The sequence below is a fragment of the Galleria mellonella genome, unplaced genomic scaffold (assembly GCF_026898425.1).
Source record: "Galleria mellonella isolate WM207_F2 unplaced genomic scaffold, CSIRO_AGI_GalMel_v1 utg117, whole genome shotgun sequence".
Lineage (NCBI taxonomy): Eukaryota > Metazoa > Arthropoda > Insecta > Lepidoptera > Pyralidae > Galleria > Galleria mellonella.
In genome coordinates, this window is record NW_026441980.1 from 4502398 (window position 1) to 4618076 (window position 115679).

The 115679-nt window shown below is 31.8% G+C and overlaps 4 protein-coding genes across 4 annotated transcripts; 1 reads left to right on the forward strand and 3 right to left on the reverse strand.

Moving 5' to 3' along the window:
- Positions 1-9423: 9423 nt before the first annotated feature.
- Positions 9424-11749, reverse strand: LOC113511805 (cytochrome P450 6B6-like). Its single transcript, XM_052895906.1, has 2 exons — positions 10323-11749; positions 9424-9634 (listed from the first exon to the last, which is right to left on the reverse strand). Exons 1-2 carry the CDS (start codon positions 11680-11682, stop codon positions 9468-9470), a joined length of 1527 nt encoding a protein of 508 aa, XP_052751866.1. The 5' UTR covers positions 11683-11749; the 3' UTR covers positions 9424-9467.
- Positions 11750-15900: 4151 nt separating this feature from the next.
- On the forward strand, positions 15901-18724 carry LOC113511621 (cytochrome P450 6B6-like). The gene is made up of 2 exons (XM_026895290.3): positions 15901-17338; positions 18198-18724. The coding sequence occupies exons 1-2, from the start codon at positions 15979-15981 to the stop codon at positions 18362-18364; spliced, it is 1527 nt and encodes a 508-aa protein (XP_026751091.2). The 5' UTR covers positions 15901-15978; the 3' UTR covers positions 18365-18724.
- Positions 18725-32388: 13664 nt separating this feature from the next.
- On the reverse strand, positions 32389-36994 carry LOC113511756 (uncharacterized). The gene is made up of 2 exons (XM_026895471.3): positions 36701-36994; positions 32389-34133 (listed from the first exon to the last, which is right to left on the reverse strand). The coding sequence occupies exons 1-2, from the start codon at positions 36882-36884 to the stop codon at positions 33571-33573; spliced, it is 747 nt and encodes a 248-aa protein (XP_026751272.1). The 5' UTR covers positions 36885-36994; the 3' UTR covers positions 32389-33570.
- A 971-nt stretch (positions 36995-37965) lies between these two features.
- Positions 37966-114624, reverse strand: LOC113511804 (cardioacceleratory peptide receptor-like). The gene is made up of 11 exons (XM_052896707.1): positions 114362-114624; positions 82111-82255; positions 68158-68293; positions 67041-67144; positions 65305-65398; positions 64356-64448; positions 63298-63480; positions 55877-55972; positions 48788-48968; positions 43877-44009; positions 37966-42194 (listed from the first exon to the last, which is right to left on the reverse strand). The coding sequence occupies exons 2-11, from the start codon at positions 82219-82221 to the stop codon at positions 42039-42041; spliced, it is 1287 nt and encodes a 428-aa protein (XP_052752667.1). The 5' UTR covers positions 82222-82255; positions 114362-114624; the 3' UTR covers positions 37966-42038.
- Positions 114625-115679: the final 1055 nt, after the last annotated feature.

Genomic DNA, 115679 nt, shown 5'->3' on the forward strand with positions numbered 1-115679 from the left:
AACAAAATTAGATATGGTGTACGAAACTGAAGAGATTCATACCTCCTTAACATAGATTAAGAATAGCATCTTCTTTCTACGCTTGAAAATTCTAATTCCTATTGCATACCGATATAATAAAAACAATAAAACCTAAGAAGGTTCTCTATGGAGGTAATATGCTTTATCTATGTTCAACACATCTATGTAATAGTTTAGTATGATAGTTTTGTTCTAAAAATTTTACTTGACTATAGAATTGTAGGATTTATGCATGTTTACATTGTAATGCTTGTAGAAACTATCTAGTGTCTACATTCAATCTGAGACAAGGGATCATTGGGTGGCCACACATCTGTTTGAATCTAATATATTATTTAATTTGTACATTATTTCACTAGTACTGGATATCATATTAATATCGTACGAATGATTATAAATATGAAAAATTATAAACATATTTGAATTTTAACAACGTTACGTGCTTTAAAAGAAATTTAATACGAGTGATGCCACTTCTTTCTTTCTCGTGAGTGTCGTAAGAGGCGACTAAGAGAACTAAAGGAATAAAAAATATCACCAAAGCCTAACTGCGGTTGCCAATTCACCTGTCGAGCCTGGCAACAACTGGCAGAACCCCCAAATAGGGGGATACCTATGTTCAGTAATGGACGGTTAACGGCTGATATGGTATGATATATTAGATAAGCATAATACTGTACTGTAATATTTATTTATTATAATATTTTTTGTTATCAGTTTCATATAGTAAAAAATACGAGTATTTAACACATTGATTCTCAACGTGAGTGATAACGACCCCTTGTAAGTGTTTGAGACTGATGGTAAGTAAAATTAAGATGAGAGTTTAAAAAATATTAGCAAATTGGATGGTGGGTAAAATAAAGTTGAGAAACTATAATTTAATACAAGAACAATATAAATTGAATGTGCTTATGCATATCTATCTCCATATATACTTAACTAATGTGCTATATAAATAACAGATAACTAAATGGAACAAAACAGATAAATGTATCGTAATATGTTTTAGACACAGCTTTGTCTGATGCTGGTGTTTCCTTTGTATCTGAGTAGTCTTTCGTTGAATTATACATATATGTATGTATGTATAATATATTTGTATAATGTAAGTATTATGAGCATTACATTTATATTATTTTTGAATTACAATTAAAAAAATATAGTGTCAAGTCCACCATTTACACTTTCTAAGTTTGTTAAAGTTTCATAAATAAATAAATAACTATAAAATAACAGATTCATGGCGTATATTACCTAGGTATTTGTTATGAAGGTCAGTGTTTTATTTTGAACTAAATTCGAAAAATACAAAATTCTAAATTTGATTGTATTTTTATTTTTCTTACGTCATACCTCTGTCAGTTATATACCGATTTACAAAAGTATTATTTTATATGAAAGGATATATTTATATATAGATTAGTCCTATAAAAATTATATCAAAATCGTTTAATTACTTTAGTTTTAAAATAAATATAACTGGTTTTATCACAATTGAAGTCTATTCTTTTGTAAAAGATAATCTTTACTAATGTGATTGGATCTTATCAAACAATTTTACCTGAACAATTGATCGATAATCCCATCGCCTGCTTTCGCGAGCTTAGTTTAGATAAGGAATCTTATTTATTATAACCACCTGTTATAAAGTTATATTGTTATATACTTATATTTTATATTACACTTATTTACAGTGATAATAATGTACATATTAATATATTATTTCATGTAAAGTGTATGACAATAATATATATGTTTATTATATTAAACTAGTGGCCCACCCCGGCTTTGTACGAAGTACTTCTCAGTGTTTAACCAGCATAAGTTATGAAAATTGATTTTTTTATTGACTTCATTATTCAATGAGCTTCCTGCCGAGTATTTTTTTTGTTTATACAACTTAGAATGGTAAACAAGCTGACCGCCCACCTGATGTAAAGTGGTAACCGTCGCCTATAGACATGAGCAGTACCATGGACATAACAGAGTATACTGTTTAAAGCTTTCAAGCTTTCCCTGGAGATTACAGTATAGGGTTCTTAATACAGTGTACATTGAGGTTTTTAAGGTCGACAACGCGTACGTGACACCCCTAATGTTGCAGGCGTCCATATGCTACAGTGACGGTTTACCATTAGACGGTCTGTATTCTTGTTTGTTAGCTTGTATGCCGCCTTTGTGGTATAAAAAATATTGATTATTTACATAAAATACATATTATTGGGATGTATACGCAAACATTCCATAAAACAATATATTAGTTTAAATAGAGTACATTTAATTTTCAGACATATCGTCTCCTTTTGGGTAAAAGTTATTCTGTTTGCAAAATTTTGAAGAAATGTAATTCTTAGAGAAACATTTGGCATTTTTTTATACAACTTAGAATGGCAAACAAGCTGACGGCCCACCTGATGGAAAGTGTGTACTGTATCGCCCATGATACCCCCATGCGTTGCCATTCCTGAGGACTCAGGTGTTATTCCTCTGTACCCAGTAAATTCACGCCATATCCCACCCTTTAAACCAAAACACAGCCATGCAAACAACTGCTTCACGGTTGAAACACGAATGGGACAGAGGTACCCAAGCAATCGACTTTTGTACAAAGTTTCCCTCTGGTAGTAGGCGTAAGGTGAAAAGGGTTTGGAGAAATTTGAGTATTTTTTGTACTTGTAGGTAACGGTTTTACTATTTGCAAAACGGACCGTTTTTTCCGTCGTTTACTACAAATTTGTGATTGTGTAAAAGTTGTTGAAATCGAATCGATTTGGAAGAAAGATATTTGATGATTAGGGAAAAATAAAAACTCGCATCTCTTATAGTCAACCCATTTTTAGTATTTAGAATTCCAAATATTAGAAATAAAATATTTTCAACATTAATCGTAGGATACGATGTTTGGATATGTCATTATAAAATTATTTTTTATCCTGATATTTTTTCTAAACCATAACCACCTTAGTTCAGTGACGCCGAGACAAATTTGAATAGAAACTGCAAGCAATAAGGAGACACGTCGTGTTGATGTTAGCGGAGTTTGTTGTAGATCGAATCGACCGTGAAAATATATACGTGGCTTGTGAAAAGAGATACGTGAATAGTAATAGGATTGCTGTTCACTTTATTTAGCGCGCATTTTATGTTTCCTGTACGCTTGCTTGTGCTAAGTTTTGCGTGTACTAGGTATTTTGATGAAAATACTGAAGCCATAAAATTTGCCATATGATCCTGTAAGAGGTGATTAAGGGAACTTAATGGTCGAGAAATGGGTAGCAGCGCCCATTTAATACAAACTAAAAGCCTAACTGCGGTTGCCAACATGCTTGCCATGCGTGGTAATAATTGGCAAAATCCTCCTTTATGGAGGAAGCCTATGTTCAGCAGTAAACTGTAAACGGCTGATATGATGATAATGATAATGATGATGATGATGATGATGATGATGATGATGATAGTCAATAACACAAACGGGTACAAGTCAGTCGTTGAATAATAACTACCGCGAGTTCTGAAATCTTTACTAATGTAATAAAAAGGAAGAATTTTGGCGTGAATTTACAGGCTATAGAGGAATAACATCTGAGTCATCAGGAATGGCAACGCATGGAGGGTACTATGGGCGAAACAGTATACTCTGTTATGTCCATGGTACTGCTCATGTCTATAGGCGACGGTTACCACTTTCCATCAGGTGGGCCGTCAGCTTGTTTGCCATTCTAAGTTGTATAAAAAAAAGAAGAATGTGTTTGTTTAAATGCGTTAATATCTGGAACTACTAGTCGGATTTAAAAAATTCTTGTCGCATTTAATTGATTTTTTTTTCGAGGAAGGTATAGGTAGGTTGACTGTTCAACATTACATAGAATTACTTATTCATATAGGCTTTAGTTATGTATTAAACTACAGAATGCCCTTAGTTTTGGATTTATAAGAAGTTCTTTTCAGTAGTGCGGTTTACGTGTCACGAGCGGCATTGATGAAAATGATAACCGAAGATGTTCATGAAGACGTCAACTGTCCACTGCTAAATATAGGCGTTCCTCTATTGGGGGGTTTTCCCAGTAATTGCCACACTTGGCTTGGTTGGCAACTGCAGTTACGTTTTGTTAATGTTTTAAGAGGGAAGCTGCTGACTAATTTCCGACCATTAAGCTCCTTTAGTCGCATTAGTCGACACCCACGGAAAAGAAAGTCGATCTCTCAGATCAACTTTATTTAGGCGGTATGTACCAGGTGGGCCATCAGTCTGTTTTTTTATTCTAAGTAATAAAAAAAAAACTGTAACTTTGACTTTAATGGACCTTGATGGAGAGAAAAACCTATCATCCTTATCTCTATAAATATATATGTACAGTTACACTAAGCATACACATCAACTATTCATGAAGCCTATAGATTATATGTTAGGGACATTTTTGTTTTTATCTTGGGCGAACATCAAAATAACTCCATAAAAACAGTGTTAGTATTTACATTATCTATATTATGTGTTCAGATATAAGTCTAGGCTTATTATAAATTAGAATGGTCATGTACATAAATAAAAGTACTAAGTATCTATTTACAATTGTATTATAGGTATTAGATACTACTGATTATATATTTATAATGTATGGTTCTGATATGTTTTCTTGATAAATATGTTTGCTATTATTATAGATACTCGTATGATAACATGTATGTAGTACTGGATAAGAAAGCAGTTATTATAATTAGGTATAATAAGGTAGTTAATATAGATAGATTCTCTTTATTGTTTCCTACAAAAGATTACGTTAGTAAACCTATTATAAATATAAATAATTACAAGAAATAATCACAATAAGAAAACAATGGGCGACCTTATGGCTAAAAGCGATCTCTTCTAGGCAACCTTTGGATGGAGAGGAGTAATTATAAATATGGAGATGTGATACATGTAATAATGTAAATATATATCCCTACTTATTCTTAAATATACATATATACATACATGCATATAAACACTTGCACAAAGTTATAAAATTTTTAGATATCTGAGAGAAATTGCTCAAATAAAAATCTTTAAGTTTTGTTTTAAAACTAGGCAGAATATACATACATGATCAGCATTATGGTCATTATATTGTATTTTGATGTTCACGATACATAAGGTTATTATCGTATATATGCTCGAACACTAAGAAGTAAGACGTGTCGTTTCTCGCTTAAGTATTTTTTGTGTCCATAAATTTACAAAATGGACAAAAGTTCTTTAAGAATTTATGGAGAATATAAAATTAAATAGATAAAATTGAATCTTTGGGCGAATTATTAAGGACATTGGAAGTAAAAATAGATGGATTGCAGAAATACCAACTTTTAGAAGCTGAGGGTAAGGATAAAATTAATGAATCAGCTGATACGGCGCCAGCCATGACGTCAGCTGAAATCGCAGTTGAAACCCACCACATCCCGCAGAATCCACCGCAAGCACCTACACAGTTACAAACTCGTAGATGACGTGCAGTCAATGTTCACCACTCCAAAATTCTAAAAAATGGTGTGTGTGTAACAATTTTGATGTCATACCTGTCTCGGTGTCAATCGGCTAGAATCGGCGATATAACTGTTGGATGTAGGAACGCGGCATCACCGACGAGCGATAGCGCACAAGCGAAGGGGGAAAGGGATTGTTAGTAATGGGGTCAAATAGCCCCAATATTAGCAATATACCCTGTCAGGTCGACCTCCACGTGGTTCCCCCTGGAAACCATCGTGGTTAATTCTAGTTGAATTCGTCAGGATGGGCTAATTGACCTGTTCTCATCCTCATCTATCATATTCCACTGGTGCCCCGCCAGTGTATACCGATAGCACAGGCGGGGTATTTTTTTATGGGTGAAAATGGTGTGGTAACCCCGCCTGCGCTAACGGAATACGCTGGCGGAGCACCAGTGAATTATTACTTTTTTAGAATAATTAAATATTTAACAGTCTTCAGCTTTCTTAAAACCGAAATACTTACATACTAATTAGTATAATTAAATTATAAGACTTTTAACTGTTTGTTTGTCTGTTTGTTTCCTTTCTTTTTTTATTTCCTTGTTGTCATTTTCTCCTAATTTTACGATGTCCTCTCACGATTATGTCAGCCACAAGCTTCTTACGAGTATAATATCTCTCAAGATTTTTGCGTTTTACTTCAGCTACCTTTTCTGGATATTTTTTTCGTATCTCACGGCAACGCCGCTGCCTTTCTACTACTGTTAATGTCTTCTTTTTCATCATGATAATATCTTGAAAAAGATTTTTTTTATACAACTTAGAATGGCAAGCAAGCTAAATAAGTATGTAAACATTAGATAAACTTTTTTTCGAAATAGTTGCCATAATAAGTACTGGTTCTATTTCAACAGATTCTATATTTTATGAGATAAAATAAACGTTATATTCTTTGCAAATATTTTTTACCTCTCCCTCCCATATATTACACAAAAATTGTGACGGAGGTGTAGCGTGACGGAGGGGTAAATCTTACTTAGAAAATTGATAACATTTACACGTTACCACAAAATTCAAATCTAATAGGTTGGCATGAAAGTGTTTCTTATTACGCAAAAGTTAAATAATAAGAAGTAACTGTAATTGATATATTTTTGTCCAATACTTACGTGACGAAGTTGTCGCCGAATAAACACACACACCTCCATTCACAGATTCTAGGCGATTAACGCGCGATCTCTTGGTCCTAGAGAGCTAATCCCAGCAAGGGGGAGGGAGGACAAAATATCCAATCGATGGCAACAAAAACGAGCCGCGTATACACATCGTTCGAATTAAAAAACACGTGACCGAATATACTTAGTAAAACAGTCTGTAGTGAGAGACAAGATTTTAAGATTTTTTTTTATTTTTTAATAAAAATGTCAAAAAATTTTAGTCACTATTACAAAATGAACTGTCTTTCAGAATTAAAAAATATTTTTATATTTGCTACTGTCTTTATATTTTTCGTACCATTATGAATTATACGCAGGCCCAGGTAGCGGGAGACAACTGTTATTTGTATGAAATACACCTCTGTCACGCGGATTGACGACTGTAACATCTTTTTTATTATAAAAATATAAATTATTATTTATTTTAAACGTGTATAGCCGTTACATTTTTAGTACAGTACATATTGAAACATGAATAAAATAAAATAATACGGATGATTTTTTATTATATCTTTTTTTAACTGACGAAGACACCTTTTTGTAGGTTAAAAAGAAGAACAACCCAGCCATCAAATACGCAATTTAATGAGTGGTTTCAAAGAATAAAAGACAACAACAATCGCTGATGATTTCAAATTATTCTTAAAAACTAATAGCAATTCTGATTGCAAACTTCTTCAACAAGGTATTGATCGGGTGCAACGCTGGAGCGTTAAAAATGGCCTATTGTTTAATACAGATAAATGTTCAGTTTTGTCATTTAGCCGATTAAAGGACCCCATTCATTACCAATATCAACTCGAGTCCAAATGTTTATCGAGAGTTACTTCAGGTTGCAGAACAAACGTGGGCCGCGAATCACCTATTGTCCGCATAATGCGTCTGTATATATGTACATATTGTAATATTGTAAAAACCAAGTATATATTGTAAAAACCAAGCCTGAACTTGATATTCACAACGATTGTCACTCTGTGTTTATGGCTAAATTAAAATATTGATGTACCACGCCATTGCATTATATTTATTTATAATTGAAAATAATTACATTACAATTTCCATTATTTATATTATGTTATTATTCATACTGTTAATATTGTTTGATTATTTCAATCAAAAGAGGGTTGACGTCAGGCAGGCAGCTGGTCGTAAAACTAAAAGCCAAATATTTTTGTAATATGGATAAAAACATATTACGCCGATCCCAAATAATAATTGGGATAAGGGTAGGAAGATGGAGATATTTTTTTATTATTTATATATTATTATTTTATTTTATTGTTATATATATTATTATATTTTTTATAATATGACATTTAATAATTTAATTCTATTTTAATGTTTATCAAACACAAGGCATGCTGTGGTTGCCTATAAATGTAAGAACAGTTAGATTTAATCTACCAGTGTATTGTACTGAAATGTTTACCTGTATCTTATGCTGGTAATCCTATAAATAAATACGATAGAAACAATTAAAATTCTTTATAATGTTTTAGTACGGAATATGCTAAAAAATAATAGTATAAAGGAAAATATCTGGAACTCACATGAAACTAAATATACACAGAAGATAGAAAAATTACAGAAGAAGTTTGTGAGATGGCTGTACCGTAAACAGTATCATGTACGTTATTCTCATATGTATCCGAGTACTTTTCTGTTGGGTATGGTGGGATATAATTTTCTAGAGGTAAGGCGACTTGTTTCTTTGTTAGAATACTTCTACAATATAATTAGAGGAATAAAGTACAATGCGTTTATGTTGAATCTTATAAGCATGTCTGTCCCAGACCTCAGTAAGCGTGACCGTAATCACGGAATATTTGTCCTACCACGCAACAAGACATTTCATGCTGATCAGGCGCCTACGTCTGCTCAATGAGGTAGTAGCAAGATCCGAACTGAACTCTTTACACTGTACTACCATAAAACGATAACAAATTACGCAGAAATGCATTTTAAATATTTATTTTTTTATAGCATAATTAGATTATTTATATAATCTTTATATAAATTTATATAATTATATTATTATTATTATTTTTCCATTATTGTATCATTATACTCATAATATTTGATTGATTTAGTTTTTAGTGAGTGCATTAGTAAATCTGTAAAGCTCAACAAAAATACGTATAAAAAATAAGTAAATAACCTACCCGTTTATAAATTTTTTATTGAAATCCGTTAGTTTTTTGTTTTTTTTTACGTCAATATTAATTTAAGGGATGCTCGACTAGAAGCCCTTATTAATGTGTGCGGTTCACGACTCTGCCCGGGACAGCGCTATGCTACCATTGAGCTTTTTATTAGCTAGTGGCAGTAGTGCTGGTACCGATTGCTTAATATTATGCAATCGTATTGGCGTATCGCTGGGTGTTATGTTCGATTCTCGGGTTGTTTAGTCTAGCAATAATAGAGTACTATCATTATATCAGCTTTTAACTGTCCAATGCTAGACTATAACAATCCTATGCTAGTTTTGCCAGTAATTGCTATGCTTGGCAGATGGATTGGCAACCGCAGTTAGGCTTAAGAGATGTTTTAAGAGGGACGCTGCTACCTATTCCACGTCCTCCGTTAGTCGCCTCTTACGACACCCACTGAAAAGGAAGGGGTGGCCTATTCTATGTCGGACCCATACTGGCAAATGGAGTATCAAAGCATATAAATATAGGTATATAGTTAAAATTTAATTAAAACCCATTATCAGTACGTAATAACACGCATAATTATTACAATAAATACATAGTTGTATCATCGGAGTCTTAGTTTCAGAGGAATTCCTTCCTTAACTCCTTGCACGACATTGGAGCGCGGGTTGACAACAGGTCGTCGAAGAGTGGCATCCGACGGTTCGACGGTGAAGGTGCGCAGGATGGCAGCTAAACCAGCCAGAGACTGCATATGGCCCAATCGAGCGCCTGCAATTATAATAATATCAATATTATGTTTAATTTAACATTTTATTTCAATTTCCAATTCATGGTTTCCCGTGAATTGTTATTTATTTTTGTAGTTGCCGTTTCTTATATTATATTTTTTCTTTTACTCATATTGCTTATTACTCGAATCATTATATCAGTCATTAACTGTGCACTGTTGAACAAAGGCCTTCCTCTAGCAACTACTGTCAAAACACCACAGTTTTGCTAATAGTTGCCATTCTTGGCAAACGAGTTGGTAACCGCAGTTAGGTTTTTCACGATGTTGTATGGAACGTTGTTGCCTATCTTCTGACTACTAAATTTCCTTAGTTGTTTCTTAAGGTCACTCCACGGTAAAAGAAGTGGTGGCCTAATCTATGCCAAGATCATATGGCTATTCGCCATATAATCCCATATGAGCCAATAATTTTCCACTACTGAATATAGACCTCTTCTATAAGGGGGGTTTTTAAAGTAGTTGCCATGTTTGGCAGACGAGTTGGTAACCACAGTTAGGCTTTTAATGATATGTTATGGAAGGCTGCTGCTTATTTCTGGACCTTCCCTTAGTTGCCTCTTACGATGCTCACGGGAAAGGAAGGGGTGATCTATTCTATCCCTGGATCTATACGGCAAATACCCCATGATTATTACTCTAATATTATATTCTAAATGATAAACTTACCAATACACGCCCGTGGTCCTTCTCCAAATGGTAAGTATGTATAGTGATGACGACTTTTTACCGCTTCAGGCGTGAACCTTTCGGGTCTGAACTCTGTGGGGTTGTCAAAATATTTCTCATCATTCTGAATCGCTTGAATTGGAATTATAATCTTGACTCCTGGATCTATGGTGACGTTTAGTTCTGGAATCGTATATCGTTTGGCACATACTCTGTTCAAAATTCCAAGAGAGGGAAAAATCCTCATTGCTTCCTTGAAGGACATATCCAGTAGAGACATTTCTGTTACTGCATCGTAACATAACTTGTTATCGTATTTTAATAATACTTGGTCAATTTCTTCTTGAATTTTAGTTTGAATATCTGGATTGTAAGCTAGTTCATGTAACGTGAAGCTTGTAGCCGAAGAGGAAGTTTCAAATCCTGCTGCGAAAAATACGAATACTTGCGCTATTATATACTTCAGGTTCATCTCCATTTCTACTTCTATTGGAGTACCATCAGGATTTCGTCTCTCGATAGAATCACCCTTAATTTTACCCTTGCTTTCCAATTCTAATAATAAGTCTATGAAATCGTTGCGACCAGAAGGTTTGTAATTTCTTTGAGCCCTTATTTTTGTAACAATATCAGTTATGATATTTTCTATATCAGAACTTGTAACAGGTAAATAATTTCTGGATATTGGGAAACCTTCCCATATCATCAGTCGTATGACGTCAGTTATTGTTCTATTAAAAATTAATTTACCCAAGTCTCGAAATAGTGAGTGTTCGTTATTAATGGTATCCATTTCAATTCCAAACCCGCAAGCCCCTATGAACTCCGTAGTGAACCGTGCCATCAGCTCACGTACATCACACTCTCCTCCACGAGATACAATATCCTTACCAACCACTTGTAACTTCTCTGCACAATTTACTATTAGCGGGAACATTTTTTTTAATTTCGCTGTAGTAAACGCGGGAGTGATTCTTTGTCTTAAGAGTTTCCAAGTATCGTTATCGGCGTGAAATAAGTTAGCATGTAATGGTTCTACATTCGGATTTCTGCCAAGACCTCTGGGATAAAAATGTGCGAAATCCACATTTAGAATGTGCCTCACTATTTTAGGATCTTTTATTATGAGTTCCGGTGTACTCCATCTGTAGTATCCGACGACTCTCTCCTTGGGGTATTTGTTGTACAATTCAACAGTGATATCGGTGATACTTTTCAAAGCGAATTGGTTTTGAAAATGATTTCCGATGAGCGGTAATGGTGGGTCGTGTTTAATATTTCTTTTCGACCAGTAGTCGTGATTTCTGTTGCTATAGAAATATATAACCATTACACAAAGTATCAGTAATAATATAATCATATTGTAACAGCGATTTGGAAACACGTGCGTGTAGAATTTGAAACAGAATAGTACTAGATATGATAAATTATTGTTATATTTATATAAGTGTTTTGTACAATAATTTAATCTCAAATCTCTATTGTTGATATAGGAATATTTGTTTAGAGATTAATGAACATTTTCAACACATGATATTTTTGTTCTACCTCCATTTTACTAGTGGCTATCTGTATATGTAAAAGGTGACTTTGAGAAAAAGTTAAAAACATTCATGCATTACGTGTTAGATTACAGAACGTCAAAAACACGTAGTTATTTCGTGAATGATTTACAAACATCTATTTACCTGTCCTTACAAACTTTTGTATTTATAATATAATTATAATAGGATTCAGATTTGTTTATCATTTATTTTACACTTTATTGCACCAAGTAAAAAGAAAAATAACAAATACAGTAAATGTTAATGAGAGGTGATACAAAAGGCGGCCTTATCTCTAAGCAACCGCTTCCAGACAACCTTTGGGTAGAGGACATTGAGAAAACAAAGAAGACAAAGGGTAGGTAGGCGCACTATTATATAAATATTATCATATACAAACATATACATATACACACATATATACACATACATATATTATATATACACAATAAAATATATACATAAACATACACATACTTAATAGCACACATCCTACAGAAGAAAATGACGAAGGAAAACGAAGAGAGAACACAGAAAAATATTATAGTACTAAAGGGAGAGGTAGTAGAATTTAATAGAGGTTTTGAAGCTAGTAAGAGTTTGAGTGCACCGAATAGAGGTAGGTACTGAGCTCCATAGGCGTACTGCCTGAACAGTAAAGGATTCAGAATAAAATAAAAAAAATGAGCGGGAAATTTGAGACGGAGGTTATGACACTGCGTAAAGTATGATTATTAGCCTCACTGAGAAACAAGAATCGGTTTTTTAGATAATCAGGAGGAATGTACTATGTTATTTAATATATTTTAAATTAAGTTAAAATTAATTTTTTAGTTGTTGTCATTGATGAATTTCTCTTTCCAGTAAGTTCAAGTTGTCCGCCAAATAACTTAAGTTTTAAGAAATATACCTACTTTCAAACATTTACGGTTAAGAATTTACAAGACGCGTAAAGTTTCTCTCACTACGATAATTATGTTTATTTATATAAAGAAACAATATTGGATAATAATAATAATAAACTCTTTCAATAAACGTATACAAGTAGTATTTATACAGAATGTGCATATACAAAATATTATCTTTACCTTATCGCTAAATACACAAAAAATAGTAAATAAAAAAATTACCAAATAAAATGCATATTATTCTAAATATCATTTACAAATATCAAAATAAGACCAAATTACATAAACATTCATATATAACGTACATTATAGTACGTACGTACGCAATAGTACATAAACATAAATATTCCAATAATCGTTTTGCAATTGAAAAAGAAGTTCAATAATTTAAATATTAATTATTTTTTATTGTAATATATTTATTTAATTAATTTAAATCGAATGTATTTCTATTAATAGATTATATATCATTCAATCATACATTCTTTTTTAAAAGACATTACACATATGGTACATGATATTTATGTGTATATTTTAAAAGACTAAGCGATTGTTGCAGGAGAGAAATTGTAAACGTTTATTAATATTTTTTTTGGTACATCTGTAGGAATAATTTACTTATAAGGTGGATTTTAGAGACAGGACGGTAAGAATATGTATCCATGGTATGTATATAATATGTATGTATGTATGTATATGTATGTATGTTTGTATATACCTGACATGCGTTGCTATTCCTAAGAATACTATTCCTAAAAATAATCATTGAGAATAACAAGGTATAATAATAGAATAGCATAAGACTATACCTTACGCCTATGTACTCTATATTTTCATGGCCTAATTCTACCCTTCAGACCGAAACATACTCGTTAGAAACATAGGGTAAGGGTAAATTAAATAATTTATTATATGTATATATATATATATATATATATATATATATATATATATACACGTTATATAACGAAAACTTTATGAACTTATATTATTTGTTCTTGAACTTATATTAATTCTTTTGACTTTATACTCTTTTAAAAACTCATTAGGGTGAAAATAGACGATTTATGTAGTTTTTTTCTCTAGTAAAATATCAGATAGGCTGTTTAAGGGTGGAGGGGGAAAAGAGGTTGTTATTAATGGGAACTAGAGGGCCCACTGCAAGCACTACACCTTATCGGGTCGATCTAGATCTGGTTGCGCCTGGAAACCATCTTCGTTAATTTTTTATGAATTTGTTTTCATCCTTACATTTTTTTTTTATTTGTTTCACTGATTTTCTTATGTTTTTCGCGCACACTTTTATTTCTTTGTTATTACAATCTTGAGCTGTGATTTGATACAGCAGAAGTATGTTGTTAAACAGTGCCGAGGGTATACCCATAGCGCAGGTGAGGTTACCATTCTATTATCATCCACTACAAAGGAGGGGGGAGGGCTGGTCTCTTGAAATAGGCGCATATGAACTTTCATACAGGTCTTTACGAAGTTTTGTTATATCACAGACATGTATCTATTTATGGATTAAAATTTAATGATTGATGACGCAGTACTATATATGGAGAAATGGACGAATCAGCAGTACAAATAAGAGTAAATGATTAATTGTATTAAGACAATATATATATATATATATATATATATATATATATATATATATATATATATATATATATATATATATATATATATATATATATATATATATTTTTGGAATGATAACTGTATTAATTGAAAATTTTTCGACATCAAGGCAAAGCCAGGGGAACGTTGAGAGCGAGACTAAATTAAAAAGGTATATAGTAACAATGTTGGCATATAAAAAATTGTGTTCCGTATGGAACATATTTGCCGTGAGAACTCGGCATAGAATAGGCCTCCCCTTCCTTTCCGTGAGCGTTGTAAGAGGCGACTAAAGAAGGGCGAGGGACGGGCAGCAGCGTCCCTCTTAAAACATCTCTAAAGCCTAACTGCGGTTGCCAACCCGCCTGTTAAGCGTGGCAACAAGTAGCAAAACCCTCCAAAAGAGAGGCTTATGTGCAATAAAATCATTATTATCATCATACCAGCCTTTAACAGTGGACAGTTAAAGGCTGGTATGATGATGATAATGATTTTAGATAGTATGGCTTGTGCCTTTAACAAACTTCAGGTAAAAATTGTGGTTAATCCTTAATAAAAATATTAATAAAAAATGAATTCGATTCAGGGAGTTTTAAAGCATTGAAAATTGTTCAGCTGTGAAAATGAGTTTATTTGAAGAATTGGAGCGGAAAAAAACTTTTAAGACGCCACAAGAAATCGCTGAAGTGCAAATACTGTAAATATAATAGGAATATGCTGGTCAAACTTGAAACTCGCAGAAAATTTTTTTTTTTTACAATATTATAATTATGAAAATGAGTTTTAGTACTACATGATATGCAAATACTGTACATATTGTAAATATTTTTCATTTATTTATTTATTAAAAATAATTATACATTATGACAACAAAAGCCAAATCAATGTTATATACTTAATGTTCAAACATATAAAATATAATAAAGGTAAAATGTTAGTGAACTTAATTTTAGTATTTCTTAAAATTTATTCTCTAATTATGTTAAATAAGTTTGCGTTAAAATAATTTTTACACAGATTTAAGAGTAAAATTAAAAAAGTAGTAATAATAAAAAAATCTGAGTAAAATATTTATTTGATTACTTTTTAAAATAAAACAAACATTTAATAGAAAATCCGAGTGTAAATTAAATTAAAACTTAATATGGGAAATATTTTTTTTAACGCAAATTATACAAAATTACTTAAATCTGTTTAAAGAAAAAATAATAATGTAGGTACATACTATACATATAAATTTTTATCTTCACAACAAAAATAAAATTTGGTAAATGGGCCTTATAGGAAAGCCGCGGAATACAGTAAGTCAAAAATAGAATTACTTGTAAACGTCATTTTATAATAGAATGTCTATAATATCATATAACTAAAGCACATTGTATAGTTTATATCTCAATAGCTTTATCTCAATAGTTTTATCTTTGAATAAATAAAATAAATTAGACCCAATTCTAATAGGTGTCAGTATATTTGAATACATATTATCTACTTTTTACAGACCTGTTATTCTAGTTAGAACTACAGTAATAATACAGTTCGAAGTCTAGACGCACGCGTTCACAATTCGCTGTACTGTGTAACATGATCGTGTTATTAGTGGTCCTTATAATAATTTTTGTTTATTTCTATGGCACCAGAAACCATGACTATTGGTCAAAGAGAAATATTAAACATGATCCACCAGTACTGTTTATTGGTAATCATTTTCGAAATCAGTTCGCATTGAAGAGTATTACTGATATCGCTGTTGAATTATACAACAAATATCCCAAGGAAAAAGTCGTCGGATACTACAGATGGAGTGAACCAGAACTCATAATAAGAGATCCCGAAATTATTAGACATATTATGAATGTAGATTTCGTGTATTTTTATCCTCGAGGCCTTGGAAGAAATCCCAAAGTGGATTCTCTGCTGGCTAACTTATTTCACGCCGATGGTGACACTTGGAAACTTCTGAGGCAACGTATGACGTCCGCATTTACGACAGCGAAATTAAAAAATATGTTCCCGTTAGTAGTGAAATGTGCAGAGAAATTGCAGGTGGTTGGTAAAGATATCGTATCTTGCGGAGGAGAGTGTGATGTACGTGAGCTGATGGCGCGGTTCACCACGGAGTTCATTGGAGCTTGCGGGTTTGGAATTGAAATGGACACCATCAATAACGAACACTCACTATTTCGAGACTTGGGTAAACTAATTTTTAATCGAACAATAACTGATATTATAAAGATAATGATATGGGAGGGTTTCCCTATATCCAGAAATTATTTACCTATTATCAATTCTGATATAGAAAATATCATAACTGATATTGTTACAAAAATAAGGGCTCAAAGAAATTACAAACCTTCTGGTCGCAACGATTTTATAGATTTATTATTAGAACTGGAAAGCAAGGGTAAAATTAAAGGTGATTCTATCGAGAGACGAAATCCTGATGGTACTCCAATAGAAGTAGAAATGGAGATGAATCTAAAGTGTATGGCAGCACAAGTATTCATATTTTTTGCAGCAGGATTTGAAACTTCGTCCTCGGCTACAAGTTACATGTTGCATGAATTAGCTTACAATCCAGATATCCAATCTAAAATTCAAGCAGAAATTGATCAAGTGTTGTTAAAATACGATAACAAGTTATGTTACGATGCAATAGCAGAGATGTCTCTACTGGATATGTCCTTCAAGGAAGCAATGAGGATTTTTCCCTCTCTTGGGAATTTGAACAGAGTGTGCGCCAAACGATATACGATTCCGGATCTAAATATCACCATAGATCCGGGAGTCAAGATTATAATTCCAATTGAAGCGATTCAGAATGATGAGAAGTACTTCGATAACCCCACAGAGTTCAGACCCGAAAGGTTTACGCCTGAAGCGGTAAAAAGTCGTCATCACTACACGTACTTACCATTTGGAGAAGGACCACGGGCATGTATTGGTAAGTTTATATAAGAAATTGCATATATTGGTAATAAACAATAATTAAGTATATGATTATGTTCCATAAAAAAATACTTTGTGACAGAAACAGTTAGTTATATTGAGTTAAAAATTAAACCATTGAATCGATTTTGATAAAATTTCTATAGAACCAAATTGTAAGTATATCCTCTTAGATAATAAAAAAAAAGAATTAAATCAGTTTACAACTAACAAACATAAAAAATACAGTCGAATTGAAAACCTCTTTTATTTTAAAGCCAGTTGAAAGAGTGCGGATGGGCCCAATTACTATGAAATTACTGTATGTTATGAGAAACTAGGCGACAATTATCGAAGACAAGACATTAAGATCCGAGCTATTTGGAATAAGTTCGTTTGTTAAATTGGCCCGATCAAATATCGAATTCAGTAATTCAGTCACGCAAAGTAAGGATTGCATTATGAAGATTGTTAGCTAAATGTGTTGTTATAGCTATATTATGTATATTCAACTGTTGACTTGAACGGTTTTAATCTTATCATGTACATAAAAATGCTATGTCATCATCTTCGTTCACATTAATTTAAACTAATCAACCTGTTTTAATGAAATGTTGTAAGTGTGTTGTTTGCTTTGAGAGAAAGAATGATTTTTGTCCTGATACAAAGAAATAGTTTCTTTAGGGTCAGCAACACGCGCGTAATAAGTCTAGTAATGCAGGCGTACCATAGGCTACGGTAACCGCTTACCACCAGGTGAGATATATACTTGTTTGCTACCTCAGTAGTACATAAAAAAGTTGTCTCGGTAAGTACTGGTAGGATGTAAAAATATTTTTGCCGGTTTAGTTAAAACATTTGTATTACGGTTGCAGGAGCTCGCCTGGGCCACATGCAGTCTCTGGCTGGTTTAGCTGCCGTCCTGCGCACCTTTACCGTCGAACCGTCGGAAGCCACTCTTCGACGACCCGTTGTCAACCCGCGCTCCAATGTCGTGCAAGGAGTTAAAGGAGGACTTCCATTGAAATTAAGACTCCGATGAGATATCAGCTAAATAATCTCTTTCCTGGCTATTGTAAATTTTATAGTTGATTTAGTGTACATATTTTTTTTTTTTTTTGGAATTTTGTATAGTATTGATCAATTAATCAAAATTTTATAGATACGACAAAACTAGTCAAGTCATTATAATATAATGGAATAAAACCTGTGGAAATATTAAAGATCGACAAGATTAATCATGATGGTGATGTAAGTACCTACTTATCTTTACTTATATAAAAGACATATAAAAATTCTGGCAGCACACCTGCAATGCCGTTGGTGTTGTGGGTGATCATGGGCGGCGGTAGTCACTTACCATCAGGTGAGCCGCATGCTCGTTTGCCCACTGTGTTGTAAATATATATATATATATATATATATATATATATATATATGTTGAGTGCAGATTTAGAGTATTGTTTAATACTGTTATAATCTTTGTTCAAAAGACTGCTTGAACTGCTTACTGACTCGACTTTGAGCCGAAGCTACTGAAGTTATAAAAAACAATATTTATCTAGTAAACTCTCATATAAGAGGCAGAGTATTTACGAAAATTAATCTCTTAATAATTGTTAATAGTTTCTGAGAAAGTTTTGAGTATGGCACTTTAAATAATATTTATTCTGATTTGAAAAAATGTACCTACATTTTTGTCTGTAGTATATATTACGATATATACGTACGATATATGCACGATAGTGCCTTTAATGTTTATTGTAAATAAGAACAAACTTAAAAAGGCATGTTCTTTTCTTATAAAATATTAAGTCCCTGCACAATTGCTTCTGATATTTCATAGTTATTTCTTTTTATTAAGAAATCTTCTGAGTCGTGCCTAACGTTTTCCCTAATAAAAACCGGAATGGGCCCTGACTTTCTCGAATATTGAATAATTCAGGGCAACGATGAGATATCTGCTACCTTTGTATCTTTATTCATATTTTACTTTAGTACTTTATGTGTAAAATTTACATCTTATTGACACTTTGTAAGTAAATAAAAGATATAAAATATTCTACATATTGCACGTATGTACCTAGTTATGAGTACACTAAATGTGAGTGTAAAGTGTAAGTCACAGAAGTTCAAGTACATTCGTTCTATTTGGACTTTAAACAGTCAATAATAAAAAAAATTAAATGTGTTTGTATTAAATAAAATAGAGCTCCATATCTGTTCATTTCCACCGTCTATTCATATCGTAAAATAAAAAGCAGCAAGTCATGTTTGTATTAATAGTTATCATACGTAAGAGGCACGAGTATGTGTATTTGTTTCACAAAATTTATAACCTTTGAGATCAGTGAATTTAAATATATTATTTCAAATAATAATTTATTAATATAATTTGTTAATACAAACAAATTATATAAAAAATTTAAAAATAATTTTTATATAATTAATTTTGAACTTTTTTTAATTATTGCAAATTTTATAGAAGTAATTTACTGTTGAAATTAAGTTTTGTATGACATTATTTAAAACATTTAACAAGTATTTTAAACAGTCTTATAATTGGCCTTAAAGAAATATTATTAAAATATAAAAATAATATTTTAGTAATTATTGTGTGCTCGATAAAGTGGATTTTATCTCTGCCTATATTTTTAAATTAAAGATTAATTTCAAAATACGATTTTCATATTTTAATAATATTACTATTTTTATTTATCCTAAAACAACTTGTTGTCGTTTAATTAAATAAATGTTTTTATTAAAGTTTTTTAAACCATATATTCAGAGTCTATTATTAAAATAAATATTTATTTATTTCATTGCAATAAAGAGTTGTCATAAACAGAAGTAAATTTAATGTAGATATATTAATGCTAAAATAAATAACAATTAGGAAGAGGGTCGATATAGTCTGCAAATTATTGCATGCCTCTGACCCGGTTTCCTTAACGGGTCACGACACGACTCACGATACAATGAACTATGAAAATAACTTTCCATTTACCAACAATGGAGGGTTCAGATTCCAGATTTAGGGGTACCCTTATTGGGTCGTCAGCTAAGCTATCTCGCCAATAAATTTTAGTGATGCGCGTTTGGCGTAAAGAAGCCGTATTGAAGCTTGTTTCGTTCTAAAGTATCGTCATTAGAAATTTATGTAAAAAAACATTATCGAATCTAGTGATTAAGTAGGTTTACTGCTTTAAACCATCGTGCTGATTTCCAGCTGTATTTATCACGATAGACTAACTAAAAAGGCAAGGCTTTTTATTCTCACCTATTATCCCTTATTGGTGCCCTGCCAGCGTATATGCGCAGGCGAGGTTACCATTCCATTATTATCTATTAACAAATCAAAGAAATATTTAGTACGTGGGAGCAATGTATATATTTTTTTTAATGGGTGATAATGGAATGGTAACCCCACCCGCGCTATGAAGGATGATAGGTGAGGATGAAGCAAGTCAGTTAGCCCATCGTGACGAATTTAATAAGAATTGTTCACGATGGTTTTCAGGGGGAACCACGTGGAGGTCAACCTAACAGGGTATATTGCTAACAATAGGGCTGTTAATCTCCATTGCTAACAATCCCTTTCCCCCCAGCAATGTATATTATAAAGTTAACCTAAAAATAAAAAAAAAAACAAAATCATATGAATATATTGCAAAAAAAAAAATAGGGAAACAGATTATAATGATTCATAATAATACTTATCTTCACTGATAACTTTGTTTTATATCTAGATATAGGTACTTAGATTATATCTGTACGCCTTTATATTTGAGAGTACTATAGATAAACTATTTTCACGTATAAAAAAAATTACCTACTAACCATTAGATATTAGAATAAATTCTTACTAATAGTGAAGGTGTGATTATTTGTTACATATTAGAGTACTAACGGCTTAAGCAAATACTATGACATTTAGTATACACGTGTTATATGGAATGGAGAGAGTTAGATACTGCCTTTTATCCCGGTCAGTAAACATATCCCGGTTACACGGAAAGAATCGTGGGTGAAAGCTAGTAACTAATCTATTACAACGACGTAACAATGCTGACGGCCTACCTGATGGAAAGTGGTAACCGACATATAACAAATTCAATGTGTCATCTGTGATGCCCCTTATGTGTATGCTTTTATACCATGTAATATATTTACCATATTCCACCTTTCAAACCGAATCACAGGTATGCACAACTGCTTCACGGCAGAAACACGAATGGGACGGAAGTACCCAAGCAGACAACTATTGTACAGTCTTCGTCTGGTACAATATAATTGTATAATATTCGTACAATTTGTTAACATGGCAAAGGTCTTGCTCCCAACCGCTATCTACTACTTATTAAGATAAAAACTATCCTCTCAAATTGAAGCAAATACTGCATAGTTGTCTTTACAAAATTACATTAAAATCGGTTGAGCAGTTCTGGAGATTAGCGTCAACGAAGCTCGTGATACGGGATTTTTATATCTTAAGATAGCTGACTGATATTATGTAGATTCGTAGTTCTATCTATTGTTGCTAGATTAGTTCTTTATTTATTTATTTATACTTCATTGTACAAAAGTCGATTGCTTGGGTACCTCTGTCCCATTCGTGTTTCAACCGTGAAAGCAGCTGTGTTTCGGTTTGAAGGGTGGGATATGGCGTGAATTTACTGGGTACAGAGGAATAACATCTGAGTCCTCAGGAATGGCAACGCATGGGGGGTATCATGGGCGAAACTGTATACTCTGTTATGTCCATGGTACTGCTCATGTCTATAGGCGACGGTTACCACTTTCCATCAAGTGGGCCGTCAGCTTGTTTGCCATTCTAAGTTGTATATAAAAAAATATATTAAATGAAAATGTACAGCAGGTAAGCTTAACTCTGTAAGAGTTCTCTTCCAGCAAACCTTTAGTGGAAAGGAGCATTAATTATCAGCGGGCAATGTGCGTACAATAACAAGTGGAAACAGTATAGTACTACATTTTTCATTCTGTATTATACATTTTTATCTAATTACCAGTTTATTACGTGAATATACTTTTAATAATATGTAATGTTTGAATGTCAGACGAGAGTAGATAAAGAGGTCACCGACAGATTATTAAGTGTTTAAAATTAACCTTTTTACATACATTGACAATTGTAGTTTTTTTATAAAAAAGAAAATAGATAAACAATTGAAATAGAACAAAAACATATATAATACATCAATTTCATTTCAACATATAATTAATAATAATATATATATATATATATATATATATATATATATATATATATATATATATATATATATATATATATATATATATATATATATATATATATAACAAGAACCAGTACATTTTATAAACAGATAAAGATAACAAATAATTAAAAAAAATATTTTCTTATAAACTTTGTATTGCTAATTTTAACTTTAAATAAATTAAATCTTTATTATTGGCTATTTTAATAAAGATAATTAATTTGGTAATATTCCTTATACATTTATTTTGAAAGGAACACACAATACAAAATGTTATAAGAGACAGAAGCAATTTAAAAAACAAGGTGGCGCCGACATACTCGTACAATGAAAAAAAGAACAAAATTACCAAGGATATAAATTTATTGTGAACCCAATAATTACATTAGTGGAATTAAACAAAATAAAACCACTTATGTATGTGAAAAAAGAAATATTCATTAGCTTGGTCACGTTTATTGTTTATTGTACATCTAATAATTACATTAGTGGAATTAAACAAAATAAAACCACTTATGTATGTGAAAAAAGAAATATTCATTAGCTTGGTAACGTTTATTGTTTATTGTACATCTAATAATTAAATTAGTGGAATTAAACAAAAAAAACCTCTTATGTATGTGAGAAAAGAAATAATCATCAGTTTGGTAACATTTATTCTGCTGTGTTTCTGCCGTGAAGCATCTGTACTTATATGGGTACGTTTCGGTTTGAAGGGTGGGCTATAGTAGTGAAATGACAAGGTACAGTGGTATAACACTATTTTCACCATTATATCAACTATTAATTGTCCACTGCTGAACATATGCTTCTTCCATAGTGAATTCCATATGGAATGGTTCCGAGCCACCTCCCTCCACTGACTTTCTGTAATGAGATCGTCATTCCATTTGGTGTGGGGTCGCCACTCAAGAAGCTTTCTTCTCTATCGATTGTCGGCACTTTAAGCTTATAACAACATGTTCAAGATTGGTAACACGTGAAGGTAACCATGGATATTCTCGGAGTATTCTGTGATGGTCATGATGCTGTTCATGTTTATGCTAAATGCTGTTTACTAAAACAATTACATAAATTTTAATTAAACTATAATAATTTTATCTAATATGACCGATTTCGTCTTATTAAAGGCGTAAAGTCATAACATTATTATCATATCTTTTCATTCTTATCACAATTTTAAGAGAGTTCACAACTTTTGCTTAACAAAATGTAGCAACGTCACGATTATTTGTCAAATTTCACAAACAATTTAATAATCTTTATTGTATAACCTTCAAGAAATAAACATATTCCTTTTTAAAAGATCGGCAGCACACCTGCAATGCCTCTAGTGTTGCAGGTGATTATGGACGGCGATCATTTACCATTAAGTGAGCCGCATGCTTGTTTGCCCGCTGTGTTATAAAAAATTAAAACAACAATATTCTTATTAGACTGACACAGAAAATTTGGATTTTGATGACAAAAACTTATTTGAAAAATTCTAAAGCAAAATATGAAGTGGATGTAAAAAATATTAATTTAATAATTATTAATTTTTGAATTTAATTAATAATACTAATTAATGGTAGACTTATATGCAATATATTCTGTAACTACCGTCATATTGGTAAAAATTATCAAGCCATTATAAGTCCTCTATAACAAGAAAATAACGTGATTATAAAAGTCTTTATTCATAAATTCACTTTAATACAACAATTACTGTTTAATAGCTATGTCATATAAAAAGGATCTATAAACCTGTAACAGCAAAAAGTGTTATTCATAAACGCACTACAGCAAGCTAATAAGGCAAAAATGTCAAATAGCAGTCCTATAAAGTTATAATAGACTATAAACAAATTTAACCTCAAAATTAGTAGCATTAAACTAAAATAATATATTATTTTAAATATATAAATAAAAATACTTCATTATTCATGATTACAGATCAATTAAAAATCTGCGATATTATAATGTGATTTGCGCATCCATCCTAAAGACGTTTACAAACAATATTGTATTTGCTTATCTTGGATCATGTCCTAATATTTTGATGTATGTATATATTATTTTATTTTAAATAAAATAACAATTATAATATTGTTTTAGTAGTTATTACATAAATATAATAGTAGGAGTAATAAATATACTATATTTATATAAGATTTTTATTAAAATCACGTAATATTTTTGATAGCTACAATACAGCTGGTTTTTTATGGCCTGTAAAAGTCGACAAGTTTGCAACATAGTAACGTTAAGTTTCCAATAAACCTATTTTACTTATCGAAGGGTTATTGAGTGTTTATGAATAAAGCTCTGTTATAAAGGTTTAATAATGCCATTGAGCATTTTAGCTAAAGTGCTTTTGAAACCTATAAGGTTTTTTTTATGAATAAGACTGTTAACGTTCTAGTTCGTTAGCAGATAACTTTTCAAAGAATTTGGCAAATACTTTAAAAAATGTTATTTAAATTGTTTTTGAAAATTTAATAGATAATGGAATGGTTAGCTAGCCTGCGCTATCGGTATATATTGGCGAGGTATCAGTGAGAGATGATGAGCAAGGATAAAAGGATTTTTTTTTTACAACACAAATAGGCAAACGAGCATGCGTCTCACCTGTTGGTAAGTGACTACCGCCGCCCATGATCACCCACAATACTAAATGCATTGCGGGTGTGCTGCCGCCCTTTTAAAAAGGAATTAGCTCTTTTCTTGAAGGTTATGTTGTCGTATCGGTTCGAAAATACTGCTGCTGGAAGTTGATTCCAAAGAGTGGTTGTGCGTGGAAGAAAGTGCCTTGAAAAACGCACGGTGGAGGACCGCCACTCGTCCAGATGGTTGGGATCAAATTTTAGTTTATGGCGGGTAGTACGATGGTGAAAATCTGATTTTCTTCCCATTGTGATGCTTTCTACAAGAACTTTCTACTGAACATAGAGCAGTAGTTGCCAAGCTTGGCGGGCGGGTTGCTAACTGCAGTTAGGATTTGCTAATGTTTTGAGAGTATATATATATAATAATGAAAGATGACTCTGTTCGTTTTATTCGTTAAGTACCTAAAATGCCTTCGTGACAGCTCGTTAGCACTTAGCAAATAGAATGAGTAACCTAGTCACATATCAAGATATGAGATATTCTTATTTCGTTCCATATTCATGTATTGTGTACATTTTAGTGTATCCGTTACAATTTGTAATAGCTAGTGTTTCAGCTAATGTACGTTAGGTTATGCAGACATTAGGCGATTATAAACATTGTACTTATTGTATTGTATATGAAGTAGCGGGCATATTGCTAGCATAATATTATTTTATGTATACGTATTAATTTGTAGACACTTACCCCTTATTAAAAAAAAAAAAACTTTAAACTTTAAAAAAAAATTTTAGTTATTGAAGTGTGCATATTTAAATTGCACTAAATTCTTAATCTGAAAGAAAGAAACAAGTCACTTTTATAACTAAAATAGGTCTCTAGTAGGTTTCAGTTTTTATGAACTAGGGCTTAATGCATATGTAATGTGATCCTTTTGCCTTAGAGTTTGTGTGTTACCATCCATTTGTGGTTTGGGTTTTAGTCCCCTAAAGTACGAGTTCAAACAAGACATTTCCATTGAAGATTTCGAACATATCACAAATGTGCTTTTGCATGTTTTTTTGTATTTATCTAAGTTTATACAGACTTTTTTTTATATACAAACGTGACAAGCATACGACCCACCTGATCGTAAGCCGTTACCGTAGTCCATGAACGCCTGCAATACCAGGCGCATTACGCGCGCGTTGCTGACCCTAAATAAACCTCTTTTGTTTTCTATTATTGTTAACATTTTATTGTACTATTTTGCGTAAGTTTTGGTTTATCATCATTTGAGCCATTATCCGTCCACTGCTGGACATAAGCCTCCCCCATAGACTGCAATAAAGAACAGTCTTGAGCCACCTGCATCCGCTGACTCCCTGCAACGCATTTGAGGTCGTCACTCCATCTAGTATGGGGGGGGGGGTTGCTTTCGTCCTACACTGCGTTTACTTGTACGCGGTCGCCACTCAAGAACCTGTTTCCCCCATCCGTTGTCGGTTCTTCGAGCTATGTGACCAGCCTATTGCCATTTCAGCTTGCTTATCCTTCGGGCTATGCCGATTATTTTGGTTTTTTTGCGGATATCCTCGTTTCCGATGGTTTGGATTGACTGGTTATTTGATTAGAATTATTTTGTTTAATTCCGCTACTATTGGTATTTGTGTGACTGCCAACACTCAAAGATTGATCACCACTGTTACTACCAGAAAATCCACAACGTTCCATATTAGTCATCAATCTCTGACTGCCATTTTGTTCACGCACGTTTTGCGACGGCAAATTATAAGGTCGCTGATCGAAGTTTATTATTTTAGTCGCATTGCTTGAAAGCAAACATAGTACGTCACTTTTATTTGTGTATTATTTATACACACAAATGTTGATTTATATATATTTTACTATTTAAATTATATATAATTAAATTATATATTATTGAAGGCCTTATTGTAGGGTATTCCTAAAAGTGTTTGCAGATTTTGTCACAATGAGGAAGAAACCCTGCAGCACTTAATTTGTGTCTGTAGCTCACGCATACATAATCGATATATCTTATTTTGGAAAACACATTTTAACTTAAAAAAAAGGCGAAAACAAAAAATCATAAAAGGTCGCAGTGTCACAGGTTTTTCATGACAAAAAAAGCCCGCCTTTTAATAATAATGTATCCCTTAAAAAAATATTGAAAATTTTTATATGGAATAGTACAAAACGTCATTCGAGTAATAAATATCACAATATAGATAATAAGTAAAATAAACGTTATACAATAAACTACTATATTGAATGGCTCTAACAAGTTGCTATCAAGTTACATAATATTATAGCAAAATGTCACATATGTATACATAGATTAATAACTCCTAGATGGAGTATTTCTCTACAAACGTTTCGAATAAAAGAATCCAACTATTTTTCCTTGTGTGAGTGACACGATCTGTCAATGTGTGCTTAAATAAGGATACTACATATGATATTGTAATTATTACTTGCAACATCGAAAAATAGGCTTTTTTTTTAATATATATGATAATAGGCTGACTAGTTAGCTATTTTTTTTTTAATTTTGCCGCTCCATATAAATAAATCACCGTGTGGTCTCAGCATAGAATGGGCCACCCCTTCCTTTCCCATGTGTGTCGTAAAAGGCAACTAAGCGAATTTATTGATCGAAGGATGGGCAGCTGCGATACGAAATGTACAATAATATAGCCCAGGGTATCAAAAATTTGCCTATTAAAGCTATAAATATTTCTTATGTACAGGTAACTTGTATGATAGAATGACATGAATAGATACACACCAATACTTAAATGAATAATAGTAATAAAAAAAAAAATACGTACCTATCGTGATACAATTTCAATGACTGGATAATATTGTAATAGATCCTTAGACTATTTCTAAAGTGAAAAAAGTGTTGTCCTCCTCTCTCCTACTTGCTGTGCCCGACAGGGTCCATAATTGAAATGTTATCTACTAAATATATTATGGAATGCAATAAGAAATAAATAAATAAAACTTAATTTAGTCTTCATAGTATATCGGTTTCTTCATTCAACTAGATTTACAGGTGTGAATGTCATCAGATAGGCCGTATGCTTTAACACATTTGCAATAAGTACTTACTTACAAATAATAAATACTGTCTTTATTAGAAAAATGTATATTCAAAATAACATCAAAATTCTTAGCATCTTTTGAAAGGAGTTTTATCAGTGAAACTGAAATTTTTCATTAATTATTTCATTATTGTAATGAAACTCATAAATATATGAATGACTTTTTTCAATAGAAATTAATAAAAAAATAATAAAAAAAAGAATAATAAGACGGTCTACTGATTTCCAATAGTTGTAAAAATCGAAAATCGATTAATTGATTGAACGTTCCGATTTGTTACCAATTTTATTTTGGGAGTGCTTTTGTGATTTCAACAAAACTTGGTTATTTTCTATTAAGTTCTATTGAAACAGATTTATATGTTCATACAAAATCTATAAGTTATTTATCATTAGCACTTTCCTGCGACATCGTCTGCGTGAAGTGAGCGAAAAAAATTAGATTACATATATTCGTCTCGGTACCATATAGTAAATGTATACTAAATTTCATAGTGATTGGTTAATGAAGTAACAAACAAACAAACTCACTTTCACATTAACAATTTTAGTATGGATAATAAATAACTTATAGATTTTACCAACCATTTTCCAACAAAGGAGGAAGGGATTATTGGTAAAGTGGACTACCAGTCACATTGCTAGTAATATACCCTGACAGGTCGATCTCAATATAATCTTTCCAGGAAATCATCATGCTGAATCCCAGATGTATTCATCACGATAGGCTATAACTGACTTGCTTTTTCATTCTCATCTGTAATCCATCACAGGTGCCCCGCCAGCGTATTACCCTTCCATTATCATTCACTAAAAACAAAAGATTTTCGTGCAACTCGACAGATGATGTAGACGTAGTTCAGCGCCTTTTTATTTCCTTTCAGCAATCTGCGTTATTTGTGATTCGATATTAAAAGTTTTACTGAAGTTAGGTCTTTTTCATAAGAGAAGTTTTGCCAGTAGTTGCCACGTTTAGTAGGTGGATTGGTAACCGCAGTTAGTCTTCAAAGATATCACCAAAGACTAACTACGTGACGACAACTAAAGGAACTTAATAGTCGAGGCATGGGCAGCAGCATCCCTCCTAAAACATCACCAAAGCGCACCTGCGGTTATTAAACCGCTTGCCAAACCTGGCAACTATTGGCAAAACCCCTTAATAGCGAGAGGTTTCTGTTTAGCAGTGAACAGTTAACAGCTGACATGGTATGGTGTTCTTGTAGAAAAATTAGTATAAAGTCTCTTTCTGAAAGAATTCTCGCTTTAAAGATCAAGTTGATACTTTGTTTTTTTTACTTAGTTGGTAACAAGCTGACTGGAAAGTGATAACCGTCACCTATAGACATGAACAGTACCGTGAACATTACAGAATACAGGTACTTACGAGTATTTTGTTGTTCAGTAGGAAATAACAATATATCCCAATGAGCGTACCTAAGTACCTGAAAATCCACTTTTCACTCCAATTTTGAAATACATAACAAAGTCCAGCGAAATAACTTCCCGAACCTTTCCCGGACCCTGGACGAATCCTAAAAATCTCTAGGGGCACCAAAATAACTCGTGGTTTAGAAAATTCTACGAAGATTTAACGACAAAATTGTGACGCGTTAATATTTCATCTTTGGGCGTAAATTAATAGCTGAAACGTAATTTACTCGCGATAAACCACTTTCGAGAGAACAACGGCGGGAAAGCTGCGCGAAATTTTTCGTTTCAACGGAAGTGATTTAGGTGGTGAAGAAAAAAACTTACAAAAGTTATGGATAACGAAATTTAAATTTCGAAGTTTTTTCTCAGGTTCGTTAGATTTTTATTGTGTTGTGTGTGTGGGAGGGGCGAGGCTACAAAAATATTATATAGTAATAAATCCATTGGATTTTTTATGGATGTAAAAAAATGCTCACCTGCGTTATCAGCATACACTGGCGGTGCACTGATGAAAGATGATAGATGGTGATTAAAACAGGTCAGTTGGCCCATTGTAATGAATATTGTAAAGGATTAACCACAGCTGTTTCCAGGGGTAACCCGCGTGTGTCGATCTGACAGGGTAAATTGCTAGCAATGGGGACGCTTGTCCTCATTTCTAACAATCCCTTCCCACCTATTAGTAAATTTATCCTATTAATAGGTACTATATATAGATATTTGTTACTCAATGATAGCTTAAACGGCTGAAAGAATTTGAATAAAATAAATACGAGCAAGTTATATCTCAACTTAATACATAAGACACCTTATGTGGGCAAAACCGCAGGAAACAGCTAGTATATTAAAGTTTTTTTTATACAACTTAGAATGGTAAACAAGCTGACGGCCCACCTGATGGAAAGTGGTATCCGTCGCCTATAAATATGAGCAGTACCGTGGATATAACAGAGTATACTGTTTCGGCCATGATACCCCCCAAGCGTTGCCATTCCTGAGAATTCAGGTGTTATTTCTCTGTACCCTGTAAATTCACACCATATCCCTTCAAACCGAAACACAGCCATGCAAACACAACTGCTTTATGGTTGAAACACGAATGGGAAACACCAAAGCAAACGATTTTTGTACAAAGTCTCCCTCTGGTTAAAAATAATCACGAAAATCGGTTCAATATAAATGCAATATATTGCATTTATGAGTATGAGTATACTCATACGTACATTTAACCTGCAATTATCGAAATAGGAAGGCTTGTTATGTCAAGATTTTACAGTTTTATATTTAGAATTTAATAAGAAAATATAGAGATGAATCCTTATTACATAATTTGCAAGACTTAGACAAAGAATAATAAGAACCAATAAAGGCAAAGGAAAGCATATTTTAGTCCTCAATGGATATTAATATATTCTTTCTTTACTGATAAGCAAAAACAAAATATTTATTGAGTAATTTTTTTTTTAATTTACATCGATTCATTTTCAATTTCCGTTTGTTGACAATGCATAAATTGCGAATAAGGTTTTAATCGATTTTAGCTCGCTTTATTTATTATATATCGATTCAAATATTGAATATTGAGCCAATTCAGACCATGGAAAATGGCGTAAATTAATAATACGCAGAAAATTCAATCCCTAGGGGGTCCAAAGTTTGTATCTAATTTTGTTAATTTAGAATTAGACAAGTGAAATTTTAAATTTCCGTTCTTGGTTCAAAACTAAAATTAATGTTTATTGCTTTTTGAAGAATTCACTCCTAAAAGGGTGAAATAGGGGATGACAGTTTGTATTGGAGCGAGCTATGCCATGGGAAAAAGCGCTTTCACATACCTAATATCCCTCATAGGAGGGGGAGAAGGTAAAAATGGTAATAATAAAATAAGAAGGTAGAAAAGTAATGGGGATAAGTAGCTCCATTGCTAACAATATACTATATTAGGTCGACCTCCTCGGGGTTTCCCCTGGAAACCATCGTGATTGATTTATTGTTAGATTCGTCACGGTGAGCTAACTGACCTGCTTCATCCTCACCTATCATCCCTCACTGGTCCCCCGCCAGTGTATACCGATACCGCAGGCAGGGTTACCATTCCATTATCACGCATTAAAAAAAATATCCCCCATAGGTCTATGACAGTCGTAATATGCGGGCAAAATTTTGTACACTTTGTTAAATAAGATTTAGGGTCGGCAACGCGCACGTGACACTCCTAGTGTTGCAGGTGTCCATAAGCTACAGTAACCGTTTACCATCAGACGGGCTGTATACTTGTTTGTTACCTTCGTGGTATAAGGTACCTTAATTACCCTTTATTACTTTCTTACAATTTTATTTAAATGATGCACTAGTTATTAGGAATAGCGTGTCTCCCACTGTAAACCACATGTGGGAGCATAGTAACAAATGCAGTATAATATGTCGTCAGAATAAAACCATTTTCATTTTTCATTTTATCTCGTCTGCCCACGCTATTAGCTCGTCATAACAAGTATTCAATTATAACAAAATACATAACATTTCATGTTACAATACTTATTATTTGTGCAACATGTTTGTGTGGGGGAAAGGGTTTGTTAGTAATAGTCCCAATATATAGTCCTGCCAGCGTATAACGATACAGCATTATATAAATATCATTGTATAAATGTTTGTACATTTAAATGAATAGATATTGATTGTAAATTGACAATTCACACAATTTGTATGAAATTTATTAAAACTTTTGTACTTATATATTCACAATGAATATATACAATAGACTGCAATCACAAACTTAAAAGATATTATTGGATATTGTTAAAATATGTCATAAGAGACATAATAGGTTAAGATCTCTCTGCTGAATACTGCAAGTTTATACTTAATAAAACTTAGTTTAAATATTGTAAAATAAAACAAAACATGATTATTTACACTTATTTAGATTGTAAAAATTGTTAGATATTTAAGTGAAATAAGCAATGCACTCGGATCGCCTACTTTCAATTAGCCATAACCATAATTATTTTATTATAATTATACATAATACACATATCATTATGCTGTATGGTCCCAGTATAGAATAGGCTACCCCTTCCTTTCCCGTGGGTGTTATAAGAGCCGACTAAAAGAGAGCGAGGAATGGGCAGCAGCGTCCCTCTTAAAACATCTTTAAAGTCTAATTGTGGTTGCCAAGCGTGGCAATTACTAGCAAAACTCTCAAAGGGGGAAGGCTTATATTCAGCAGTAAACAGTTAAAGACTTTTAAGTTTGATATATAAATAATAATAGGGTTAACCATAATTTGAGTAAATTTTTTCTTATTTGCTTTTTAATAAGATTTACACTAAACAGAAGTTTATTATTCTGTATTTACGATAAAATAGGGTTAATTTTTTATGCAATTTAGAATGGCAAATAAGCTAACGGCCCACCTGATTGTAAGTGTTAACTATATAAAAAAGGGGTCATAAGTAAGCCATGTGGCAACTGGCATATATATAATATTTTATTAATATATGTTTAAATATACAACCCAAGTGTATTTTATTTAATTTTAATTCGTATTTCTTTAAAACCCAAAGAGAACCCAACCCAAAAATTCCCAAAGAGGGTTGACGTCAGGCAAACGGCCGGTCGTAAAACTATAAGCTAAATCCTTTTGTAATATGGATAAAACCATATTACGCTGACCCCAAATAATAACAGGGATAAGGGTAGGAAGATGATGATGATTTCTTTTAAACCAAGTTTCAATAATAAGCCTTAGTCCTACAGAAATTGGCACCGGGATCTTAACCTATAACAATATTTACTTACGTCTATTTTATAATTAGACTTAATTACCTATAGATACAATAAATTATCTAGTAAAAGTCTTAGTTCTGCCACTTTCCACTTTCCTTTATCTTTTTCATCACAGACAGAACTTGTATTCTGAACTCTAATCGTTCATCCTCATTGTATTTCACAACTGTCGGTAAGAGAGACGCGAAGAAAGCTTCATCTTCATTCATTACTCTTGGATCCTGAGCTTCTTCGACTTCGACAAAATTCAAGGCACTATTTGTTGCGTATTCTTTTGTGTTAGTAAACATATCCTCTTCTTTGTACTCTGTTTTCTTGGATCGTTTCCTTGTATTGTGAGCATTAGTATATCTACTAGGTGTTTCATCAGGTACATAGTCTTCATCACTATCGTTGTGCTTTCTTATACTTATCCTTTGCAGAACAGTATCACTTGTTGGCTCTTCTTGCTTCATGAAAGAATTCGAAGGTTCAGAAGTATCGTCCATCGACTCGCCAGCTTCTTCAGATTCATTGATGAGAAATTTTAGATGGTGATGTAGGAGATATTTCCTTTTTGGTTTTCCCATTTTTGTTTTGAGTGACTTTACAAACGTATCACGTATATTTGTCCATTTATTCAAAACTAACTCTCCTGAAAAATCAGAAAATGTTGACGTTAATGCAGTGAGGTTAAATAAATATAACTCATATCTAGACATGGTAACGATTGTTACATTTTAATTCATTATCGTTTAATGTAATTGTATGTATGTTAACAATGATTTCATCTGTGATTTAAAATATTATTTGCTACCAAATATGAATTAGATTTTGCCACAGAATGGGCTACCCCTTCCTTTTTCGTGAGTGACGTAAGAGGCATCTAAGGGAATTTAATGATCGAGGAATGAGCAGCAGCGTCCTCTAAAACGTCACCGAAGCCTAACTGCGGATGTTAAATTGCTTGCCAAGCGTAGCAACTACTGGCAAAACTTCACAGCAGTGGACAGTTAACGGCTGATATGATGATGATAATGAAGGTAAATTAAGTATGATTTTTATGACAAGTGTGTTAAAAATTATATTTTCGCTCGCTCTTTACGAGTTTATGAGCTCATTTCATTATACTATTAAATGCGAATCAGTGAGATATAAATAATAATAATATACAAAGACCAAAAAGCACTGGTGTAAACTAAAAATCTGTATTATGTGTATGTATTCTACTTGCCAAGGCCATTGTCATGGTTACCATATTGAGTATTGGTTTCTGTGAGTAATAGAATTTTATAGCATAATAGAAATGGCGTTCAATGAGTATGAACCAATGAGTATGTATCTTTCTATGATTTTATTTAAAATATTAAGTACTTAAGAGCGTTCATACTTCAGCTTATCGAAGTGTGACAACATCGCAATTATCTCTTAATTTTCAAAAATAATTGGGCGATCAGTATTGATTATTTATTTATTTTTTTATTATTCTCTGCAAGCGAATTCCAACGTTATTCATGCAACAATGTTCGTCTAAAACTGTCACTGAAATATTGCATTTTAATAAAAAAAAAAAAAAAAAAAAATTAAAATACCAAAATCAAATATTAAACAGGTGCTAAGTTTTTAGTACTGGATTATATAGGATGATACATGCATAATATATTATGATTAACCTTGAAGTTCGCCAGTAGAGCACTTTTTAAATAAATAAATTAATTATTAACAATAAAAATCAGTCAATTGTTTTCGAAAATGACCGATAATTATGAGGTTGCCATACCATTTGCCATTTAGCATATGCCATTTAGCATAGAATAAATTAAAAAATTTATTCTATGCTAAATCAAGTACTTATAAACGAATACGTAAGTTTTTAGGAGGATAAGAAAGTTATATTAACGTAAGAATTAGTAGGTAAGTACCCATTTACTATAATATAAGCCATTTACCTACCTAATTATTAAAAGAGCAATAAAAATATTTCCCAATTTATTTAATGACTATTCATTATTATTAGTTTTTTTTTTTCCAAATAAATCTTCCAGGAAACATTAAATGAAATCTGAAAATATTGACATATTAGGTATTTATGTATCTATAAAGTATAACATAGATACTTAGTGGAAGGTATTGTATCAATAGAGTATAATAAAAAAAAAAGGTCGTGTGATCTCGATATAGAATAGTCCACCCCTTCCTTTCCCGCGGGTGTCGTAAAAGTCAACTAAGGTAATTTAACTGTCAAGGGATGGGCAGAAGCGTTTCTGTTAAAACATCTCTAAAAGCTTAACTGACATTGTCAACCCGCTTGCCAAACATGGCAAATACTGGCAAATCTCCTCTTATGATGAAGATTTATGTCCAGCAATGGATAGTTAACAGCTGAAATAATAATGATGATAATGAAATGATAACCCATTTGTTCTAGATTTACAGAAATACCTACTATTTAAATGAAATTAATAACAAATCGAAATAGTCTATTAAATAATTGGATTATTTTGTAATACTATTGATCATATAGTAGATAATAGTTTGTTTATATTTTTATTAAGTTCTATTAAAACAAGCTTTACCTACTACAGGGAAATTTGCTGATTAAATAAAAGACTATAGATTACCTACAAGGTGAAGGAAGGTAGGTAAAGTTATACATAAGGATATGTATAAGTATTTTCCTACCTATACCTAATTTAAAACATATATCTACGTACAATGCTGCCTTTAAAATTAGACTTTGACGAGTAAAATTTTTATAAAAATCTAGTACCTACTCATCTAGTAGTGGTATCATCAATATAGAATTTATTGTGCTAAGCTTAATAAACAATTTAAAAATAATATAGTACCTATCTACGTAGATAGTAACTATACCTAATTATTGCTTAGTTTTAGGTTTTTTTTTTACTTTTTAATCTGTTTTCTATAACTGATACAATTTGTAAACAATCGTTTCATTGCCTTTTAATCTTATATACTAATTTAAAAATAAAACAATTAAATATAATAATAAGCAATAATATAATTAATCAGTTAACATAAAGACCTCTTTAATTTAGCTATTTGTTCATTTTATGTAATGTCACTTCGATAAAAAGACATGCAACGATTGTTTACTAAAATTGTGGTCAGCAAAGATAAACAGATCACACGCACAAGCGCTCTCTATTATTCACACCTACATATTAAAAAGTATTTTTATATAGCTACCTAACTACATACCCATTGTACGTTTTTCTTCCGCGGACATTTCGTCGTATCTTTCATCCAACGATCGGAATATCTGCTCCCAAGCGGTTCTTCTTTCGACGCGGTCTTTATAATTTTCTAATGTTTTATTCCACAGACATGGCCGTTCCCTGACTCCACGTATTAATTCTATAACATCATATTTAAATTCCTTCATTGTAATCAAATTATCCAATGAATTAATACACTAAAATTATGAAATAAATATCGCACAAAATAAACTCGCACTGTTCACACTCCTTTGTTTAACACGTCACTGCCGTACCGGATCGTATCGTGTAGCGCTATCTCCCTCATCGCACACGTATTAGAAAGAGAAATTCAAACGACCGAGGTCGCCGACATTTTAGCGTTTCGTGTCCTACGTCGTGCAACGTGCTTGTATAGAGGCCATTTTGTATTGAGCTCTCTTGCACCTCGAGCGACAAACCTAGTGTAGAGTTTATAAGTGTCTTGACTTTTTGGACGAGATACCCTATTCGTGACTACGTAGATTGAATGCATAAAATGTCGACTAAAATTATAACTTCAGTGATACCATAGGTGATATAGACCTATAATAATGCAATATTATTATTATATATAGATTAAACGTTAGTCAATATTTAAACCTGTTTAGGTATTTAGCAGTAGACCAATTTTTTTTATGGATGATAGTAGAATGTTAATCCCGCCTACGTTAGTGGTATACGCTGACAGGACACCAGTGAGGGATGATAGGTGAGAATGAAAAGGCAGGTCAGTTAGCCCATCGTCATGAATACACATGGAATTCGACACGATGGTTTCCAGGGGGACCACGTAGAGGTCAACCTAATAGGGTATATTGCTAGCCATAGGATTACTAACTTCATTATCAACACTCCCTCCCCCCACTTTCCGCAGTAGACCTATTGATCTATTGATCTTAGTTTTTATGATTTTTTACTTTTTCATCTTTATAAATAAAATGTCGACATAATAGGCTTTTGATCAATTAAATAACAATACATCTAAAGGCCCTCAGGTGTTTCTTTATGATACTTAGAATGGCAAACAAGCTGACGCCCCACCTGATGGAAAGTGGTAACCGACTTCTAATATTAATCTATGCTATACAGGCTATTGGCACTTTCTTCTCAGTGTGCAAGTAGGTATCCCGTGACCTGCTATAATTAGTTATACATATTCCTTAATAAATAGGTATAAATAAAATTTATAGAAAAATTAAACAAAACATAATTATTCAATTCGTTTAATCTATAATCCCAGTTTTTAATATAATAATACTTATATTTACTTAATAATACCTATTTCGCTATTTTAATTAAATACAGAAATAATTGAAAAGTATTTTTGTGCTAAGTTGATTTTTATGGCATCTAATTCTTCGTTGCTTAGAGACCGACGTTTAGTTATTATTATTTCAACTTAGCACTAAAATTAGCACTTTTATCTAGACATAAAATACAAAATATGACTAGTCTGACTCCGGACTAACTACTTTGGCACTTATCTAATTAACTTAAAAAGTGCTGTGGATAAATAATAGGCAATAAATAGGTATTTTAGTACCTACTTACTTAAGATACTTAATTAACATAAAAACTGAATAAATTGTTGAAATGATTTTTGAATTGAATACAAGTATATTTTATGTGAATGTTATGTAATAAAAATATTGCAAAAAAAAATACAGTTTTTTTTTGTTTAGTTTGATTTAATTTTAGGATGGTCCCATACTAAATTTGTTAAAATTGAAGACAGTTTTTGTTAAAAAATAAAAAAAATGTAGTAGATCGTGAAGATAAGTTACTACTAAGTTACTATCTTTTTATTCGTTTTTAACATAAGTTTAAAGTGGTGTCTACTTTGGCATATGTATAAAACAAATGATGAAAGGTGTTTTTTTTTAATACTTTTATAATTTATTTTTCTGAAAAATAGCAATCACAGTTATTTATTTTAAAATATTTTCTTTATTTATATTATATAAGTATATATTTTATTATTCATGAACGGTCATTAGATTAAGAAATATATCTAAATCAGCTATTTTTCTGACTGCTTAAAAAATATTTAAATATGTTGTTTCATTTAAAATGATTAAACAAATGTTCATCATGTTTTTTTTTCTTTATTATCATTATAATAACATAAAAGTGTAATAATAACTGTTATTCTTATAATTATTACACACATCTCGAATACATTATTTAATTTGTATTATTTACATTTGGTTCAAATATTAAAATAATGTTATGTTATATAAAATTTTATTCTACATTAATTTCTAAAATGATAAATTTAAACTTCTTTATAACTTCAGATTATTCAAGATTGAAGATATTGATGCGTTCGTCGTATCCCAGTAGTCTACTATTCCAATATATGTCTACAAAAGTCGTGAGTACTAATCTAGCCGACACCAAGTAAATTTAAATTTATAATATATTCTCCGGTTGTTATATTAAATCAAAGAATGAACATATTTAACAAATTAAATTACTTTTATATTTAAAAAAAAGTAAAGTTTAATAAAACACTTCAATATAATTATTTTGTAATTAAATTAAAGAGTGAAGCTTACTATACCCATTATTTAAATTAAATAATAAATATATTTAAGACATTAAATTACTTTAATATTGCTCTTTAATTAATGAGTGAGAGTGACAGGTATTTGAAATAATATGTATCAATATATTTTTTTAATATAATTACAGGTATTAAATAATATTTTTAATCCTTATCAGAAAGTAATGGTAATTGAAATTTATTGATATTTCAAACAGCTAGTAACTTTTCCCTAGCAGCTGACGTTAACAGCATTTCAATTAGCATAATGGCTTTCGAAATTATATATATTCTCTTCTGACTTGAAACGTCCGAGAATTCTTATATAGATACATCAGTTTAAAGAAGTTTAAACTCTTCATTAATTCCATCTATATATTCCCTGTATTATTTTGTTTGAATATATTATATTAATACTTATTAAATATATTTATTTAGCTACTCGAATCATAAATACAATGCCCTATATTTTAAAGCACGTACTTACAATACCAAGTGGCTTATAAATGCTTATGTAATGATAATATTAAGGCTGTTTTCAAAGTATGCATGTCAACAAAACTTAAGTTTTTCTATGGTACTATGTTGACACATCCCCTGTACCTATTACTGTTGGAAAACTGCAGCTTAGTTCAAGGATTGAAAATCAATACGTTATACCCACACGTATTCCTGACACTCTGAAATCGGTCTTAGTATTTTATATCTATCTAGTCTTCATAATTATACCTCTAGTTAAATATACAGTAGGAATAAATGTTGATTAGACTTGCCATATCAAAGGACTAGGCAGATTTATTTATATAGAGTCAATGTAAAGGAAAAAGCGAAATTGCAAAGAACAAATTATATAAAGGCTCTTAATAAGTATCTATAAATATAATTAAAAGAAAAAGTTACGCCATGATGAAATATAAATGTAAATCAAATTTTTAAACTTTTAAAAGTTCAATGAATAAGTGTCAAATTCGTACAAATGCATATATCACACGTTTATTGGCAATCAATTATCGTTTATTTTATTATAGTAGCTGATCAAAGTGACTAAACTCCCTCTATCTGTAAGCAAGAAATGTCCAAACATGAGAATTCACATCACAATAATCTGTACTTTTTTTTAAATAAAAAGCTAAAAGAATTCTAGAATTAACAACTTTTGCTCAATAATATAGATATACCCAATGTAAGTCGTATTAACTGTATTAATAATAAACTTGGAAAACAGTCGTGTGAGACCATCAACTAATATAAACAACAGAAATAATTACATTTCAGTATCACACGGGTGCGTTGCGGGTCGTAATTGGGGCGAAATTAAAGGCAGTGATAATAGAGTTACCTGAATTTAAGATGCAACATTAAGTTACGTTTTGGTTAAAATTTAATGGTAAGAGATTAATTTTATAGTATGTATTTCATCATTTGGAGCATAGTCTTCTGATTCATTACAGTCCTTCGTGACTTTAGCTCAGACATAGCAGTTTTGCTACAAACAAATATAATTAGAATACGGCATTATTCAAAACACTCGCACTTCGTATTACATTTGCCTTTTAGTAAAATTTACTTTTTTGTGTAAACTTCCACATTATTTTATTTTTAAAGAACATTATATAATTGTAAACAGCTGTACGAGGGTAAGGTGGAAAGTTCTCGGCCTGACGCAGTAATGGCGTTATAATCAGCAAAACATTGTTTTTCTTGTGCATGTGTCATTAGTTCGTATGATAAGTTTAAACTTGTTCTCTTAAATCGTTTATTTACACGAATTTTTGCAATAAACGTGCGTGTTTTTTGTTAAAATGGACTTGCACATAAGAGTGCGTTGGCGATGGGAAAATTGCGGGATTTGGGGTACAATTTGCTCGGTCATCCCCCTTATTCTACTGATTTGACACCCTCAGACTTCTATCTATTCCCAAACTTGAAGAAATTTGTTTCTGGGAAGTGGTTCACATTCGATAAAGAAGTTGAGAGGGCCGCAAAAATATGTTTTCACAACCTTCTAGACTCTCACTTCCGAAATACTGATGTTAGAGAAACGCTACATCAAGTGTATTAAAGTCAAGGGAGATTATGTAGAAAAATAAAAATACTTTTTATTTACTGAAAATCATAGTCTTTCATTGTCAGGCCGAAAACTTTTCACTCTACCCTCGTAGTTATTCCGAATAAAATAAATAAATAACAAATAAATAGAATAAATAAAACTTACTCGATATCTTTGCTAACTTTAAAATGATATTAATTTTTTACAATCGACTGGATTATTATTTATTCTTGTTTTACATTATTTATACACACAATCAGTTTCGGTTGTTCATTCTCATTATCAACAAATGTCTAGTAAATATTATGTTATCTGTGGTAAAAGGAATAAGTAAATACGAGATGTTTTAAATAATATTATGTAATATCATAAAGTTCAACTCAGAGGTCGCAATATAAATAGTAAATTATAAACGCTAGTAAAGTTATCAAGTAAAGAATTTAAAGCATTATCGAGAAAGAAGCATTAAGACCCTTATTTCATTCTAAGTAGAGTCCCTATTTAATCACTCTTTGATAATCATGGACGATATTTTTATGACAAATTGGTTAGAACGACGATATGAGTTATAATAACTAAAAGTATTGGCTGGAATGTAGAAATTGCTATTTTAAAAAATAAAAAAAGACAATTGTAATATTTCCACTAATAAGACAAAGACAATGGAAAAAAAAATCAGTTGAAACCAAGAAGTTCACATATACATTACAAAAACGTGTCGTCGCGCCTCCGTTGAACTGGATGACAGTTGTTGTTGATCTGATTCTGTCCATCCGGAAGGTGCATGCGAACTTTCCGAGAACTCGCGCTGTTGCATTGATGGACCCTCGGTTTAGTATACTTGAGACTATCTTCTTTAACCTGTTTAAAATTAAAAAGAATGATTGGAAATGTATGAGCGCGCGTGTGTTTGCATACGTTCTTCTGTCTAGAACAATTTAACAGCTACAAACATGGATTGAAATTGATACTATGTAATTTATGTTAAAACTCTAAAATTTATACTATTTCTATGGTATAAATGTATTTTAAAGAAATCATTATCAGTAAAGGAACTTATATTTAGTTTAAATTAATATTAAGTACAATAAATACAACAATATACCATGAATTTAAAAGTAATGTTGTAAATTTAATTCATAAAACTAATTAGAGCATTGAAAAAGAAAATGTGTTGTAATTGGTAATGGAACAAAGACAAGCAAATGATAATGGTGAAACATAGTGATAACATCAATAAAACTACTACTTTTAATTGCCTAATTATTTTGAAATTTAGTTTTCTGAAAAAAAAAAGAACAAGAAAAAAATTAACACATATATCGGTAATGAATTTTATATGTTTTAATTTTTGAAAGTGTTTTATATTATATGATGTAAAATTAAATTTATTGAAAAAATATCTATGAAATAATTAATTAATAAAAGTGAATGCATTTAAATAGTAATGTATCAGAGCTGATATTGGTATAATAATTTTAAACCATACAATCTTCTCTAATATCGATAACATAGAAGCAGAAAAATTAAAAAAATTTTGAACTGCTTTTATGTTCTTATAAACATGAACGTAACATCCCACAATTTCTTAAATATCCAATCTAAGAAGAATTTTTTAAAATAAATATATAATAATATTCCCTGTCTTTTGTCAGAAAAGAGGACTATTTTGGGCGAGCCTACAATTAACAATGATATTTTCATTCATATTGTCATGTGCCATTGAGATTCTGACATCAAAAGCCTTTTGTCTTGGTCGTCAACCGAGTACAGTCACCTGTAATAATTCACGAACACTCTGAGCTCTCCGTTGAAATAATGCGATATAGTTATGTTACTGACACGTCATGTCCACCATTAATTATGGAATTTAATTCATATGAAAATGGAGAGACATTTTCATTTCATAATATGACACAAAGTTGGGACTTTTATTATTATTTTATTGACTTCATTTTATTTATACGTTTGATATTTTTTCGATTACTTTTAATAGGATCCAAGAGCTAAAAAAATATATTTGAGATCAATACATGTTTATGTAAATTCTATCTATCTATCTATCCTATTTAAGAGCTGCGCTCTTGTCGGTGGAGCTCTTGCCACTCACTACGATTTTCAGGGAGTCTCTTCACCTCTTGATACGACACGACACCAACTCCTTCCTTGATCTGCCTGATGTAACTATGTCTCGGTCTCCCTCTGTCCTTCCTTCATTCTATCTTACCTTCTATTATAAAACTCTATAAATTGGAAAAATATATACCTATCAGTTCAGAATAGACAACAAAAAAAACACTTAAATTGTAGCAAAACCAGTTATTTTGATATAAAAACTAAACTACCTAACTTGATTTTGAAAAAAGACTTATTCAACTAATTTGTAGGTATATCCATTCAAATAAAAAGAATTTTCAAAATCGGTTTACAACTGACGGAGTTATAGTGTAATAAGTATAAAAAAATACAACTGAATTGATTTTTTCTATTTGAAGTCGGTTGAAAATGAAATTCATAATAAATAAATAGTCTAAAATACATACCCTGACAGTAAGATCGTGTCTGGTCCGTCTGTGTGAAGATGTTAATAATTCCGTATGAGCACGTGACTCGTTGCCAGCTGGACTATCGCTGGCTTTGACCCAACACCAAAGCCACTTGTATGGAGGTATGTTCCTGTTGGTTTATACACTTATAATGTATTTTGAAATAAATATTCTTCTTATTTAAAATTTAAAAGGATTCTTAGTAAAATTACATTTACAAAGTACTTTACATTTATAAAAAAAAAACTATTCTTTTGGTTTAAAACTTAGCGGGATTCATAATGATATTACCGAAGTGTGTTAATGTCGGAATTATTTGTCAATTTTCAAATGTAATTGAAAAAAATTTCAATATATCTGGTTAATTATTTAAAAAGTGCTCTGATAGCGAGATAAAATGTCAGTTATAGAATAAGACGTACATAAATTTATAGAATTAATTTAAAAGTACATATTTTCAAATAAAAAAGAATTTTCAGAATTGGTTTATATTTGACGGAGTTGACAAAAATAAAGAAAATCCACCACAGAATTGAGAATCTCTTCTTTTTTTGAAGTCCTTTGAAAAAGATACTTCAATACTTTTTTTTTTTTAAAGTTAACGAGCCTTTGAGATCTAATAGCTAAACCTGCAAGTAGCAAAGATTCTTATACATGACTCCTCTTCACTAACTGTAAAGGGAAATGTAACGACAATGATTACCATGGCGACATACAGAACTTTTTAAAGGATGAATATGGAATGGTAGTTCAGCCTAAACTATTAGTATACGCTGGTAAAGAGGCACCAGTGATTGAAGATAAATTAGAATGAATAAGGAACGGACTCGTTCCTTATGACAGTGTATGGGGGTGGCCTATGTTCAGCAGTGAACAGATTCTTGCCGAAATCATCACGATGGATGAGCAACTGACCTGATTTTATCTTTACCTATCATCTCTCATTGATGCTCCACCATGTGTATGATATATACCGTTAGCACAAGCGGAGTTATTACTCCATTTTTCATTTATAAAAAATCTGGTAAAGCAACTACTGTTAGTACTATTTCGCGATGCAAGTATTAATATTTTAAATGCAACAGAATAATCCTTTAAGCGTATTAAATGCTGCTTTCTTTTGGATTTAGAAAATTGTTATCTCTAAAAATGTAATATTAATTCCCGCTATCTGGCTTTAAATGTAGAATATTATATTGTTTCATTTCCTTACCTTTCGGGGCCTGAGGGTTATTAAATATTAACTTCGATTATATCTCTAAATTGTTATTTAAATTATAAACATTTATATCGAAATCTCGTAGTAATTGAATGTTACGCCAATTTTCAACAAACATTTTTAAACAATTCTAATACATTTATTATTAAGAAACACACACAAAAATACAACCGAATTGAGAACGTTTTTGGAATTACTTGAAAAAAAAAATGAAAAAATATTTATTTCGTAACAAAATTGATACAATACTAAGATCGTTGTTGTGACCTTCTAGTAAGTGTTATCACCTGTATCAGAAGGTCACGCTCCTCCATAAACATGCAAATACAAATCATAGTACCTAAAAATATACCCAAAGAATAGAGTGGCATAGGCTACTTTTTATCTCAGTCACGCGGCGAAATCGGGAGTAATAACTAGTATACTTTTAAAATGAATTTTTAACTATAACTACATAAATATTTAAATACAGTTTTCATTTCAATATGTATAGATATGAAAACAAAATAGGTAGAAGGGTTCCTTGAAAGTCGAACTTCAAAATGTCGCGAGAGAAAATTGCATACTAACACTTTAATGTATTCGCTTTCTGAAAATCTTTCAAGCATTCAGTATTATGGAGCAACAGCATGAAACACTTAAAAGCACGCTCGGGTTTTATGGGGCGAGAAGTGTGGTCGCATTAGATGTGATATCAGAATTAATTGAATCCTTTAATAATGGTCTTTCATATAATTACATTTAATCATACTTTAAAAGACCTTACTCGATGACAATTTATGAAAGCGTAAAGACGGAATTAGAAAGTTCACTTTGCCTTTCATTTTAGATGTAACGAAATCAGATACTATTTTTTTTCTTCAAAAATTTGGAATAATCTCCAAAATGATAATTATTTTTTCCCAAACACTAATCACAGAATATGTGGGAATAGATTTTACAACAATTCTAATAAAAAAGCAACTGCTACTAAGGTCAATGAATATATTTATATATAATATATATACACAAATTTCTTTATAATATTTTTTTTCTTTGAAAACTTTTTTCCAAAAATTGTACATCCGTAAAATTTCTCAAACAGATCATTTTATTATGAAATATTACAATAGGAAAATACTCAATCTGGCAACACTGCTTTGAGATTAAAGCTTCCGGCTCTAATATTGTTTTCACGAGCATCGATCTTGCATCGGTCATCATTCATCGAAATTGAACGACAAGGACAACAAGTGAAATGTCTAAACAGCGAGATCATTTAATTCATAATAATGGAATAGAACGTCGCGTGTGTCTACGTGTTATAATTAAAAAAATAACCTTTGATGGATCATCTGAGCAAATAATACTGTTAATCATCATCGTCATCATATCAGCCGTTATCTTTCCACTGCTGAACGCAAGTCTTTTTCATAGACTATCATAAATGGCAATTTACAATTGGGGGGAATTTTGCTAGTAGTTACCACGCTTGGCAGGTTTTTGGTGACGTTTTAAAAGGGACGCTTCTGCGACTATTAAATTCCGTTAGTCGCGTCTTACGACACCCACGGGAAAGGAAGTGGTGGCATATGCCGAGACCAAATAGCAGCACTGTTATATTATCATTAATTTTAGTAACTAATAAATTTTCTCATGCATCAATTTCCTTTCAATTTAACGGCTAATCGACTTTATATTAGACTAGCTGTATCCCGCAGTTACGCATATATGAATCAATACATAAAGTGTCGTATGTGCTAAGTTAGGATATAATCTATATGTGTACACCAAATTTCATTTAAATCCGTTCAGTAGTTTTTTGCGTGAAAGAGAAACAAATAATATATAAAATAAATATCCATCCATCCGTCCGTCAGTCAGTTTATCCATCCGAAACTTTCGCATTTATTATATGAATAGGCTTGGCGACCCGTTCTGGCTTCATGTGGTTTGAAAAAAATACATGGAAAAAAATAAATGGAAAATGAGCACATTTTCCATACAATACTATAGCTTTCTATAAATGAAAGAATTTTCAATAGCAATACCTATTTTATATTTTGTAGATTTTAGAATCCTTTCTTTTGCGAGAAATTTAAATTGCAAGCAGAAATTCTATAGAATTATTATATCATTAAATATTATACATATTAATATAATCAATCAAAGTGTCTTTCAATTATAAAATAATACCAAGTCTCAAATAAAACACTTAACCATTATTAAATTCTAACAATTAAACAATAATTTGAAACTTCGAGAAGCTGAGTGCTCCAAGTTTTCAAGCGATAAAGTCGATATTCAGTGTTTTGTTTAAAGTGAACGTGTCTTTATTAGTGTATTTAATTTAATAAATCATTTGGGAAGTTGACATTACGCTCGTAAATCATTGCTAATATTCGAGAAACCTTATTTAGTATTCGGGAAATTTGAGATACGATTAGATAGCAAGCGGATAGCGGATACTCAAATTTCGGCAATTAAAATGAAATATGGGGTTTAAATAAATACTTTAAATATTATTTTATTTTTTCAATATTTAAAAGTTATTATTTATATTTAACTTTACATATTTAGGCACTTATATACCAAATGTAGTTATAATTATTAATGGTAAAGTGTTCGATAGTCCTTTCAAACAAAATTTGTAACTTGAAATGCTGCTATTATTGCTATTTGTTTAACACATTAATTGCTAGTTAATTATGAATTAATAATTAAATTAATTGTTAAACAAATTAAATATAAGTTTGTACAAATTAAGAATTTAACTAATTATCCATCATTTTCTGCAGGTAACTCTTTTAGATACCGAAGAAATGCCTGTCAGGTTTCCAAAATATTTATCTTTATTACACATAACAATTTTTTTTAAATCTCTGTAATTTAGTCTTCAAGTTAAAATTTCCCCGAAGCTTTTTTAAAGGTACAGTGGTTTCTTTTTATCTTAATCTTTATTACATATAATCGCTAATTTTTTTATTATTTTCTTATTACCTTATTATTATTACGGCGTAAATGAGCAAATTTAACATCTCGGAATAGGACAGGAATTTATATCATAGCTATAATACAAAAAAAAAATGTGTATACACTTATACGGCAGTTAAATCGCTTTTTTAATTAATCCAAACCTCAGCTTTATATAAGAGTAACAAATAATTAATTCGAAACTACGACACAAGTGCGTCACCCCTCAAGCTGTGTAATCACAGATTAATTAAAACATGGACCGCGGAAGTGATATTGTTGTTAAATAAATAAATACATTTATTACGTCAGTAACCAAACACTTACTTAAAGATTTTTGAACTAAAATTATTCATTCATAAGTGCTTGTAAAAACTGTTTGTTATGAATTTCTAAAAATAAATATCACTGAACATATTACATATTTATTATCTGAGTCCTCAGGAATGGCAACGCATGGGGGGTATCATGGGCGAAGCAGTATACTCTGTTATGTCCATGGTACTGCTCATGTCTATAGGCGACGGTTACCACTTTCCATCAGGTAGACCGTCAGCTTGTTTGCCATTCTAAGTTGTATAAAAAAAATATAGATATTGTTAAGATAATAACAACCTTTAGTAACGAAAGAGTAGTGCCCTCTGGTGTTTAAAATTTCTAAGACGGTTTTGTTGCACACGAAGTACTCTGGCGTGGTTTACTAGATGACGGTTTAATACAATAAAAATATCATTTACCTGAGGCTAACGAATATTCTATTGGAGAATATGAAGTAGATGACAGGGTTGGCGGCGGAGTTGAGAGGCGCCAGGCTCTGTATGAGCGATGCTATGGCCACATTGGCTTGCGTATCAGGAATGTAGTCGTAGACTTGTAGCAGGTCGAATATCATGTATGGTGACCAGCAGAGCACGAATACTGAAAAGAAATTCAATATTAATTTCTGTCAATTAGCAGTCGTGTTTGCAGGGTTGTGTTTCGGTTTGTAGTATGGGATATGGCAGTGAGATTGCAGGATACAGAAGCATAAAACCTTAGTTTAATTGAAGCTGTTATTTTTCTTAGTGGAGCAAAAGACTGTTTTAAAGCAAAATCTCGATTCTCCATTCAAGATTCAATGTGAAGTATCTCGTAGTGTATTGGTATGCATGTTTTATGATTGAAAATTTTATTTTAGTCTGTGTGGCTGTGTTTCGGTTTGTAGCGTGGGGTATGGCAGTAATATTGCAGGATACAGGAACATACAACCTTAGGTACTTAGTTTAACTGAAGCTGTTGTTTTTCTTTGCGGAGCAAAAGACTGTTTTAAAGCAAAATCTCGATTCTCCATTCAAGATTCAACGTGATGTATCTCGTCGTTTAATGGCATGTGTGTTTCATGATGAATTTTATTTTCGTCTCATCAATGATAATGATTTTGGGAGTGTTGTGATGACTGGTATTTAGTACCTGCTGAAATGTTTTTTTATCTTTCTATTATTTATATATGTCTTTTAGTATTATGACATTATTTGCATTATTAATTGTTTCCTTGCCATTCCATTTCATTTAATATAATATTATTATTTTTTTTATTTTAACTAAATATACTTTCTTGAACCTATAAGTCTATAGTTAGTTTATAAGTGTAGGTGGAAGGTGTAATTCGAGTTGTCTCAGGATACGTTTTGCTCTAATATTGAGCTATTTTTCTCATAGTAACTTAATCAAGTAGCTGTTTCAGTATTATTAACGATCTCGTACTGATATTTGAAGGGCAAATAAGTGTGGAAGAAGTTTGTATTAGTTTAGTGTATCTATGTACTTTGCGTAGGACATCTTTGATAAATTACTTATAGATACTTGATTTAGAATTTTTTTTTATACAACTTAGAATGGCTAACAAGTTGACGGCCCACCTGATGGAAAGTGGTAACCGTCGCCTATAGACATGAGCGGTACCATGGACATAACAGAGTATACTGTTTCGCCCATGACACCTCCCATGCGTTGCCATTCCTGAGGACTTAGGTGTTGTTATTCCTCTGTACCCAGTAAATTTACGCTATATCCCACCCTTCAAACCGAAACACAGCCATGCAAAACAACTGCTTCACGGTTGAAACACGAATGGGACAGAGGTATCCAAGCAATCGATTTTTGTACAGTCTCCCTCTGGTATACTTACTTGAGTACTTATGTGTAATTGAATCTATACTATAGTGTCTATGTGTGTGTGGGTTATACTGTTTTGGGGCATACTAGTATAAATATCTATTTATTTTCCTAACACTTCAAACCAAAATTATTTGTTTTGCTTTAGTTTTGTTCATGAAGGATTGCTACTTATCCTCAATTCAACTTTTTTAAGTAGGTATAATTTGTTTTAACAATAAAAATATTTTATTCCATTATTAATATTACATATGTGAAAGTTTGAATCAGTACATTGCTAGAAAATATCCTTAATTAATTAATTGGTATTTGATTAAATATATATTCGGTTTATAAATAAGTATAAAAGGTTTGCAGAAAAAATATTTCTATAAATAAGTACATATTATTTATAATACATATACAAAGATATTTATTTATACATTAAGAATCTTCTGCATATTAATATTATAAAGTTAATTTACAAATATGTATTTATAGATAAGATTTAGGGAAGCGGTAATAACTTATAACATTCGGCAGCTGGTTAAACATAAAAGTATTTCGGGTATTACGGAGCGATCCAATCTCCCGGCATTCAGAGGCCTAATCGCGTTCCCGCCAAAAATTGGACCACGCCAGAAACCGATAACAAAATCTTGATAAAAATGGTAATCCCTAATAAACATGCTAAATCGTTTTCAACGAAGAAAGATGGAGGCAAATCGAATTTTCTATGGCGAGATAAAAACTTCTTGATTACTAATGTTGTCTGTAGAATTTGAAATTTCTCCGGTAGACAATAGTACGTTACTGCAGCGGCCAGCAACTGAGGCATTGATGGACGAACGTGCAAATGTGGGCCGAGGCGTAGCCGAGGCACAAATACGTGAGTCCATCAATGCCTAGTTGTGGCCAAGGCTTGTATAGTACTTTTCTCAAACAATGCGCGGAAATCAAAAACACAATTTTACTTTTTAAGTTCAGTGACGAATAACGAACAATAATATTTTTTCACGTGCCGTAATGTTCCTTTGTTTTTTTTTTCAATAAACAGCTTTCTATTTGCAAGCCAGTTCGAAATTTATATAAAGCCTTTTACTAGTTACCTCCTTGGTAGCCATGTTTCGAAGTAAAAGGTCACTGCATTTTTAAATTACAAGACAGATCTATATGAGTTTACATAGTAATTTATCTGGCCGCAAAACACGACAGATATGGATTTTCATACAACTTTTGCCGGTCGCTGCCCGCATGTATCTGGCCAGTACGGCAATTTTGATTTATCTCTAAGAAGATTGTTAAAATAATGCTCATTTATTTCCAAGCATGTTTGAGAAAAATAATATTCGTCTATCAGAATAATATCGATTCACCTATAGACTGTATCTATTGATTTAAACGTAACGTAACCATACCATCGCCATATGCTTGTTTTACCAGTGATATAAAAAAAATATCGATTTTATTGATAGTATTAATATGAATGTTTATAATTAATCGACTATACAGGGTTAAATCAAATTTGTTAGTTGTTTGTTTTATTAAAACCAAAATTTCCGTGAATTACCTCCTCAAAAACGGCAAACTACGTGCCGTGTTGGTATGAAAGGCCCAACATGATAATTATCAACAGACAGTAAGTTTAAAATTATTATTACAATCATATCAGTCGTTATTTTTCAATGCTAGGAAGGGGAATCATATTTAAAACACAAATAAAAATTTTGTAATACCAAAAAATTATTAATTATATAAATTATTTATTATTTGGTCTCAATCACACTACTAATCGATATAAATCGGTACCCAATGATTTAATTAAGCAACACTAGCGACTAAATGTTTACAGGTTTCTAATTAATTTTGATTTTTGGGATGTAATAATGTACAAAAAAAAATAGTTTAATAGTTGGTCGAAATCTCAATGTTTGACCTACGTTGTATTTTATGGCTTTTTTATACACGTGAAGGGTATTTTAACAAATATTTTCATGAAAATTGATAGAAATCTGTTCATTGTATTGGCCGTCTTTTCAAATGAAATTTAAAAGCAGCAGGGTTTTGGAATTCTTTTATTTTTTATAGCTATGTTACGCGATTAAGTCTCTTAATTTGAGAATCTTTTTACAATCAATGTAATCGGTTAATTTAATATATATATTATATATATATATATATATATATATATATATATATATATATATATATATATATATATATATATATATATATATATATATATATATATAATAGATAAGTGTCAATATTAGTATATACTACAAAAGGTGAATTTGTTTACAAGGGCATTGTATACTTTATACTATGTCCATACCACGTGGAATTTGAGTCTGTGTTACCTACTGTTGATGTGTAATTGCGACTCGTCAGCAAGTATGGATATTAGTCTCCAGGGATAGCTTATGTAAAATCAGAAGACGTTATACAACGCTCAACTACGATTGCTAACCTACTTGCCAAGCGTGGCAACTACTGGCAAAAACCCCTTTATGGGGGAGGCCTATATTCAGCAGTGGACAGTTAACGGCTGATGTGGTATGGTATTATTATCCCTTAGAGAGAAGAATGACGAAACGAAACTTGACATCGTATTCTATAATTTGGAAGCATTCCTTACGATTGAAAAGGTGATGTAAGGTTAGAAAAAAAAAACATAAATAAATACAAGACGCTAACGTTTATTTACGCAGGAAACTTGTGCGTTGATAAAAGATTATGGTAGTTATAAGTGTTGTGACACCATCAAGTACGTACTTCTTCGATCGTTAATGGTGATTTTTATGTGAAAAGTGAGAAAGCAATAATAACAACAGTATCGTTCAGTTACACATGATAGATGTGATCGTAAACCCATTTTATTGTATAACGAATTTGGTCTTATGACGTTAGTAATTCTAACTGCTTTTAAGCATAGTTGACCTCTTTGTTTTTTATTGTTATAGTATTATTTAGATCTTAGCCTATATCACAGATTTTAATGTAGTTTAGGTATTTATACTTTCACAATCACAAGCATGCTTGCAAGTGCATTCGCACGCTTGATTTAAGCATGCTCGCACGCATGCACGCTCGTACGCACGCATACACACACGCACACACGCTCGCCTGCGTGCCCGCACGTACACACTCATACACGTGTACACACATATGCATATAATAAACGTTTACCCAAAGCAATTCACTCTAATTTGATTATACAATTTTTTAACAATATTATACTTCCACAATCAAAGCAAATAGAAATTTCGTTGTAATAACTCTTAGATTACGCTCAGGACATTACCCAAATGCAATATTCGCGTTTCTTATGAAAAAAGTTAATAATCAGAATTGTGATATTTGTAACACATTGGATGATGTTCAGCATATGATATCCGATTGTACGAAATATAAAACACAAAGGAAAGTATTGATGCAGAAATATAGTCTGAGATTGGTATATTTTCAAATATATTTGCAGATCCACATTCCGGAATAGCAAAATCTTTTATTACTATATTTGTGTATCAATTCCCTTTATTAAAGTAGACAACTAAGATATTATGTATTAATGTTTTAAGTAAGTGAGGTATTTTTTAAAATTAGGGTATGATGAGGCTAACATATCCTTATAGGATAAAAGTCTCTAAATAAAAAAGATTAAAAAAAATACTTCCACAATCACAAATACGCTAATACGTGCGCACGCACGCTTGATCTAAGCACGTTCGCATGTATGCACGCTCACATGCAGGCACGCACACACGCACGCACTTATACACACATACGCATATAATAAATGTTGACTCAAAGTAAGCAAATTCACAAAATTAACAAACAACTATGATGATAAAAAATAATTATTGATGGGCATGTCGGTTATAATAGTATGTATCAAAGGCATATTTTAGTGCTCGTGATTATAGTGTACTCTCACATCGAAGGATAAGTGTAATGTCAATTATTAAAAAAAATCACGAAAAATTGTTATTCCTGACGCGGGACACTTCGCCCGTTATATTATCATATCAACGTGAGAAGCATGGAATATGTCATTAGAAAAAAAAAAACTTGATTTTAGCTGTAAAAAAATTATGAGATAATTCGATTCTATGGCGTCATTTTCTAAACATATCTCTAAAATCAGTATTTCAATTTAATGTCATATCGAAGTCTTAATATTATGGACCAATGTGAATTGTATTTCTAATAGAATTAAGTTAATATTATTATAACATTAGTTTGTGTTACTCTAGAAAATAATCAATATATCATAAAGGTTTTAGTGAATTGTATTCCAGAATCAACGCCATTGTCAAATCATTTACTTTATGATGCATATACATAAAGAATCCTATAAAAACGTAATCATGTACTTACATTAATCATATTTAATGATATTGCTTTTACTTGCGTCGAATACATTTTTTCCATAATTCTATTGACATGCATGTCAGCTGTCAGTCTTTTAGTGGGTGTTTACTGACAGTATTTAGGTATGTTTGCACTGTCATGTGTGTTGTTAATACTTGACATGTAGAATGATATTAATTTACTTATAAAATGTTTACTAAACCTAAATAAGAAAAAGCTAAAACTTATGTTAGATATTATAAGGTACTTTTTAATAGATGATAATGGAATGATAACTCCGCCTACGCTAACGCTGGCAGGACATCAGTGAAGGGTCATCATGATATCAGCCGTCCAGTGCTGAATGTAAGCCTTCCTCATAAGGGGATTATAAGGGGGCCCTCTAACAGGGTATATTTTTTTTATGAGTAAAGATGGAATGGTAACCCCGCCTGCGCTATCGATATAGTGACAGATAATAGATGAGGGTGAAAGCAGGTCAGTGAGCCCGTCGTGAAGAATTCCGTAAGAATTAACCACGATGGTTTCCAGGGGGAATCAAGTGGAGGTCAACTGGGTATATTGCTAGCAATGGAACTGTTAGATCCCATTACTAACAATCCCTTTCCCTCCAACGGGGTATATTACTAACGAGTAAAAGGCATTGTTCCTTAAATAATCACAGAACACAGAAGCGTCACAAACAGTCCTCTAAGTTGGGATGAGGGGATTATTAATAAAGGAAATTGTACTAGTCCACGATTTAGACGATGGTCACTAGGTGGTCTATGTGAAAATCGGCCTGATATATATTATGAGCGATAGTGCTATTAGACTTCTTTCCTCGACCAACAACTACTTTTATCATACGCATGAAAGGTATCGTGGGTATATGTGTGTGCGTGTATGTGTATGTGCATGTATGTGCATATGCGTGTATGCGTGGGTGTGTGGTGCGCGTGGGTGCGTGATGCGCGTGGGTTCGTGGTGCGTGTGTAGGCATGTGCACTGGCGCACGCGTGTGTGTTTGTGTACGCGTATGTGTATATGTGCATGGGCGTAAGTGCGTGTTTTATAATGTCCGTAGTAATCATGACTGGCAATTATTGCCGCTTTCCATCAGGTGAGTCGTTAGCTGTATTGCTATTTCATGTTGCATGAAAAACATTACGCCATTACATTACAGAGGTTTAGATTGTCATAGTATCCTTATTAATGTTATAAATGTGAAAGTGAGTTTGTTTTTTTGTTACTTCTTGGTACCTTAATATCCCAATCTGGATCAAATCATGCAGACGAAGTCGCGGATAAAAACTAGTATCTAAATAAAGATCACTTACCAAAAACAATAACAAAAGTCATCTTAACGGTTTTTATCTTAGCCTTCGGTATAATACCGCGGCTGCTCGCCCGGCGACTGTCCAAATCGTCACTATCTGAAAAGAAATACTCATTATTAATTAATTTTTAACAGTTATTCATAATTAGGACAAAAAGAAAACATATTATGCGGCCCTCAAATAATAATTGAGATAAGGGAAGGAAGATGATGATGATACAGTATTGATACAGATCTATGTACGTACAACATAGAAATTAGTGTAAAAATACCGCTATCAAGAACTTAGGACATATGGGAAATATATAACAAAAAAATTATTTTCTCGACTCTAGTATAATTGTATATTTTATTAGCTGTTGATACATTACTTCGTGCGACTGGATTTTCGAAACAAGAAATTCAACAAAATAGACAAACATATAAAGTACATTTGTGAAATGTCTATAATGGAACTATCTTGTTTGAACTCATACTTTTGAGGAACCCAAACCACAAACCACAATACACAAACTATAAGGCAAAAGGATCGCATTACGCACGTATTAACTTCTTGTTCATAAAACCTTCTACAAACCAATTTTAGATATCAAAGTGTTGTGTTCCTTTCTTTCAAATTAAGAATTTAGCGCAAGATAAATAGGCAAAATACTTCAATAGCTAAAACAGGCTTATGAGAAGTTTGATATTTTTTTTAATAAGTGGGTAAGTGTCTACATATTAATACGTATATATCTTACATTATATAGGTGTCTTTCATACAATTTTGCGTGATAAATAGTTATGAGTGATTCCTTTATAACTTCAATATTTATTTTGTCTTATAACTTTTGCTTCGTTTCAATGCGTAAATACTCATTTTATTTATTAAATAATACGTCAAGGTACATTTTATGCGTAAGTATATAGAACACTGATAAAAAATTACTAATTGTCAAATTAGTTGACAAAAAGTTGACCAGATTTTGAGGTATCGAACCTATCTATATAATCTAATTTGTCTACTTATTAATACGTATACATATAATAATATCGTACAAGCGTTTTTTACTTCATCGATGTGGATTTATGACCGTATTAGACGATTACTACATACGTCACACACTTTGCCATTTCGTTATTATGCTCTCTTTTAAAATTTATTTAACTGCGTTTAATAAATTTTGCCTTTTCAGTGTCTATAATACATTGTTTCTCCTATACAAAATGATGTCACCTGATGCGAGTTGAATTTTGATACAGTGCGCCAGACCTTACTGTGACCCTTCGGAGTTAGGCAAGTAGAAACTTAATGGATTTTTCTCCCATTTGCTCTGAAATTGCTTTTTATAAGGAAGAAAGTTTTCGAGAATATCCCTAATATTGAACTAACTTGGTGTACTAGTAAGATCCCAACATATTTTTTTTCCTTTAAATTTTTTTTCCAGCTTGTTATATAACCTATACGTTGAACTGTTTGATCATGCTGCTTAAATTTATATTCCGTATACCTTTATAAGTATATTTTGGAATTAGAACATTCTTATCACATTGTGTCATCATTATATTGGCTATTACCTATCCACTGCTGGACATAGGCCTCCCTCTCTCTATTAGTAGGTTTTACAATTAGGCTTTGATGACGTTTTAAGAGAGACGCTGCTGCCCATCCTTCGTCCTCTCTTATTCACCTCTTACGACATCCACGGGATAGGAAGAGGTGACCCATTCTATGCCGGGAAACACACGGCGCATATACTTGCTTGTTGCTAAGTTGTTTGATTATTAGTTTAATCGATTGTTTGTGTTTCACCAAAAATAGACTTTTATTTGTAGCAAAATCAATAATTTTAGTTTAAAAGCTAAAGTAGTGAACCGATTTTGAAAACATTTCTATGGAGTTAATAGAAAAGTATATTTTTTTAGATAAAAAAAGAATTTTTCAAATCGTCTCAAAATCTATAGCGTTATGAAGTAACAAATATATAAAAAAAAGATACAACGAAATTGAGAATCACCTCTTTTCAATGCAGATGGTTGAAAAAGGAAGCTTGATTTAAAACTACTGACCCAATTTCATATTTATACTCACAGGCTTATATTACAATAACTTTACATAATAACAGGGTTATGGGATTCCATTTTATGAGCGGTTAACCCCTTTAGCGTCCCTATGAGAGCCTCTATAAAATAATCTAATATTGATTGAATGTGAAAACACCATGGATGTTTATGACAGATCATTGTTGTTAGAATGGTTGTCATCTTTAATTGATTAATTGAGTTGATTGAGTATTACTATTAATTTAATCCTTTATTGCGTATGTCGTTTAAATATACTTGTATGATAATAATATTACCAAAGGGTAACGTCGTGTAATGGTTTTTTTATTGGGTGATAATGGAATGGTAACCCCGCCTGCGCTGCCAGTATACACTGGCGGGGCACCAGTGAGTGATGATAAATGAGAATGAGACAGGTTAGTTAGCCCACAGTGACAGACAGATTAACCGATATGGTTTTCAGGAGGAACTGCGTGGAGGTCGACTCGATAACGTGTATTACTAGCGATGATGGTTACCGCTTTCCATCAGGTGTTTTTTTTATACAACTTAGAATGGCAAACAAGCTGATGGCTCACCTGATGGAAAATGGTAATCGTCGCCTATACACATGAGCAGTACCATGGACATAACATAGTATACTGTTTCAAAATATTCACTTGATGATACATACTTATTATCATAAAAAATACTATTGAATATTTCACATAGAGTCATCTAGTCTCAAATTAAACGGAGCTTGTACTATAGACGTAATAGATAACTGATCTCAAATTCTTGTATCTTATATCTGTAAGTTATCCAGTAAGACTTCTTTTTTTGAGGTCGGTTGAAAATACACTTTATACGCTACATATATTGACAAAAAAATCTCAATTCTTAATTCGGTTGTGTTTTTTTTTTTATTTTAGAACTCAGTCTGTTTTAAACCGATTTGGAAAATTATTTTTTTTTTATCAGAAAGGATATTGATTAGTTTTTTATCTGAAAGGATATGCTAACAAATTAGTTCCAGAAACTAGAAATTTCATCAAAATCGGTCTAGTAGTTTATATTTTTAGACCATAATAACTGTTTTTTTTTTTCACAAATGAAGTATTTTTTGTGGGACGTAATTTTTAATTATTATTCCGCTAAAATGTCACAGCGTAGTCTCTAGTCACTAACTTACTCTACACTCGGAAATCAATGCTTCACCTCAGTCGACCACAAACTCTCAAGTGATACGAGAATAGATGAGTTTGTTTCAAGTTTTGTTTAATAATTAAAACAGCATCTTAAAGTTATATTCAACGTTGCTCCTATGTACATAAAACGCCCTTGTTTGAGATATTATTAGTAATATAATAAATGTGAAAGTGTTTGTTTGTTACCTCTTTACTAGCTTTACCAATTACTATAAAAATTTGTATATGAATATAATATGGAATGGAGAAGGATGTAAGCTATTTATTGTCTCGGTTAATAAACATTTCCTCCTCATGCGATTCAAGTCGCGAGTAAAAGCTAGTAATTCAATATAATATTTTACAATAATAAACTTAATTGAACTAATAATTCAAATAACTCTTTTGGCATTTGTTAGTCAGTATTATCACAAATTTACACACATTAATAAGGAGTCAGTGAATGCAGGTGGCTCAGGACCATTCCTAATGGCAGTCTATTGGGGAGACCTATATACAGCAGTGTTTATTACAAATTTAATTGAAACATTTAACTTTTATTGAAAATTACAACAATTGATTTGTATGTCCGTTCTTTACAGCTAAAATAGTATTTCGAATTGGTAGAATCAAAAACAATGCTTATAAATAAGTTTCTTGAATAAAAATTATGCTTATTCTTTTCCTTTCTATGCAGAGGAGTCACTATCAATTAGAAGAGCCACCAGCTTGTTTGTTATATCTAAGTAGTAATCAACAAATTTGTAATAGCTAGATGTTTTAAAAAGATATTTTACTATATCCATTAATTATAAAAAAAAATAATGTTATATTCATGTGTATTCGGAGTTGCATTCGACAAGTGGAAGTCCACTTTTTTTTTATCAAATTTCTCCCCTGTTTAAGATTAAAATATTTTTACAACCTTATCTTTAGTGGATATCAATGACTTCAATTTGGACAAAAGGATTTTTGAGTGTATTTTTATTGAATGAAATTAAATAGTTCTTCCAAAGAAGTTTCTAAAACGTCATCAAATGTATGTAGGTGAGAGAGAATTTAATTTTTTGTCCTTTTCCGATTCTTGTTTCTTTGGGAGAAGTATTCAAAATTACTAGTAGAATTTTATCTTAGAAGGTTATTAATTTATTGGACCCGGTATATAATTCGATTTATCAAATCAATTAAGTTTCACTAGAAAAATTTAAATGTCGACAGGAGAATGAAAAAAATAAAAAGAAAGACTTTTTTTATTTGGTTAAAAAGAATCTCTGTAATAAATAGACCATCGATAAATGAATAAAAACATTTACACGCCATAATATAAAATATGGTATTTTAATAAAACAACCCCAAATCTAAATGGTGGTTCGGGCGCATAAAATCAGGCTCGATCTCAGTAGTTCCTGTTACCATATTTCACCCGACCCGACTCATCGGCAGGCGGGTCACGAACCGCCTAATTTAGTTGAATATCTTACATTTTCCGTTTTTATTCACAGTGGATCGTTGACGGATTTCTTGTTCGGTTATTGAGAATTAGTTTACTTAATTTATTATCTCTACAATCTACAGAACTTGGCTTGTAGAGATCGTTTTAGCGATACGGCCGCCCATTGAGATTCTTGTTTACTTGTATCTTTTTGTGAGTTATTAATAAAGAGTGTGTGTATTTATGTGTGTAAGTTTTATTTATTTATTTATTAATGTTATATTATTATTCATTTACTTTTATTATTTACATATGTAGGTATATAGAGCTGTTTTTATTGTATTATATATTTAATTTTTTTACTGGATATTATTTAGTTTATCATTAATTGTACGATTATTACCCTTATACATTCTACAGTTTTCTTTTAGCTTCTCAAAGGTTGACTGTAAGAGATCCCTTTATGGAACAAGTCCGCAATTGTATATTAAATCATTTACCAGTGTTTAATCTGAGTTACGTACAATAAAGATTTTACAATACAACAACAATAAAGAGTATTTATTGACTATTTGTTTATGGTTATGTCAAAAAGCACATCAAATATGTGAAGGTTTTCTGCATAAATATCTTCATATAAGAAAGAAAATTATTGTTTATAATAGCACAACATCATCATATAATCATATCAGCCTTTAACTGTGAACGCTCCTGAGGGAGACTTTGTTCAAAAGTCGATTGCTTGGGTACCTCTGTCCCATTCGTGTTTCAACCGTGAAGCAGCTGGGCGTTAATTTACTGGGTACAGAGGAATAACACCTGAGTCCTCAGGAATGGCAACGCATGGGGGGTATCATGAGCGAAACAGTATACTCTGTTATGTCCATGGTACTGCTCATGTCTATAGGCAACGTTTACCACTTTCCATTAGGTGGGCCGTCAGCCTGTTTGCCATTCTAAGTTGTATAAAACAAAACATAAGCTCACTGCTGAACATAAACCTCCCCCTTGGGGGGTGTTGCTATGAAGGAAGTACTAAGAATAGCACATTATGTGCTCATACTATTCTGAGTAAAAACAGGGACAATATGACAACATGATCCAGTAATGAAATCGATCGAAAAAAGTATCATCATCACCATTTCAGCCGTTAACTGTCCACTGCTGAACATAAACCTTCTCCAAAAGGGGAGTTTTATCAATAGTTGCCACGCTTAGTAGGCGGGTTGGCAACCAAAATTAGGCTTTGATGATGTTTTAAGAGAGATTATAAGTTCCCCTAGTCGCTTCTTAAGATACCCACGGGAAAGAAAGAGATGGCCAATTCTATACCGGGATATAGAAGTAACAAGAATAATCTACCTAAATTGGGCAGGGAAACGATTTGTTGGATGAAAGACAAAAAAACCAGACAGCTATAAAACCAGAGATAAAAGATAGTATCTATAGGTTAACACACTATCAGATATTTGGTGAGATTGTATACCATTTACAGTTGTGCAAAAAAATATCTAGAAATAGGAGAGATCTAGACAAAATCAAGATCAGATAGACTACATGAGCACTTTCCCTTAGATATGAGTGTAGACAAATTTGAAACTAAGCTAAGTTGACGGAGGTAATACTAAGAGAAAAGATAAGGTTGAAAGGTAGGAAGGATAAGGTCAAAATCGCAAAGTACTTAAATAAATAGAAACGTTTCGAAATAGACTATTTTCGTAAAATCTTATGTAAGTAACTGCGAATAAAATCTGCTCTGACAAATATACGTCAATACAAGATACAATGAAAAAATATTAAGCTTTTCTTAAAATTCGCTAACTTACTGGGTTTCGAATTCTACCCTAAAATAATTTACTTTTTGCAGAATTTAAAATAGCGTCTTCGTCGTAAATATATTATTAGGCGCCTTTGTGATATAATCAATCAATCTTTTATATAATTTGTTTTTGTACTAGAATAGAATAGGAGAATATTATTAGGCTTTCTTGCGAAAGAGTTAATCAATCTCTTGTTGTAGCTACACATATTTTTTTTTTTTAGAATATAACACAAGAATTTTATTAGTTTCACCTGTGACAGTATCGATCAATCTTCTATCGTAGCTACATGCATGTATAATTTATATTTTACTAGAATTCATATAAACCGTTAAATGTTTTTTTTTTTTATATAACTTAAAATGGCAAACAAGCTGACGACCCACCTGATGGGAAATGGTAACCGTCGCCTACACACATGAGCAGTACCATGGATATAACAGAGTATACTGTTTCACCCATGATACCCCCCATGCGTTGCCATTCCTGAGGACTGAGGTGTCTACAGTTGAATATAGGTCTTCACCATAAGGCATATGTTTTATCTCGCCATTCTACGCTATCTAAAAGTGGTATATTTAATTGGTTTTCCTACTTCTAACCATGGGTAGGAATTAGCGGGCAAAAAGCTAGGGTACCTAATACCCGTGCTATAATATAGGACCTAGAACATATTTAGATAGAAATTACGTAAATCAAAAATTTAAAATCACAAATTTCAAATCTCTGACTCTGACTCAAAAGCTGGATGCGCTGTATTATTATGGTAGGTTCAACAGTCTTTGTCGTTTTTCGATACATGTTTCTTTTTTATGAAAATTGACAGTTTTGCTCGTAAAGCCTTTGCTTATAAATATATTGACGATTTTGATTTCACTCTTTGTAAAAGAAAACAGTCATATTTGAAGCCTCCTTTATGAAGGTGTGTTGAGGGATCTCTCATTGGAGATAAGGAACTCACATTGTCTGGTAGCAGTAGCTCGCCTTCCCAACACCCTCTGACTCTTCTGTCGTATAGTGATCACAATCACACCGTAGCACGCGGCGATGGTTACAGCCGGCACCACGAACAGCGAGACGAACACGCTTGTCATCCATATCCGCCATTGTAGCTTACTTATACTGGACCAGCATTGGATAATACCTGTTTAATAACATGTGAAATATATAATTTTAAATTCAACATTTATCTAAGCAGATTAAGAGAGATGTATGTAAGAACAAAGACGTTTGACATTGGGTTTTATCTGCTTACTCTGTAAAGATATTTTTTTTGTACCAAAGAAAGGTAGCAATTAAGCATACAGCCAGTCTGATGGTAAACGGTCATTGTAGTCTGTGTGTGCTTGCAACACTAGGGATGTCACGTGCACGTTGCCGACACTGAAGAAACCTTAATATAACCTTTTTGAAAACCCCCAGATATATTTATATTGAAAGTCTTGGAGTGAAGATAAATTATTACAATTTATTATAATATATTTATATACCGATCATTTATATATTAGTTGTGTATTGAATTTTTAGTCAATTTTCTTCAAAACTGGGTTGGCTAGAGCTTAGGTTTTTAATTCGTATATATTGTTTAAGTGCAATAAAGAATATAATATATTTTTTTTTTGTTTTGTTACTTTTTAATTCCGTTAGTTATAAATCGATCTGGTAAATTAATTTTTTATCCAAAAGAATGCACTTATAGAAAATTTCTATGGAATCTCACAGAAATTTTATCAAATTCAGTAGTTTAGTTTTTGAAATCAAAGTATCTCGTTTTGCCATAATTGTAGTCAATGTCTTTGTAGAAAATTCATTCTTAAATTATCTTAAAAATATACGTTTGAAATAATATTAAACTTAATTCATAATTTCATTCATTCATTCATTGAGTGCACACAATATTTAAAATAAGAAATATTTTCCCAGAAAATTTGTACGCAATTTAATAAACATTACACGATTAGTTCTATATTTAATATAAGCATATATTGAAATAATATCTTTGATATAATAAGTACTCACCTACGTCTGCTTCATCGAATAGAAATAACATGGGAATACAGAATAAAAAACTAATAAACCAGGCGACTAAAATGAGAGCGCGCGCCCGCCGCCCTGTAAAAAAAGAATATCTATATAAATAATTTTATTCTCACCCACAAATGTTACGCCACTGTATTTATGGAGGCATTTACAAGTATTTCCAACTCATAAAGTTCGACAGTAAAATAAATCTGGAGAATTTATTTTGAAAAGTATTTCTAGAAGGTCACGGAAAGTATAAAGATGTGGGGGATGAGTACGGGATGAAATTAAGAGTGTTTCTTTTGACTCTATGTTAAATTATTACATTCACCAGAGGCAGAATTTGTACAGAAGTCGTTTGTAAAGTAAAGATATGCTTGCAAAGCTGTGTTTTGGTTAGAAGGATGAAATTTGGCAATAAAATTACAAGACTTTGTACCCTTAATCTTGATGGTATTTGGTACAGAATTGGTAACTAAATAGCATTCATAATAACAGATTTTATCAATAGTCATACATTCAAACATTACATAGCACAATGGAAGATCAAAAAGAGCAGATCTTCCAAGAACAAAATTCTCCAGAATATTCTAAGCATATTTTTCATCGCGCTAAGTCTTGATAGTGTATTTATATATGTGTAAGTGATACGATAGTTTAAAATTAACTATTCTGAGCATAGACTAAAAACCATAGATACGTTTTCTTAATCCAATATTCAATTTTGAATGTAGATTATATACAATATACAATATACATTGACTATAACAAATTTCACTGCCATAACGTTGTCCTTAGGAATATCAACGCATATGAACGGGCATCACAGTGTATTTTATAATGTCCGTGGTGCCTTTCATGTTTATAGGCGACGGTTGTCACTTTTTATCAGATTTATTATTCTGTGTATCATAAAAATATAATGTGATTATGTGAAAATACTTACAACTTCCCGTAAAATTCATTGGATGTGTGATGGCGTCACATCGGTCTATACTGAGCGCTACCAATACGTAAGTAGATGAATATGTAACTACACCCTGTAACAAATAAAAAAATAGTTGATGTATGTAAAAGAGCCATGGTAAGGGCCTGCGCAGGCGAGAGACATTCTTTAGCGTTTTTTCTCACAAAGAAAATAGAACATACAGAACGTACTATACACGTGCTTTGCATAACGTATTCGAGTCTGTAACAAATCTCCAGTGAATGCAATGGCAAGAAGTAATTATTGCTCAATGCTCTCTGCGGAGGAACGTCTATAGTCTGCGCACGACCTACAAGTACCTACTCTTAAGATAGAAGTAGTTCGTACCGAAATTTGGCCAAATTAAAAAAAAAAGGATTTTTAATATCAATCAAATTATCCCTCACCAAAGGGAGACTTTGTACAAAAGTCGATTGCTTGGGTACCTCTGTCCCATTCGTGTTTCAACCGTGAAGCAGCTGTGTTTGCATGGCTGTGTTTCGGTTTGAAGGGTGGGATATGGCGTGAATTTACTGGGTACAAAGGAATAACACCCGAGTCCTCAGGAATGGTAACACATGGGGGGTATCATGGGCGAAACATTATACTCTGTTATGTCCATGGTACTGCTCATGTCTATAGGCGACGGTTACCACTTTCCATCAGGTGGGCCGTCAGCTTGTTTGCCATTCTAAGTTGTAAAAAAGAAACATTGTAAATTGTTTAAAAACTGATTTTATAGTGAACTTAAATGTAAATCATAATACGAATAATTTAACTGTCACTATAATTTTAGATTATGGAGTTAAAAAACTATTTAGAAATATTAAAAGAAAGTATGAATTAGTTGCAGATATTACTAAAACTTTGCAACTTGTTTAACGAATGAATAAATGAAAACTCTTTATTATTCCATTCAAAGAATGATACAAATTGAAAAAATTAACATATTGTTAATTTTTTATGATTAATGTAAGTTAATTTGCTATAAAGAGTTAATATTAAAATTTAAAATACGTACCTAAAACATTTTTTTAAATAAATACATAATAATATGATTAAAACATGTTGATGTAGAATTATTTATTCATTATAGTCGAGCTAAAGTTGCTAATAAACATGAAAGTTTATAAATACTCAGTTTTATGACAAAAGTTAGTAAAGGGGTTTCATAATTTTGGTCCTAATTAAACTGGTCGCAAAGATTGTTAAAAGTATGTTTTAGAAAGTTTAATTTTACATAAAAACTAATTATTTGCAGCAACTTTATTTACAAGAACCTGTTTCCTATTTTATATTGAAATTCCAAAAAAAACTCTTTAAAAGCATGTTACGGGTGCAAACCCCTTTCAAACCATACTACAACATACCAATACATATTGCACTATAGCTGTTCTTACACACAAATTCCTAGAAAGAATGAAGACATACTTTACAAAGAAAATTGTTAAAAAGAATACGACAGGGCAATGAGAAGCCAGTATGTTTTAAGTCGCGAACGTACGGTGTATATTTTAGGAATCAATCACGATTCATAGATATAATTAATATTATATAATTACTAATTTTAAATAAAGACTATATTAAATTATATTAAACGACATTATGAACTTAAATAGTATTAGTTTTTTAAAAAACCTATCGCCGACCGTCAGAACGTAATCAGCAGCTTGTATTATTATTTTCCTGTTTTACTATGATTACATTCTCATTACCTGTAAATATTTCATCATCTTGCAAGCTAGCGACCCCGCAAGCCAGGTGATGGTTATACGCTGAACTAAGTCAGGTAGTACACTTATTAAACCCACCAGTAAGTCTGAAACAAGTGAACATTGTTTAAATAATAATTTGAAGTGTTGTATGACATATGGTAGAGAATGCCATCAGGCATTAAGTCAGCCCTGTAGACATTTTTCAATGTGTGCAAAAGTATAAGTAAATAAAATCATATCAGCCATTAATTGCCCACTGCTGAACATAAGCCTTCCCTATAAGGGGAGTTTTGCCAGTAGTTGCCATGCTTGGCAGGCAGATTGGCAACCGCAGATAGTCTTTGGTGACGTTTAAAGAGAGACGCCGCTGCTCACCTTTCGATCTTCAAACTCCCTTAGTTGTCTCTTACTACACCCACGGGAAAGGAAGGGGTGGTCCATTCTATGCAGGGACCACACGACTAATAATATACTCGTATGTACAATAACAAAATATTAATCGTTAGTTAGAAATGAGTGTATATTCTAAATGAATGCGCTATTACTTACTAACAGTAATAAGATATACTGTTTTTTAATTGTGATTGTATGTCTTAATTTTTTTGTATATTGATATACTATGTATATATTATGTTACTATGGCACACGCATTAACGAAAGGAAAGAAAGGAAATGGTTGTGTATATACATACATATATATTGCTTTCTGTTTTTTTCTTTTTTTTTCATTCTTTTATCTGTTTTACTGTGTATTATGTGTATGTTTTTGTTGTAATTTGTATGCTGTAAGTAATGTAAATAAATTATCTATCTACCTATCTATACAAAAAATCTAAGACAACAATTTTAAGACAACAAGTTTACAATTTTAAAATAAATATTTAATTTGACTATTTTTGTGACATATTGCTTTGCTTAACAACCGGTATCGAGTTCAATTGTCAGTTGGGCTAACGTAGGAAAAGTACTTTTGTCTGCCTTTAAATCTACGTTGCTTGGCCTTTAAATCTACATAACACAGGGTATCGAAGCTTCTAGACCAGGCAATTCGTGTGGCAGTGTGGCACTTATTATAATTGCATTTATTTTTATTTTATCTGATACATCTGTACTTTACCTGATATAGCTAGTTGCATGATGAAAAAGTTCATTCTGCTTTTCCTTGATTTGGTGAGGAGTAGTGCCAGGACCACAGTGGCGTTGCCTGCTACGATTGCCACGAGAAGAATCCACAGCACCGCCACCTGTGCTGTCTGGTTGGAAAACCATTATCATTAGCATAAATATGGATGTAACGTACCTGCTTACATACTGACGCCGGTATGGTAAAATGTATTAAGTGTCATTTAGAAAATTTTATAAGAGTGGAAAGAAAATATAAAAAAATGAAAGAAAGACAAAATATATTATAACAATAATGAGCATTGGGGGGATTTGCCTGTAGTTGCTACGATTGGCAGGGGCAAACCGCAGTAAGGCTTTAGAGATGTTTTAAGACGACGCTGCTGCCCATTCCTCGATTATTAAACTACCTTAGACGCTTCTTACGACACCCACGGGAAAAGAAGGGGTGGCCTGTTCTATGCCGGGGCCACACGGCTACATAAATTCGCCAAAAAGTCCAACTGATTTGATTTTGTCCTCAAACTTCATAACTTTTCCCGGTTGGATAAAGATATAGCTAGGCAAGTAAAACTAGCGATCCGCGATATATAGAAAATACAGCCCATGTCACTTGCCGATAATATAGCTTCCAACATTGTGTTTGTCCATTACAAGCAAAAAAAAATCAAGTGTTTTAATATGTATGTGTATATATATATATATATATATATATATATATATATATATATATATATATATATATATATATATATATATATATATATATATATATATATATATATATATGTATATATATATATATATATATGTTTGCGCTTGAAGGTGAGAAGCTCTTGGTTGAAATGAAATGCTTGTCCGTGCCTCAAGTTTTATAATAAATTAAAATAAATACAAAAGTGCGTGTAGTTCTATCCGTTAACAAAATTTGAATGTTTGACCTTCTAGCGGTTAAACGGTCTATATCTATGGTTCTAATATTGCAAGTGCGAAAAATTTAACTTTTATTAAAACAACTATAATGTCTAATCTTGAACATGCCCCCGGCCTTGGAAGCTTCAGCTTTCAATTTTAAAACTACAACACTAGAATTAGTCATCAAGTAAGGGACATATCTTGCTGTAAGCGCGTCTCACGACACCTGACGATGTGCGAATATCGGCTACTCTAGTGATGCCGTCTTTGCCAGGGAAGATCTTCACTATTCGACCGAGATGCCATTTTAGCGGCGGTAGGTTGTCGTCCTTAATAACTACTAGCATATCAGGCTGCAGTTGAAGTGTGTTCTTCCTTCCTTTAGTCCTTATTTGAAGTTCTGACACGTATTCCTTCGCCCAACGGGACCAAAATTGCTGTCGAATCTGCTCAACTCGTTGATAACGTGTCAGTCGATGAACAGGCGTCTCAGTGAAGTCATCACTAGCAGGCGCAGTAAGTGGACGTCCCACCAGAAAATGGCCTGGACTAAGAGGCGACAAATCTTGTGGATCTGAGGACATAGGGCTTAAAGGACGGGAGTTCAGGACCGCTTCAATTTGTGTCAACACTGTACTGAACTCCTCGTAGGTTAAGTGCGCGTTTCCTACTATACGACGTAAAATATTCTTACAGGACCGAATTCCAGCTTCCCATAATCCGCCAAAATGAGGCGCATAAGGCGGTATGAATGTGAATTGAATATTCTGAGCCGTGGCATATTCTATAATCTGTGACGAACAATTAGCTAAAAAATGTTTAAAGTCATTCATCAATCCAACAAAATTTCTACCATTATCAGAAAAAATCTCACATGGTTTGCCACGCCTAGATATAAATCTCTTTAATGCTAATAAATATGCATCTGTTGACAAGTCACTGACGAGTTCTAAATGTACAGCGCGCGTTACAAAACAAATAAATAAGCACACATAGCATTTTGTCGTCCTAGCACCTTTACCCTTACGATTAAGTATGAGTATTGGTCCGGCGTAGTCCACCCCAGAACGCATAAAAGGAAAGCCCGAAGTTAAGCGTTCCTTTGGTAAATCTCCCATAAGGGGAGTAGGGGTCATACCTCTCAAGCGTTTACAAATAATGCAATCATAAACAACCTTCCTTGCTAAGTTTCTACCGCCAATTGGCCACCACGTTTCACGTAAGTTATAAAGAAGCGCCTGTGGAGCTGCGTGCAACAACTGCTTGTGTTCGTGTCTGAATAGTAGTAGGGAGAAAATATGTTTAGATGAAATTAAAATCGGATGTTTTTTATCAAAATTAAAGTCGGGAGAATTTACAATCCGACCACCAACACGAATTAGTTTATTTTTATCAATAAATAAATTTAATTTAGACAAATTATGTTTATTAACTAGAGTACTATTATTTGTGAGTAACCTATACTCATCTGGAAACGATTCTAGTTGAGACAGTCGAGCCAAAGTTATATCAGATTCCCTCAATTCATCGACAGTGAGAGTACCTGACCGTTGAGTATTTTTATTGCGCGTATTATGAATAAAACGTTGTATATACGCGACAGTTCGTCTCATGCGACTATATTGAGAAAATCTAACAAATGGAAATAATGTACGTTCGCAGTCTTGATCAGTAGCGTAGGAATGTGTCACACTGGATTTCAGCTCAGGCAATAGTTGCTGAGAGTCAAATGAATTTAACGGTACATTATTGCAACTGAAGTTAGTGTGACGAAGAAAAGATGGGCCTTCCCACCATAAAGTAGAAGATGAAAGGTCCTCCATCTGAACACCGCGCGAGACCAGATCAGCTGGGTTTTCCTTCCCACTGACATGACGCCATGGAAGTTCCTTCGCCAACTCATGTATTTCTGCCGTTCTATTTTGTACAAAAGTTTTTGTAAATTAGGCGACATGTGTAACCATCCTAGTACTATGGTCGAGTCAGTCCAAAACATGATGTTATCAAAATGACGACGAAGTGAGTTAATTACTTTATCATAAAGTCGAGCCCCAAGTAAAGCTCCGCATAATTCTAGTCGCGGGATACTGACAGGTTTTAAAGGTGCAACCTTACCCTTTGAACATAACAATTTTACCGATACAAGTCCGTTATTAGTTACTGTTCGAACGTAGATGCAAGCGCCGTACGCAGTCTGCGATGCATCGGTAAAGATGTGTAGCTCTGTACATATCGCTTCGTTAGCTATAACATGACGGGGTATGCGGATGGTATTAAGCATTGATAAGCCCTTTACAAATACGGTCCATGCGCGCAACACGTCTCGCGGTACCTCATCATCCCATCCTAGTTGTAATAACCATAGTTTTTGCAATAAAACTTTGGCTATTATAATGGTCGGACTTAATAATCCCAATGGATCAAATATTTGAGAAACGTGCGATAAAATGGTTCGTTTACTAATCTTGTACGTATCAACTTTAACTTGAGTATTAAAATAAAACTCGTCTGATGCATAGTACCATCCAAGACCTAATGTCTTGCACTGAACATTTTCTCCTAATGTTAATTCCTGTGATGCGTTATTATTTGGAATTTGATGAACCAACAATTCATCACATTTAAAATTAAATATCCATTTTCTTAAGTGAAATCCTCCAGAACTTAAGACATCTGTGACCTTCTTACAGAGTACAAGCAACTCCTGCTTGTCATCTGAACCTGTAATCATATCATCTACATAAAAATCATTTAAAATTATTTGTTGGACGGCTGAGTCCTTACATTCGAGTGCCAGCTGCTTTAGACACCTAACACTAAGAAACGGTGCGGAGGCTGTCCCATACGTTACCGTATTCAGTCGGTAAATACCTAACGGTTCAGATGGGTTGTCACGCCACACAATCAACTGGAGATCGCGTTGTAATTCGTTTAAGAGACACTGCCTGTACATCTTTTCGACGTCTGCACAAGCAGTGTATCTATGTTGTCTGAAACGAAGCAGGATGTCAACTAAATCACGCTGCAAGGGAGGTCCGACTTGTTGAATGTCATTTAAAGACACTCCACTACTTGTGGCGGCACTCGCATCGAACACCACGCGAAGTTTTGTTGTGCTGCTGTGCTCACGATACACGCCGTGATGAGGTAAAAAGAAGTGTGGGGTTCCATATAAAGTTACTCGCGTCATATGATCTAATTCGATGTATTCGTGTATAAATTTAAAATATATTTTTTTATAGTTAGAATTACGTTCTAATTGCCTCTCTAGTGCCAAAAAACGACGTTCAGCTTGTGACAAAGATTCACCCAAAACAGATGGCGACTGTTTCAGTGGCAAGCTGACGCAAAACCTTCCGTCACTATTGCGCGTGGTAGTACGAATGAAAGCTTCCTCACAAGAGCGTTCTTCGTCAGTCTGTATGTCACTAGTTTTAGGCACCTCTTCTAACTCCCAAAACCGTCGTAACTGAGTGTCAATAGATTGAGTGAAGTTACATTGGACAGACGTATTGATATTGTGCGTGTTAAACTCAATAGGCCCTGAAATAATCCAACCTAACCTTGTATTTTGTAAAAAGGGTCCATTGGGTAATCTCATTTTACCCTCGCATAATAAGTCCCAAAATAAGTCTGCGCCTATTAAAATATCAATATTTTGAGATTCATAATATTGTGGATCAGCCAGCTGTATATAGTCAGGTATCATAAACGACTGCGCGCGTTGACTATACATAGCAGTAGGTAGCGTAGATGTAATGTGCGGCAACACAAAACATTTAATGCGTGCGGAGTAATTTTCAATGCGTGATTTGATCTCGATATCACATATCTGTGATGACGTTGTTACTGTGTTGCCGACACCTCGAATTTCGCAAGTGGACTGTATTAAGTTTATATTAATTAAATCGCATAGTGGTTTAGAAATAAAACAATGTTGACTACCACAGTCGAGAAGCGCGCGTGCTAAGTGAAACTTATTGTACCTATCGGCTATCTCGACTATAGCTGTAGACAATATAACGGGTCGCATAGTAGATTGTTTGTGAATTAAATTAGAATTATCTATGTGTGCACTGTTTACTCGAGACGAATGAATTTGCGCGGGGATGGACGGCGCGGGCGGTGCGACGGTCGCGGGGGTCATTTGACTAGAACCCGGGGTTTCGTTGTCGGCTAGATGCATTGATACGACCGCTACTCGATCAGTCACGTTATTATGAATAAGCGTGTTGTGTTTTTTAAAACACAGTCTGCAAGGTCCAAATTTGCACATACTAACTGAATGCCCTGGACGTAAACAGTTCTCACATAATTTATTTGCGGTTATAAATTGCAGTTTAGCGTCTAAGTTAGTGTCCAAAAATGTTTGACATGAATAAAGTGGATGATCAGCGTTACACATTAAACACGATTTCTTAGTAGACGTGATTCGACCTTGCTGTGACTTATTGGTGGAAACATTGCAGTGCACTTTATGTTGTGATTTTTTATGTAACGGATAATATGACGATTGTTGTGAAGTCGCGTTTTGAGTTTTAACGTCACTGTTAACCCTGTGTGAAACTAGCAATGTTTCCAACATGTCAGCCCTGTCTCTGAGGAACATAAGTAAATCATCTACCTTCAGTGAAGAATTATCATTAATATATTTTCGTGTGGTGCATTTAAATTGTTCCCATTCACGTTCGGTGGTTTCATCTAACTTAGACGTTATAATAAATATGATTAACGTATCCCAGTACTCAGTAGGCTCACCTAATATTTTTAATGCGCGTAAATTTCTTAGAATAATGTCTGTTAGTTTTCTGAGTGCATGTGGTGATTCCTTAGAAAGTTTTTGAATAGTAAATAAGGCCTTAACGTGGTTATGCACCAACAGACTGCTATTGTTGTATCTGTTGAGAAGTAGTTCCCATGCTACCACATAGTTACTAGCAGAGAATTCTAAGGAATCGATAACTAACTCCGCGCTTCCCTTTAGTGACGATTTTAGGTAGTGGAATTTCTGAATATCGCTAATTTCATCGGAATTGTGTACTAGAGATAGAAAAATGTCTCTGTATTCGATCCAATGCTCATACGTTCCATCATATACAGGTAGGGAGATGGTCGGAAGTTTTATAGACTGTGACGCCCTATTACTGCCCTTACTGGACGCGCTAGTGACCTCTACCGATTTGAGCAAACATTCAGCTTGAGCTAGTGCATGATAATAGCAATCTTCAAACAATTCTCGTTGCGTCAGCTGCGAATCTAAATCTGAATCTCGTACAATTTTTTCGATTTTTGTTTGAACATCGCTAAACTCTGTAAATAAGCTCGTAACACCTTGCATGCGTAATTTTACATCGGCGCATTTTTGATTAGTTAATTGTTCGAGGGTAATATCACTAACGGCATTAGAAAATTTAGTAAGCCTGCTTTTTAATATGCCACGCGTCTTGACTAGATCCTTTAGCAATTCATTATCGTTTTCATTATTAGCGACTAGCCTATTAGGGGATCTTTCACGATTTATTTTAACACTAGCCTCATTTATACTCATTTTGGCAAATTATGAAGGTACTTACGTTTGATTCTTGGTCTGTAAGATCAGCCTGTGCTAGCTGCGACACAAAGCTGCTTCTTATTGCTGAACACAAGAATTGTAACGTGACTAAAGGCACGGTGTGACACAATTGAAGCGAAGGAGATGGGGTTAGGGAGGATGGCAGACCGTTCCGGAATGCGTTTATGGACGATTGCTGTCTGCTGCTGCTCCTCCGACGCCTTAACCTCGATCCTTACTAGATGTCTTCTCACTTCTCGTAGTCCAAAACTTGTGCGATGAATTGGCATACGATGAGTCCAATGGTCGCTGACTCGTACTTTGCGTATTATTATCCGGCTCGAAGGACCAAAACACGTATGTTTGCGCTTGAAGGTGAGAAGCTCTTGGTTGAAATGAAATGCTTGTCCGTGCCTCAAGTTTTATAATAAATTAAAATAAATACAAAAGTGCGTGTAGTTCTATCCGTTAACAAAATTTGAATGTTTGACCTTCTAGCGGTTAAACGGTCTATATCTATGGTTCTAATATTGCAAGTGCGAAAAATTTAACTTTTATTAAAACAACTATAATGTCTAATCTTGAACATATATGTATATATATATATATATATATATATATATATATATATATATATAAGATGTCTTTTATGTTATTTTTATAATATTAGTTCAGATGACATCTTTTCTACTAAAAATGCCTTTATATTTAGTTTTAACAAACCAGAAACTGTATTAATTCATTAAGTATGTAGCATTTAAAGTTCAGAAATATTTTGCTTAATCTGTTTTGAAAATGAAATGACAAGTTCCCTTTAGTATATTGTTTTATAGCGAACTAAAACTAATTTCCTTTTTTTAAAAATACTTATAAAATATTAGGTGACGGCGTGTAGTATGTTTGTGTGCGTGAAGTATGGATGTAAGGTATATTGAATGGATTGGTGTGTGGACTGTATGTTACGATCACATATATTATTTTATTTACTTTTATCAACAATATACTGTAAATAGCTACAATAAAAGTATCCATTAAAGGGACATAACAATGAAGACGTAAAAATGTTTTTTTTTGATGCGTGAAAATGGTATGGTAACTCCGCCTGCGCTAACGGGATACGCTGGCGGAGCACCAGTGAAGGGTGATAGATGAGAATAAAAACAGGCCAGTTAGCCCATCATGATGAATTCATCAGGAATTAACCATGATAGTTTCCAGGGAGAACCGCGAGGAGGTCGACCTGGTTGGGTATATTGCTAGCAATGGGATTCTCAGTCTCCATTACTAACAATCCCTTTCTCTCCAGACGTAAAAGTTTATTAATAACTCTTCCACTTTCTAAACGTGATTGATTGTTTTGCAGCTTTGTATTTTGTGTCAATAAAAGTGATTGATAAGACATTTTAGGCTTTATATTTTTTCTTTTAATATTCACATACAAAATAATTTATTACTAAGGTTTTGCTATATGTTGAAAATTATCGAGAATTTGAAATAATAGAATCTTAACTTAAACACTTAACAAAACTACAGCATGGGGTTCTTAAAAAGAGGGTAAAGAGGTTTCTTTAGGCAGGCGCTCATAGGCTATGATTACCGCTTACGATTAGGTGGGTCGTATGCTTGTTTGCCACCTCAGTGGTATAAAAAAAAACATTTAATTTAATATATATGTTGTTACATCTGAGGATTAAGTATTTTTTTATGCAACTTACGAATGGCAAACAAGCTGACGGCCCACCTGATGGAAAGTAGTAACAGTCGTCTAAAGACATGAGCAGTACCATGTACATAACAGAGTATACTGTTTAGGCCATGATACTCCCCATGCATTGCCATTCCTGAGGACTCAAAAAAAGAAATAGAGTATGTGCACTAGTGTATTGTGTTCTGTACTGTGTAGTGTACTAGTGTATTTACCTTGCTTTATTCGGTTCTATTAGTATTTTTTAAAATGGATGGTGGTCACGGGATCTTTGTTATGAAACAATGCAATCTCATCGAGTTAAACACGTTTGATTTATCATGATAAGTAGTTAGCTAACCGATTTTGATCGGAGTCTCCCCTTAAATGGAGTCTAAACGCCATTATAATGTCAGTATAAGCAGGAGCATTGTAATAAAATAAAATAAATTCAATTCACGTTTAAATAGCTATGTAGTTAATATTGACATTGGCAGGACATTGTATGTTTGGCAACTATTATATTATTTTATCAAGATGTACAATATAAATTGTATGTAATTAGATTAATATATTGTACCTTAATTTTAGCATAAAAACAATTAATTGCGTGCTATTTTAGTACACAAACTCATGATAATTTAAATTAACATATATTATATATATATATATATATATATATATACTGTAAGCCCATGACTATATATTTTTATGTGCTGTTGCTCGCGACTTCGTCCGCGTGTCTGTCATTTTTCGTAAAATAAGTAGCCTATGTCCTTCCTCACGGTTCAGTGGTTTTGATGTAACAGACACATTTCCCTTCACTGCTCTGCTCCTATTGATCGTAGCGCGAAAAGTATACAATAACCTGCCCAGGAGCATGAAGAGTAATTGTACCAAGTTTCGTTAAAGTCCGTCGAGTAGTTTTTGTTCCTATAGGAACAAAAACTACTCGACGGACTTTAACGAATCGTTATAACGAACATATAGACAAAAAGACAAAAATTTTACTGATTGCATTTTTGGCATCAGTATCGATCACTAATCACCCTCTGATGGTTAATTTGGAAATATATTTCATGTACAGAATTGACCTCTCTACAGATTTATTATAAGTATAGATAAATCTTTATTATTATTATTATTATATATGGGAACAGAAGAAAAGAAAACAATTCAAATGTCATTTTCCTGCAGTTTAACGCTTCATATGGGCTAAGTTAGGATATGATCTATACGTGTACTTAATTTTATAAATCTAGTCAGTAGTTTTTGTGTGAAAGAATATCAAACATCTATTCTTAGAAACTTTTGCATTTATAATATTAATAGGATGTATGTCTGTTCATATATTTTTACTTAATATATGAAGTTTGATTTCACTTTTTACTTACAGAATACTAATATAAATTAAACATTTATTTTTCATCCATTGAGTAGTGTTGTTCCACTTTTGGTGCTTATGTATAATAATATCGGAGGGAGACTTTGTACAAAAGTCGCTTGCTTGGGTACCTCTGTCCCATTCGTGTTTCTACCGTGAAGCAGTTGTGTTTGCATGGCTGTGTGGCTGGTGCGATATGGCGTGAATTTACAGGGTACAGAGGAATAACACCTGTGTCCTCAGGAATGGCAACGGATGGGAGGTGTCATGGGCGAAACAGTATACTCTGTTATGTCCATGATACTGCTCATGTTTATAGGCGACGGTTACCACTTTCCATCAGGTGGGCCGTCAGCTTGTTTGCCATTCTAAGTTGTATAAAAAAAAATATCGTGAAAATAAAACATTATACAAAGGAAAGTGTTGCAGATTCAATTTAATATGTGAGAATGAACTCTTTTATTATTGCACGTACTGGCCACTTATACTTTTTTACTATTAAAAATATAATGCATTATGTCGATTCTATTCTAATTTTATAAAATGGATGTTGAAAACATAATATGTATTTTATTTATCTCGCCGTTTTTATAAGTATACTAGCTGACTCGGCAAACGTTGTTTTACCATATATGTTATTTCGAGAATTATACAGGAAAATTTATCCTATAATTATTATATCCTACAATTATTATATTCGATTGCATCTTGCAAGTCTATTGCTATATAAAAATCGCGATTAAAAAACAGGGGTTGATCGTAAAAGGGTGACAATTTGAATTTGTATGTATTTTTAAATGCTAAATCATTAAAAAATAAAAATAAAAAAAAATTGCCAAAAGAATAAAAAATAAATATTTAGGTAGGTCACCCTTATCATTGAGGGGTATGAAAAATAGATGTTGGTCGATTCTCAGACCCACTCAATATGCACACAAAATTTCATAAATATCAGTAAAGTCATTTCGGGGGAGTTTGGTAACAAACACCGCGACACGAGAATTTTATATATTACGAGTAGAGATGATAGTTTAGCCGCATTTGCAACGCAATTATCGCAGTTATCAACAATTTATTTTTCATCCATTGAGTTGTGTTGTTCCACTTTTGGCGCGCATGTATAATAGTATCGTGAAAATAAAACATTATACAAAGTGGAAGCTCCACTATTATTTTCTTCAAGATAACGTGTACGTTTCCGTGCAACGACCTGTTTTCTAGACTATGGAGTAATGTAAGGTGGAAGTGATATTACAAGTTCGTCCTTTGTTTCATTTGCACGTTCGTGTACAATAAATTCTGTTAATATCGCATTAAGATAATATAATACTAACACCGTTGACTGTTGAGATAGACATATTTTATATGTCGTGTGGTCCCGGTATAGAATGAGCTTTTCCTTTCTTTCCTCGTAGGTGTGGTAAGAGGCGACTAAGGGAATTTAATAGTCGAGGGATTGGCAGCATACTTCTTAAAATATCACCAAAGTCTAACTGCGGTTGCCAACTTTTTTTTTATACAACTTAGTATGGCAAACAAGCTGACGGCCCACCTGATGAAAAGCGGTAACCGTCGCCTATAGACGTGAGCAGTACCGTGGACATAACAAAGTATGTCCATGGTCTGTTTCGCCCATGATACCCTCTATGCGTTGCCATTCCTGAGGACTCGGTTGTTATTCCTCTGTACCCTGTAAATTCACGCCATATTCCACCCTTCAAACTGAAACAGCCATGCAAACACAACTGCTTCACGGTAGAAATACGAATGGGACAGAGGTAGCCAAGCAAACGACTTTTGTACAAATTCTCGTAAAAATATTTGATTATGAGAATGTATTAGTTAGAATCTATTAAGATTAAGTCTAATTACAAAAATTCGACTTCAATTGTGACAAAATCAGAAAGAGTGACAAAAAAGTGATTTTGATTTAAAAATAAATTATTGAACCGATTTTGATAAAATTTCTATGGGGCAATCTGTAAGTATATAATTTCAGATAATAAAGAGGTAACAAACATAAAAAAAAATCAATCGAATGGAGAAAATTATTTTTAAACGATTTATAAAAAAGATTTTATAAATCGGTTAAAAATAAATTTCATGGATATTATTACAGAAACAGACAGACTACTATGAACACACTGTCTTAAGGTCGGATCAATTATTCGTTTGGGTAAATTTTTGTTCTCTCTTGGCACTTTAATAGCAAACATTAGAAAAGATATAAATTTAATACTTGGTATAGAGTATATATATTAAGCCAAATCTTTTTATAATATGGATAAAAACATATTACGCCGACCCCAAATAATAATTGGGGTAAGGGTAGGAAGATGATGAAGATGATGATGATTTAGTGTGGAGATGGACGTAAGCTGCTTTTTAAATTTATCACTCAACCTGTGCCAGTCATACAGATGAAGTCATGGACGAAAACCAGTATGTACTTCATTATTTAAAATTATACAGTAGATAATTTTTAATCTACCTGTAAAATGGCATTTAAGCCCCATATAATGAGGCTCATAATATTATTCTAGAAGAGTATGTACATGATTTAAAATAACGGAATAGCGCTAATGTAACGAATAAGACACAAGTGGTAGCGATTTTGTATCAATCAATATAAAAATTAAAACCAATAATATAATATTGTACCGAATATTACAAATTTATTTTCTTTGCTGACGTACATTATTCTATCAATGAATATATTTCATTGAAATTCAATATTCAATGAAAAAAACAGACTTTTTAAATATCTGCTCCTATTTTGTATAACATTTTTATCGTATTCAAAAATATTTTAGAAATAATGAATAATTGGTTTATTTTGAAAAAAAAAAAAACATGTAAGTTTATTTGAATATTGTATTTCGATTATATTAATTAAACATTGTGTTCTCTAAATATATGCCCGTATATCTTAAGACCTATGTCCAACAGCGGACAGATAACTGCTGATATTATAATCATGATAATATCTTAGGGCTATATCAATTTATTATATTTATTTTAAAAGAATCTACAATAAAACATATATACAAAGCATCTTTCATAGAAATGAAGTAGTTTTACAAAACGCTATATTCTTATCACTTGGACTATGCACTGAAGGGAGATTAGAATACGTAGCATGTCTAGACCCATACTTCAGTGTGATTTTCCCGCGCAATTAACTTGGACCCTAAAATTGCAACGTCTCGTATAATCACAGCTGTTACTGAATGACATAATTTGTTAAAAGACACTTTTACAGAGCTAATTGAATTGAAGAGTGCAATTGAACTTATAGTTTTTTTAATTAAATTAGATTAGGTTTTCTTTTAGGGAAATTTATTTCATGATAAGAACATTATATTATACCTATTTTATTGTTTTTTTACTTCGAGTATACTGAGGTGTACAGAAATTAAAATGAGATTTAACAAAATAAATATGCTCACGACCATTACATTTGAAGGGGTTATCAGATGCGTTTGTTAATTGTCGCAATTGTCGACATAACTTTCGTCTAGTATAACAGAATTGAACGTGGCACAGGGCGAGTCTATCGCCATTACTTGGATTGTTTTAGATTGTTATTGGTATTTTCCACCTTAAACCACAAAAAAACCTTACTAATATTATAAATGTGAAAGTGAGTTTGTTTATTTATTACCTTTATATAATTTAATGGCGTAACTAATCACCGAAAATAGTAATACTTTATTGCGCACAGTAAAAATGTATATAAGGAGTATTTATACAGAATGTGCATATACAAAAGGCGGGCTTATCGCTAAAAGCAATCTCTTACAGACAACCTCCAATTACTACACGTACTGTAGTGGATGGGTAAGATATAGGCTACTTTTATCCTAGTCATTGAATGTATCCCAATCACGCGAACATGAGCAAAAGCTAGTACATATATCACTACACAGTACAAAACAAAGTCGCTGTTGCTGTCTGTCCCTACGTATGCTTAAATCTTTAAAACTACGCAACGGATTTTGAAGCGGTTTTTTTTAATAGATAGAGTGATTCACGAGGAAGGTTTATATACATATAAACATACATGCGTAATATAGTTTTTTTTTATACAACTTAGAATGGCAAACAATCTGACGGCCCACCTGATGGAAAGTGGCAACCGTCGCCTATAGACATGAGCAGTACCATGGACATAACAGAGTATACTGTTTCGCCCACGATACCCCCCATGCGTTGCCATTCCTGAGGACTCAGGTGTTATTCCTCTGTACCCAGTAAATTCACGCCATATTCCACCCTTCAAACCGAAACACAGCCATGCAAACACAACTGCTTCACGGTAGAAACACGAATGGGACAGAGGTAGCTAAGCAAACGACTTTTGTACAAAGTTTTCCTCTGGTAATATATAAATAAATAAAGAGTAAAATTTTACCTGATAGAAGTAGAACTTGTTGATGGACGTGGCATTAGTGGTGAAGTTATAGTAGACACTATCATTGAAGACCGCATAGAGACTGCAGTTGTAACACCCCTCCTCTTCCATGACCCTCAAGATTCACATCTTGTGCAGCAGTTGGCTGGGGACAAAACAATATTTTTCCTATTAGTTTTTAAGCCTATTAAAAAAAAATTAAAACAAAGCTCGTCGTTTTTCAAATTTTTTTTTTGAAAAAATGTCCAGTTTCAGTGATAGAGTTATCATCATTTCAGCCATTATCCGTTCACTAATGAAGACGAGCCTCCTCCCCTATAAACTGCCATAAAGAATGGTACTAAGCCATCTGCATCTACTGACTTCCGGCAATGCATTTCAGGTTGTCATTCTATTTAGTGGGCGGTCGTCCTACACTGCATTTGCTCGTACGCGATCACCGGTAATAGAATACTCTGATAAAAAGTAATGGTTTAAATTTTACTCTATATATTAATAAAAGTAAATATTAAATATTAGTCAATTGCAAATAGTCATTTATTTAAAAAATATTAGTCGAGTATTTTTAGATATAATTGTTTTAAATATTATATTTATTGTTTTCTTTTTAATTAGAATTTTATACTTTAGAATATTAACTCTATCTATAGTTATATTCATAAAATAGTTACTGTAAAAGTAAACATATTATAATTTAAACTTCTAGATATTTGAACTCGACACCGATTTTAGTCAAGACCTGATATTTTCTCGTGAGTGTTGCCAGACAAGACCAAGTTCTACCGAGGTGGCAATAAGCGACCCCTTGAGTTCTCTGGACTTCGAACTATCAGCAATATATTTTCAATGTCCATTGAACGCTGTTAGCTTCGGTACAGAAATAGAATAGGAATATGTAGAGGCAATATATAACGTGTTCACAAAAGATCAATATCTCAAGAACCGATACATTTGTTCCAATGTAACGTGTGTTATATTTTTAATTTTGATTTTCTTGCGAGTTATTCTTAACAGATATAAGACAACTTCATTCTGCGTTCATAAAAAAATTACAAAGTAGAAGTGCTTGTCTATCAAATAAAATAAATTGCATTTGAATTAAAATTTTTGGGTAAATTTCTCTCTGATATCTTTTAAGGCAATTAGATTTTGCTGGACAAGAAACAGTGATTTCTGTAATATTAAAATCATCTAATATTGAATTTTTTTATTATTTTAGCCGTTTACTGTCCACTACTGGACATAAGCCTTCCCCATAAGGGAAGATTTGTCAATAGTTGCCACGCTTGGTAGGGGGGTTGGTAACCGTAGTTAGGCTTTTAGAGATGTTTTAAGAGGGAAACTGCTGCTCATCCCTCGCCCTCCCTTCAGTCGACTCTGGCGATAGCCATGGAAAAGGAAGGCATAGCCCATTGTATGCCGGTGTACAAACGACGATAATATTGACTACTAATGTAATATTCTTATTTTATAAGTAAGATAAAAAAAAAACCGACTTCAATTCTGGCAAAACCAGTTAACTTAATTTATATACTGAATATATTTATATACTGAACCGGTTTTGTTAAAATTTTTACGGAACCAAACTAAAAGTACATCTTTAAAAAAAAAAAAGAATTTTCAAAATTGGTTTATAACTGACGATGTTATGAGATAACAAACAAAAACATGTCACAACCGAATAAAGAAGCACCTTCTTTTTGATGTCGTTTGAAAAGTAATAAAACACACACAAAGTTGTAAAACATATTATAATTGTCTACAAGCAGAATTTTGCTCCGCAAGGGAGAATAATTTAAATAAAAAAAATTACAAAATATTTTTATTCAATTAAACTTAATTTAAATAATCAATTGTTAATAATCTACTGCCAAATTTACATAAAATTAATATAGGAACATTACAGAAGTAAATCACATTTTGACATTGACATTTTGCGGTCAATACCGTTGCGGTTTGCGGTCAATGTCAGTTTAGAATTAGTGAACGTTTACAATATTAATAACAGAGCTGGTAAACGTTGTTGCCCCCTGTCGTCACTTATCAGTTATTTTTTTTTATCGCAATAAAAAATATTCTACCTCTCAAGTTGGAATAAACTATATACATTTAAAAAATGCTATTAGAATCTGTTTAGCAGTTTCGGAGATATATTATAAAATTCACTAGGTACAATACCATTATATTTTAGCAAATATTATGCAATTTTTTTATATACATATAATGCCGATATATCGCCGTGTAGTCTCGGCATAGAATGGGCCACCGCTTACTTTTCTATGGGTATCGTAAGAGGAACTTAAGGTTGAGGAATGGACAGCAGCGTCCTTTTTAAAACATCACCAAAGCCTAACTGCGGTTACCAACCGGCCTGCCAAAAATGTTAACTACTGATAGAACCCTTCTTTCAGGGGAGGTTCATGTTCAGCAAAGGACAGTTATTGGCTGATATGATGATGATGATTATGTCAGCATTATTTTAGTTAAATAGAATGATGACTGTAAAAAGTTTATTATTCTTGCTGTGATTCAGGTTATTTAATTACAAAATTTCAACAATTCTAATTAACAATATAAGGATTTGTAAATCTCAATTCAAACTGCGCAGTTTTGCCTGTGATGACTTGTTGGAGTTTCACTAACGTAACTAAATGCGAATAGGCCTGAAGTAATTGGGCGGAATTTGAAGACACGCTGTGGGACGAATCAAAATGGACATAATGCCACTTTAGTTTGGAGATGGGCTTAAGATTTCTCTCAGTGAAATTCATAGATTAAATCCAATGTAACTGTGCTAACTTTTGTTATATGGAAAAGTTACGGAGTTTTATTTTAAATTATAATAATTTGAAAATTTGTAATATAAAAGTTTGTAAAATGATCTTTGGATATTTATACTAACTGTATGGATATGAAATATTGTATGCGGATAATACATAATTACGTAACGACACATTAACACAACGAATACTTTTTTCTTAAGGATATAATATTTACGCTAGCAAAATTGTAGGAAGCGATTGGTATATTGGTATCTTTCATTATTATGCGATTTAAAAAAAATCTGTTTTTAAATTCTAGGTCCTTTGTTGTTGTTTATGTTACGGGATAAACTTTTTTTTACATTCTTAATTACTCCATTAATTAATTAATAAGATGTTCTCCTATTTGGAATCCATACTATTTTTTTTTATTATTTTTCAGTACAGTAGATATAGAATAGTATTATATATAATAGATTTTATTTTCCGCTAAACCTTAGCATAAAAAGAAGTTGATAGAAAAATGTCTATGTAATTCAGAGCCGAACACTTCATTTTCTATCTATAATGTGTGCATGTCAACGTCCTCTTTATGTACCGTATTTGCATATATTAATATGCAAAGAAGTGATATTTTACACTATCGTATATGTACGTACTATCGCCTTGGCTTTATCGGGCAAACCTCGTGTCTTGGTGTAAAAATACCGACCTAAAATATTCTAGGTTCCCAACTTTTACCTCCCTAACATACAGCTCGAACCAATGAGATTTGAATTCGTATCTGAGTGCATATTTAATTATACTACTTAAGGAATACTATTTATTTTTATGAAAGAGAATTATACTTATAATCTATTTTTGAACATCATTAGGTACGACGTTGGTGCCACCTGTCGTGTTAATAAAGAAAATCGAACTACTGGGAGGTTTAATTTTTCTAAATTGTAATATTTGGGATATCTCTCTTTCTCTCTCTCTCTCTTCGTCCACTTTATTACTGAAGGTCGCGTCCTTGAAAGGTGTCTGTTGCCTCTCTTATGATGTTATTCTATTTCGCACGGTCTTTAGCTTCTCGCAGGGCAGCTGCAATTGACCGAAGTATCCAAGAATCCTCCGATAGCAGACTGTCGAGAGCTTATCTTTTATGCGGAGTTATGTCACGATAGATATGTTCATGCGATTCTTGGTCCAGGGAATTCGCAGCATCCTCGCAGCATTTGGAATAAATATAATATTCACCAGAGGGAGATTTTGTATAAAAGTCATTTGCTTGGGCATCTCTGTCCCATTCGTGCTTCTACGTAAATCACTTGTGTTTACAAAGCTGTGTTTCGGATTGAAGGGTGGGATATGGAAGTAAATTTACAGGGTACAGAGGAATAACACCTGAGTCCTCAGGAATGGCAACAAATGGGGGGTATCATGAGCAAAACAGTATACTTTGTTATGTTCATGGTACTACTCATGTCTATAGGCGACGGTTACTACTTTCCATCAGATGGGCCAGCAGCTTGTTTGTCATTCTTATTTGTACAAAAAAAAAATTAACGATTCACAAATGCAGAGTTAGCATTTAAATAAAATTTTCCAGTTTTTAAATGACATAGCTTATTTTTTTTTTCATTTTAGACATCAGAGCTTAGTTTTTACCTAGTTAATGTTAAGAGTCTCCAAAATTCATCAAATTCAAAGCCAATGTCTGACCCCATAAATGTCCTGAAGGGTTAAAAGCCCCATAATAGGTTTTGCTTCGCATAACTCGCTGATGTAAATGTACTATTTCGTTACGCTCTCAGCGGCCTACTGAACTCGGCGGGTTAAGTAAAAAAAATCTATTACAATTCATGTAAGATAGACTTATACGATGTGATTTACTATTCAAAATTATGTGAATCTTTTTTATTTGTCTTCCATTTATCTAAATAAATAAAAGGCTGTATGTTTGTTTGCCACCTTTATGGTACAAAAAAAAATACTGGAGAACGATTGGATCTGTATGACTTTTTTTGTAATTTGTGTTGAAATTCTAAGAAAGTCAGAAAAATTGCTCAGTAAAATATAAAAACCTTATTTTTCTTTGTCACATATAATACTGTTTTTTTCTTAATGGATGAAGATGGAATGGTAACCCCGCATGCGCTATCGGTATACGCTCGCGGGGCACCAGTGAAGGGTGACAGGTGAGGATGAAGGCAGGTCACTTGACCCGTAGTGACCAATTGAACAGGACTTAATCACTATGGTTTCCAGGGGGAACCGCGTGGAGGTCGATCTGATTGGGTGTATTGCTAGCAATGGGCATGTTAAACCACATTACTAACAATCCCTTTCCCCCCGATGTAAACTGTTCGACGCTGCTAATTCTTAACGGGTCAAATAATCTGTCATGAATTTTGACATACACATACTACTTAAGATTGGGAGGATATAAGACCAGAGGCAGACTTTGTACAAAAGTCGTTTGCTTGGGTACCTCTGTCCCATTCGTGTTTCAACTGTAAAGCAGTTGTGTTTGCATGGCTGTGTTTCGATTTGAAGGGTGGGATATGGTGTGAATTTATAGGATACAGAGGAATAACACCTGAGTCCTCAGGAATGGCAACGCATGGGGGATATCATGGGCGAAACATTATACTCTGTTATGCCCATGGTATTGCTCATGTGTATAGATGACGGCTACCACTTTCCATCAGGTGGGCCGTCAAGCTGACGGCCTGTTTGCCATTCTAAGTTGTATAGAAAAAAAAAACATAAGCCGTGCGGAGACGAAGTCGCGAGTAAAAGCTAATTTAAAATAAAATAATGACTTTGAATTAGATGCGAGTCTATTAAGTTTGCTTAATAATAAAAAAATATACTATTTTGTTTCTTTTTGAAAATGAAAAACTTAAGGTTTTTAAAATATTTATTGTACATATACAATAAAGATTTTACAATACAATACAATATTTTTTTGTAACTAAATTTATTTTATAAAACTAACTCATCAGCTTTAGATTCTTCATCGCACTAATAGATTAGTATAGTTGAGCGAGAAGTTTGAAATGTATATTTAATTGCAGTTGCCAGATGTTGCAGCAGAATCGAAATACATTTATGCTAAAATTTTATATCAGAAAAAAGATTGGATGAAAATTTTATTAAAATATAATAATTGCCTTAAATTGTCGAGTGCCGTATAACTCACATAGGTTATTAATTAGTTTACTAGTTTATTTATATAATAAAATAGTCAGTTTCCTTTTCTTTTTATTATTTTATTTTTTGAGCATTTTTCTTTGTTTAAATATTTTTTTTTAATAAACACAGTGGGCAAACGAGCATGCGGTTTATCTGATGGTAAGTGACTATTGTCGCACATGATCACCCGCTACACCAGAGGCATTGCAGGTGTACTGCCTACCTTTTAAAAAAATTTTTTTTTTTTGTAGATTACGATGTCGTATCGGTTCAAAAATACTTCTGCTGGAAATTGATTATAAAGAGTGGTTGTGCGTGGAAGTAAGTGCCTTGAAAAACGCACAGTGGAGACCTGCCACTCATCTAGATGGTTAGGATGAAACTTTAGTTTGTGGCAGATTATACGCTGCTAAAAATCTGCAGCAGATATCAATTCGAACAATTCCTCAGAGCACTCTCCATTTATACTAATTTATTTATTGATTCGGTATCTTATTATATAATTTTACACACGTAGTTAAACAACTTTTTTCATATTTAACTAAGCGGAAGGGGAAACAGCTGTGTTAGCACAGATGTTTCAATTTGAAGGTATCCAATTAAACGACTTATGTACAAAATCCGCCTTTGGTATACTTTGTGGTGTAGTGCTGTATGGAAATGTGGGATTCATTTTTTTTATATCGTATCTACGCTTTCATTAGATATTAGGATTAGCTTTTTGTCCGCTACTCATTTATTTAATTAATTAATTTATCTATTTATTTATTTATTCTTTATTGACTACATTATAAAAATTGTTTGGTATAAAAGGTGGACTTATTGCTATACAGCATTCTCTCCCAGTCAACCTTAATGAACTTCAATTTATTTGGTTTCGTACTACGTGTTGGCGTCTCTCCTGTTGCTGTTAGTGCCCATGGGCTACATAATCACTTACCATCAATTGGTTTAACTGCTCATTTGTCGCCCTTTCATATAAAAAGTGTCGAATAAAATAGACTATTTCTAAATAACGTATTAAGATAAAACATATACTAGATTTTAAGTTAACTTTAAAAAATACAACAGTGAAAACCGCATCCAATTTGGTGTAGTAGTTTTTGCATTATGCTGGAACAAACATATAGACAAACAGACAAAATAAAAGAAAAACTTCCATGTCAAATACCTCCATGTATATATACATCGTATATTTATAATTTTACTAGCTGACCCCGTAAACGTTGTTTTACCACTTATTGCGAAATATAAAAATCGCGATTAAAATACAGGGGTTGATCGTAAAACGATGAAAATTGAAAGTTGTATGTATTTTTAAATCCTAAATTACAATAAAATAAAAATAAAAAATTTTGTCAAAAAAATAAAAAACAATTTTTTAGGGGTGGGTCATTGAGGTATAAAAAATAGATGTTGGCCGATTCTCAGACCTACCGAATATGCACACAAAATTTCATAAAAATCGGTAAAGCCGTTTCAGAGGAGTTTGGTAACAAACATCGTGACACGAGAATTTTATATATAAGATTATATTAGTAAGATTAGTTAGCACATTTTTGATATTCACCGAAAAACCAACGATGAGGCGAAAAGGTGTAAAGGAAGGTAAGGAATATATTTTCCGCTAATAAACCATTACGGAGTTCGAGGCAAAGGATTATAATAGAGTTTTATAGTTTAATTAAATCAATATAAATTAATGGATTTATAAAGAAAACAATATTCAAAACTAACTGATCATAAAAGTGTGGTATATCTAATAGCACTATTGGTGTCCACTTTATATTTAATATACTTTCAAACTTACTTGTTATTATTGGCTTTACAAAATTAAATACAAACAAAACATTATCGATCAACTTCAGAAAAGAAGATGGTTCTGGATTCGGTTGTATTTTTTTTATGTTTGTTACCTTATAACTCCGTTAGTTATAAACCGATTTGGAGAATTCTTTTTTTATATTTATTTTAACGTACCGATTGGTTCCATAGATTTTTTTTCCAAAATCGGTATCGGTATGGACACGTGATAAGGAGCAGGTTTTAAGAAAGGTATTTAGAATGAATGTGGATAAATATAAGAACAGAGGAAGACCTAAAAAGATATGAATAGAGTGTGTGAAAGATAATGAATGAATCATTATAAAATGCACGCAGCCACAAGATGGCGGATTACATTATAAAAGCTTATTTTTAAGCAAATTTATTTTACGTAGGAAACTTTTCAATTAATTTAATTACTAATCTTTATCCGCCATTTCGACCTCCTGACTAGGACATGTTTACTGACAGAGAAAAAAACTAGCTTATTACCCTTTCCATCTCATACAGTATATGTAAACCAAATTTCATAGTAATTGGTTAAGCTGTTAAGGCTTTATAAGATAACAAACAATCAAACTTACTTTTACATTTGTAATATTAGTAAGGATAGTAAGCAGTTTATTTTTATCTTAAGACTTAATAGGCCAAATAAAAAATAAAAAATAGGCCAAAACGAAACAGTGAAAGGAAGTATTTCGGGAATAATTTAACGAGTCGGCCAAAATTGTTGGGTTTTCTGCTCGATAGCAGCCGATGTCTTATTGTATTACTTAATTCTTTCCAAGTAATTCGAATAAATATAAAGGTACCAGTGTATGGCTTGTTTCTTATAGGATCAGTATCTCAGTCCTATATATAATAATAAATAAAATTAAAACAGAATTTTTTAATTATGAAAATAATGTATTTTCTTATTATGGATAAAAATACGTGTCTACGAATTGATTTTGTTCCATAAAAATTGTGATAAAATTTTTTAATTCTATGCTTAATGTTTCCAAGTGGTTTTCAAACATTTAATGTAAAGATGCATCCATATATTGATCCTTATCTTAAATAAGAAGATTTTTAAATTATAGAAATGAAAATAGTTTTCTATTCCTAATAAAGATAAATGTATACAAGTATATTGCGTTAATGGTAGTCAGTCTAAGTTAAAAAATTAAATTATATTAAGTCCATGAAAAATACTTTATATATATATATATATATATATATATATATATATATATATATATATATATATATATATATATACATAATATAAAAATCAACAGGAAAAATACGGCTTGTTAATCATTATTTACGGTTGAAGTTACTGTTTTTTTTTTTTTCAACAAGAAAAGTGTCTTTTGTCTTTAAAAAATATCTGAATTATTTTTTCTATTAAATCATTTCCTTTATTCAGTGATACTTTATAGATAAAGTAACATATACAATATATATTTTATTAGAAAATATAGGTATATTATTAAAATATAAGCATGAAATTTATATTCACATATTCAGTCTAAGTAAATATTTCTGATAAGATCTAGATGTCATTTTGTACGTAATTTTATAACTTAAATTGTTTTCGTTACAATTTTCAGCGATTTACTTTAGATATTAAAAAAATGTACATGATCCTTACTAATATCGTAAATATAAAAATAAGTATATGTTTGTTTGTTACCTCTTAGCGAATCTATATGAACTATATCAACTAATCTATATGAAATTTAATATACACGTATAGTGTGCGTAATAATTTTAGGATTTTTGTACGATGATAAAATGAAATGGAATGAATGGGACTGTCTGAATGACCGAACAAACGGGTATTAAAATTAAGTATTAAGGACGGGTATGGCAGCTATAGCAAGCAATGCACTCACCCGTGTCATGTCAAAATTTTAAATAAACATTTTAAATATTAAAAATAAAAAGGATTCTGTGAAAATAAACTCTCTTTCAATTTGTGAACTGATCATCTCACATGAGATGGAGAAGAATAAAGGCTTTTTATCCCGGATAATGATTATTTGCCGATCACGCAGATAAAGTCACGGTTAAAAGACCGTGTAATATAAAAAAAAGTAAAAAAAGGGGATAAAATAGTTTTATTTGGCAGAAACAAAAATTCCACTGATCACAGATATCATATCACGCATTATCATTATCACACCCATATAGATACCATTGCTTTCCATTTTCATTAACTTCGTTAAAAGCAATTCAACTTTTTTTTTTTTATTTGTGTGTTTACGAATAAGGATACTAGAATGTATAGTCATTACTTAATAAATGGAAGAAATATATACTGTAATATTATGTTGTAAAATATACAGTGTGGCTCCAGCATAGAATAGGCCACCCCTTAAGGAAGGGCTGGCCTATATATACAACTCCGGGATAGGTCCCGTGGTTGTCGTAAGAGGCGACTAAGGGAGGGTGAGAGGTAGATGGCTGTCCCTCTTAGAATACCTCTATCGCCTGACTGCGGTTACCAATCCGTCTACAAAGCATGGCAACTACTGGGAAAACCCCATGGGAAGGTTTATGTTCAGCAGCGGACATGTTATAAAGTAGTTATGTTATTTATTTATTTGACTTATCCAGTGTTTTTTTTTTTAATCAACTTAGAATGGCAAACAAGCTGACGGCCGACCTGATGGAAAGTGGTAACCGTCGCCTATAGACATGAGCAGTACCATGGACATAACAGAGTATACTGCTTCGCCCATGATACCCCCATGCGTTGCCATTCCTGACGACTTAGGTGTTATTCCTCTGTAACCGAAACACAGCCATGCAAACACAACTGCTTCACGGTTGAAACACGAATGGGTAGTGTATATGCTCCTCTAAACTTGTTCTCATCTTTCTAATTCAATTTAGTGGGACTCGAGCGAATCACTTTTGTTAAATCTAGTATTATGCTATAGAGTTAACTAACACCAGTATTCGCTCATTGTCTTTAATTGATTTGTACGGAATAGTGTAATATTGTAAATTTGTAATGATATTATATGATGATGATGAAGACAAAGATGATGATGATATTTTTTACTTTCAAACTGTTGTGATATATTAATTATGATTAATTTATTAATATCGTCGTGTAATCCTGGCATAGAATGGGCCACCCCTACCTTTCCCTTGGGTGTCGTAAAAGACAACTGAGAAAACTTAATGATCAAGGGATCTCTTTGAAAATATCACTAAATCTAACTACGGACGCCAAATCGTTTGCCAAGCGTGGCAACTACTGGCAAAGCCCTTTAATAGTGGGAGGCTTGCGTTCAGCAGTGGACAGTTAACGGCTGATATGGTATGATGATAATGAATTGTTACTTGTAAAAATATTCAACACAATGCAGTATTGTAGCGAATAAAAAAAAATGAATATAATTATTTCCAGGAGGAACCGAGGTTAATCAGACAGTATATAAGACAATTACTAGAACCTATTATGTACATGTTCCTTTTCTTTCAAGCGCCTGAAATTGTATAAACTTGGCTGAAAATCAGGCCGCATATGAAATACCTGTTCTCACATATAATGGGTAGGAGCGCCACATTGTACCATTCAATTTTTCTGTTAGACCGCTATATATATAATCGGTAACATTGTTTTTTTATAACACAAGTGCATTTGATTGAAGTAGCTGTTTATGTGTATTTGCTGTAGCTTTTTGCAGAGCAAAATTTTCTATCTTCTTATACATACAAATAAATTCTAGACTTGTAATAAAACTAAAATTGCCGCGTGTATCCGATTGTCAATCAATCGCTATAAAACGAAATTCCAAATGAAAGTGATTTCGTACATAGTTTCTGCGAACACGAGTCTTATCATAAAAATCTGTCAAGTGCGAGAGGAATTTCTACTTTCGCAAGTCCAACGACTTTTTTCTGAAAGAAAATGGAAAATATTAGTGTTTAACGTTTTTCAATCAAATTTTAGAAAGGAGGTTATTTTTGTATTTTACTGATATTTTTTACATGTTACTTAATATGATCACAATTTCCATGGTTTTGCTTGCAGGCATCGGTATAGAAAGTATCCTTATGTTAATTTAGGATATAAAATAAATACGTACCTAATTTTAATCAAATACGTTCTGTCATTTAGCCGTAATTCAGTAAAAACATTTACATATATGACAGGTTGATTGGGAGTAAATGCTTACAACATTAACTCTGCCTTGTATACATATTTGTACTAATGAATAAATAAATAAATACATATTTATAAATTTTCATATTTATAATATTAACAAGATGGAAATTATTTACTCCAACGATAGATTCATGGTTAAGTACTAAGTAATACGGTCAGAATTAAATTCAGTTAATTTTATGAAACCAAATTTAAAATATCCTAAATCTGAAGACTATTTCTTCACAATACAACATTTTACAATACTGTGTTGCCTATGGTATTTCATCTGGGTTGTCGCTCTTGAAGTAATATAGATTACAATGGTTTATCATTAAATCAAAACTAGTCACGGTACTATAGAAGTAAAAATTACATACCACTCGTATCATTACTTGTATAAATAATATTTTAACATAGCAGTTTTAAATATTGTTTATAAATTCCTTTCAAGTAAAATTTGGTATCTTTCACAACAAAATAAAATTATTTTAATTTCGAACATCTAAAGCTATTTTTAGATCTTCAGTTTTGTAATTTTATTAATTTTTATTTTTTAAGCAAATTGTTAAGGCAATCAATAATTTTAATATAATATAATATTATTTTCTGTATCCTGCGTACAACATACGTAAATTAGAGTCTAATTTATGCGGTATTCACAGGTAGTTTATATATAGTATCCTATATACAACCTACTTGTGCATCAAAATTTTATTTAAATTCGTTCAATAGTTTTCGAGTAAAAGAGTAACAAATATCCATCCATCGTTACAAACCTTTATATTTATTATATTAATAGAAAGATGAAAAGATTGATAAGTGCAAAAGAAGCGAAAGGGGCCTGTTTGAATCGAAGCAATTGACGTTTCATTGTTTCTGCCTACCCCAAAGGTAAATACGCGTGACAGATATGTATGTATGTATGTTAATTGAATTAAGGCGTGGTATTATCATAGAATTATATTACTTAGAGAACCCTAAGATTGTATACATCAATACAAACAAGATTTCTCTGGAGTTCCAAGATAGGCATTTACAGGAGTCTCCAGTTGACGTCTCGGCTCTCCAGCGAGATTGCTAGGACTTTTTCCATCGTAACACTTAATTCAATTTGTGTAAGCCCCTTTATGTGGCTGCTGTGGCTTTAAGCTCGTTCAAGGACTTCGAAGGGCAGTGGTGTTGCCTTAATTGAAAAAATATTAGATGTTTATACTGAAACAAATTACTTTTGAGACGTGAGACCCTTGAGAAATATTATTAAAATCTGAAGTATAATATGTATTGAAAAATTTCAAAGCTGAAATATTCTATTTGAATATTATGAATTAATTTAAAATTTAAAAATATTAGACACTTACTACTGCTGTAGTATTTGTATATATGAAAACGTTTATGCCCAACTTTATACTTTATTTGAGTAGTAAGTATTCTTACAATATATATATATATATATATATATATATATATATATATATATATATATATATATATATATATATATATATATTTGTTATTTATATTATACAAATTTTATTTTAGTATATCAATTATTACTATCTATTATTCTTTTATTCTTGTACACATATATGTATTAATGAATAAATATATATAGTATATATATATATATAACACACACACACACACACATATATATATATATGTTATTATATTATTATAAATATGTTTTTTAAACTTTCATATTGTTTACCTATACATATTTTGAAATCGACATGACGCCAACAAAAATTATGAATTATTGTGAATTTAGAACATTTTATTGCCGTAAATACGAAAGGAAAAAAACTCCATGTCACCCTAACTTTTGCATAATATTAGTAAAAACTAATATTGTGCAAAAGTAAATTTGTTTAGTTGTTACCTTTTGTGGTATTTCTACGAATAAATTATAGCTAGTAAACTCCATTAACAATAACTAACATAAACGGAGTTTTAGTTTCCAAAAAAATACAGATATCTACACTACTTGCTCATATGAAGCCGGAGTGAATCGCTTATGTTATTCTTATAAATGTGAAGGTTAAAAAATATTTATTTATACTTTATTGTACACATTAATAATGCATAAAAACATATTTTTTATGTATTATTAGTGCACATTTGTTTACCTCCGTCATACGGATGAAAGCAAATGTACGAAGGGGAGCTTAATTCTAATGGAATTCTTTTCCAACAAACCCAAAATAGAAAGAAGCATCAATGTCAGCAGGTGGAGCGGTGTATAATATTACATGATTGTCATGAGAGTTCCTAATTCAAATACGAGTAAATTTAAAGAAAAATTGTATATGCAGCTTTAGTGCACTTGTGAACTGCAATTGCATATATCTGCATAATTACTTCACACTTATGTTCACACCCATAGAACAAACAAAAGAAGGTTTAATTCGAGGTTACACAGCTATTATTACTGACACTAATAGGATAATACTTATTGCAAGATAGTAATCATAATGTAGACTTATTATAGTGTTAATGTATCTACGTACCATCTTAGTTATTCATAATGGTAACACATGACACATGGATGTCATAGGTTGTGATACTTACGGTATTGTTCATGACTATTAGAATTTCTAAAATTCTATAAAAAATAATAATTTAGTAAGACCAGAAATAATGAGGACAAATCCGCGAATTTTATTTACTCATCCTGTCGAATCAATAAATAATTTATAAATTAATGATAAACATTCTTTTCATAATTATATTATTAGTAAACTAAAATTAAAAAAAAAAAAACCTTTTGAATTGAGAATATAAAAAATTAAAAATTATTTAGTCATATTAAATTAGTATTTTACTAACTTTAAAAATAAGAATGTTCTCAATTTTGCATTTTTTTTTCTCAATATATTTTTAGATTTAACATTTATTTTTACTACAAATATAACCAATATAATAATACGCAAAATTTACATTTAATTATGAGTATGTACCCAAAGATAATGGAATGTTTAATAGAAAATAGAATGGAAATGTTTACTGCGTATTCATTCCATTATTTGGCGCCATAATTAATGGTGCGTTAATCAAATGTATCCATTCACGTCATTTGCTTTGCGTAGTTGTAGCGTTGGTATTGGAGACCTTTCAAGTAACTTAATTAATAGGACAGTATCGAATAGTAAATAGAATTGAATCAATGGGCTAGTGTTTATTGAATCGGTGATGTAGATGGCACTATGGTCTATTTAAACAGAATTTAATGAATGGGTATCTGTTTTGGTTGAAATTATCTCTCAATAAAAATACTACCAAATTAAAACACTCATTCAATTAATATTAATACCAGAGGGAGACTTTGTACAAAAGTCGATTGCTTGGGTACCTCTGTCCCATTCGTGTTTCAACCATGAAGCAGTTGTGTTTGCATGGCTGTGTTTCGGTTTGACGGGTGGGATATGGCGTAAATTTACAGGGTAGAGAGGAATAACACCCGAGTTTTCAGGAATGGCAACGCATGTGGGATATCATGGACGGAAGAGTATACTCTGTTATGTCCATGGTAATGCTCACGTCTATAGGCGACGGTTATCACTTTCGGGCCAATTATTTGGTTGCTTACATTTTTATTAAATTCTAACATTTATGTTAATTTATTAATATTATAATAAAAATTAATAACTTAGACAGAAGGACACTCTAAAAAAAAATTGTATGTGCATACCTTTACCATGGATAAGACTTATGACAGTTTCATTATGTTCTACATTTAAAAAAAAAATAAATGTTATTAAACAGAAGGACGCTTTAAATAAAAAATCATCTGTGCATATCACTTGAATGGATATGCTTTCATATCCACCGAACAGTTCGCCATTTGACTCGACTTGGAGTTCACCTCCATACCTTAGAGTCTAAATGGTCGCGTACAGCGCGGTTTCAGAAATGTTCCTTTCATGAATTCTCAGGTTATAGCTTGAGCTCTTCTAGTCGATGTTTATTCAAGAGATTACACTATGGGGTTCTTTAAAAAGGGGTATAAAGAGGTTTCTTCAGGGTCGCATCACACGCGTAATGTCTCTAACTTATGAATACCTATTGTAGGCGTTCATAAGGTATAATAACTGCTTTAGGTGGGCTGTATGCTTGTTCGCCACTTCGGTGCTTTAACTAAATATGTTTTAGTTTTAACGGTTGTATATAGCAATGAAATTGTAGGGTACGGAGGCATTACTTCATAAGCCTCAAGAATAGCAAAGTACGAGGGATACCATGGATATAACACTATTTCTAAGGTGTTTTTCATATCTATAGGCGATGATACACGCTTTCCATCAAGAGGGCAATCAGCTACATTGCCATACCATGTTGTATGAAAAAGATAATAATAGAAAAATATGTTTATTTTAAATGAAAAATTAAATAAATCATTATTTTTGGCAGTGTACCTGTCTTTTCGTAATAAAGGACTAATATACTTATTTCGTTAAAACCGTCGGGACAATGGAGTCCATTAGTCCCGTATTCCAATGTCCGTTCAGAGGCGCGGGCGTTCATTACTTTAATGTTAATAAGGTTATATATTTTAGATAATATTATTATTCTCTTATTGTACAATAATAAAGTATTGTGAAAATAAAAATTAAATTTTAGAATATACATTCTTTATTGCACTTGTAAGTTACATATAAAATAATTATAAATATTGTGAGCAAGGGTGGACTTATCTCTGACAGAGATCTCTTCCAGTCAAGCTTCAGTTTGTAAGGATTTTAGCGGGCAGCTGAAATAACTATTATATTAAACAAATATACAGTTAAATAAAATATTAAAATATATAATAAAATATTATATAAATACATATACTATAAATACATATAATACCTACCTACTTATATAATAAATGTTAAAATGAATGAATATATTACTTACATTAGAAATTTCGTTTAGTGATTTTAAGATTTGACAGTTCAGTTAGAAAAATACAGAAAAGGAAAATAAAAATACTCAAGGGAAAGAATATTATAAACTAAATTATGTTCGCAATGGCTTCTTTGTGAATTTTAGTGAAATAATTTTTTAACCACTTCTAAGTGGCGTTTCAAAATAAAACATAACAGATTTTGAGTCAGATCTTCAGAAATCTTATATATAAAATTCTCGTGTCACGGTGTTTGTTATCAAACTCCTCCGAAAAACGATTTTTATGTTTGTGTGCATATTGGGTAGGTTTTCGGCCAACATCTATTTTTCTTTTTTACCCCTCATGATATGGGGTGACCCTCCCCAAAAAAAATTTTTTTTTTAACAAATTTTTCCATTTTTATTTTATTATGACTAAGCATCGAAAATACATACAACCTCAAATTTTCACCGTTTTACGATCAACTCCTGTTTTTTAATCGCGATTTTTATATGCTGCAATAGAGTTGCAAGATCAATCCAATATAATAATTATACGATAAATTTTCATGTATAGTTCTAAAAATAATGTATATGGTAAAACAACGTTTGCCGAGTCAGCTAGTATAATTATAAAAACTACATCGCATTTAGTGGAATATTTTTGCATGATACTGGAAAAAATATACAGACTTGTACATGGATAAAGTCTTTAAAAATCATTGTTTTGGCTTCAACTACTCATATAAATTTTATTTTCTGATAGAGTGTATTGCTAGCAATGGGTCAGTTATACCCCATTACTAACAATCCCTTTCCCCCCAGTATGATAAGATTATCCGAACATTCTTGACTAAAATACACGTAAGTAATTAAGTTAGTTAATCTTGTATATACTCGTAAATGTAATGTGTACTTACAAGTTTTCATTAAATTAACACAACTTCTACTCCAGCTCTGTTTTCTTTGACTAATTGGGGGAAATTTATTAGTGCATAATTATAATGAATATAAATATATTTTATTTTATTAATAATAATAATAATAATATGTCGGTGAACGGTCTTATCCCAACCAGTCTGGAACAACATCTCAGACGGTTGGGATTCCGAGGCGGCTCACTCCCGGGAAAGATGCAGAAAGCGGTGTTCTTAGATTCTGCCCGCATTGTACGCCGGTTTCTCTCCCTGGGGCCCTGAACCCCGGCCGACTGTGCTTCTGCTGGGGGTTAGTTGCCATCTCCTCTCCTTAAGAGGGGAGATGAGAATTTTAGTGAAGTTTAAAAAATAATAATAAAATTGTAATTATTTTGTTTAGTTTGTTAACGCAGTATTCATATTATAATTAATATTCAAATATTGTCATCTTTCAAAGGAAACAATAAAGGGTATCTATCTATCTATTGTGTCTACAGATATCACAGAAAATTTTAATTCTACTAAAGAATTATTTTTATGTATTACTCTTATTCTGCATACCTCTTAATTCATTGACCCAAATTAAAAATATAATATTTATAAAGGCTATTTTATCCAATATATATTATAGATAGATTATTTCAATCGATTAGATCAATAAAAATATTTATTTATTTATATTTTCATATGTTGCTTTTGAGATAAAAAGAAAAATGTATTTTAATACCTAAGTTATATATGCCTTCAATATATATTTTATGGAATATAAAGAATTTAAATTTTTTTTACAAAAATAACAGAATAAAAATTTCGGAAATAATATAAAATAAAAAACATTTTATACGAAGTGGATCACAACATCCTGTGATTTTTTTATTTCATTAAAATTGTTACCAATTTTTTTTTTCCTTTTATGTTTTATCAAAAGTTTTTAAATAGTATGGAATATAATGTATCAAATCCTCCAATCAAACTGTTATATATAAAATCCGTGTGTATAATCCGCTCATTGTTTTTTCAATGTGATCATTTCTTGTAATTATTTGTGTCTATAATAAATTTGTTACTGTAATCCTTTAGAGAAAATAATAAAGTACAATACCTACTTGTACAACAATTAGTCCATTACCCTAAAGTTGTCTTGAAAAGATTGCTCCCAGCAATAAGACCGCCTTACTGTACTTATACAATTGTATCGTTATATTTATTATTTGTCTTGTTTTCCCTCTAAATTGCATAATGTAAATAAAGTACTTATACTTCATTCATTAATAAAGTTTAGAATATGTATTTAATTTATATTGATTAACTTTTTTGTTACACAACGGTTTCATATAGCGGTCCAAATTTCTGAAAATCGTAGTGCGATATTATAATGCAGATATCCCACCAATTTGCAGACTCGTATTTTATAATATTATAATCCCGGTGGAGAGAAATTTGTGCTTGCGGCAAAATGGGATTACACAACTTAGTAGCAATATGTGTACGTGTTCATAAGCTCTCTCTTATATCAACAAAACTGCTTTTGTAAGTTCAGATTTAGGTATTAAGTTAAAATAATTATTATTAATTTTGAAAATTTATTTTAGGCAGTGACACTGTTTTTATGACTATTTATATCCATGTTATTGATACAGTAAATTTATTCATTAACTTTAAATTATTTATTGCAATCTTTATGTTTATATACGTAACCATGTCATGAAAATAATGTATAACGATTAAATAATTAATTGATGAACGAATAATCACATAAATAATACTAATATTGTAAAATTGTAGCTAATCGACGTCTGTTCATGGGAGATATTTAAGAAAAAGTATTATGAAGGCTCCAAGAACAATTTAACGCAAAATAATATTTTTTAAAAATTTTGTCTGTCTGTATGTTTGTTTCAGCGTCAAAAACTACTGCACCCAATTGGATAAGTTTTCACAGTTATAAGTGTCCCTGAAGGTCTAACTAGTGTATGATTTATCTTGATACATCATCTACGAGTGATTTATTTAAATTGAATTTTTCTACTTCTGAAATCCACACATACGATGTAGGAAGCGAAAAGCTAATATGATTTCTTATTTCTTTATCAAGTCTAATTATATGTGTGTGTATATCTACGTATTACGTTACAAGGAATATTATCAGTTCTATATGTATATAATGTAAGCCACAGTATTGTATTGCTTGAACACAATTATTGGTAAAATTAAGCCCATATGTGCGTGTCTCCTTGTGTACCCAATTGTTATTCCGAAAGTGAATACGAACTATTTTGGGAGGATTTGAGATGTTCCCTCCATTCCTACGCATACTCGAATACTCGACTCGGCAATCGGTAACTATAATAAAATCCTTATTTGATATTATAAATGTGAATGTGGGTTTGTTTGTGTATTAGCTTTTTAACACTTTAACGGTCTAACCAATTACTATGAGGGGTAAGAGATTGTTGGTAATGGGGTCTTACTGACCTATTGATATTAATACACCCTGTCAGGTCGACCTCCACGCGGTTCCCTCTGGAAACCATCGTGGTTAATTCTAGTGAAATTCGTCACGATGGGCTAACTGACCTGCTTTCATCGTCACCTATCATCCTTCACTGGTGCCCCGCTAGTGTATACTGATAGCGCAGGCGGGGTTACCATTCCATTTTCACCTATTAAACAAACCAATTACTATAAAATTAGGTATTTAGGTACTATATGAGATTCAGAAGGTTATAGACTTTATTCGGGTTTTATTAAGTCATGTGTAAGAGATGCTATAGGTTATATATAATTAATATAGTTTATGTATAAATAAGTAATGTTAATGTAAGTCCGAATAAATGTATATTTGACTAGGTTTCACTGAACGATGACTGGGAAAAAATAGTTTACATCGTTCTTCTTTGAACTCCTTAGAACAGCTAAGTTTCATGTCCTTCATTTTAATTAAATTTGTATTTTGTATTAAAAATGAATATACGAAAATCATAAAAATTTAGTTTTCTTGAACAGAAATTATTTATATTTTTATAAATGTATTTATGAACTTTTCCCGTGTGGTCCCGATATGATGATGATTTATGATCTTACTATATTTGTCATTTTCGGATTAATTGTCAATTACGATAAACATAATAGTTATAAAATTTCTCCTTATACATCATTAAAAAATACACATAAATTTAAAAAAATACATTTATATTCTAATTGTATACTCCGTACAATTTAAAAATTGTACAGTTTAAAGACTATTACATATTACGATGAGTAAAAGCGAGAGCTACGAGTCCAATATAAAGTGATCCTTATTGCCCATTCTCCTTTCATCGTAATATTATGCTTAATTCTTAAATTATACTTACAAAACAAATTAAAAGTAAATTCTTTAAGGAGCAAATTATAGAGACTGTTTATTTGTTATCATTAAGTTAGACTTATTGGAATTAACATACTATATACAGAGAGATATAAGTTGCTTTTAATCCCAGTTCTGTCCACATAACCTGGGTGAATCAAGCTATGGGCACAGTTAATATTGTCTAATATATGTAGTATTATATTATCTGTGGTATTGTTTTCACTACAATATATTTACTAATGACTAATGGACATTATTTGTGTTTACAATTTTCTTTTCTTATATAAGCAGAGTACTGTGCATTAAAACATTTACGTTGATAATTCTCTCGTCATATTCAAAAGGCTTAATAGATGAGTCAAACATAAAAGTACATTTTGTGGTTGGATTAAATGTCCATCGTGTGCGTAGGCCTATAGAGTTTGCATGTTTAAACAGATCGCGATATGCCGTTTCAGATTCCTCTCAGGATTCGCCAAATATTTGTGTAACGTAAAAGTATTTTTCCTCAGTCGAATGGCTGCTGTTTTATCGTCTGTTACTGACACCAGAACCGCGTGATATCAGAAGCGCGTGACTTTTGGGTCACGTACAGCTTGTGCTTATATTAGAAATGTAAAATGTATAAAGATATTAGAATTTTTAGATGTTTCTTACTCGATTTTCTTAAATATTTAACGTATATCGATGATTATTAGTTAAACCAAAATGTTTTTCTTTTTTCAAACTTATATAGAATGAATAACCCATAATCAATAAATAAGTCAGTAAGTAGGGAAAAGGATGGTAAACAAAAGGGCTAGTGGTTTCATTGCTTACAATATAGTGGTACATTGTCAGGTCGACTTCCATGCGCCCCCTCCCCTAGCCCCCTATTACTTACTTACGGCAGCGTATTGCCATTATAAAAAGATAGCACAGGCAGGGTTATCATTTTGTTTTTATTAGTTAAAAAAGACTTGCAAGATGCATTTTTTAATAAAAAAAAGTACTAAGTCTATGTTCCATTAAATTTCATCGAAACAGGTCCAATAGTTTTTGCGTGATGCATGCATAGGCACGGTCCAGTTTTATTATATTTATACACACATGTGAGTTACGACAAGTTTCGTTGAAAAAGGGATTGGATTTACAGCGACAATAAACTCGCTACTCTGCACATGCGAGATGATTTATTATAATAGGATGCAGAAAATAAATATAATATTTTTAGGTCAAGTGGTTCAAGCGAATTCGGTATATTTTGTTATATTGATCATTGATATATTGTTTAAGCAGATACGAAGTGAAGAGCATTCATAACTTTTACTTATCAAAGTGTGGCAAATCTCCCCGTTATTTGTCAATGTTTAAAAACAACACCGTGTGGTCCCGGCATAGAATGGATCACCCCATCCTTTTTCGAGGGTGTCGTAAGAGGTAACTAAGGGTACTTAACCCTTCTTTGCATGATTTTTTTTATTGGTAAAATAAATCAAAGTGATATAATTCATGTTCAAAATTAAAGGAAAAATGGTTAAAAAAATAAATTTGATAGCTTTGTTTTTTTTTTCTGCAATGAACATTAAAAAGATATCCAGACACGATCAATTTAAAGTGAACTTGTTATATTATATATAAGAGGTAGCCCATTCTATGCCGGGACTACACAACATTTATATCTGTAACTGTATTTAATTGTATTCTTTTTCACAATACACTTTAAAATTATGACTTATTTATTTTACACTTTATTGCACAATTTATAGAATAGTAAATATATTTAACTGTAATTATAAATAATACAAAAGGCGGCTTTATCGCTAAGCAATCTCTTCTAGACAACCTTTGGGTAGAGGACATTGAAAAAAGAAAGAAAAACAAAGAATAGGTGGCGCACTATTATATATACAAATATATATATATATATATATATATATATATATATATATATATATATATATATATATATATATATATATATATATATATATATATATATATATACAAAAAAGAAAATAGTGCCATTATTACTGTTAAGTAAATAATGCCTTAAAAATAATATTTTTATTACAAGTATCCTTTTAGCTCCAATTTACTTTCTCAAGAGAGTGATTTACCTAAGAGTGGTGAGGATCGCCTTTTAATTAGTGTCTATTATGTGCGAGCTTTTGCTCGTGTCTCAACTTTAATTGCGTTTAAATTGTAATTTATTCCTCTATTAATTATTTTGTTATTATAACTACATTATCTATACAGGGTGAAATCATAAACGATAGCGTGTTCCACAAAAAAAAAACCGACCGCGTTTTACAAAAAAACCGACTTCAATTTTGGTATAACCAGTTATTTTGATTACAAACTAAATTCGATTTAAATAACATTTCTCTGGAACTAATTTGTAATCCTTACAGATAATAAAATAATCTTTCAAATCGATTTGTACCTGATGGTATTATAATCTACTTCCGTTTGAAGTCGGTAGAAAGTCTACCAATGTTATAGAACAAAAATTTTATAAATAAAAAATTGAATAACTATAACAAATTTCTAATGTGTAATATTAACTCGACAAAGTCGTGTTAGCATGGGAGGCTCATTAATTTTTAGTTGTTTTTCGCCTCAAAATTATGACTTTCACCTGGCAATACTCGTATTAAGTAGCGGCTAACGAGAGCAGGCAACCGGGGTACATTATATTATAGTTTAGATTTTATTAAAAATAAAAATAAAAAAAAAAAATAGTTTTCCACTATAATTTTTTTTCTTCGTAAAGGAAATAAACAATTTTGACTTTATAAAATTAATTTGGGACCAACATCCTATTACTTGTAAAAATAACTGAAAATCGATTCAAAATTAGTTACGTAAACAAAAAAAATCAGACGAATTGTGAACTTCTTCCATCTTTTTGAAATCACTTAAAAAGTCTATATAATAACTAGTTTCTTTGTGAATCTTTTTAATGACATATAAAAGCCTATATTTACCTCCCTGAATTGGAGATTCCTGGAACTTTGCCAATGTCAAGATGCGGAGCTTATGAATGGATAAGAAACCACGCTAATAACTCTGAATTTTGATTATAAGGTTATGTAAGAAAGTAATAATTTATATGATTAAAGGGTTATGTAAGCTATAGGATCAATATTATCGTAAAAAGAGTGAGTTAGTGTGATGAATACCATAATCATATAAACATAATAATGAGATGCACGGACAGTGGTAGTGTACAAAACACCCAAAACATGATTTTTTTATATATTAATAATAATATTTTATTTTTCAGACTAAAATTTAGTCCATTTTGTTAGTAACAATTTCCTTACAAACTATATTAGTAGAATTTTTATGCATTAGAAAGGCAAATACAGCTTGTATGCGGCCTACCTGATGGAAAGTGGTAACCATCGCCTATAGACATAAACAGTACCATGGACATAACAGAGCATATTGTTTCGACCATAATACCCCTTATGCGTTATCATTCTTGAGGACTTATCCCAACCAGTCTGGAACAACATCTCAGACGGTTGGGATTCCGAGGCGGCTCACTCCCGGGAAAGATGCAGAAAGCAGTGCTTTTAGATTCTGCCCGCATTGTACGCCGGTTTCTCTCCCTGGGGTCCTGAACCCGAGCCGACTGTGCTTCTGCCGGGGGTTAGTTGTCATCTTCTCTCCTTAAGAGGGGAGATGAGAATTTTGTAAAAATTTAAAAAATAATAATCTAATTGATAAATGTTATTCAATGTTTAATATTCATCATTTTAAATAGTCATGTAACGTCTAGTAACATTTGGCTATTTATTTCAATTGTCTATTTCCTTAAAAATATTTTAGAAACTATACCAAAAAAAACCTTTTATCAAACAATACTGTGACGTGAGGATGAACACGAACAAACAAAAAAACATTTTATCAATACTGCGGGTATTTTTTAACTTTTCAAATAGAATTTTAAACTTTCTCACAAACAATATAGTTTCAAGAACATAAAGAAAAAGTCAGAATATTCAGTCTTTTGATTGAGATCGTCGTACATGTATCAGATTTTTTCAAATTGTACATAAAGCCCAAAAAAGTCTTAAATAATAGTATGTATATACACTATCGCAAACAAATCTATGTAAAATTCTACTCACAGTATTCCCAGAGCCTTGTGTAATGATAAAAACAGTTTATCACTCAAAGTCGCGTTCAGCTGTCGAGCAAACTTAATTTTAGGGTCAACTTCTACTTAAATTGAATTCTCCTTCTTGATTGCTTTTTATTCGTATCCTTTTCCGTGATAAACGACATCTGATGGCTTAAACAGTTATAGCGTCCTTCTGTATAATTTATTCATTGTCTGGAGTACACAATAAAATGTGATTGCACTGTATAAAGAAATAATAAAATTCTCTTATTTTTATATAATATATTATTTTATTATCGGACTTAACAAGTAAATACCATAAAAATAACTTTAATTGTGGTAAAACCAGATATATTGTCTTAAAAACTAAACTACTAATATAATTTAATTTTGATGAAATTTCTATGGGACTAATCTAAAAGTATATCGGAACTCTGTGGTAATAAACAAAAAAAGATAATAGGTAACTCAAATATGAAATTTCTTTTTTGAAGTCGGAAAAAAATGCCTATCGTAATCGTTTATGGTACTCCATCGATGCTCCATTTTCAATTAACCTAATTTAAAATGGAACATTGATGAGTATCAGGAATGATATCAATCGATAGATGACATAGTGCTACGGGATATTAATATCAAGGGAATTTTTATTATGTTAATTAAAATGAGAAATAAATTGACTGAACCGATGAGTATTTATTTCCGTTTTATAAATAAGAAAAATACTATGGGTTTCAAAAATATATTGAGAAGTCCAAAGTACCTATTCCTGAGAGTTTATATGTTGTGCCTCCGTTCTAATAATTACATTGTCATACCCTACACTTCAAACACAAACTTTTGTATAAAGTTTTCCTCTTTTAAAATATTAACTAAGAACTTTAGAAAAAGGATTTATTAGAACTATTAGACTAATAAAGTTGTAGACTAGCAATTTCATTAAATAATGCCTCGAAAGAATAACTACTTGAAAAGAAAAAAATAACTACACTGAGTTGTAGTCCATAGTTGTATTAGTGCTGCATATACACTTCATTATTTTTTACTATGTAATATTATTATTATCATAATCATCTTACAGCTTTTATCTGTCCACTGCTGAACATAAGCCTCTCACTTAGGGGGGTTTTGCTAGGAGTTGCCACACGAGGCAGGCGCATTGGCAACCGCAGACCGGCTTTGGAGATGTTTAAGAGGGACGCTGCTGCCCATCCATCTAACTCCCTTATTCGCCCTATGACACTCACGGGAAACGAAGAAGTGTATCTATTCTATGCCGGGACCACACAGCGATACTATCACAAACATATTATTGTATTATTATTCATATTATTAGTCACATCCTTTTGGAGGAGGCTTGTGTTCAGCAGTGAACAGCAGATGGGTGATATTTTACTGATGAAAACGTCATCTATCGGTTTACGCTGGCTGTGTAACAGTGAAAAGTGATAGATGAATATGAAGACAGATTTATTACTCCATTGTGATGAATTCATCTGGAATTAACTATTACGGTTTTTAAAAGGCAACGGGGACTAACCTCCTCATTACTAAAAATCCCTTACCACTGTATGTTATAGCAAAATACCATATGACAGTCTATGGGAGAGAACTATGTTCAATGTACAATTAACGGCTGAAATGATGAGGATAAAACTCAGCATTAATGGTAGTATAAATCTGTTTAATTTCACCTAAAACACCTACGTTCGTTGTCATAAGCCGGTAGATAAATTGGCGAGATTTTCCACGTTTACGGACAGCTCACGTTGGTTCCTAACTTGATACAAATGGACGGCACACTGCAATGGTAAGCTTATAATATCCACGAAGTTATTAATATTATTTATTTTCGTATAAAGTACCATTTAACACTGTACAAGTATATATATATATATATATATATATATATATATATATATATATATATATATATATATATATATATATATATATATATATATATATATATATATATATATATATATATATATATATATATATATATATTAATTAAAACATACAGTATTAATAACAATTAGAAATATTGTAAGCAAAAATGAACTTAATAATGGAATCATATATTGAATATATAATGTATACATATGTAAATATATAAATAAACAACAATAGTATGTATGTACAAAATATCTATCTATTATATACACACTGTACATCTATGTACAATAAGTATCAAAAACGAGACCTTAAATATATACTTAAAGATAAAATAATTCTTTGAAATGAGCCAACTGATTTTTCAATAATGAATGAATATATTGAATATATAATGTATACATATTAAATAAAGAACATAATGATGACACTATATAAACATATAAATATATAAAATAATAATTCCCTTACTAAATATATACATTAATAAGGCGAATGAGATGATTTTTCTATGTAATAAGTATTCAATTTTAATTTTAAGTAAATCCTAATATACATATAAGTTTAGCTTTTAATAGACCTAATAAAATTGAACAAAAACATGATATCAGAAAAGAAGTTCGATATCAAAAATTCTGAATATAAAAATAAAGATTTTACTTGAGTACTTAATATAGTTACCATCATATTTTTATGACATTGATATATGCAGTTTTTTATTCTGGAATAACAATAAATCTGTATGAAATTTTGCAGATTTGCAAAATTTAGGAGATTTATGATAACAGTAAAAAGAACTAAATCTATAAATAATAAGTAAATCTATGTAGCTATCTAGAAATATCAATACAAAAAATAAATTAATATTCATGGTATTGTAAGAAATTTTTAATAGGACATGTTTAGCAATAAAAGTTATTGATTACTTATAAGTATGTAAGTGTATAATTTGTTTATTTTTAGTACCAATCGCGTACCAACAGCTTATCAGTTTCAAAGACTACAGATGAGGTTTTCTTAATTTCTGTATTTATTAATATGGCAAAATTATGAGTATAAATAAAAATTATTAAGTAAAAGTCATGTAATATAAATTGTAGGTTTTGTTAAAGTGTTCATTGTTAAAGCCCCAACACATTATTTTTAATGCTCAACGTTATTTTAAATGGGCGGCATAGAGACTGGTATTTCCCTTTTATAAGTATAATTTACACGATTTATTTTAAAACTTCATTCCTAAAATAATCCAGTGAAATATAGGTAATGTTCCATGTTTAAATTTGACTTTAAAATTATATTTTTTTTTTATTTTATTTAGAAATATATACGTTATTTTTATGTTTATCTATAGTATTGTAACGAAAGGATCCAGGTATTTATTAAAAAATGCCCTAATTTTCAAAAACCCTACTACATATTTGTTTTGATCATAGACAATTCATAGACAATTTCCTTAACAAAAAGCATTACTTACTGGCTGGTAAGAAATAAGTGTACAATTTTGTTTTTGATTTGTTGTTTATTTACTGCATAGATTAAAGATAGTACCTGACATTCTCTTTCTACGACTGTTTGTATTCCTTTTTACAATTACACGTTACGGTTGTATTATTTTTTTGTAAATCTATGTTTGTTTATTACCAATTTTTATTTCCCTTCCCGTCTGAGTGGACACTTAAAAGAAACATCATAATACTAAGGTACCTATATAAGGACCCGACCACTATGTCATATACCACCACTATATTACTAAACATAATTTTCTTCTTTGTAGACACACAAATGTAAATATATGTCCCGTGAGGGATTCAATTTTGCAAGTCAAAAAATCCTGCAAGATCCGTTCATGTCAATTCTCGCTACAAATATACTTATAAGTACAAAATAGAACTTATTGATTCTTGAACTTGCTTGTATAGAAATGTGTAGAAGAAATTATATACAAAACATATACTTTTTAATAGAAATATAGCGATTTGATAAAATAAAAAAAATCATATAAATTATGGAGTCAAAGATAATTATATAGATACAACAAACTTGATACGTATGTATATTTTAGGATTTCAGTCGATTCAGAAAGCGTTTTGATTCCAAGAAGAATTAATAAAAATGTTTATTTTTTATTTATTTTTTTCACTACACTAATGTGGCAGATAAGCTCGTCGGATGGTAAATTGTCGCTGTAGTCTATAGACACCTGTAACATCAGGGGTATCACGTACGCATCGCTGATCCTGAAGAAACTTTAACACATTCTTTCTGAAGGACCTCATTCTATAGTCTGAGCGTTCGCGGGAGAAAATTCCTCTGAAACCGGGCGATTGTTATTTTTTTAACTAAAAACTATAAGTGTCAGGTGACTATAAAATATTGATAAAATTTAAGTTTAAAGTACAATATTAAGTAGAAATAGAATAGTTTTAATTACTTAGAGTAAGTCAATTCACGATTATGAAGGATTGACCAGGTATTATTTTGTTTAACTATTATTTAGGGACTTAGACCATTATCAGTACTGACTGATGATGGTCTGAGTTCTTAAAATGAATGAATACCGAATAATTTATGTAATAATGAATTACACAAATGTTAAAATTGTTACACAAATCTGAAAAATGTCCCCAAAGCTTCGTTGCCTGATTTCTAGCACATCAACACAGGGTACACAAGTTTGAAGACTTTTTTTATACCACGAAGGTGGCAAACAAGCATACAGCCCGTCTGATGTTAAATAATTACTGTAATTTATGAATGCCTGCAATATTAGCAGTGTCACCACAACTAGACGATTCGTATGATCTTGTGGTACTTATTGTTATTATTTTTACAATTTAATTCGTACAATTCTTTTATACCAAGTTTTTCTGTCATCTAGAGGGCGAATATTTATTCTTATAGTACTACAGTAATGTATTTATATATGGAGTGTACAACGGCGTACAACGGCGGCTAATGCGAGACAGATTGTATCTATAATGATTATTTATGATCCATGTAAAGTGGCAATTCTAGTACCCCAAGTCTCATAGGTTTTTGTAGTAATTTCTTTTTATATTTTGCTATCGGAGATCAATATTCCTGTTAAATATACCCATTTTTTGTCTTTCCAGAAAAGTATTCACTCTAAAACAATTTTTTTAATCTGCTATTAGAATTACTACTAAAAATAGAATCCCTGAATAATCTTATAATTTTATAATAGTATGAACAAGCTAATTAATCCAGATTCACACGTGTGAATTAATTCAGAAATTTTAAATGCAATAAAAAAATAATTAGCCAAATAGGTGCAGTCGCTCTGAAATTCGCATGCATTCGGGATTTTATTTTTATAAATGTGAAAGTTTATTATTTATATTTATATTTTTATTTATATAGATGTAAAAGTTAGTAAAGATATTTAGATTTTTACTACATGCTGAAACGGCATAATGAATTTGAATTAAATTTAATAAAAGGGTAGGTTGTATTTAACCTCAACAGTTAAGAAACTTTATAAAATTATATATATGGGCAAAATCGTAAGAAACAAATAGTAAGTTTCATTATTAATTCAGAAATTCTCACGAGATGTGCAAAGTACAGGTTGGCAAAGCAAAACTGTAAGAAAAAACTAGTTATATGTGTTATATTTAAAGGGAGAGTTTATAACAACAATTTCATGTGACATTATAAACTCATATACGTGGGCAAAATCGCCGGAAAAAGCTAGTATATATATTATTTTAGAAATTCTCACGAGAAGCGTAAATAACAGGTTGGCAAGGCGAAACTGCAAGAAAAAAAACTAGTAACATATGTTATATTTGAAGAGAGAGTTTATAACAGCAATTCTACATCACATAAAGAAAATGTTACATAAAGTCTTATGTTCATTATTTAAGTTTCTGGAGATTTCATGATGTAGTCATTATAATCATCAATTGTAGAACATTTGTATTTTAGACTATATTTTGTTCTTTTCTGAACTGTTTGTGCACTTCTATTTTTATCAAAAGAGCTTACTCGCATAATTTTAAATATTTGTTTTATTTAAATTTAAATTATCTTTATTCAAATAGACTTGTTTACAAGCACTTTTAAAGTGTATTTTTTTTATGAATGTATCGAATTTATATGGTATTATGCTAAAGAACAAAAAATCTTGATACCAGAGGACGCCTACCTCATTTGAGTATAATAAATTTATAAGTATAATGCTCATAAATGGCAATTTACTTGTCAAACAAATACGCTATAATTTTGTCGTTTCAGCAAACGCATTTGGCTATAAATCTTACTATGTATAGTCCGACGTAATTGTAACTTGCTTTATCTTTAAAAAAAAAAGAATATTCTAAAAAAGCTACATTAAACATGTCAAATTCAATATGGAATCTGGAAGCAAATACTATCAATTCTAAAACGATTTATCTGTATCGATTTGGAATTGTCTGGATGTCTTGGATGATTACCACTTTCCATCAGGTGGGTCGTCAGTTTGTTTGCCATTCTAAGTTGTATAGAAAAATTGCTGAAGATAAAATATAAAAACATAAAAAAAGTCGAATGTACAAGTTCTTACTATTTAAAGTTGCTTATTAACATAAAAATAGTTTTGTAGTAAAAAATACTATAATTATTTAACAAGAAAATAAATTGATACATTTTAAATATACACGATATAAAAATAATATAATAACAGCTAGTTTTTACCCGCTACTTGTGGGTACGAGTGGTTTATGAAGTAGGAAATTTAATGAAGTAGATTACTTCTAGATGGCATATCAAGATGAAATCTATACTAGATTTTAGGTTAGACCTTCAGGAATACCACCACCTACACCAACACCTTCAGTGAAAACCGTATCCAATTTTGTACAGTTGTTTTAACGTGAACCGGAATAATCATACAGGCAAACGAACAGACAAAATTTCTAATAATTTTTGTTTTGATCTCTATTGATGTTATGAAAAGTTTTAATTAATTAATTTTTATTAAATATCTCCCATGTACAGACAACCTGTAGTTACAATTTTATTATATTAATAAGATGCGATTAAGATGATAGGAAAACAGCGAAAAAAGTTGTACGTTCAGTTCAATATTATAGTAAACCGAGCAAAGAGTTCGCCAACTTTGAGAAGTTCCATTATTGAGATAAGAACAACAAATACTACTTATACTACGAACTAAATACTCACAATAAAGCCTGTAGAAGTTTTTTAATATCCTGCACTGAGTACAGTTTGTTCACAGAAAAGTTTCTATGGTGTTTATTTATAATTCTATCAACACAACACTAAGTTACACGTTTACACTAAAAAGAACAACACTAATTTAATATAAGTACATTTTGTATTTATTTATTTTATTTATAAATGACATTTTATTAGAATTATATTAATAATATTACGTAAATGTACGTGAACTCGGGATCGCGAGTAAGCGTGCGTCGCCTATGGAAGCAACCGTCAGAATCGCTCCGTTGCTGAAAACTGAAGCGTTCCCGTTTGACACTACTTGAAACTAGCGTCGAATTTAGCGGCTTTTGATTTTGGTGCGTTTATTTAGTCTAGAAATCATGATCAATATAATTTTCAGACAAAATAAGTACACTGCATTGGCTTTTACTCGCAACTTTGTTCGTATGACGGAAACTGTTCACCTGTTTTTTTTTATACAACTTAGAATGGTAAACAAGCTGACGGCCCACCTGATGGAAAGTGGTAACCGTCGCCTATAGACATGAGCAGTATCATGGATATAACAGAGTATACTGTTTTGCCCACAATACCCCCTATGCGTTGCCATTCCTGAGGATTCAGGTGTTATTCCTCTGTACCCTGTAAATTCACGTCAGATCCCACCCTTCAAACTGAACCACAGCCATGCAAACACAATTGCTTCACGGTAGAAACACGAATGGGACAGAGGTACCCGAGCGATCAACTTTTATATGAAGTCTCCTGGTACGAGACTACCAAATTTCATGATTCATTGAATCGTTGAGATACCACGAGGTAACAAACAAACACACTTTCGTTCTCATCATTTCAACCGTTAATTGTCTACTGCTGAACATAAGAGGAATTTTGCCAGTAGTTGCCACAGATAGATTGGCAACTGAAATTAGGCTTTCAGAGACATTTTAAAAGGACACAGTTTTTGACACCCACATGGAAGAAAGAGTAGCCTATTTTATGTCGGTACCATACTCTAATGTTTATTAAATATTAGAAAACATAAATTTATTAATTTGAAAATAAATATTTTTAAAAATTAACTCAGCCCAATATTGATTGACAGCGTGGACAATTTTGCGGCAGCATTCCTTAAATTTATCTTTAAAATTAAAACGTTATAGTACGAAGATATACGAGCTCGTAAATACCATCTTGAGAATTACTTAAGAATAACATCTCTCTAAAAAATATAAATTCGTCCGGTTTTAAACTCTTTTTATTACGAGAAAATATACATATACTTAAATTTATATACAAAACGTATGGTTTTGTTTGG

Excerpts from the sequence above, each read along its gene's own strand:
- LOC113511805 (XM_052895906.1), bottom strand. The coding sequence starts at position 11,682 with ATGATTATATTATTACTGATACTTTGTGTAATGGTTATATATTTCTAT. Across the intron at positions 9,635-10,322 it reads AGGACCACGGGCGTGTATTG|GCGCTCGATTGGGCCATATG; the intron begins GTAAGTTTATCA and ends TTATAATTGCAG.
- LOC113511756 (XM_026895471.3), bottom strand. The coding sequence starts at position 36,884 with ATGAAGGAATTTAAATATGATGTTATAGAATTAATACGTGGAGTCAGG. Across the intron at positions 34,134-36,700 it reads GGAAGAAAAACGTACAATGG|GAGAGTTAGTTTTGAATAAA; the intron begins GTATGTAGTTAG and ends CTGATTTTTCAG.
- LOC113511804 (XM_052896707.1), bottom strand. The coding sequence starts at position 82,221 with ATGGAAGAGGAGGGGTGTTACAACTGCAGTCTCTATGCGGTCTTCAAT. Across the intron at positions 55,973-63,297 it reads AGCTACTGCTACCAGACAAT|ATAGTGACGATTTGGACAGT; the intron begins GTGAGTTCCTTA and ends ATTTCTTTTCAG. Across the intron at positions 48,969-55,876 it reads GACTTTTGTTATTGTTTTTG|TATTCGTGCTCTGCTGGTCA; the intron begins GTAAGTGATCTT and ends ATTTCTTTTCAG.
- LOC113511621 (XM_026895290.3), top strand. The coding sequence starts at position 15,979 with ATGATCGTGTTATTAGTGGTCCTTATAATAATTTTTGTTTATTTCTAT. Across the intron at positions 17,339-18,197 it reads AGGACCACGGGCATGTATTG|GAGCTCGCCTGGGCCACATG; the intron begins GTAAGTTTATAT and ends TTACGGTTGCAG.